At 45.8% G+C, this 142,103-nt stretch overlaps 5 protein-coding genes and 1 long non-coding RNA gene across 9 annotated transcripts; 3 read left to right on the top strand and 3 right to left on the bottom strand.

The window, feature by feature from the left end:
- The first annotated feature begins 4,950 nt into the window (after nt 1-4,950).
- On the top strand, nt 4,951-23,141 carry LOC144098589 (ras association domain-containing protein 1-like). Of its 3 annotated transcripts, none has more exons than XM_077631354.1 (9): nt 4,951-5,131; nt 5,635-5,809; nt 6,131-6,383; nt 7,747-7,868; nt 10,598-10,699; nt 11,662-11,846; nt 14,122-14,234; nt 16,079-16,188; nt 17,536-23,141. In XM_077631354.1, the coding sequence occupies exons 2-9, from the start codon at nt 5,636-5,638 to the stop codon at nt 17,770-17,772; spliced, it is 1,296 nt and encodes a 431-aa protein (XP_077487480.1). In that variant the 5' UTR covers nt 4,951-5,131; nt 5,635; the 3' UTR covers nt 17,773-23,141. The 3 variants fall into 3 exon arrangements, with proteins under 3 accessions (XP_077487480.1, XP_077487481.1, XP_077487479.1); XM_077631355.1 differs by having other exon boundaries at nt 4,963-5,545; XM_077631353.1 differs by having other exon boundaries at nt 4,966-5,265.
- Nucleotides 23,142-23,643: 502 nt separating this feature from the next.
- On the top strand, nt 23,644-34,799 carry Arf4 (ADP-ribosylation factor 2). The gene is made up of 4 exons (XM_077631352.1): nt 23,644-23,842; nt 24,189-24,379; nt 27,068-27,265; nt 33,672-34,799. Exons 1-4 carry the CDS (start codon nt 23,776-23,778, stop codon nt 33,759-33,761), a joined length of 546 nt encoding a protein of 181 aa, XP_077487478.1. The 5' UTR covers nt 23,644-23,775; the 3' UTR covers nt 33,762-34,799.
- Nucleotides 34,800-34,842: 43 nt separating this feature from the next.
- LOC144098587 (interleukin-1 receptor-associated kinase 4-like) lies at nt 34,843-41,157 on the bottom strand. Its single transcript, XM_077631351.1, has 9 exons — nt 40,656-41,157; nt 40,439-40,599; nt 40,269-40,361; nt 38,540-38,774; nt 38,362-38,476; nt 38,171-38,280; nt 37,415-37,652; nt 35,085-35,237; nt 34,843-35,003 (listed from the first exon to the last, which is right to left on the bottom strand). The coding sequence occupies exons 1-9, from the start codon at nt 40,856-40,858 to the stop codon at nt 34,950-34,952; spliced, it is 1,362 nt and encodes a 453-aa protein (XP_077487477.1). The 5' UTR covers nt 40,859-41,157; the 3' UTR covers nt 34,843-34,949.
- A 2,081-nt stretch (nt 41,158-43,238) lies between these two features.
- Nucleotides 43,239-133,669, top strand: LOC144096967 (uncharacterized). Its single transcript, XR_013306878.1, has 3 exons — nt 43,239-43,320; nt 131,740-131,872; nt 133,525-133,669. It is a non-coding gene; the product is annotated as an uncharacterized LOC144096967 (long non-coding RNA).
- LOC144098586 (zinc metalloproteinase nas-27-like) lies at nt 45,374-67,193 on the bottom strand. Of its 2 annotated transcripts, none has more exons than XM_077631349.1 (12): nt 66,936-67,193; nt 58,232-58,323; nt 56,933-57,040; nt 56,634-56,808; nt 55,780-55,897; nt 53,530-53,602; nt 52,125-52,343; nt 51,326-51,470; nt 50,327-50,455; nt 49,278-49,363; nt 47,333-47,457; nt 45,374-46,126 (listed from the first exon to the last, which is right to left on the bottom strand). In XM_077631349.1, the coding sequence occupies exons 2-12, from the start codon at nt 58,301-58,303 to the stop codon at nt 46,000-46,002; spliced, it is 1,377 nt and encodes a 458-aa protein (XP_077487475.1). In that variant the 5' UTR covers nt 58,304-58,323; nt 66,936-67,193; the 3' UTR covers nt 45,374-45,999. The 2 variants fall into 2 exon arrangements, with proteins under 2 accessions (XP_077487475.1, XP_077487476.1); XM_077631350.1 differs by having other exon boundaries at nt 45,969-46,126; nt 58,232-58,394; nt 66,936-67,054.
- LOC144098585 (lens fiber major intrinsic protein-like) lies at nt 78,786-121,556 on the bottom strand. Its single transcript, XM_077631347.1, has 9 exons — nt 121,292-121,556; nt 119,132-119,646; nt 104,727-104,940; nt 101,689-101,769; nt 90,890-91,010; nt 84,201-84,506; nt 81,390-81,476; nt 80,592-80,718; nt 78,786-79,804 (listed from the first exon to the last, which is right to left on the bottom strand). Exons 2-7 carry the CDS (start codon nt 119,587-119,589, stop codon nt 81,391-81,393), a joined length of 1,266 nt encoding a protein of 421 aa, XP_077487473.1. The 5' UTR covers nt 119,590-119,646; nt 121,292-121,556; the 3' UTR covers nt 78,786-79,804; nt 80,592-80,718; nt 81,390.
- Nucleotides 133,670-142,103: the final 8,434 nt, after the last annotated feature.

The following is a 142,103-nucleotide window of genomic DNA, read 5'->3' as shown; positions in this document are numbered from 1 at the left end:
AACACTGGAAAGATCGTGTCTTCCTGGCTTACACCTTTCCTTATGGGGATTTTATTACCTTCTTTATGGAGGACAATGGTAGTAGTGGCCGTCAACATCGAGAGTCCTGGATGACGTGACCACTCCGTGCACATACCTTGCGGCTTGCGCTAACAGAGATTTACCACAACGTAGACGTTTACCGGTTCACCGGACGCCGGCTGCGCACCCGCAGTAGTCCTGCCTGGCGCATCCGGCGTCCGGTAAACCGGTCTTGATACGCCGTTCGATACAACGTCACAGCCACCGTGGTCACAACCGTCCTGGTCACAACTTCCTGAAATGACTGCATGATGCGGCATCCAGCGCCTGCGCAGTAGCAGCTGCAGGAGTTACGGTAAAACCGCCAGCGTCGATGTGTCACATCAGTTTCGTTGTGGAAAAGCCATGGATGTAGTCAAGGCGGAGTGTCGTGCTCTGGAAGCTGCACGCAGGCAAGAGCCACAAACGTGCGGTGGGTCGAACACTGGGCGAACGCTGTCGGGACAATGAAGAGCTGCGCAAAAATAAGCTGAAGTCCAGGAAACTTATTTGACTCCATAAAGGATTGCTCTATACCATTACAAAGCCAGCCCGCTCACCCACTGATGCGTGGTAGCAGCATCCAAAGCAAATGCAACAAGTGGAAAAGCACAATGTGGACCAAGCTAGCGCTCATCATCCGCATTACCACGGCGCCCACAATTTTGTCTTTTTTCTGCGTCCAATGTATTTTTTACGTGCCACTTCATTTTAGATTGATAGCGCTATTCAGTGCATCGAGTTTCAGTCAGCAAGGAGATTTGACATTGAAGTGACCTTCGGACTTCAGATACTCAGGTACTTTGGCTCAGCAGCCGACCGCCCTAACCACTGAGCCACCGCGGCGGGTACCGGTGGTGGAGCGCCGGCATTTCAGCGTGGAAGGGACGAGAAGAGAGGGAAAGGCGCGAAGATGCACCGATAACTCAGCTTGCACATAATGCATTAAAAAAAAATCTTGCTGGAGGATATCGGTTAAGCGGCGTCCTTTAACATCCTACGCACATCGCAACTTTATTGACAACCCTTTTCAGAGCCCCTTTACACCCGCTGCACATATGTGGCTGGCCTCCCGCATTCGTGCAGCGTTCAGCGCACGATTCTCCGTCTCGCCCCCCCCCCCCCCCCCCCCATCATAACTGCTGCTGCTGCAACTGCGCAGGAGGGCAGGAAGCCGCACCATGCATTCCTCGCCGTACGCTAACTTCGTCGTAACCAATGTGCACAAGGTGGTCGCGTGACCGCAGGGTGGTCACACGGCCACGTAGTAGTGTCGTCAAAGTTGAAAAAGTCCATTGCTTCCAAATGGAATATTTACAGTTGGAACCAGTTAGGTTTTTGTACACCAAACTGGACGCTTCCCCCCGATTTCAAATGGAACCAACTAGATTTTTCTCCCAGGACTGCAGGGGAACATTCTGCCTTGTACCAGTTAATATTTTACAGGGGAATTGAAATTATGAGAACTGGACGCTTTCAGAGAAGTGACGCCAAACAAACCATCAAAAAAATTGGCGGTGGTTTAGCTCTGGTTAAACCTGGAGTGACGCGATGGCTACAGCTGGCCGAGTGGAACCTGGTCACTTGACCAACCACGTGATCAGCCAGGGCGCCGCGCCGCCGGCAGCTGCTCCGCACCACGTGACCAACCACGTGACAGCGTGGCGGCGCAGCCACGCTGAAGGCTCGAAATGCTACCGTAATGTAGCTATCGCTACAAAAAGCATCACACAGAAGGGACAAGTTCCACATATTATTATTATTATTATTATTATTATTATTATTATTATTATTATTATTATTATAAAATTGGTTTTGGGGGAAAGGAAATGGCGCAGTATCTGTCTCATATATCCTTGGACACATGAACCGCCCCGTAAGGGAAGGGACAAAGGAGGGATTGAAGAGAAGTTTATTTACCACGGGCCTGAAAGGGACCGGCATCCCTCGCAAAAACAAAGGCACAGAACGGCGACTAATGTCGCCCAACCTAAACTAATGACATGCTTTGGCGACAAGCGTCAACCTACTTATGCAAAAATGCAAGTTGGCATAAAATGCGCAAATACATACCATTGCTTCCACTCTAAAACCTTTTAGATTTTATTCATAGGACCCTCCTAATGGAGCCAGTGGCGTTTGTCCCTTGTGCGAAACTGCTTCGTTTACTCAAGCCCAAGGTGATGGAGGGAACGATGAAAGCAATTAAGCAGATAAAGCTGCTAATATCATTTAACTAAACCTATAGTTCACTGCTCTGTGTTAATAAAGAGCAATATGCAGCTGTGCATTTGGAAGCAATTGGAACATCAGGTTAGAGCTTCCAGTTGCTTGAAAGTACACAATTGTGAATTTTATAATTGGAAAGTCTGATTACCCATTTAGAATCAACCGTTTTTATGGAGGAAAACGCTAAGGCGCCTGTGAAATGTGCGATGTCAGTGCACGTTAAAGATCCCCAGGTGGTCGAAATTATTCCGGAGCTCTCCACTACGGGCACCTCTTTCTTCCTTTCTTCTTTCACTCCCTCCTTTATCCCTTCCCTTACGGCGCGGTTCAGGTGTCCAACGATATATGACACTGATACTGCGCCATTTCATTCCCCCCCCCCCCCCCCCCCCCCGGGAACTCCGGATCAGTAGTCGAGCGCCCTAACCACTGAGCCACCGCGGCGGGGCCCATTTCTTTTCCTCAAAAGCCAAACAAAACAAGTGAGCCAACGGCATTCATAGAGTTTGTTGGCGTTGACAACCAGGAAAGGACAGGCGCACAACCGGCTCTGTGGGCCACTGGAGACCTCAATATCGTTTTCGCTTGGTATATCCTGAATTAGCTGGGCTAATCCACATCAATTCTTTTAACGCGAGAGTGTTAAGGAGCTCGTGTCGCAGAAAAGCCGGTGTCGTCGGCGTCTTTGGCCGTGAGCGAAAAATGGCGCATCTCTGTGGACTGAACCGCGCCGTAAGGGAAGGGATTTTCCTTCCATTACGGCGCGGTACGGGAGTCCAGCGAAAATTGTGAGACAGATGTCATTTCATTTCCTTAAAACCAATTTTCATTCCGGTTTTCTTCTCAATTACGGCCCGGTTCGGGTGTCCATCATAATATGTTTCCTTTCCTTAAATTGTCCGGGCAAGGGGTCGCACCGAAGGACGATGGCGTTCCGTGGATTCCTTGGCAATGCTGCAACACGCTGTCGCGTCCTGCTCTTAAAGGCGAAGATTAAGCGTCCTCCAAATTTTTTCCGGAGCCCTCCATAACCGCACCTGCTACAATCTTTGTTCTTTCACTCCCACCTCCGGCCCCGCAGTACGTACTCACAGGTTCAAAAATAGTGTGCCGAAACTTTCCCCGCTTGCGTCTTTGATCCTCCAAACCGGACAAGCCTACGCTGACGTCAAACAGTTGATGTGGATACTTGGTCATCAGGGGATAGAATGGAACGAGTTAGCACCAAGTCAGTTCCCTGGGACCCCGGCAGAAGTAAGTGCCTCGGAATCGAACCAGTCCCATTCCCTCTAACATACAACGGGATACGATACCACCTCAGATCAGGCATATCCCCCACCAGCTGAAAACTTGAGCAAACATGCACAAGATTTGCCTCCGCAGATTACAGACTGACATTCCATAGTCCTTATGCACTATATGCCATAAACGCGGATTCCATCGGATAAAAATGCATTTTTTTTTGCGGGGAGAAGGCAGTCCTTTACCATATAGTGTGGGCCTGCCAAGGAAAAAAAAAGCAGTAATTGATATTACGACTCAGTCAACGCGGGAAGGGTATGAGGCTGCTTAGTCTAGCTGGGACGAAAGATGCCAGCATCAGCTTATCGACCGAGCAAGGGCAGCAGCTTACGTCAATAGAGTCCCGGACTCTATTGGCGGACTCTAATAGGAACCACGTGCAGCCTCCTCTTCCCCACCTTCTGCTTGTACTGCAATAAATATTTTCATCTCCCTTCCTTCACGGAGCGGTTGGGATGTCCGCCAAGAACTGAGGCAGTTACTGCGTAATTTCCTTTCCTCAAAAATCACATTTTTTCCCCTCCGCTAACTCCAGCAACTCGGCCCCTACCCGGGGGTGGGGGGGTGGTGGTGGGGGGGGGGGGGGGGGGGGGCTGAGTTCCCTGACACGTCTGAAAATGCATTTAGAACGTCTTTAGGGGATACCAAATGGACGGCGGTTTGTTTACTTTCACAGCTGGACAAATTTGTTATGCAGTGCTATTATGACATACCTAGCTTCTGATCCTGTGCAATCTTTGTGTACTTTATTTTTCATTATTTTTTTCTGCCCAAACTAATCTCTGTATACTCCTCTACTAGGGCCCCTACCGTCCCTACCTCTACGATGGATTTTAGAGATAGAAAAATTGCCTGCTTCTGCTAACATATGCGTCTACTTCAATCTGCATATTTTCTTAAGTATGAGAAATTTTTGTGAGCTACTAGTTTTTCGTCCACCATTCGGACAGACTTTGGGGCACTGTACTTTAGGGCATTGCCATAGTCAGTAGGTGAAAATATAGTGAAAGGACCGAAACCGAAAGCTTGACAAGTCAAGATGAATCCAAGTCAACTAAAATCCAAGTTGAAACTGGCTTTCGTGCTTGGAACATATGAAATCCGATACGAATCCGGTCAGCTGTTCTTGTGAAAATGTGAAAACTGCCGCACAGGTTGGAACAACCGTAATCTCCAGCTGCCGGAACTCCCTGAAAACCGCACATAATCTCTCAAGGTAAAAGTTGGCGTGAGTTACAATCTGTTTTTCATGTTCGTGCGACAAATTTTGCCGAAAAATGCAGAGCTGCTCTTGCTACGAGTCTCTCGGAAGAAGGTTTCTTTTCTACCTGTTGATATATAACAAGCAGGTGGCGCTACCTGCGAGGTAATGTAGTGCGTCTGTTTGGTGCGTGTAATGTGTAGCGTACGCGCGTAACGCTGGCTCTTCGTCTTCTCCTCGCACCGCTTTTAATGAGATTTACTTTTTTCCCCTCTCAAAATGTTGGGTGCTCGAAACGCTTCCTCGTTGGCCACGCACGGGCTTTCCCGGCTCTATCAGGTACTGTTGATAAGACTTCGAAACCCTCTTTAATCTGTGCCGTGTGTCGGTTTACGGTTGCATTTGTCCACGCTTCGTGCGGAAACACGCGAGCTGCGCAGAGACTCTGCCCCTGCGTTTGGCGAGTATTACAGGTAAGGATCGTCTTTCGCGATCCCGTGCCGCGTTGCATCCCGAGTTGGAAGTGCACTTGCGGTCGTCCGAAACCTGATCACGCTTCGTGGGTTGTTGCTTTCGACGCCCGTTCGCTGCGTCAGCATGTTTTGCTGGGGTCGCGACGTGTATGCATAGAGTGGTGGTGGTGGAAAAAAAAGAATACATATGCACGGCTGAGCACAACTTGTCACCCTTTTAAGGAGCTTGCATCGTGTCTTGTTGCGATGCTGTGAACTGCCTGCGGCACGTGAATGACTTGTAAGCAAAACCTCCATGCTCGTTTGGCTTGCTTATTTGGCGCTTTCGTTTTGCTGCAATTAATTCCAGTTGTTTTTATTTTTGCGCAGCATGTCGAGAGCCGAGAGCCAAAGGGAACAACACGTTCCTAAGTTTCTGACACCACCTGCGACACCTAAAAGGGTCGTTGCGTACCAAGAGAAGCTGAAGCAGACCTTCAACCCAAGCTTATTTTTGCAAAATTTCAACTTTCCAATACCGTTTCGGAGAAAACCAAAACCCAAGGTAAGCTCATCTGCTGTACAGTAATGGATTATGCAGTGTTATATTTGGTAATTCTAAGGTTAAAAAAAAATATTCGTCTCATGGAAGAAATATTGCTGTACTAAGAGCTACATGGTCTTTGGAATTTCAATACGCACATATGAAGGTTAAACGTTTGCAGTGCCACTAGTATTCAATAACTTTTACATGTTACTGAATGGACAGTTTGTCTTTTTATTGTCGAGCTTGACAGTGATGACGTTTAGCTGGTGTTTTAAATCTGAGCCTTGAAAACTTGGTGCTTGCATTGATTGCATATGTGTGTTCAATGCTAATTTTCAGGCAAGGGAGGACACCACAGTCTTTCCTACTCCATACAAGACATTGTACCATCCGAGGGCTGCCAGACACCAAGCGTTTCGAAGGTCCGAGTTCATCGAACTTGCCAACTTTGGAGTTGTTGAAATCGACCCAACAGAAAGTGGTGTGGGCCACGACTTTGAACCGGTGGTGTTTAAAAACCCAACCTGGTGTGATCTGTGTGGTGACTTTGTGTGGGGAGCCTGCAGCTTGCAACAGGGACTTCAGTGCCAGAGTGAGTGACCATTTAATTGTTTGACGCAGCAGCTTTTAGATTGTGAGCTTTGTGGGGGTAACCTTTTGTCTTTAGAGTCACTTATGCTAATCACCTGAGCATCATATCTTGAGCATTAAATGAATTTTAAATCTAAACTTGTTTTGTGTTGTTAGTAGAAATTGCAGGAGAGCTTCAGCAATGTTTATAGATGAGCTTCACGTCATCAGTTGTGACCAATGATAGTGGTAGATGAACAAGGTGGACCTGTCAAAACAGAAACCTCACTGGTGCAGTCACGAAAATTGGAAGGTCACAAACTGTTGTTTAGAGGCATTGCCACTGAGTGTATTGGCTAGCAAAAGGGTTAACTTGATCCATAGCTATTGGTACTAGTTTTAGTGCATTTTATTTCATACTTGATATTTATTGATAAGGTTTTTAACCCCTCAAGGGTTCATGACGACCTCAGCTCATCACAAGCGATCACCACTTTTTGCTTATGACAAATTCACCTCATCATGGGTATTTCACTGCTTTCTAAATTGTTTTTGACGAACTTTGCTCATCAAGTGGTGTTTTTACATTTAAAATATAGATGGTAGCACCTGTTCTTTCATCCGTGTTTTATTAAGTGGTAGTTTTCATAGTAGATGGCAGAAGGCATTCCTTTTGCATACCCTGTTAGCATGAGACTTTCTTGCACTTTCAAACAAACATGGCACCATCCGTGCAGCATTTTAGTGTGGAAGTGTGTCTGATGATGATAGCGCAAGCGAGAAAGATGTTGCTTTCGAGTTTTATTCTTGCAGTGAAGAAGATAGTGACAATACTTTAAACAACAGTAACTGCTAGAACATCTGCAAGGAGATCAGAATCCGGCGTAGGTGGTGCGAGAATGCCCTGTGAGGAGTGCCATGTTTTGAGCGCTACCACTCCATTGGTGGTCTGCAGTAGTTCGGACGAAATCAGTGGACGGCTAGTGCATTTTGTGTACTGCTACTCAAAACCAACCCTTCCTTTCAAAAGGGTGGAGAGTCAATAATGGCTACTAAAACATTATTCTCCGTTGTAAAATGTTTTGATATTTTTGTTTTAAACACATTATTGAAGCATTTCATGTCATTAAAAAAATGAGCCATTTTGGTACATTTTTTTAGTTATTAATGAGCCCTTAAGGGGTTAAAAAGGATATTTACCATTTTGTTTCTTTGGCTGAGATGGTTCATGTTGTACTGATTTTAGTCAGCCGATTGGTCAGTGGTGTGCTTGTGCCTTCCCTTCAAATCGGTGTTCTACATCTTGGCAGTGTTGCGATCCGTAAGTATGTTACTTAGAAAACTGCTTTTTGTGTACAAACACTTCTTTGTTCTTGCCTTTTCAGACTGCAATTTTACTTGCCACCTAAGGTGTCGAAGTCTTGTTGCATTGGACTGTAAAGGCCAAGGAGAAATGGAGACTGCCGACTTAAGTGGCCAAAAGAAGGACGAAAAGAATGAGGAAAATGTGAGGTTTATTACTTCGATATTCATGGCATCTTCTGGGTGAATATGAGAATGCAGTCGAGCCCACTTATAACAGACCTGATGGTTGCATGGTTTGCATTCGTTATATTTGAGGTTCATAGTCAGTGGACTTGGCTTGTTGCAGGCAAAAATTAAAATTTGGAGATTGTAAGTTTTTTATGCGCGTCTGCGTAATCAAACTATACTCTGTTACGGCACTGTCCTAGCTCTCCAATGCTGTCACATGCTCACATGCTTCTCGTCGATACCTTTGCCACCAACAAGCTTGTTTAGAGACTCGATATAACTAATCGCAGTTGAAGCACCCACGGTAGCAGATGGTAGGACAGCCGCCTTGCCATCATTCTCATATATTCCTGGCATTGCAGGAGTTCTTGTACTTTGCATACTATTATGTTCGTTGGTGCTGGCTTTCTGATGCTGGCGTCATCATCCGCACCAACAAAGTCATCCCAGGCGACATCAGGTGGGGCCAGCTCCGCATCCATGACGTGTTGCCACAAATCTACATGCGTCTGTTAACTTGAATGTGTGACAGCATCCGCCATTGTTCCTGGAATCATAAACTCTGCCTTACTGAAGCAATTCTTGATGCACTCCGCCATCAGTGCCATCCGCAGAACCTTATCATTTTGCAGCCTGGAAGCAGAGAAATTTGAACTGGGACATCATGGCACCTGGTTTGTCAATTGCTATCAGTCTTTGCTGGTGACGCACCACTGACAAGGGTACCTTGAGCACGTGAATTACGTCCATGTCAAGTTGCTGGGCTTACTCATTGTGTTCGGTGGCAGGAGAACGTGGTCACTGCCGAGGGAAAGGCACGGTTCCACATGCACGGTTGCCAAGCATGAGAAGGGCCTTTCTATTTTTTTAAGCTTGTCATGGTCGAACTAAACAAGTCGCTTGGCGAACAAGTCACTTGTAATCCCCATGTCCCCTCAAAGCTTGAGCCTAGTGGCGCAGTGGTCGAATAAAAAAAAAAAAGGTCATGCATCATTCAGGCCTTTCTGCCATGCATGTAGCTTGCGAGAACGTAGCTTCTAAAGCACTGCACCTTGCGAGTCTTCCAGATGACATACTGGTGACCACCGGTGGCTGCTGTTCATACTCGTGCACATATAGCCACTAATGCAAAGCTTACTGCACTTTCCACCAGCGCTAGACGTCGCATTTCAAGGCATGTGTTTTTGACAGCCGCACCCGATAAAAATTTTTGTCTCATTCCATATATCTTATTTACATTCATTGTTTTTGCTTTTTTGGGCTATCGTGTTATTCCCGTAGAAAAGGGGAGAAGATGACTCTGAGGCTACAAGATGCTTGCCACTCTCCGCTCCAGAAAGAAGCAGCAGTTTTTAAGTGCGGAGCCGAGTTTATAGCACCTTCTCGTTTGCTGTAGCCGAGCTGTGCAGCCACAGGTGTTCCTTCTGTCTGAAACGTAGGGTCATTGCCCTAATACATATTTTGATAATAGCACCATGCAGATTCGTAATAAGTGAGCGTTCGTTATAGCTGTGGTCGTTGTAAGTGGGCTCGACTGTACATAAATTTGTAGTTTTTAAGCGCTTCACTCAGCAGATAAAAATGAGGTGGGAGGGCACCTGTAACTAGAAGTGTTAATCTAGTAATAAAGCTGCAGAGCTTAGGGTGGCAGTTAAGTCATGTGAAGCTTGTCACAATCGTAACACCACTACTGTGGTCTCTTTCTTTCAGATTGTGGCTGTGTATTTGCAGGGCATGTTTTTTGAGGGCTAAGCATTATGGATTTGAATTTAGTTATAGATGCTTAGTTAATGAGTTTTTTTGGTGATTTTTGGTGATGAACTGTGAACAAATGGCATGGAAGCGAAGGACGAGTGAGCAGAAAAACAGTGCAGTGTCTGTTTTTTGCTTGCTCATTCTTGTATGCTTCTGCTGTGCTTGATCACAGTCGGGTCCCTGCATTTTTTGCAAATTTTTACTCACAGCTTTATGGGAGACTACTCTGTAGTAGTGGTGTGCTGCAGTGTAGGGTTGTAACTCAAAACTGAGTAATCCCGTTATAGACCTTTGTTGGCCTATAATTTATTACAAACGCTTCAAGATCACTGGGAATTTGAAATATCCATAGTGTTCCTCATATTATTGCGGCAGCATTGTTGACGCGTTTGAGAATCCATCTTTTATGCAACAGGTGCAGGGTTTGATCCCCCATTGCCACAACCTGAAGAGTTTGACTTTTACTTGTACCTACCAGTTTCTCAGTACATTCTTTTCCTTGGCCAATGATTCCCCTCATGCACACCCAACACATCAGCTATACTGCTATTTGGCTAAACTGTCCTTGTACCTTGAAAATCGGATCACTATCACTAGTGCTGACCATCTTCGTACTAGGAGACAGCACGCTGGAATGACAAGCAAATGGGAGACAGGTGGTGAAGCCAGAGGTGGTGCCATCCTGAAATGTCGGTCTGTTTCATGTTACTTGTGGATGGCAACTTCTGTTGTAGTTGTCATGTTTTGCTTGTATTTGACTCACCTGGTAAGCTTTTTGCATTATGTGAGTTTAAAGTTGAGCTGCATGTACTCTGCATTTTAGAGAATAGATTCTAAAGGATTGAGAGTTTTGTGCAAACTTGCAATTGTAACATTTGTAGTGCTTTGTAACAGTGTTCTACTAATTGCTCCTCTAATAGTGTGTTTTGTCATCCCTTCTGTGAACAGGGGCGTGTGTCACCTTTGTTTCTTGAGGACCTGCCCAAGGACGAACTTTTGTCACGAATTGAATCCTACAATCAGCAAGAACCAGGGCTTGACATGGTTTTGGTAAGGAAGCACATTGATGAAGCTGTATCAATAAATTTTTCATTGTCATTTGTCGGTGAGCAGAAGCCAGTGTTTTATTTTTTGCTAGTGAACTGCCATGGTTACCTTGATCCATGGAATGCAGTAGCAACCATGCAGAGCACCCAGCTCGGGTGAAGGTGGCAATCATTTTTTATTACAGTGCTGCTGGTAAAACACTGATTTTTTGATAAGTATGACTGAGTGCTGGCCTTCCTTGGGAATGCTAGGTGGTGGAGTCTGACTAGAACTTCTGGCATTGTACTGCCCAGCAGAGATTTCACTGTAAAGCTGAACCACTATACACATGTAAAAAGTGAACAACTGTGGCTGACTCAGTTCTGCACATAGAAATGGCGAATATTTTACTTCATAAACTAGGTCAAAGCCATCATCTCAAAAGTCTCTCTGAACCAGCTTTTCTACTTCAGGAGCTAGCGGAACAAGCTGGTCCCTATAAGGACTTGCCGCAGAGGTCTGTACTGCATGCAGTACTTGCTGGTACACATGCGGTGAGTTTTGCTCCTTTGAAGCCTGGGCTTACATATTTGTTGTGGAGACCAAGGACCATGTTTCATTAGCTCATTTGGCAGCCCATTAATTTAGCCGGCTGAATCAGTCGTTTGAACAGTCGCACTGACCTGCTTGCTCTGAGCAATCTGATTGTGATGAGCTCGCAGCGAAACATGGAAAGAGACGCTTGTAAAAACTCGGGGAAAAAAGCGTAGCAAAGACTGTGCTATCACAAAGTGTAGTGTGCAGTGATATGCAAAAAAATATGCTTAAGTTGCACCAATGAAACAAAGGTTGTCATTTCACACCATGTAGCCACTAACAAGATTCAGTTTTCTTTACCGTGAAAATGAGGGCATACAGGGAGCTGATACTGGTGAATGCCAAGTGCTGAGCTGCGGCTTTGTTCTTGTCATTTCTCATGACTGCAGCAAGAAGACGGGTCTGTACGGGGATTTGTGCGAGTTCGCATGAACCTGATGCGCCCCATCAATGTTGTGGCAGGAACGAGGCCTCCGTCCATTTACAATATCCTCAAAGACGATGACAGTGATCGCAAGACGCTTACCTCCTTTTACCTACCCAGGGACACCATAAAAGCTCTTCACATTACTAGGTGAGTGCAGGTTGTACTTGAAACAGTATAGGCACCGAAGTTGGGTTGGATTGTACGTTCTTTGTTTGACATGCAAAGATGTTAGTGTATGCAAATTGCACCTGAAATTTGCCTATGCCAAATAAATATTTTATAATTGAATTTCTGTTCCCATGTTGCTTTAGTTCCAACAGCTGACATCAGAATTAAGGTGGTATGTGGGGTTCTATGCCCCGGGTGCGGCATGTGATCTACACAAGGGATGTTATTGTGGAGGGCTCTGGATTAATTTCGACCACCTGATCATCTTTCATGGGCACTGACAGTGCACAGCACATGGGTGCCTTTTTCATTTCGCCTTTATCGAAATTGAGCCACCACGGCCAGGATTTCATGTTGCCACCTTTGGCTTAGCAGCCGAATGTCATAGCCATTAGGCCACCCTGGCAGGCTTCTCAAAAGTGGCTTCATGTCATGTGAGGCACACAAAAGCAGTGATGTTGCACCTGTTTCTTTACTAATCCTCATTCTTCCTTCTGGAGCAAGCTGCCATAAGCATTGTAGTGAATGAAATGACAAAGTAGAGATTATATTGCAGTTTTTTTGTGCCTCAGGTGACCTGAATTGGGCTTTGATATCAGTAGGCATTGTTTTGCTGCTGAAACCCAAACGGAAATAACTTGAGAGAAAATTCAGTCGCAAGCCATTTACTGGCTGTTCATGTGAAGATTCATGTGTACTCCATCATTCATGTGGTGATACTCCATCATTCATGTGTCCGTGTTGTAATGGCATGGCCAGGTGTTCAAGGTTTGTTCCTTGTTGTGTATGGGACAACATTTGAAGGGGAACTTACATTCGGCAGCTGTTTCATTTTGTTTTGTGGCTAATTTCATGTGCTGCATTTTCATGACATCAATGCAGTTAAGCTGCTTGTGAGATGTGCAGAAAGTATTACATGTCGGCGTAAATCAAACCAGTGCTTTTACTATGTTACTTGAGGTTTGTGAATCAAATCAAATCAAGTTTATTTTTAACATTTGTATAGTGTTCATGGCCTCCCTGCCAAAAAGCTGTCAACACAGCTTGTCTAGGCCAGGGAGCCTTATTGGCAGTGGCGACATCACATACACAGTACTATGCGTTATGAAGAAAATCGTAATAGTTCTAAAATAGATTTTACATTGAGATTCAAGTGAAAAATGCAAACAGTATAGTACATGCTCTTCACTCTTCAACTTAATCTATGCTACAGAAGCAAAAAATTAAAGTGAATAAGTGTAAAAATGCTCATAACCGAAACCCGTTATCATATATTCATTGCACTTTTTGTCGCACCGCTGCAATGAGTTCTTGCAAACAAAGGTGAATTTAGATGTAATAAATAGAATTGCTGTATTCTGTTGCTGGCCTAGGGGATTTGGTACTTACCGTGTACTTTGTGTTCTGTATTTATCAGTCCTGGTTGTAAAAAATTCTCCTGCTCGAACTACTAGCCTACTCGCACTCAAGCACTGACTGCAAGGTAGCTTATGGTGGTCGACGTTTTTTTATAAGCAATTTAAAATTGCAACTTCGCTGGATTTTTCAGAAGTGTTGAAAAACTGCGGTTGGCTGTGGAGGATTTTCGCCGAGGTGAGCAGAGGAGCCTATTTGTCAGGCTTCGCAGTCTGGTGAACTGCAAATGAACTTCTTGGATCAGCTGCTCTGCTCACGTTGACAAAAATTCTGCCGCAGCTGACTGCAATTTTTCGCCGATTCTAGAAAATCCAGACAAGTTCCTATGTTAAATTACTTATCAAAAAACGTACGCCATCATAAGCTACCTTGTGGTCGGTGTTTGAGGTGAAATTAAATAGGCCAGTAGTTTGAGCAGGAGAATTTTGTTACTACCCATACCGATATAGGCACAACACGCAGTATGTGAGAAGGGTTCGATCCACAGTGCTGCCAGGCACCTACCAGTTTTTGATGAGCGCAAGCTATTTCATACCTTGGTGCTCATCTTTGGGGCTAAATGCTTGGAAGGATGGGTCTTTTGCGTGACCTTGAGCAGAACAAAAACACGTTAGCAATAGCACTCTTTGGCCAAGCTTCCCATGTGCCATCAAAAATCAAATCATCATCATCAGCACCACAAATGCTGTAAGAGTTGCAGTTTGTATTAGTTGAGTTCCTGCAGTGCATACCTTATAGCGCAAAGAAATATGCGGATGAGAGCCTGCTCAGTAGATTCAGCTGAAAGGCATTTTCCTCCAAGTGCTCTAATGGTGTGAATTGCATGTCTTCTCTGCAGTGAGTATTCTGTACGAGAGTTGATAGTGGCCCTCCTGAAAAAGTTCAAAGTAGCAGACAATCCTCGTAAGTTCGCGCTTTACGAGAGCTGTGTCGACGAAAACACCGGTGAAGGTGAGTAATTTTTTTCTGGCTATGTCTCTTTCTGGTATGCAGTGCCTGCTTCATTCTTGCAGGAGTGCTGTAAACACAAATTAACAGCTATAAATCTTGCATTTTAAACCTTTGATTTCGAAACTGCTCTCCGCCCAAAAAGGCTGCTGAAGAAATCTTAGAATTCGATGAGCTTTAACGGGTCGAAGGTATCAAACTTGCAGATAAAGCTTGTGAAGTCTTTTTGTGCTGGCATTTGAAGTGGTGACGTTATCGGAAAATAAAACGGCGATGGTGTTCATGCTTCTCCGCAGCGCACATTGCCAGGTAGGACACAATGTGTTGATGTCAATAATGAGGATAGTAGATTTTCAGCACAGTAGTGCTTACCCCAAAGCAGAATACAAACCATAAAGGCGAATCCCTCGGGGGATGAGACATGGCCGGCCGTGCGCGGAAGCAGCATAACTCTGAAAGCCTACCATTGATGACATTGTCACTGAGCTTCTCCGCACTACTCCAACGCTGCGAGGAGAAGCCTTAAAGGGGCTCTGAAACTTCTCCTGAGAACAGTATATGAACTCGCTCAGTCACTACATTGTATTGTCATGAACGCCTGAGCCAAATCACTTCTATGCACACCATAGAACTGATAATCACATGCAAAGGTGGGCGAGCCCTTTTCATTTACTTTTTCACACACGTGCCCTCCTCTGTCTGATGCGTCTGTGTATGTTGGTTAAGAGATGGCTGTTGGTTAGATTCTTTCAGACATCATGCAGTTACCATGACCCTTGCCATGTCAGCAGCCAGCAGTGGGGTTGAGTGGGTGGGGCTCTAGCGGAGGAGCTGCGACCTTTGAGCGTGCAAGAAGTGTCTAGAGGAGCGGGAAAGATGCAAATGCATTGAAATTAAAATTTCTACTACAGATAACTCAGCTTTTACAAAACGCATTAAAAAAACTTCTTACTGGAGGATATTCATAAAACAGCATCCTTATACATCCCAGGCATATTGCACCTATATTTGGAGCCCCTTTCAGAGCCCCTTCAGTATCAGCATGGTTAAAATTGGCGGTTATGTTACCGTGAATGCAACAATGCATAAAGCAGCCACATGTTCACCTTTCTTGTCTGCAAATTTATCCATGTAGGTCCTCCTCTAGGACCTTAACTAGGTGTTGCTTAAATAAGGTTCAGAAATTCTTGTGTCTTGTTTCTTATAAGTGTTAGTTCACAATATCGTTGATTTGAGCTGTGCCAAAAACGCGTAGTTTTAAATTATCACCTACAATAACAACATTGTGAAGGCAGATATCACAAAGGGGACTGCTGAAACTCTAAGCAGTGGCAGTCCAGAGGAGTTTCTAGAGCCCACATGTGGCGTGTCGTACGCAACTGTCCATGCAAGAATTGCTGTGAGGATGCCAGATGGTGTCACGTGCCGGCAAGGAGGGCGCATGCCTGCCGCATGAAAACCAATCAGCGTTTGCGCACGGGCTTGTTTATGTTTGTTTATAGTACAGAACGCGGTTCAGCACGCATGCATTTGTGCAGGTGGGTAGTCTAGGCGCTGCATGGATTACACTACTACTTTTTTAAATTCTAGCACAAAAACACTTGGCACACTTTACCTTCTACTGCCATAAATTTGAATCCTTTAATCTCCTCAAAGAGCTAAAACAACACTTCAGCCTCCATTAATTACTGCAAATTTTGAGTTGCTAAAAGAGTCATGGGTGCCGTGGTCACTGACGTGTGCACCATTTAAAATATTGAGTGTCTGGAATAGTAATGTCTGTGCTGCTTTTGTTTGTAAACTTCACTTTGGTGCAAGAACTAATCTTTTCTTCCCTGATATTTTAGTGAAACTTAGGAAACTTCAGGATTCAGACAAGCCCCTTTGGCTAGCACTAGACTGGAATAGTCGAGCAAGACAGTTTGTTCTCCAAGAAAACGATAATAGTGATATAGAGGTAAGGATGTGTTTCTTGTTAATTATTTTCTGTTTGTGCTTTCTGTCAAAACTACCAAATGGCAGAATGCGTTTGATGCCAAAGTAACATAGGGGATCCTTAAAGCTGTAGCAGTCAGCAAAGCACCATTGATGGCCACATAGTGGTGTAGAATTTCATGTCAAGAATGGCCACAGAGCTTTGATGTAAAAGAAAATTCTGTTGCGTTAACTTCAACTACATACAACTGTTGTTGATTGAAACTTCGTGCAGTTGACATCAGGAAAGTTTGTATAGGGCCACACATGAAGATAACGTGGTCGTCCTTAGAACATACCTTGGCCTGCTTTCAAAGACCCACAGTTTTGAATCTATTCTTGAGCAAACTGCGACATCTGTTCCATGGCTCTCCTCTGCCTGTTGCTTCTAGTGTATGACTGTGCTTGAAAAAAAGAGAAAGCTGGGTGTTATTGCATCAGATATGACAGGTGAAGCAAACTTTTTAGAAAGGGAGCTTCATTATCTGGCATAGCATGGTAAAGTTACTGTTCTTCCAATTGCGTCAAGCTGCTCAGAGCCAGGGACATGCTGGTTGCATTTTGTGGCTAGAAATGCAGCCATCCCTCCAAGGATTGTGTGTGTCGTCTGGTGCAAATTTCTACCGCAGTGCATTTAAGAGCACCCTGATTAACGAATGGCCACTTTAAATAATGCCCAGTGGTTTTTATTCCTGTTGTTGCCATTGCTAACTACTGTGATCGAAGCCTGCATCTGACCATACCAAGTGCCACTAGCACTTATGCTTCCACGGGGACCGCTTTTCATTTGGGATGCTATCTGGTCAGCTGCTGGCATTTGCATGTTTGTACATTTTTGTACATAGATCAGAAGTAATGGCATCATGGTACATGTTCTGCATTGACCCATGCAAGAAAGTGTGTCATATATTGTTGTAGTGTGGGCTCTTGGAATTGGCTAACTCTACAGGATTTCTTGAGCCAATTTTGTGATGAAACAGTTCTTTGCAATATGTGTACTAGGCGCCTCATTAAAGTGATGAATTACTCAGGCAGAACATAATCAGATGAAGAATTCAGCACCCTGATAGGTCTAGAAATGTGAAAGGACAGTGGCTAGGCACAGATGCAGCATGGCTGTTCCTGCTATGTTGTGCCGACCCCCTTTTCATATTTTCTGATGGTGTACACTTTATGCACGCTCTGATATGCAGTGTGCCAGTGCTGTTGATGATGTGTCCTGTTCATCGTTGCCCTGTTTTGCACTGACAGTATTCTTCACACTTTTAGAGCAGTAATCTGGACAGCACTTATCTTTTCTTTCCTTTTTTTTTCTTTTTCCACCTCAAAGTGGGAAGACTTTGCAATACCAGAGCTGCAGAACTTTTTGAAGATCCTGGAGCTTGAAGAAGAAGAGTACCTGACCCAGCTGAAGTTGAAGTACGACCTCGTGCGAGCCAAAATACAAGAGGCAATGGATTCGTTTCCAAAGCACGAGGCTACTGGAGATCCCCAGGCTCAAGCTCGTGAAAGCCAAGAACCTGAGGCTGTTGCCCCAGAGCAACCGGAGAGCACCTCGAGCTCTTGATTTTGGCATCCAGGCTAGAGACATTGCAGGTGTAGTTTTTTGTTATGCGTAGCAGGCCAGTGGACCTTGTACCTGTGCTTTTCCCAGGGTTAGATGCCTGTTTCACTGTGCACATTCTAGACACTTGAGTTGAAACGGTCGAACTTAGGGTTTGAAGGCCATTTTATTGTTGTCCAAGAAATGCGGCAACGTTCATGTTTCTGCTGCCAGGCTTGCTGCTTTTGTTGTCACTGTGCCACCCTAAGGGATGTGTTTCAGGACACCTGGAAGTAGTGAAATTGTCTTGCAGTCCTACGTGGTCTGCACCAATATGTCAAGGCGGCGAGGCAAAGGACAGCAGTGAGAAGACGCTTGCATTAGCAGGCCGGTGTTTTCAACACGGCTGCACTGATAGTGGAACACTATCATGAAAACTTAGTCCATTTACCACCACCTTCTTCCTTTTCACCACTAATAGTGCAAATTGTTGAACTTTGGGTGCTCGGGCATATTTTCTGCTAAACCTTTGTTTTACACCAATACCAAATACCAGAAGTGGTGGCATGCTAGAATTCTTGCAACTTTTTAACCTTTTCACCTTTGTCTTCTTTATTTTTCTTCTCTTTCATTTTTAGTCTTTCTTAGCAAAGAAAGGCCTCCTGCATGTGCACCACAGTCACTTATTTTTTTCTCTGCACAGAAATGCAGTCACAAATGCTTTACAGCACTAGAACACTAGCAGTATTAATTTCAGCACACAGTCCACATGAATGAATGTTGTTAGTTGTACATTATTCATCTGACCCATAATGCAGCCCTGCTATACTGTGGAACGAAATTATTGCGCTGCATGTGCCATGATACTGTGCCGTGAGGCTCTCTTGTGTGCTGCTCTAATATAATTTCAGAGAGATTTCGATCGCTGCACCACATCCAGTCATCACCACATGCTAAAGGCATTGTTGACAAGCCAGACCTAATCCATTAATCGCAGTACTATAGTGGAGCCCACTGATGTATTAAGTTGCTGAAGCTGGCGTTTTTTTTTTTTTTTTTTTGTGGAGGATACTACTAGGCAAAATGTTACAGCTTTTGCAGATCTTTATAGTTCAAGAAAAATTCTTCAATCTTTCAAAAAAATTTTAAAAATTGTGGTGGTCTGGGATTAGAGCCCCAGACCGGAATAACTTTTATTTGGCTTCAAAGACTTTAGATATTTAAATTTTCCTTACAGACAGTAATGGTAATTATTTTCTTGTTTAAGAATGGTTAAACTTGTTTAGTTCTCAGGTGTTTTGTTTAAAAAGAGTACACATTATTGCTGAAGTATGACTTCAAAAGAAGAACTCCACATCTCCTGAGCATCATAAAGATACTTGATGTGAAAGAATTCAAGTGTCCTTACATCCACAACACATTCGTAACCATATGTGTGCTTGCATTTTTGCTGCAAGCTGTAAAATTGTATGAGCTGCCAGGCGGTGCTGATACAGAGCCGAGGTGACTGGAGCAAGTCCCTTGTTTCAGTTAATTGCATCTCTGAGCATTTGTGTTTGCAGCAAGCCTAACGCATCTTTTCATTGTAACTACAAGTTCTTCGCTGCTCAGTCGACATGAATGGTCTTTGTATGTTTGGGGCGCAACAAACGGGGCAGTTGCGCCTCATTTTTGCTCTGCACCAACACCCTAAATTGAGGATGTTTGAGAATAAACTTAACTTTGTCTCTTGCTCCACCAGAGAGAATGAAATTAAGTCTTGGGAGCAAATAATAAGCCACGAGGACATTTGGAGCCAACTATTGTTATATTGTTTTGTGCTTTTAGTAACTTGCAGCCAACTTTTTTTGAGACTTATGTATGTACTTGTAGTTGAACTATCCATGGTTTAATGTAGTGTCAGACTGCCTTGAAAGGATTTTTGATGACACTTTTATGGTGGAGGCCTTCGTGGGTTCTTCACTGCCTTTTGTGTTGCAGAATTTGGCTTATTCTGTTCTTCACTGGCACCGAGAGTACATATTCGTCACATTAAACTGATGATGGAGATGTTCAGTGGCAAAGTGCTTTATGTAAGGATTTAATATATTGACTAGGTCATATCTAGCATGTTTTAGTGGTTAGGATACCTAGCTTGATTCGTGGTGTGAGATTGTTGTTTGCATTGTGTTTTGTGCGGTTTTCACTTGTAAAAGGTCATCTACATGCCTCTTTGTTGATGCGATTGAGGTGAAGGAACATCAAGAATGGAAAGCATAACATTTTAAGTTTTTTCTTCCTGCACCGAATCTTACTAATGGATTAAAAATGCTATAGATACTTTAACCTACTACATATTTCATCCAGTCGAGCTAACTTTTGCTGGTGGAGCACTTGTAAATTCTTTCCATGTGGCCTTTCTAGCTTTCTCTGCCCAGGTTGGTTTGTTGATTAGGAAATCGGCTTTTTAAAACAATATTTGTGAAATTCCATATGCAAATGTGATTGGGGTACAGCAAAGTTGATGAGCTTGACACAGCTTTATTGCATTCTATCTTTTGATTTTGACGTTGATGTCATTAATCCTAGGATGCCAGGATTTTTATTGTTTGAAGCCTGTTAGTTAAACAGGCAAGCAATACTAGTGGTGGACAATATTCCTCCAATTACATTTGAGAAGCTAAATATGACAGGGGTGTAATTACTGGTATACACCTGAGTGCAGGTGTATAGCCACAAAGGAAAAAATTCACGGTCAAGCAAAACTTCGTCCCAGTTAGGGACTTGAACTTTGCGCCACCGCCTGTCCGGCGAGTTCGTTCTACTACTAACTAAGCTAACCAGGACAGCTATCATGTGACAAATTTCTGAGAAGCTGTGTAGCTGTTCATGTCCATGTGTGTAGCTGCATAACTGTCCTTTGTGGTCATTTGACTGTACTCTGTACTCCCCAAATAGAAATCTACTCCACCTTTGGGGATTTGCCTGAACACATTTGGCTAATCACAGCAGATATTAATCTTTGGCCAAAACTAAATGCGGAATCAATTTCCTCGAGTGACCATGTATGCAAGAACATTGTAGCTGTGTTGCAAGCTCAGAGATGCACTCCTGGCATTTTTAAAAAATGCTCGTGTTTTGGTTTGCTGGATTCTTGTTCCTTCTTGGTAATTTTATCAGACCGCTTGAGTCGCTTTATGTGAGCCTGCTGACCCAACTACTGTAGCATTTCATTGCCAAGTTCCAAATGATGCCTAGCTATGCACTGTAAATAGCCTCCCTCATAGACAAGATACGGGAGTAATTTTTTGCTGTTCTTGAGGAAACTGATGCATACGGTCATTGAATGGAGATTTTCAGATGTGTATTGCGACTTAAATTATTGCATCTTCAACAAACCGCAGTGCAACTAGGAAGTGGCTTTTTATCAGCATGGTCAAGGCAAAGGCATGCTCTGCAAAAAGCTTTTTTTCCTGCGAATGTGCTGTGCTGTGCTGTGCCAGATATACCCGGTAGAAGTGCATGTAGACTTTGGGAATGTACTAACAAGTAGATGGATTGCACTGTCTGACACCAAAGCCAAACCATGTCAGGAGTGCTTATAATGGGAATTGAAGATCACTTCTGTGTACGTATGACTGTCGCAACTAGACTTGTAGTTGAATAATTGGGCATAAAATATTTTTTTCGTCCTGCTTTGAATGTAGGCAAATTATGAATTACCGTGACTGTCAAGGATTTGAAGTATGTTGCTTGCCAACGGTAATAGCACCTTTGTAATTGCCCCTTGGTGCCTTAATTAATAAGCACTTTAGCTGGCAATATCAATGTGTAAGTGCTGCCATTGCAAATGACGACTGTTCTGCATTCATTTACACAATGCATTACACATGCAGCCAGCTAGGGGTAACGGAAAGAACATATTTTTGGCTCAGTATGTTTTGCAGTGTTCCCACCTTACAATCTTATTTACTCTGCCATCAGGTACCATGATGCACATATTCAAGGAAAGGGCCCGAGGCCCCCCCTCCCCCCCCCCCCCCCCCACCCCTCCCTTGAAATTGAGCGCAACCTCTCCCCCCCCCTCCAGTCCTCCTAGAAGTTTTTCTCGTTAACCATGCCCCCTCCATACCCCTTCTGGGGCACAATAAATTCCCTTGGGCCGGCTCCCGAAAAATATTTCTGTCTAGGTGCCTGTACCATGACCTGTCTTGAATCGGTTGGTATCACGTACTAAGTCTTTTTTGCAGTGCTGCTTGTTGTCACATTTAAGAATTTAAAGTGTTCATAGCTGGCATACTGGACAGGCCCCATTAGTGACCGATAATTTTAGTTAAGATGTGTTTCGCATTGATTTTAGTGTCACCACTGCATCTATAGGCCAAGTTCAGTGACGAATGTTCACTGCCTTCATGAAATGCTCCATGTAGCCTGGTGCACTGCAGTGAGACTAGGCTTGCCTATTTGATAACTGCGGGCAGGCTTTACCTAATGAGGAAATGGACTGTAGTGTGGTGATGCTATTGATGCAGTGTGAGTATCGTGAGCAAGAGACGTCCACATAATTTGCTTTTTTGGCTATCCACTTTGTTATGATTGCACACAATTTGCATTATTTTGCAGCACAGTGTTCATTATTTCTTTCTATGGAACTGCATGGTTTCAAATTTATTTCTTCTAATTCATTTCTTCATTGTGATATGTTGTGTGATTGTCCTGGATAGACTGTATACTGACGTCGGAACTAGGTCACCGTTGTTTACCGTCTCCATTGAAATCCATTAATGCACTTCCTTGAAATGCAGTTACCTTGAGTCTTCTGTAACACGCTGCTCAGTGTGTGTTGGATCTTTACGGTTTCACCTGCAGTTGGCTTGCTGGCGTCCTCAGTGGGCATCAAAGCCTCCATGTTTCTGTTCTAGTCAGGAGCCTGCATTTCGCATTTGCTGTTTTGTGACCACTGTTTGTTTTTGTGAAGGTGTTATGCTGTTCCTCCGAAAGTCATTTTACCCCTGTGATGTGTAACTCCGGTGATCATTTGTTTTATGTTGGAGGCAGTGTTTCGCGTGGGAACTGCTCAGGTTGTGTTGGTTGTGGACTGCTTTGTTTCTTGAAAGACAAATGTTCACCATATATAGACTGACTGCTGGCTTGTGATGGTTATTTGTTTGATATGCAAAACCTTACCTGTAACATATTAGTTGGCATGGAGCCATGACCATGTGCAAAAGAAACATTGCTTCCTACAAGTTGTAAAATGCCTCATGCAAGCTTGTGAAAAATTTAATAGTGGACAGAAGACAAAGTGTGAATTGTAATACTTGCTTTTATTTAATTAGCCAAGAAACTCGTCCTTTTCTTTTGAAATGGTTAGGAATTTGTCTATGAAAAAGCAATAAACAAAAATATTCATATGGTGTGCCTCTTGTGTCTCTCATGAGTAACATGGTTTGTATGCCGCTTGCACCCCGAACGGCAGATGCTGCATTTGGGTGCAGCATTTCGACAGTCTAGCCACCCTAATTTCGATAAACTGCGACCTCGATGAATCCGATAAATGCCGGGAAGCTAATAAATGCTCAAGTGACGAGACAATGGCTTTGTTTTTATCTGCATCTTGCGTGCAGTGTCATCACCGGATACGCGAGAATTAGTCATAGTGAGGTGGATCAAATATGTTTGGATGAAACGTTTTGTTTCGGTAATTCAAAAAGTTCTGGTCTCATAAACGAAACCGCGTGAGCTTATTTAGGAATGATGAAACTGTGACCCGACATCAGCAGTTTGCGTAGCAAATAATTATTTTTTAGTCTACGATTGCCAATATATTACCGGTTTACTGACATGCAGCGCCGCTGAAGCATTGAGGGTGGTTTTATTCTAGAGAAAGTAGAAGGCTTTCTCACATGACGTCACACTTGCGTCGTTCGCTTGCCCGACAGAGACGTGGCAACGAACGATTTGCATCAAAACCTCGAGCGATTGCCTTATTAATTGTGGTGTTTATTGTGTGAAGTGCACACGGTCAGCCAGGATTTGCGAACAGCCATGGGACTTACGATATCATCTCTGTTTACACGTCTTTTCGGCAAGAGGCAAGTTCGTATACTGATGGGTGAGTACCATTCGTGTGATAGGCCTAAGGGATTCAGTGTTTTTTCAAGCTCTTGGTTTTGTCTAGCGCTTTTACCATGTTGGTAGTACTGTTCCTCATCCTCAAAGCATTTATTTGTAGCTCGCGTTCGACAAAGGAGCTTGCTTTGGAACGCGTTTGCTAATCGGGGCCTCTCGATACTGCCTGTGCCGGTGAAAGCTCTAGCTCACTGAATGTAGTTTATGATAGTCTGGTGCCCTGTCAGCGTGCTTCAGCTTCACTGCAGTGCTTGTGAACTAAGTAAAATCTGTTCGTGTGCTTTTAGAATCAACGCTTGATGTCACTTACTTGAATCACTGTTTCGCAGTCGGTCTCGACGCCGCGGGGAAGACTACCATCTTGTACAAGCTCAAGCTTGGTGAAATAGTGACAACCATTCCAACCATCGGGTTCAACGTTGAGACTGTAGAGTACAAAAACATCTGCTTCACCGTCTGGGATGTCGGCGGACAAGACAAGATCAGGCCGCTGTGGAGACACTACTTCCAAAACACGCAGGTGAGTTGCAGTAGTGATTGCGGCACTTTAGTCAGTGCGCCTGCGATCGGAGTTTGGGCTGTGTTTCGAGGCGATAGGTTGGTTTCGAGTGGTTGATCCTGACACTCGAAACACACTAAGTGCCCCCAGTTGTCCACGTGAATGATTGTTCAACCACGTTGCGGAAAGGCGGGGCGGCGGTGTGGGAGTGGCCAAACGGGAAGCCGTGTTTCGGCACTCGCAAACGGCCACCGCGCGCGAACCACGTTTGATGACTACCCCGTAGACACCGTATTTTTGCCGATTCCTTTAGTTCCCTGTAGGGGTCGTGCGATGCAGGATTTTGTACATGGCTAGGTGGCTTGAGCCACCGCCCGATGTAAAGGGTTCAGCCGTATCCATCCATCCATCCATCCATCCATCCATCCATGTAAATGCTACATGTTAATCGTTGTGCCCATTTAAAATTGATTCTTTTTTGCATTGCTTCTAATTGGTGCTCATTCAAGGTGTGCTGGTTCTCAGCTTTGTGTATTTGCGTTTCGGTTTGATTCCGTGTTTTATTTGTAATCGTGCGACTGTGTGCTGCTAGTCTAAGCTGTCGCTGCTAGCTTGTGGCTTTCACCTCAGCCTCCTCAATTCTTGCATATGAGAACAAGAAAGTAAGCAAGCCTTCAACTACTACACTAGGTTAGAGTTTAGTTGTGGTGAGAGGGCTTGTTGCTGTTAGGCTATCTTGTAATGCATTCGATGCTCACGTCTGGCTATGGTGCAGCTGTGTCTTTTAATGTAGTACAGAGGTAAGCACGTTTTTCAAAAAGCACTCGTGCGCTGCAGAGGAAAGGAAAAGCAGTTATTGAGTTCGAGATGTGAGTGGCAGTGGCATTTCGATGTGGGTGAAATGTTAGTGGCCCGCGTACTGTGTGATGTCAGTGCACGTTAAAGAATCCCAGGTGGTTGGATATTTCTGGAGCCCTCCACCACGGCATCCCTCATAGCCTGTGTCGCTTTGGGACGTCAAACCCTACAAAACAAAACCAGAGAATACTTTCTCACGAGCACAGCCGGATGATTTATAACCATGCAGGCATGTGCACGTTGACCTTAGTAGAGCAGCTGCATTAAAATTTGACTTCAGCACCCCACTTTAAGTGCTCTAGACAAGCATGGTCAGATCTTTACTTGATGTCCAAGTCAGCATGACCAGTTTGTACACTTTACCTCTACACGTGTACAGTCTGCAATAAGCGAATAGTGATTGATTACAGTAGAAGTTTTTTGCATTGTGAAGTTTTCAGGTTATGAGGTTAATTGCTGTACTGTGGAAATTGTGCTTTTGTGTCACCTTGATAGATCAGAAAGAAGAGTACATAGCTAAGCATTGTTGCTGTTAATGGTGAATACTTTTGCCCTTTCGTCTGGTAAATGTAATAGGCAAATTTAAAGCTTCCACTGTCACTGTTTTGCTGGAGCCATAATCACGCAGACAGTTTCAGTTGTTCAGCTGAATGGTAGTCAGTTGCATTTACATTGAAATTTTCATGGAACTTTGTTCAACTTCTGAACCATGTGATCATGTCATATGCAGCTTAATATGTGAAAAAAAAAGTACTTGTTTGTTTTTCATTTAAAACATTCTTTTTATTTTGATGACCAAAATTTCTATGCAAGCTTCGTGCTTTCTGTATGCCTCAACTAAATGGTGCACCGAGCCAGGACAATCCAGTTCGGGCATGCTTGGCTTTAGAGCTTTAGTACAGTTTTTCTTGCATTGCTTTATGCTTATGAAATCAGTTGCACTTTTGACCTAGTCGAAACAGCATGTTTTCTGTGATATGAGAATGTGTAGCAATGGAACATGTCACAGACTCTGCCCCATACAGTGGGTCCTTCAACCACCATCTGTCATTTCACCTGCTTCACTGAGACCACCAATATCAGTTGGATTACACTGCCATGTAGCACCTTCCAGCAGCTGTTAAGCGAACTACTGTCGGAAATGTTGTTGTAGGGGTGGTATTACACACTGCAAGGGCAGAGGAGCTGAACTAAATGTAGTGTGCATATCTAGAATGGCATGAATTTTAGCAGCAAAGGATAAACTGAAATACGTACATTTCAGTGTAAAAAATTGCAACAGTCTAATTCAAAGCACGGTGTAAAGTGGCTGCTACTGTGGCAAGCCAAGTGGTCAACAGTACAGGAGCTCGCGGCGGGGCTAGGGGTTGGTAACTTCCATGTGCGTCACTGCTGAGCCAGTACAGATGTCGGTGCCAATTCCTCCAATAGCGGCAGGAAGGAAGCCAGTTGGAGCGTTGTATCGTCGACATGGAGGCGGCATCTAGCAGGAAAAAAAAAAAAGCTCGAAAAACTCGGCCACTGCCACTGTGTATTGCACCGCTTGCGTGTGCAGGAATCATTCTATTTTAATCATCAGTTCTCCTCCAGTTGCCAGATTCACTGAAGTGGTTGAAACCAAAACTAACTTGAGTTCCCTACCCCTGGTGGGGCTCCCGGTGGGTGCACTCTCTCCTTGCAACCACTGGCGGCGGCACCTTTGTTCTAGCTAGCATAGGCATGACCCAGATTTCATACTGAACAGGTACATTTTTGTGTGTTGATTGGGCCAGACGGGCAGTGCCAGCCATAGCGAAGGGCTACATATGTCCTTCCTTTATGGAAATTGATTTGTGCCTGTCCTTTCTGCAGGGCCTCATTTTTGTTGTGGACAGCAATGACCGGGAACGAATTCAGGAGGCACAGGATGAGCTTCAGAAAATGCTGGGCGAAGACGAGCTACGAGACGCTGTCCTCCTGGTGTTTGCCAACAAGCAAGACCTGCCGAATGCCATGGCTGCTGCTGAACTCACTGACAAACTGTGCCTGAACCAGCTGAGGAACCGAAAGGTGGGTGTCTCTGCGTTGCCCTTCTGCCTTGCCTCCTAAAATGTATTCCTTTTCTGTACAAACTTCTCGAAGGAAAGCATTTGTATGCAGCTTGCTTTGGTATTGTGTGCTGGGCTATGAGCCTCTGAGCTGCAGTAATGAGTGCCTCTTTACACACTGGTTTTTATTGTCAATTGCAATAAGTCAATTGCAAGTAATTTCAAGAGTATGCAAGAACAAATTGTTCAGGTAACTGAATGCATAGATGTGTTTATTTTATTTAAATTCAGTGATGCCTTAATGTGTGCAGACAGTGTGTTAAAGGTCGTAAGTCTAGGCTTCTGTACTGGTGGCGATATATCTGCTGTCCCAAAATATTCCATCCTGTGAGGGCACTGCTGGTCTGGAATTCTTGCAGACTTTATTTATTGATGCTGAAGGTGGTGTCCGAGACAAAATGTTACAGTTGAATCTTGTCATAAGTAAGGGATCCCATGATCTGTTCGTTGCTTGTGAATGACCTTGGCCGCAACTGTTGGATATGAACAGGCTCATGTGCCACTAATTAGAGAGAGCACAAATTTGCTAGCATTCAGTGTGCTGCCATTGTCCAATCAGGGATAGCCCCAGTCATGGCCAAATATAGGTACACCAACTTAATGTCAGCTTCAGCAACACATGCCAATTTTTTCTGCATCCACATTGGCTTCAGCACCTAGTAAACAAGTCGGAGGAATAGTATAGATGACGTGGGGGAGAAGTGTTCAGTTTATTTAGGCCAGTTTTCAAGACGGTGAAGCCAATATGGGCTGTTGTGAAAAGAGGGTGCATGGCAGCGATTTTGGTGTGAGTACCCATTTTTGGTTTCGCCACACAGTGCACAATCACACCGGCTACAACACTTCACTGCATGACAGGGGAGTGTATTGTGGAGAGTGGGCACGCCGGACGAAAGGTTAATGAAAAGCCATTTTAAAAGGACTCTCGGATGCTTTGAAGACAAAGGATCTCAGCTGAGTCATAGTTCCTTTTGCACCGCGAGCAAGACCTTTAGTTATTGCTTCTTTGTTGCTGAGAGTTGCAGACAGTGTGCAGAGTTCGATCAAAATCTTTTACTGAGATTTCTTTGCACGAGACACACCCGATGCAGTTGCTTTGATTATGGCCACCTTCTAGTCACCGGAAATTTTCTTGCGCTGAAGCAGACGATGGATGGATGTGTGTTAGAGTATTCTATTTGCTGCCAGGCATTCTATTAGTCGCTCTGAATATGTAAGGAAATGTAGAAGGCCATTGCAAATCGATGTACTCTGCTGCACGAAAAGGCCACTGGTGTTTGCTTGGGGTTCGTTATATGCCTTTATAGAAAGTGTTTTTTTTCGTAAGGATGAGAAATATCATGTACAGTTGAACCTTGTTATAGCAGACAGGTATAAATGAAATAGTTCAGCATACACAAAATTAGTAGTACAAAATTTTATCAAGAACACATGCATTAGCAGCACCATTCAGTCAGTGAAGGGACGGTAACCCAGGCAGTCCTTACTAGAAAAATGGGGAGATCTTCTCTGAAGTTTTAGCACTACTTTGAATGCGTTCTGCGCTCGCGGCGATTTCAAAGGCTACAAGAAACATAGCGCTACTCAGGCTGGTTTCCCTGCACAGTGCTGCCATGATGCAATGATGGCAGGCGCTAGTGAGGATGGTCCTCCCGCATTGCAGTTGTGTCGCGTGGACAGTGGTAAGTCGGAGCGAAAGCTATTTCCATTTACACCACTTCTGTGAGAGCCGACATTACTGCAGGGTGGTTCCTGAAAGGTCACAGCTGTCCACGCTCTTGCTTCCAGGGTGTTGTCGACCCTCCGGTCTGCTATATCTTCTGTGGAACTGATAAGAACAAGTGCGAGATAAAATCGTGAACTTTGGTGCTCACACTTGCTGCAGTACCATCAGTCACTTGTGTAGCGCGGCGAAGCCTGGTGCCCGTTGTCCGAGCTGGCATTGCTAGGTGCTGTGTAGTTTTATATATGTCCTTTTTATCGCCAACCGCATTCAGTATATGAAATAAAAATCGTTGCGTTTACGTAACACATTGTTACGGTTACGTAGCGCATCGATGCACAGCATGCACTTGCTGGAGTGATTCATCAGGCCTTATCCCTCTAGTTTCTTTCCAGATTTGCTTTTCAATTGTAGACATTGCTGTGTGCATAGTTGCCTCATGAAGAGAGCACCACACACACACACACACTCTTGTGCACTGCAAGCCTTGTTTATTGCAGCTGTATGCTAAACACTGGGAGGATATTTCTACGCACATTCTGGTAGTGACTATACTGTAAGGGTGGGCTTTTCACAGAATAAGTGTTCACTAACAAGACCCACACATGCAGCCACCGTAGCTTTGCAGCTCAGAGCCACAGACGTTGAGATCACCTTTATGTACAGGGAGCACTTTGAATTCGTGCTGAGCAGACCACCTGCAAACACGGGGCATGTCATGTGCATCAGCCGAAGATTGAGCAGCTGTTGCCATGGCTCAGTTGGTAGAGCACCGGACGCATAATTCGAAGATGGTGGGTTCAGATCCCACCTGTGGCGTGTGGTTGTTTCTTCTTTCACTTTCTAATCAGTTATAAAAATGATTACCCTATTAATCTTCCACAATCTTCCACTGACAAACACCACATTAAACAAACATCCCCAATGCTCTTTGGTTTCGGTGACTCTTGGCTTCCGTCATGTATGTCATAACGAGCCCCTCTTTTCCCTTCCTTCGTCTGCTTATGCGCATTAGGAGTAATTTGAGCGTTTCCTGCTTGTTGTCAAACCATCAGTGCAAATTCAAACATGAACATAACTGAAATGCAAACACAAGACGAGGGAACATATTATGGGATGTATGCAGATTGGTCAATCTACTGTATATTGGATTTTTGAATAGCTGCATCTTATGATAGGTGTAGTGGTTTACCTAGGTATTCTATGCAGTTTATTGTGTGAAAGGCTTTGCGTTGCACCGTAAATTTTTTTTGCAAGTACACTGGTAATCAATCCTAGGCCCATATTCAGAGTTTGGTCGTTTTGGGCGACACCCGAATGGTCAAAATGGCTGAAGCAGATGTCAGTTCGGTTGCGGTTGCGACTGTGAGCAGCAGCAAGATGTCACTGCATTCCACTTACCGCAGTTGAATGGCCAGTGGTACTGTTGCTCTTTTCCGATAAATGGAACATGTCAAAAGAAAAATTCAGCCACATTTTTACTTCCGTATCTGATGGCAGAGTAAAGAAGTAATCAAAAGCTGCTTCATCCACCTAGAGGACTTGAATACAAACAATATTTCAAATACTCTTTTCTGCACCATAAAGGTGGGAGGTGTACCTTGAGAAGATTAATGTACGCAGCTATGCACAGTTTTTCAGTGACAGATGATGGTCACTGATTGCCAGTGTTAAAGAACAGACAGCTAGCTTGTTCGCACAACACATTGTTTTACATTTAGCTCCAGGGGAAAAAGAAGCGGAGAGGAAAATTTGTTGCATGCACTCACTAGCCACACCATGTGCGTTCGCTGCTGTGCTGAACCATCAAGATGCCTTACCTTACTTGCGATCTGCAACATCACTAAACTTAAGTTGCTTTTATGATTGGACTTCTGAAGTGTGCAAGCATGAAATGTGCGAGTAAAAGTTTTTTTTTTTTTTTTTTTTTCAAAAACCCGGGGAACAAATTAGGTGTCGCAAATTATGTGAGTAAATATCGTATTTCAGCAAATTTCTGAAGCTCATCGTGCCGTCCGATTCCTCGGCTACATCTCCCTTCTCTTGGTACGCTCCGGCACTTCCACTATACCACCAGTTGTCACTTCTGCACATTACATGCCCTGATTATTTCTATTTACATGGCCAAGTAGTTGTGCAGCAGGAACTTTACAGCATAGTCTCATCACCCAATTTCTTTACTGTCCATAATAGGCTAGCTCTGTTATGATATTGTGTGTTTGGAAATGGTGGCCAGTAGTATCTCTTCCTTTGGAATTTTGGACATTTTTCAAACACTTACGGTGATAGTGAGTTTTATCCTTACTGAGGTTGCAAGCGAAATGGCACCGCAAAAACATCTGGGACTTGATGCTTATTGTGCAGTTGACCCTGCTATACATCAGGGAAACGTTGTGCTCTTGGAGGAGGGCCCCAGGCACTGCCTTTTACTGTGCTTTTTCCGACCGCCCTGCCTATGGCTGTTAAGCGCCCGTTCCTAGGTTTTGAGTTGTCGTCGTAGCTCGTTAAATCGACCCTTGCTAATTCGGAAATCCAGATCTGCCGGCTGGTCCCAGCCAATGTCCGTGTAAGTCTATGGCGTCCGACGCTCGCTACTTCGGACGCTATGGGTCTCACACTGGTTAGTTTGAACAGGCTGCCGAAAGGAGGCCACGTCCAGGTATGACTGACGTGCCAAGAAATTATCGAAATAGCCCCACTCAAAACCAGAATTCCATGCTGCAGAGTCGCTCACAGCCTGCACACCTCTGACTGCAGCGTGCAGTGGCAGACGTGATGACGAATGGACAGCTGCGTCTCCGGGAACGAGTCTGACTGCTCAGTTTCGGTTTTACTTTTCTGAGCATCGTGCCAGCCAGCGTCAGCCAACCTGCATTTTGGACGCTGATACAGTCGAACCCCGCTACAACGAAATTCACGGGGTGCGCGAAAAATTTCATTGAAGCGGAAATTTCGTTGTGGCGAAATCAGCCCAAAAAACTAAGATCTGACTGAACTGTTCGGAATTATTTATTCCCATAAAATTCGGTCATGTTGGCTTGCGTCCTTTTTTTTTTTTTGCGTGTAGAAAGCCTTCTCAAGGTCCTTATGAGCCGCTTGCGTCAGCTTTTTCCACTTCGAGAATGTCCCCGAACAAAGAGCTTGGGCTATCGCGTCTTTCGACTTCAGGATTGTTGACAGCCTGCTGTGTGAGATGCTAAAGTCCGCTACAACATCTTTTTCCTGCCGCTGCGCTGATAATTCGTGCCTTTTCTTCAAGAGAAAGGATCTTCCGCTTCCTAGACAAAGTCACCATGCTCGTGTCGATTGCAGCGCACAAGTGTGAGTGAAAAAAACTGGGGCAAACGCGGTGCTGCTGTTGCCAGACTGCTGCGTCCTTTGGCGATGGATTGGTTGCGGCTCTGGCTTTTGAAAGACAACGGGAGTTTGCACCCGCGCCTTGTCGTAAGGCAGCCAGCCCGATTGTCATCACCACCAAGCAATGGCGGTTTTCATGTGTGTCTGAATAAGTGGATCAATTGGTTGGTTCCAGCGAAACTTTAGTGAAACAAAGCAGTTGGGACCTACGGAAGTACTCAGATGGCGGCGATATGCTTGTTTTATTGTAAGATAGGTTTTTAAACCCAGCTTCGCATAGCAAAAATTTCGTTGAAGCGGAAACGTGCCCCAGAAATGGTTCGTTGTGATGAGAAATTTGTTCCATTTCTTTCTATGGCGAGCTGACGGGGAATTGGAAATATTTCGTTGAAGCGACGTTCGTTGTAGCGGGGTTCGACTGTAGGTGCATTGCTTGACGTTTGAGTCACAATGCCCAAAACCCAGTTGAACAGCATTGGATGCTGCAGGCTAAAGCCCCGTGGGCTGCAGTACATGCATGCTGGATTGTTCCGAAATCCTCCTGCAAATAGTTATCAAGTGCTGGACATATTGCTTTAAATATCGTGGTGCTGTCCTGTTATTTCATGGCTTATACAATTTCAGGCAGTTACACCAGGCTCCAGTAATGTTACAGTAATAGTTTCATCTCAGGATTCCCTTGTTGCACATCACATCCAAAGAGGCATCATCCCCGTTGTGTTCAGTTCATGAAGGTGCAGTTTGCTTGAGAGTATCCAAGAGAAGTTTGGCAGTGTTGAATGGTAAAAAGTATTTGGATAGTCTACTTTATTGCAAGCGTACTTGCGGCTTATGGCTTCCTGTAGTTTTCCAAAGTGCAAATATACCCCCCCCCCCCCCCCCCCCCTTCCTCACTGCACTTTTGCAGTATGCTCATGGCAAGGTAATAGCATTGGTCTGGCACGAGGGAAAAGTACATTACATTTGATGTTTGGGCCTGTGAGCGCTAGTCTTGAGTTCACCATGTGCACTGGCTGCACGCTTCGGGAGTTGTTCACTTCTGCATTGGAGGTATATATAAAGCCAACACGTGATATCTGATAGCTCGCATGGAAGGGAAGTGCTGAATGTGCAGTGTAGGCCAGGGCAGTGCTTCAGCTGCTGGTATTTTTTCTGCACTGTGAATGTTGCTTACAGTGGGAACAAAGCAGTTTTCTTTGGGAAAGCTGTTCTTCATTATGTTGGTAGCTGTGAAGTCATTCTTTGCACTGCCAATGACTGATGTCTGTATTATCCATCTGCTTTCCAGTGGTACATCCAGTCAACCTGTGCAACGCAAGGAAACGGCTTGTACGAAGGTCTTGACTGGCTCTCCTCCGAGCTCTCCAAAGCAAAGTAACTGCGCGTCACCTGTGGCAAGCGAAGAGCGTCTGCGGTGGCAACAGCCACTGTTTTTCTTGAAGAGGATGAGAAACAGTTTGCAAGGGGAGGGGAAACATCGCTGCCATCGGAGCAGAGCCTACCACACACTACGACCTGGAGAGGGCAAACACCTGGGAGGCCTTCAAGGCCACCAGTTTTAAAAGCAGTGCTGCCTGTGAACATTTTTTTTCTTTTCATTATTTATGCTTGAAACGGGCAGCACTGGTGTGGGCTGTGCTTGAGCACGTGCTATTTTTCCATGGCTGGCATCTCTTTCTCTCCCAACTTTCATTGTGCGTGGGCAGGAATAAATTATCGCTCTTCTCTAATTTTTCATAGGGGTACCAAGTTTATAAAAAAAATTGTTCTGAAAAGGGGGGGGGGGGGGGTGCAGGGGGGGGTTCGCGCTAACAGTGACACAGATGGGCGCAAACCTTGTGCGACTCTGCTTTCGAGCCGTTGCGTGCCCAAACCTATAGCAGCAGCTGCAATGATGTGCAATTTGCGTTTGTCTTTTGTACATGGTATGGGCGCGAGGGAAAGCAAACCAAAAAGTTAGTCATGTTAAGAAATTATAGTTACTCTTTCAGGTGCTGTTTTTTGATGGCATTGAACCTCTACCTAGATTGTGCGTGTGTGTCCTATTTGTGTGTGCGTGTTCCTACTACTTGTACATACTTCTTGGCGGGGGATGCATTTTGGTTTGTACTTGATCTGTCGGGCATTTGTGGGACCAACCTGACTTGACTGTTGTGGGCATTGGAATGTCTGTCACACTGTGGCATATCAAAACTTCACATGCCTGCATGAGGACAAAAAAAGATAAAATTTAGGGAGGGCATGGTCTTAGACAGGTTTCTGAATTTCTGCCATGTTGAACGTGGCGATACAGAAAAAAAAAGTCTTTGGCACCTGTGATAACTGCACTTTTCTTTGGTTGATTTGAGGTGTTTTAATTTGATGAAGTCATGTTGCCTAGGCCTGACAAGTCATGTAATAAAGTATAGGCTGAAAATGTGTTGCCTTTTTTGTGAGATGTTACACCTGCAGACCACACATGAATGTAAAAATTGCATTTATAACAATGCCACTTCACTGAAGTCTTCCTTCCACAGTCACCAGCACCAGAAGAAATTGTACTGTTACTCATAAACGTGCTTAGAGCTCAGCTTTCTGGGGTATTCAATGCATGATTCAGCTTCAGCAGTTCTGTGTAAACCTGAAAAGAAAAATATTTGAGTTCCCACTATGTAACACTGATCCAGAGATCTTGAATTTGATATGCAAGCTTATTTCTTACTGGTTGCATAGTTGGACGCTGTCTCCTGTCCAACACTACGCAATTTTCGCCTATTTCGTACACCTTTTGTGCCAGCTCCGAGTCCCACACACCAGCTGAGGTGTCCAGAACTGGGGTGATGTTACCGGGATATTCCTCCTTCAAGTAAGTTTGCTGTAAAGAGATGCACAGTTTAACAGTAAAGCAATGCTAGGCTATAACTACTACATATTTTTAACGAAGCAGCACAATTTGCTAAAATAAGTGTCCAGCCGATACGGCTTGCCATGCACTTTTATGAAGTAGGTGAATTGCACGTGAAACTGTTCTTGCATTTAGGCATACTTTGGTATGTACAGCAATGACTTTCTGGTAATGAACTCGTGAAAATCTTGTCATTTGCTACTTGTTGCTATTGGCACTGCGAGTTAAGAGAAGAAGTCGCACGAAAGAGACAAGGGACATTAAGCACTTGTGGAGCCCATCTGTTGTGCTTGTTGCCTCCATTTTCATGTTTTTTTTTCACCTGCAACATTGCAGATTTGAATAGCTGGTCGCAAATGCCAGCCACACACTTTGAGCCAAAGAAAGCAGCAGCCAGAAAATGGATTGCACACAAGCTTGTGTGGCAAAGACAGCGGTTTGTTCGTTTGTTGGGTTTAGCCTCCCAAAGTGACTCTGGCTATGAGGGATGCCAAAGTGGACGGTTCCAGATAATTTCAACTGCCTGGGGTTCTTAACGTGCACAGACATTGTACAGTACACGGGCCTCGTAACATTTGTGTTGCAATGATGAACTGAAGAGCACCCGAAATGACCATAAATTCAGCAAAAGGACAACAAACACTTGTGGTCCCTGTCTGTCATGTTTGTTCCCTTCATGTTATTGTGTTTTCAGCATGAAATAAATGAAAACTCGTTACAGAGAATGGAAAGGTGCAGTAGCTATCTCGACCTCGGTAGACACCTGAACTGCGCTTGAATGAATGAAGAGATGAAGGAGGGAGTGAAAAAGAGGTGTACCAGTGGCTCAAAGTTAATTTTGGCCTTGTGAGGTTCTTCATGAGCATTGTAATGTTTCTTTAATGGACCTCTTTGCAATGCCAGTGCACTTACAGAACCCTAGGTAGTCAAAGGTAATCTGGAGCCCTCCACTATAGCACTTCATTTTGTGGTCAAGTATGCCTACAACGTAGATCTCAACCACTGCTGGGGGGGAGATATACCTGGAATGGGGGGATGCTGCCTGCAAATGTAAGCACCCTTTAATATTTATGAACTCTGACTCCTATTACCTTTTTTCTGGTATTCTTGAATTGAGAAAAAAGGAGGTGCTAACATAGGCGTTAACTTGAAACAAGGCGTCTGACAAAAAAAAAAGCGAAGGTGGTTGGAGAACAGTTTTCTTGCAATGGCACTGCAAATAATGAAATGAAAGACGACGTTAAGCTTCAGGCAGTTGTCCGAGTCTTCAACATCCTGCTTGTTGTTCCTACTACAAACAGTGGGGTCTCGCTGCCATATGGCATCAGAGCAAATGATAGGCTGTGATGAGGCTGCTGGCTGTTAACCTGGCTTGTGCGCTGCCATTGAGGCTGTGTGGTTGTGGAGCTCCATGGTGAGGATCGTCAAGTCGAACCCTGCAGCTTCACCAAATGATGGGCGGTTTATTCACACACTGGAAGCACTGGAGGTGGGAACCTAGGCATAAGCAGGCTTCGAGTCGCACAACACAGGACTGGGCCCCAAGAAGCAGCTCGAGCTACAGTGCACCAGTCGGCAGTTTAGGCAGCCCAACCAATTTTGTCCTAGTCATCGGTGCATTATCATCTTATTCACTGCACGACACCTAGTAGTAATTTCTTTGCTTAAGGCAAATTTAGCATCCTTTATACTTATGGTGCCTTTTTATGCGAAGCAGCAAACACAGTAAGTAATATTTCTCAAAGCAGTGAACTTCATAGCACTTCCTCCACCATTCTTTTATGAGAGAAAGCCTAGCAGTCCACAAGAGGCAATTTTTATACTACTGATAGTCCTGCTCCTGAATAATTCTTGCTGAAAACAACTGCAGCTCCATTCTCAACCTATTTCAGAACTTCAACAGAAACTGCTTTAATGCCCATCACTGTTTAAACAAGCACAGCATACATTGTGACGCTCCAGTGGTGCCAGAGAACTGTAATGATTTTTATGGTGCAAGAACATCTGGCCAAAGAGCGCTATGGCACAAAGGTATTTTCGTCTACACCCCACACCTGCCGCGTGCACACCACTTGCTCAAACCGCTAGCCCACTGCTGCGGTCAACTGCAATGAACAGTGCATGTGCAAAATGCGATAAAGGCTTACTATGTCTCCTCTTGCAAGCGTATATGGTGGCAGGCCAGTCAACACCTCCATGATCACCACGCCAAAGCTGAAGGTGTCCATTTTGGTCGAGATGGTACCATTGAAGGCTTCTGGTGCCATGTAGACGGTTGTCCCAACTACAATCTCTGTTCTTGTTGTGTTATTCCCAGATAATGGCCGTATCAGTCCAAAGTCACCCAGCTTGGCTGTCCAGTTCCTGTCCAGAAGTATGTTTGCACTAAAAAAAAAAAAAAAAAAAAGCTAAAGTTCACACCGACATACTCATGATTCCCACATCTCACTAAGTGCATGCCACAACCACACCAAAGTGCTAATGGTTGTGCAAGGAGCCCTGAAACATACCAGTTTGCCCCCTTCTTAGATTTGAGCTCCTCATCACTGTTCATTATGTCTCTTCTTATGGGCAAGGAATGAGTACACTATCCTCAAAACAAAGCAAAGTTGGCATGCTGTTGGTGGTTTACATTTGTAGAAGACCTATAACCAGAACACTCTTGGTATACAAAAAATTGAAGACAAATGCCCATGCACAACACACACTTCAACAGATGAAGTGCCATGCCACTGAAGTAATGTTGTAGTTCGTATATCTTGAAAAAGCAAAAAAAAAAACGAAATTGATTTAATGCTGTATCTAACATCTGTGAGGTACCTTCATGTAGGTATAACATCTGTGGTTTCTGCTTTATAGCTTTGTGCATACATCCAGCACGCGATCAAAACAGCGCAGCTTACCTTTTTACATCTCTGTGAATCAGACACGGTGTGCGAGTGTGAAGAAAATGGATAGCTGCGGCAACCTCTGTCAGTATGCTTATACGCCTTTTCCAGTACATGGGACAGTTCTGTAAATGTTACATGAGACAGTCATGTAAATGATACGCAAAACAGTTGATGAAAAATGCTTCCAGAAGGAGGGAATATACCTCTCTCGCAAGGCATGACTGCAGGGAACCCAGCTCCATGAACTCGTACACTAAGCAGCTGTTGGCTGTGTCATAGCAGATTCCAATGAGAGGCAGCAAGTTTGGATGAGAATGCCTGGGAATGAAAACAACTGCTTTGTTATGACTACTAAGGAAGGAAAGAAGCCCAACCTCTCACCTTTGTAGCAATCTCACTTCTGCGAGAAACTGTTCTGGAAGCGATTCTTTCATGCGCTTCACAGCGACCACACTCCCGTTTGGTAATTTGCCTTTGTAGACCACTCCAAAGGCTCCTTCTCCCACCTTGGAGCCCCCTTCGGACACTGGCACATCGCAGAAGTTGCCAGTAGCACGTGCCAGATAGTCGTACCTGAACCGGGGTGCCTCGTTGATAATTTCGTCTGGCACGTCATCTGAAAAATGTGCAAACAAACGCAACATAAGAGTTTAAGCTGTGAAAACAATTGAAAGATAAGAAGTCGGACTAGTTATGGCCAATGCTATCTAATCACGTGTAGAGGCCACAGTGAACAAGTTGTAAGGATTGATGTATAGGAGCACTGGCCAGTGGGGTAGTCGGAAAGGTGACTAGAATGAAGTGCATTCAGCTCGTAGCGGAGGAAATGAATTGACAGAAAAGCTGCCCGGGTAACCCAAGATGCAGTCAATCCTGTCTGTATCTTGGATGTGAAAAATGCGTCAGAAATGCGCTTTGTGGACTGACTGCATCAGAATGCGGCCAATTCACTGAACGCATCCTGAATTCACCCAGTTAGCACCTTTTACCCCATTGTTGTGCCCCCGATACAATAGTGGACCACACAAAATAAACACATGTGAACATGAAAAGTGTGGTGCGGCCAGACAGTATAACAGCTTGAAAGCAAGCTGAACGGTCAGAAGTAAGGGACATCTGACCACTCCCACAGCTTTCGAGAGCATGTACCAAATGTTGTACTTAAGCAACACAAATGTGCAGCAGGCAGAGAAATCCAAGAATCGTTGTGAAGCAAAGTGCAGACTAATTATAACAGTAAGCTGTGAGTTAGTATAGAAAAAATATATATATGTACTGTCTTCAGCAAAGTAACTAGAAAACCGGGCTTGTTTCTCAGTGCATTATTTAAGTCCTTATAATACCCCTAAAGACCAAGAGGTCTGAAAGGTCAGGACAAGGGCCTCCTTACCTCACAAATTTAAAGCTAAAGGTAGTTTTTGTCAGAAATATACAGCCCAAGGGAATTGCTTCCAAGCCATGTAGCGGGGCTCTTAAGCACATCTGACAGCCGTAAGCTCGGAATGGCTGAGGACTTAAGTTCATCCCGCCTTCATGAGATTGGGGTTCCTGAGTACGCAACATGATCTGCACTGCAGACTTCAGACGCAGACCCCTTGAGCTGCATACTTTTGACACAGACTCTACATGCCATAAGTGCTCCATTACATGGCTATGAAACAAACCGTGTTGCTTGGTTACTTTTGGCAAAGACTGTGCAGAAACTTCTACTGCTGTCGACCAAATAGGTTTATGGCTCAAGAACCAGCACTGTGCTCAGTTTTGAAGTTAAAAAACAGCAATAAGGCCCATCCTACCGAAATGAAAATAAGCGCTTCATTTGGTACTTTACTACATTGCACAAATGTCTGAAGCATGGAAGAATGCATTTCTCGGATTCCATCAGGCAAATAAATGCACTGGTGAACTGGCTTCCATATGCAAGGTTTCTCTTTTAAATCCCGTCTTTTTGTCTTTCACTGTGCGAGTGGAAACCACCTGCCCGGCGAGATAATCTTGCACCACTTCTCTGCGACTGTCTTGTTCATTTTTTTTCACAGTCACCGATTTTCGTCAGCATTCCAGTTAGCTTACACAGCCGAGTCGGGAGCGGGGCGGCTCTCACACTTACCGTCGCAGTTTTCGGAAGGAACGGGAGGTGGAGGCCCTAGGTCGGGCTCATCCAGGAGGTCATCGTCGACGTCTTCATTGTCGCCCGGCGCCTCTGCAAATTTCGATAGATACCTCTGTGGGCCTTTGCTTCGGTTGACAGATAAGTTTCAAAACCTGGATGATGCTTACGTTGCAGTACTTCTACTTCGACGATCGAGGCTGCTCTGTGGAGCTCTGCCTGCTTCAACAAGTCTACCAGGTCCGATATTTTTGGCCGGTTGCGCCCCGTTGTGCTCCAAGTCTTCAATATTTCGTCACTGCGACTGCCCCTCGTATAGTTCTCGAGGACCCTATGGGCATGCCAGATCAGTAAGCACGGCGAAAAATTGCGCACAAGAATGCTTACCTTGCGTGATCGGCGTTGAACAGCATTCTGCCGGAGTCATCTGGATGAGTGATCAGGTGCAGAATTTTTCTCCACCCATCTCCAGCATCTAGCACAGTTGTCAAACGCAAACGTGCATGGTCTGGCAAAAACCGTAGCTCAGTACTTGAGTTGACAGCACGCGTTGTGTTGGTAAACTGATTAGCAACTTCTTGCAACAACATGCCTGTGATTTCCCACTGCCGACCGCAGTTCACTTTCGCCGGCGAAACATGACCTTTATGTTTTTTTTCTTATTATTGTCCAGGTGTCAACAGTACGCAAGAAGTTCTTGCTTTCCTCAGCAGTGTTTCTGCAGTTTCAAAGACTGCTGAGAGAACTAAGCGTGCATTCGCTAACGTCAGCGCGGTTACTGAGTGGCGCTACTCACTTTCGGAACTGCCGTACTTCATTCACTGCGAGTGCGAAGCGATCGGCCAGTGCGGCGGGCTCTGTCCTGTTGCGCGATCATTACGTCATAGGCAGGAAGTTTTGGCCACGTGACAGATGAGAAAAAAAAAAAAGCGGTGACGTACTGACTTCTAAGAGAAAGAGAGAGAGAGAGAAATAACATTTATTAGCACTCGTCAAAAGGTTGACGGGAATCCGAGGCGCACCTCAAAAATGCGCTTCTATGCTAAGTGCACCTTGTAGATTCGTAAGTGGCGACGTGATCAGAGAACTCACAAAACAACCCACTTCCCAAGTGCCATGTGTCACTAGTGGCCAGTCTCACGCCACTCGAATGGCTGTATCACAAAATTTTTCGCAAGAATTTGTATGTCGTATGAAACATGTTTACTGAGCCAGAACCAATTATATATAGCCGGCTGAGCTCACAACAGGAAAAAAGAAACAAATGTCGAAGACGTGACGAATTGTGGTGGCGCTGCCATCAAGAGCGACCTCCAACAAGTGCGCGCGAGTTTGAAACTGTAGCTGTGGTGGCGGTGGTGGTTGCAACTATATTGCCACAAAATGGAAGGGATTAGTTGGGGCTGGGGAGAGTCCAGGGTGGCCTCCAGTCGAGGGCGACCTCTTGAGCTCGCGTGATGAGGGCCAGTTGCGTTGTTTTTCTTGAACTGGCCAAGAGATTGTCCCATTCCTCCGCCGAGAGAGTTGGCAAGAGTGTCGTCGGAGGGGTTTTGCTAGCGCATTTCCATAATATATGGTCTTGGGTGGCTTGCGTCCCGTCACCGCAGTGCAGGCATGCAGTGCCATAGTACGCTGGCTCTGGTCGCTTAGCGCACAGGAATGTTGAAAAGTAAAACAGATAAATATGGAAGTCCCATAACCCCTTTTGTTTTCTGTGGGAGGCACTGTGCTCAGCACTGGCCCGGCCGCTCAAGCAGTAGCAGTGGCCTGACCAGCGCTCCCTTCCGGCCGTCTGATTCAACATCCTCCAGATCGGTACATCGAATAGACCGGCAATTTTTTTGCCCTAGTATGACTGGTGGATCTGACGAACGCGTTTTTCAAAGTCCGGCCATTTGAAGCTCGCACGGTGGCCTGCTCGATTTTGTTCTCTTTGCGCTCCTTTATCGCTGAGATTGTCTCGTGGTATACGTACACATGCGTCATGGAGATTTCGTTGACGGCGCTTTGCTCCCTCCCGGAGGCGCGCGGTTTTCGAATGTGAAATGGCCCAAATTAGTTGAGCAACAGCGGCGAGGTAATCCCGTTTTCGAAATTCTAAATACTGATACGGCTATTACTAGCGGCCGGCTACAAATCTCTAATCGCAGTCAGGCGCCTATCGGTAATAGATAAAAAGTTATGTATTAGAATTTATTTAATCACTTTACTAGTTACATGGTTCGTATGTTTTTTTTTTTGACGTCCACCAACACTGGTAACACTATGCCACAAAATCTTCTCTTTACATCAAAAACGTAGATGCTTTCCTTGTGACGAACTGAGTCCTCCAGTCGAAGTTGAGTGTGCTCGCCGCATCTCTGCTCGCGTGTGACGCGGCTGAGATACTTCGGAGGTTACTTCGGCGGAAGGAAAAAGACGCTAGAGTCGCCCGTGATGCATTCTAGGGCGACTCTGTTTTTTTACCACCCAGGTAAAAGCGCGATCAAAAGAAATTCGAGCAGCAGAGCGCGTAGGCGCCAGGTGTGTACGCCTGGCAGGAATGTCCTGTGAATGGACACGGTGCAAAGGGTTGTAATAGAGTTGTGTTAATTCGCACAGAGGGGTTTGGGACTCCATCACCCAAAAAACAGTGTAAAAGGCCTTCACTCAGGGCCAGGGTACAGGCCTATAGGTAAAATGCCTTCCGGGTAAAGGCATTTGGGTCAAATGCCTTTACCATGTAATGACCTTAAGTGCCTACCGTATCGTAACATTTCTTTCCTTGTGGGTCTCTACGGCCTCTATTTATCCATTTAAGATGCGCGCGCTGTCTTCTAGTCATCAGGGTGCGCATGGCTGCGGCGTAACTGCGCATGACAGAACTGCTGTGCGATGATTTGATAAGGGCGGCGAAAGCGGCGCGTCGGGAGGGGTTGCCGAGAGGGCACTGCTGGGGAGCAGTCATGCTTTCGGCGACCCGCACGAGCTCTTGCGATGTGCACGGACAACGGGGCGGTGCCTTACCAGGAAGATGGAAGCATCGTCTCCGAAGATGGAATAGCTGTTTGGCGTGAGTGGCTGTTACGCGAGCAGCCTGGTTTCTTACGCCGCTTCGAGCCCCCCTTTAACTGTGCCACTTCGTCCCATTCGCGCCCTTAGTGTGTTTGTTTTGTCGCCCTCAGGCCTTAGCGCCCGTTTTGTTGTAGTCCGAGCGCTGCGCTCTCGAGAGCTTAGACCGAATGCTCTTCGCCGCTACGTTCGCGGTTGTGCCCCGTCGAAAGCGCTGGTTCGGTCCGGAATAAATCTGTGCCTTTTATGCTGACTGTGGTTGGGTCACCCGTCGGCCGAGACCATGGCTCGCGAACCCCGTTTCATAGAAGGCAATGCCTTCAGACTTGAGGGCATCAATAGTAATTATGAAAAAAAAAAGATTTAACAAAGCGCCGCTAAACTGCAGAGCATGCGCCTCATTTGTGAATGGAAACTGTTGCCTGGATACTACCCCTGGAATACAGAAGCAAGAACCAGCCCGAAGAAATTTTTCGAGCGAGAGCTCTATGACTACATGTCGCCCAAGGTCAATCTTGATGCGCGTTTGACCTTGAGGCCCCGAAGCGCAGGCAAAACATGTCTCTCTAAAGGCCGTTTCACATGATGCGATTGTTGCCGCAGCGCAGTGCGATTTCTGCCGCTGTGCGACATAAATGCGCGTCGTTCTCGTCGCAGGGCCACTGCGACAGACTTTCAACAAGTTGGTCGCATTGTCGCAGCGTCGGTGCGGTCGCAGCGATGGCCACAGTAGTCAGCCAATAGGAGTTGAGCGACATGACAGGAAAATCTCGAAAACGTTTTATTGAGCTTAAGAATACATCACAGCTCAATATTATTACCCATGATTAAGAAATCAACGCCTGCCACGATGTTTGACATTTATTGCAGCCGAAGAATTTTCGGCCACTGAAAGGCCACACCGACGCTAGGGCGCTGGTGCCGACGGCACCGACTGAATTCATCGTTGTCATGTGAAACGGCGGCTGCGATTACCGTCGCAACGACAGTGCGACCGGGCCGTAATTTTTCGTTCCCGTCGCACCATGTGAAACAGGCTTAACAGAGGCGCACCTGTGCGCACTCGCCGGCTCTACCTCTGTGATACCACGTGATTAGGAGAGGGCAGGCTGAGAGAGGCGCAGCTGCGCGCGCTAACTGGCTTCGCCGTTGTGATACCACGTGACTAGGAGACACTGTAATAGTTGCTACGTCGGCGGTTTCTCCTTCAGTTTCGCTACTGATGAGGCGCGCGCCGGACACAGTGTGTCAACTATATGCGGCGTCGCCGTCAAGCTGCGTTCGATCATCCATGCAGGTGTACTGCAGAGGACGCTAGCTAAACTAGCTGCTGGAGCCGAGGAGCAACGAGAAGCTAGACTTGCGAAGCAAGGGAAAAGAGCTTTCGCTCTGTATAACAAGGTTTACAAGAGTTAAACCCCACTAAGTTTTTGGCAAGAAAGGCCGCTGCTGGTTGGCTGGTTCTTCTATTTCTCCTATATTATTTCTCCCCTTTCTCTAGCAACAGGTGCTATAGCCCCTTCTGGTGGCGATGGGCCAGCCGCTTCCTTTCCAATTTTTCAATTCCTTGCGCCTGCATTCATGCTCTCAAAGCGAATAGCAACAATACCAGAAAAATTGCTCAAATACGCACTTTATAAATGTATACATGCGCCCTCACGGAATGCTGCAGTAAGGCAAATGTAACTGCACAGCACTCGATATGCTCGGAAAGTTGTATAACGGCCGCAAATAACGTTACCGAACACTCTCGGGTGCATTATTCCGAGCGCGTTAGAATGTTCTTGAGGCGTGACGGCCACAAGACCTATACTGTCCTGTGAATGAACATTCTCCAATGGGGTGTAATACGTACAGCTGTAATGTCAATTCTTCGTACAAAGGAGATTTAAGAGTTCATCAACTTTTGCGTTCAACCCTGCTTTTAGTTGCATCTTGCACGAATTGTTCAAGCTAACGCACTATACTGAAGATATTTAGTCATTGGCCTAAATAACTGTATAGGATCTCCTATATATGTGCGCGATGTAGCTTCCATGAGTTATCTGCTCAAGTAATCTGTACACTTTGGTTTTATTTGGCGCAATCGTTCTCGCACAGGAAAACAAACAAACAAAAACGACTTTTTCTAAAATAACAACATAACAATGCGACACGGGCTTCATCGCTTTCACCTGGTGTGAGTAGTCTGTACAGCTCATCTTTACTTGGCGAAATAGCTTTTTCCGTCGACAAACACGCAGACAAACGGACACACAGTGACAAACAAACAAGCAAACGAACATTTGGCGAAATTACTTTTCCGTCGGTAAGTACAGAAACAAATGAACGTAGAAACAAACAGCTTTTCTGAGAGCAAAACATAACACAAACGGGTCCTCATGGCGTACATCCGCTAGTCTCAGCAGGCTAAATAAAAGTTCTCTCATGAAGTTTCTCTCGCCATTTGACGTGCCACTAGCAGTTATACAGCCGCATGTGGTCGGATACCTTATCACCTCTCTGCGTTCTGGATGGCTGAGAGAGGAGAGGACATTGCTTCCCACAGTATTTTTGACAAGAGGCGCGTCACAGGCATATACCCAACGGCTACACCACCCCTCTGACTTGACGACATTTCAGAAGGAACAGCTCTTTGAAGTCCCGAAGTCCTTTGAACACTCAGTGGCGCATGTCTTGTTCACGTGAACATCGTCGCTGTGAGAGTGAAATTGAAGTTTGCGTCCTTGGAACCGAAGTAGTCTACAAGGAAGTCTTTTCCCTCTGCATAGAGCGGCATGTCCAACGGTAGCTCGTACCAGCAGTATCTGCCAAAAAGGATGAAAACAATAATGAAACATGAGGAAATGGATAGTTTGTCTACGCTATAAAACATCTTCTATATACAATAGCCAATAACTGTCTATAGAAGCGATCTCCTTTTGAAGAAGGCCCTTTAGGAAACTGCTGATTAACTAAGCACGAAAGCCAATGCTGAATAAAACCTGAGAGGCTTCAAACTGCACTTTTCAATTCTCTGAGGGAAAGGAACGTCACTAACTTGAAAGCTTTCTAAAAAGCGACAAGAATGTGAAGTTGGCAATATCTTTTAGTCATAATCTAAAACGACATACAATTAGAAGGCCCCGACGGTCACATATATGTGAATACATATTACTTATTAGGCAGTTTTAATCAGTGGGGCACGTGGCCTCCATGTCTACCTATGTACTATTCATCTATTATGTTTCTATTCTTTACGCTGCTGCCTTGTAATGGTCTCTTGGGCCTCGTCAAGCTTTTGTGTAGCTTTTAGCCCAAGAGACCATCCAGTTGTCTTCTGGAAATAAAGATGTAAAGATGTATGCAGTATGGACTGCATTTGTGCCCACTACTTTCTATGTAGAAGAGCAGACATTAACGGCTCTCACAATTTGTCTTCACAAGCTTGTTAAGCCCCCTCTCAGCTCTGTCGGAATGATGTGAATATACATGCAAGACACACTCTGAACACTAATACCCTTTTGTGAAGGGTGCGTTCTACGAGACAGCTTACTCTCTTCTGTTAGAACTGTACATCGCTCCACGCAGCTCTCATCCCGCCGCGTCGCACCGCAAAGCATAACATATCCAGGACCACTAAACGTATGGTTTGGTGGTGTGCTGGGCTCGGGCTCAGAGGCCGAGCGTCCACTGAGCCGCCTCGGCGGGGCACACCACAGTACCAACAGTACTCTACACGCTGCACCATACTACACGCCGCACCACATTACACGTACACAGCGTGGCCTCCGCGATCAAGCGCGCTGCCGGAGCTGATCGCGGAGGCCACGCGTACAGAACCGCCACTCTCTCGATTCCCTCTACGTTGCGGCAGAGGCTGCGTCGCAGGCGGCGACCAAAAACGACTACACATCGTGGTGCGCGATGCAACACTGGCCGAGTGTGGCCTAGCGACGTTACAGTTTTCGTTCCAATATCTGCGCAAGCGTATAGTCTTGCGAACTTCGACCAGTGTTCTTCGCTACGCTCACCTGTCGCCCTTGTACAGGTCGTGGCTTCTCAGTTCGAAGTAGAGGTCACAGCTGCCCACGCTGTGAGTGGAGTTGTCGGCGGAGAAGTCGCCGAAGGTGACGCTCACTCGGTGTCCCTGCGGCGCCTGTGGTCGGATGCGTGCAAAACAGTGCAGAGTTAGTTCCCTGAGGATGCCTGCATGCGAACGAAACTCAGCTTCGTATCTGTATGAGAGCAGCCGGCTCGTATAATAGGAACGAACTGCATCGGTTGTTCGGCTACGAAAGCTCATCTTGCATGCGGAAAGACAACAGAGCAGTCTGCGGACTTTGTTTCAGCAAGCGAAACGCCAAACATTCTCGGACAAAACTGTTAAATTTTCGAAAATTGTAAGGGGCTGTTATGGAAATATTGAAGGTAACATTTGAGCCGCCGCGGTGGCTCAATGGTTATGGCGTTCGGCTGCTGACCGAGAAGTCGCGGGTTCAATCCCGGCCACGCCGGTCGAATTTCGATGGCGGCGAAATTCAAAAGGCCCGTGTACTGTGCGATGTCAGTTCACGTTAAAGAACCCCAGGTGGTCCAAATTTCAGGAGCCCTCCACTACAGCGTCTCTCATAGCCTGAGTCGCTTTGGTACGTTACCCCCCTCCCAAAAAAAAAGGTAACAGTCTATTCTTCCGATGCTTAGCAAAATATTTATTTTAAAGCTTTCCCATCGCTATCGTCGAGTAGTTAAGACTGCCATAAAAAAATCAATGGGGAATGTTTATCACGGTAGCAAGAACGTTAATAGCAAAATAAAAAATAAAATGCACGCCTGCCGATGAGATCAGCGGATATATTGATTGTCACTGTGACATGTTACAATACACGAAAAAAAAAATTGCGTTCGTAAACTATTTCCCGTTGAAAAGTGCTTTTGTCAAGAATCGTTGGGGCCCGCCGCGGTGGCTCAGTGGTTAGGGCGCTCGACTACTGATCCGGAGTTCCCGGGTTCGAACCCGACTGCGGCGGCTGCGTTTTTATGGAGGAAAAACGCTGAGGCGCCCGTGTGCAGCGTGATGTCAGTGCACGTTAAAGATCCCCAGGTGGTCGAAATTATTCCGGAGCCCTCCACTACGGCACCTCCCTCTTTCTTCTTTCACTCTCTCCTTTATCCCTTCCCTTACGGCGCGGTTCAGGTGTCCAACGATAAATGAGACAGATACTGCGCCATTTCCTTTCCCCCCAAAACCAATTATTATTATTATTATTAATCGTTGGGTACGTACAGCGCCGAAACTGGACTACGCCGATACAACAAGCGGGTGGAATGCTGACTCTTGTTGTCTCGCTGTGTCCCGTTTCTACTCGCTGTCTGTCTCCTCTATTTCCAAGTGCCAGAAGACCCATTTCAACACCCACCTGTTGAAATGCGAATGGGATATCGTTCTGAGCTACCCGTATAACCTGCTGTCAATTTACAAGCACACTGAATGGAGAAAGGTACAGACTTTGTCAAAAATACATGGAACATGGGGCTTTCTTCTATGCCATGCTTCGACAGTACCGCTGCAAGCCCCGAGTCTCCTCCCAGAGAGTACAGGACAAGAGATCTCCTCTCCCTCGAGAGATCTGAAACGCTGGCCACGTATAACGAGCCACACTGTGTAGCTACGAAGAAAACCTTATCGGCTGGACGTTTTTGACAAAGGCTGAACCTCTTTTGATTGCGACAGCTTGCGTCTAGAAGAGTTTAGCTGGGATCCTTCCGTGACCAAAAGTCTGCCCGGAACATCATCTTTACAGCAGTGCATGTCAATACAGGGCCTCAGAACGGGCGACGAAGAAGCAGAAATTCTCAGTTAAAATAAACTGGCCCAAGAAAATGGACAAAAGCCGTCAGCGGCAACATCGATGTCGGGCTAAGGGAGTGCATTTGAAATGCAGAGGGCAAGAACGACTGGAATGTTTTTTTTTTTACCCTGATCCACCAGGTGCAATGGTAGGCCGATGGTACCGACACGAAGTTGATGGTCTTGTTTTTTAGAACCACTCCGCCGCAGATACCTGAAAAGATACCGGAACCCACTTAATTTAGACTGTCACTATACCACGCCGCGTGTGTCGATCGGCTGTCGTAAATGCCGTTGCTCAACGCGCACTAGAAAAAAAAAATGACTTTGGTAACATAGCTAAATCGGCTTAGCAAAGCATATTATTCCCACAGCCGAAGATGTGTGACATCCTGTTATTCGCCGTATCGACTTTACATCATTATAACTGTTCACAACACACGAGCATCGCTTTATGCATTTGCTTCGGACCCGTAAACCGGACAGCGCGAAGTGACCGTATGTGCCGCCTGCTCCGACAGCCGTGCGAAACCCATTTAATTTATTTGCCTTATTTACCTTAGTTTATTTACCTCTTAGTTTATTTACCTTTAGATCTGTACAGTGAGTCATAGCTTTCCTCACTCGTCCCCCCCCCCCTTTTTTTTTTCTTCTTGCGCGTGAGGCACATTCGCGCTAATCATTTCATTAATAATTCTTGAGGCCCGTGTACTGTGCGATGTCAGTGCACGTTAAAGAACCCCAGGTGGTCGAAATTTCCGGAGCCCTTCAGTACGGCGTCCCTCATAGCCTGGGTCGTTTTGGGACATTAAACCCTCATAAACCAAACCATTTCATTAATAATTAAACTCTTCGCCACAACCCTCACCTTAACCACAATCATCCTCATTCTCAACATAACCTGGCTTTAAGACGTTCATGTCGTGTTTCTTATACTCTGAACAAAAAGGTGCAAAGAGGGAATAAGCTTATTCCTTTTTCACTCCAATATAGGCGTATTCGTGTTAGATAGTAGTTTGCAGCTCTCCGATCCTCAACGACGTCACTCCATATTTTAATCGCAAGGATGGCAATGGGGAAGTGCCCATATCGTTCCTGCTGGCAGCTTCATATTAACATCCACCCCACTATATTCCACTGCCACCGACGTTCGGAAGCAGATAGGACGTGGACTCACTGTTTTTGGTAGCAATCACCCTGTGCTCGCAGTGGTCTCCCACTGTCCCCGGTGGGCACACGCAGTCGCATTGGGGTCCCAGGTAGCCGCCATGCATGCACCGGCTGACGCTCACGTTGGGGCACCGTTCTGCGAGTACGCATGCGCGTGAGACAAAGGGACAAACGGCCATTTCTGCCGCGGCATAGTGGAACTGGCGCGTTTAAAACAGCATAGCTAACAGGCACATTACTAAAAACAAGCAAACTTTGTGCTGGTATAATTGGTGCTGAGTACTGGGGGACGTAGCGCAAAACAACAGAAACACAAGCAAAAAAGACTTGACGGAACCGTCGCCTACAAACGATACTTGACTTGAAACTGAGAAAACAGAACACTCAAAACAAAGGACATTGCTGAAAAAAAAAACGGTTAAACAAAACTTGCTACAGTGTTAGTGCTGATTGCTGAGTGACTCTAGAGTACCATTTTCTCTTAGCGGCGCCATAATAAATCATATAGGAAGAGTGGACTAATAGGGGGCAATTATTTTTGTCAACCAGGAATTGTTTTCATTCAGTATGGATTTATGAGAGGCATTAGAAGTGAATTAATCATGCAGTACTCAAAAGATGATGCTCTTGTAAGCTTCACTAGATGCCTTACACTACTGCGTAAATACTTTCTTCAATGCTGTTTGTATCAAACACGTAGCTGACGGATGTGCAGTAAAATAGCGAGTGTGACATAGTCGGCGCCCAAAGGGTACGCGTACATGTGAAGTAGACGAAGTAAACTCAATACTTCCCTAGCCAGGCGTTCGTATACCGGTGGCACCTCTCAAGAGCAGAGTCGCGATCACTTCAAACAAGCTGACGTAAAGCCGTATCTGAGTTCTTGTTTTGTTTTAGGGAACAAATTCATGTTACAGAAACAGCTTTATAAGACCGATTATGAGCTGCAATAATAATAATAACGACCGCGAAGACGAAGAAGCGGGAAACAGCCAGAGGCTCGTACCATTGCACCTGTAGAGCTGGTTGACTTTCTTGTATTCAAAGAAAGAGGGATGTTCCGTGGTCGCTGTTCTGTACAGGTAGAAAGGGTCCGTCGGATACACCACCCGTCGGTCTTGCAGCATAAAGTCCACGTCACCATCTACGCTCTGCACGGAGCACAATAAAATCTAAATAAAATCTAGGGATTTGTTGCGCCGCTGGGCGTTTATACATAGGCCACCTATTTGCGTACAATACGCTGCCGGTACAGCATGCGAATGCCGCGCCACCAGCGGCAGCGACAAGGACTGCCCCACATGGGCAGACCGACCTCCTGGAGTGCCCTCGGGCTTCACCACTTGCCCACTGTCGTGGGGGAAAGCCATAAACTCTTGCCGTGATGAACGCGGACGCTGACACAGGCCGTTGAAACAAATCCAATCTCTATTTCTTTGTCGCCACGACGAAGACTGTGTCATGTACAGTGTAGGAACCCAGTGCTAAGCGAGTCCTGCCTTACAACCTAGCGTTCGTACCACACTGTTAACCTCGGTAATCATAGAAAATGAATAAACATAGTGTGCCTAAAGCGGTTCTGAAACTATTAACATTTACGGCAGAGCACAGTGCTCAGTTAAGCAGAAGTCTGAGTATGCACAACAGGTATGAAAGTGCCAGACACAGTGCGCGTGGACAGGGCAAAAAATAAAATGGCAGGATCAAACAGGGTTGTCCACAGGCTAACTATACAAACGAAGTCATGTGGTTGAAATCATTGCCTTTTCTTGTTGAACTGTTAACTCTCTCTTTCTCTTACGAACCTCGCTCTCGTCAGCCATGACGGAGCTCCAGTCGAACCCGTACTCGAACTCCGGGGCCGCGATCCACGAACGCGGTCCGTAGGCGGGGCTTTCTTGGTCGAAGTTGTACCGGTACCGCTCCGGTACGGAGTCCCAGGCCACGTGGTAGAGCGTGTCCCGGTTGCTCTCGGCGTGCGTGTGACGTAAGCCGAGGGTGTGACCAATGAGGTGAGCGTAATGCTGCGCAGGAATGATTCGTATTAGGTCATTATTAAAAGTAACCAGTCTTTGATTGTGGCGCAGCTGAATATAACTGATATGCTGTGTCATACCTGGAGATATAAATTTCACCTCTTCGTTTAACCGAAAATCTGGATATTGCTAAGACCACCTACTTGTAAAACAACATATACTGCCCTCGTAACGTGCGCTAATGCATTTAAAAAGTGATTCTTTACGTTCAAACATGAGTACTTGAAGAAACAGAATTGTAATTTATTGTACACTCTAATGTCATTAGTAAAATGGAACGAGGCTACCAGTGCAAAAACGGAACAAAAAGAATTTTGAAGGCCCGCGCGCGGTATATTTAATTGGAAGTAAGCCTTCAGGGAAGTACGACTGTTTGATGGTATACGGTAGCGTCGCACAGACCACCTTCTACAAGATAACGCATAGTAAATGACGAAATACATGACAAACGTTTTTCGCACATAAAAGATGCGCCAACAGAAAACACGACACTTGCTCTAGGACGGCATTAGATGCACGTGTAAAACCTTCGTCGTGAGTAGAGTCGCACCGGACACCACTGGACAACAAAGCTGTCGACAGGCCTGTGATTTATCGCAGGATGCACTTCCAACGTTATCAGGCTGTACCGACTCAAATGAGCTGTTCCGCTCGCTTTCTCGACGTTAGCAACGTTAGGGGAGGCTTGGGAGGCGAAACAACACCGGCCAGGGACGTATTAAGTTCTATTCCTTCAAAGTCTGGATTTGAGCTCAATGCGACCTTCAACCAGAGAACATCTATATAGGATTCAAACCTGCAGCACTAAAGAGGCTGGAACACTGATGACTATACCCTCTCCTATTACTTATGAGCTCGATATCTTGCTCTCTGGAAATGCCAGGAACACTGTACCGCCTGGTCGCTGCTTGTGCGTTGCAGGCTAGACTGAATGCGCCTGTACAGTCGTGGACAGTAATCGTTTTTGAAAAAAAATTAATGTTTTGCGTCGGATCGCTAGCTGGTCAGGTGTTATGATTTTAAGCAGACGGAGCACGCATGTATCCTCGTGATTATAACCTGTTCATCAATTTGTATTGCCTGGTCACGCAGAAATAACTTTTTATCTTGAGTCCGTATCTTGCGAACTTTCGTCCATAACTGTGCATGCACTGCTTAGAACTTTTAAACTCACCGTGTCAGGAAAAAAGACGCTGGGTATTCCGATCTTCTGCAGCCCTCCTTGTCTTCCGAGGTATGAATAAGCCCTGAAGAAATGGTGAAATGACGGGACAGCGTTATTCATCATTTTTTGTCGAAATATAGAGAATATGAAAAAGTAGGGCGACCTGCTGGGAAGGTGCTACGACTAAGAAAGCAACCACGCCTGCGCATTCGTTCCTTAGGTTGCTTTCCTTTCTCCGACCGAGGAAATCTCACGTAAATTTTTTTCAAAGTCGAATTTATTTCAGCATCAACGTCCACTGGACACGTGTGATGTACAGGAGCGGCAAGCAAAAAGCCTAAAAAGGCTTGACAAAGGCCCCGTTTGCAGGTGGCAGAGCGACGCATAAGCTGATATGATAAAAATGCACGCAAGTTGCACAAAAGAAGCAAAAAATTAAAAAAAGCACATGGCAGCAAAAACAAAACTAAGTACATCAACATTAAGGCAAGAACTACAACGCAAGTGAAATAAGGCAAAAAAGAAATGGCCCATGCCATAATGCCTCAATAGCCAGCGAACGAGTGCTGTTAGTTGTGCAGTTCTACGTACAAACCTTAGCGCAAAATACGAGACATTCTTGTGAATGTCTCGTATTTTGCGCTAACGTTTGTAGATAGAACTATGCACCGACTAGACGAGCAACAAGTGTTACTTGAGTAGTGCAGTGCTCATGACAGTTTCCTGGAGGCGTTAGACGTCAGAGCGAACAAGGCGTGGAGCATGAAGACTATAGTGCTCGGCACTCAAAGTCGTTAGTATAAAGTTTATCCCTGTCTCTCACAAATTGCTCCTTCAAACTATGCGCTTTCTAAAATGTACAGTCAAAGAGAGGACAAGCGAAGGGCGAGGCTAACTGTCCCACCCAGCCGCCTCCCCGTCCCTTTCCAAACACGTTTTTTGAAACTTCCGGCTACTCCACTGCCGCCACCTTCCATTGGTTATGTCACAGCGCCTTGTCGAAATCAAGAACAGATGAACATGGGCAGGGCATGTAATGCGAAAGCAATATAACCGATGACAGTTAAGCGTAATGGACTGGATTCTTAGAGAAAGCAAGCTTAACAGGGGGTGGCAGAAAGATAGGTGTGCGGGTGAGATCGGGATATTTGCAGGGATAAGGTGGCCGCAGCTGGCACAGGACCGTATTAATTGGGGAGATACGGGAGGGGCCTTTTCTCTGCAGTGGGCGTAGTCAGGTTGATGAGGGTGATGATATCGCAATGATAATAGAAGAGGCAAGACTTTGTCAGCTTTTTGAAGCAGCTCATCGTCAAGGGGATGTTTTTTTTCCCTCTTTCTGGTTCCGGACTCTTTACTTTGACTGAAGTCGTGCTTACGGAGCTGAATGTAAAACTTATGATCATAAGCTTCTGCCACTGCGAGATTCCCTGGGATTTCCATAGGCTCAGCCCATTTTCCCTTTATTTTATCGGACGTCCGTTTACTTTGCTCGCTTAGTTAACGTTTCTCTTAACTGATGCCAAATAACAGGTGACTCGAGATTACGGAATTCTGAATAAGGGCACACAAGCCGTCTTATCCAGTCATGCTTGAAGAAGGCTAGTTCATGAGCTGTACCGAAATATTTCCATAATTTCGTACAATTCTGTAACAAAATTGTATAATTTTCCCTGAAACAAACATGTGGTGCGTTTTGTGCTTAGCGAACGCTTACTCCAAATGCAAATATGCGCCAATGTGAACTCGCTTTTGTTTAGTTAAGCTTTGTAATTAGTACAGAAGGATGTATTCCACCTAAGCTAAAGATAAAAAAAAAGCTTTGAGAGGACTTTTCGCGCCTACTGGAAGATGAGTTGTATATTTAATTGTACTTTGTTTCCGTTAACAAGTAACGGTGGAGTTTGAGGTTAAAGGAAGAAGCAAGCAGCTTGAGGGCCCTCAACCCGAAAGTCTAGCAGTCGGAGCTTTTAGTTCTGCATTCTCCAGTTTTCTATAACGGACATTACTTACAAATATCCATCTCTTAATGCAATCAGAAATGCGATACATCATGCAGCGATGTCTTGTTTCGTCGGTCAGGAGCTCAACTATTCGATTTGCCGAAAACCGCGCGCATTGTGATTTGTCTTCGCAAAATTTGACAGCCCCCGTTATTAAAAACCATTCAGGCACGAAGTCGGTCATTCCTGCGCCTTTCATTTATTGATCCCTCGCCGCCGCCACTGTCGCTTGCGTTGTTATTTCCCAAACACTCACCACCGAGACTGCACGAAGCGAACGTGATCCGAGTTCTTGTCATCCTCGACGAAACGGACGCATGTTTGATCTTCCCACTGCCGCATGGCGTCGCGGATTTCTTGCGCAAAGGCGAGCACTGAAACAAAACAAAATTAATAAGCGTTTAGTATTGGTTATTTAATTAACACTGCTATTATTTCAGGTATTTACAAAACTATCTTAAGATGTTTCTTTCGCAGACCAGGCCTAGCGTTGACTCTGGTAACCTTGGACCAGGGCGAATTCACCGGAAAGCCGAGTTTACTGGACTCGCTTCCTCGACTCCCGTACTCGACTCTGCGGCGTTTACATGGACCCAGTAACCGGTTTTCAACTCAACTCCTCAACTCAACCCCGTCATGTAAACGCCGCTATAGTGACGACCGGAAAGCTTGCCTGGTCTTTTGACGCGCCAGCGGCGTTCTGACCCACGGCCAGCGTCTACACAGTGCCTTATCATATTATCTTATCTACAGAGTGTCTTATCACGCTTTCACTCAGCTTAAGTTTATCGGGTATCGAAGGCGCGGAGGTCCACGTGTTTCAAGGCTCTCTGCTTGAGAGCTGTCAGTGAAGGATATGACAGCACAGGGCCCAGCGTTTCCTGAAATGGTGCGCAGGAGCTGGGCGAACTCTGCGCGTCGAACATCCCCCCCCCCCCACACACACACACACACGCACAGCGCCAGGGCAACGAAATAGCTGGCGCCATGAAGCAGGTGACAACCGGCCTGATACTCTTATTCGAGGTGTGCCTACTCTTGGGAAAAATCCACTTCATCCAGCACCTTGCCTTCTCAGGCTCAGCGGCGTTAAAGAAGATTAAATGTTACCTTTCCTCCCAATGGAGAACGGCACCTTCGCATCGGGCCAAACGTAGGACGTTTCATCCTTCGTCTTGTCCACTCCGTAGATGTGAGCCAGTTGTGCCTTGGTGATTCGAATGTCCCGCTGGTACCTGTAGTCACGGTTCCACAGCTTCCTCGCGTTTCTGGATGCCTCTAAAAACTGTGGCCAGGCGAGACAAGAAGAGTCACGCACGACAAGAGAGCGTTCAGCGGAGCTAAATTGTGTCTTCAGATAGAGGCAATGCAACATCAAATCATTCAGATCGACATGCTGGTTTTCTTACCCTTTCCTTGTCAGTTCTGTTGTCGATACGGAAGATTGTGATCTCGGGCTGTTCTCGCACCGCGGTGTTGTTCGTAGCGTCGTCAGTAGCGTTCCAGACATCTGTGAACTGCAAGTCTTAAGGTTATGCCTGCCCCCGACTCCATATAATATATAGCAAGTTCGGATGCATGCTTCTTCAATAGAAAATTTTTGTTTTTTGTTTAACAATAGAAAAGTATTTAGTACTGTGCACTTCGTTTCAAAAAAGTGAAGTTTTTGGTCATTATAATGTATTAAGGCCTGCTTGCAACTAATTTTTTTCAAGGAAATCAGAGCTTCATTTGCGTAGAAAAATAGTTTACGTCAGTTTCGCGACGCTGTTTTGCCGTTTTCACAAGACAAAAGCTCGACGCCTGCCTTTGCATGGTTAAAGGACTACCGACACTTAATTTTAGTTGCATGTTTTCTTCTTTGTAATGATTCATATGACATTCGAATGCATGTATTATTCGCCTATGACCGCTAAATAATTTTTAATTTATTTTTTCTTTCATGGAATTTCGGTTTCATCACCCTAATGATGACTGCGACGTGTAAGGCGTGCTTAGGTCACGTAAGGAATGAAAAAAAAAAACGGCACTATTGACCTTAAGCCAGCGTAGGCCAACATGTTAGCAGCGCAATCGGGATAAAGATGCATAAAGAGCGGCGATTGATAAATTATGCCGCCACAGGCAAGATATAAACTTGTGGCCTGGTCACGAAATATCTGAAAGCCGCTTTCTCTTGGTCTACTCGTGCTCCATTCTGCGAGCAGTCGGTATGTTATCACGGGGCAGATTGTAAAAGTTGTGTAGGCAGTATATTTCATGAAAAAATTAGACAAACATTTTTAGTATGTGTAACGACAAAGTGTACTGTGCGAGAAACAACTGCGAGATACGTAGCTATTTCTGACATTGAAGGTATGAATATTAGGCTGTTTATTGAAGGAGATGAAGTTTTCTCCAAACAATCAGAATTATATTTATCGGGCGTTCTAAACATTGCATACAAAATTGTAACTATAAAATGTTGGCAAAACAATGTACTAATTAAGCTGGCCATTGACACAACAAAGTTCACGAAGAGTTCAACAAAGTTCACATTTTTGGCCAACCTATACGTCTCGCATTAATGTGCATCCAAGACCGTCAAGGAGACTGTGATAAGCGATGAGGTCCTTATTTTTATCTAACAATGCATCAATCTCTACATTCAAGAAGAAGAAAAAAAGGCTAACGCGACGACGACGTGCATTGCCAGAGCTCTGACTCACGTTTTCTTGAGTAAATCCGCTTGAAACAAAGCTGAAGACCAAGGTAGCAGCAAACGTGACAGCAAGCGCCATCTTCTGACTGCGTCGAGGTTCTTGAAAGGAACGGCGGCACTTAGTTGGCGCTTTAGGTGGTTAACAAAACGCAGGCACTGCACAGAGAAGTCTAAAAGCGAGTTCAGCATGAAGTGGGCGAGTGCCCCTGTCTCTCAACGTAACATCAAACAAGCTCCATCTATATATATACAGGGCCCCCACTGAATCACGCTGTGTCAAACTCCTTTTAAGGAGCAGGGGTCGATAAGGTCTCCGTCTGCCGTAATCTAAATGGAATGTACTGCCGGACTTGTACAGGCGAACCGCAACTGTCAAGGCGATAGCTTTATCCATCTCGTGAACTGATGGATCGAGATAGATTCACACCTTTCTTGTTCCGTTTTTCGCGAAACGCATCCATTGTTGTCTAACCATTTACGCTCTTTCCTCACTGCGCCAATTTTTTTGTTGTATAAACTCTGATTTCCGGCACGGATCGCCCATGAGGATTAAGGTGCGGACATGTCGTTCCTCAAGTACAGTATTGAGTACGACTGAGTTTTGTATCAGCTCGAGTTATGTTGAAATCCCAACACACATCGTGCCAGGTTATGAATGAGCCATTGCAGTTGTTCTGTCATCTGTTATACACGATGCTCGGGAAAGTATCGCTCGACAACGCCCCGCCTCATTCACTTGAATGTTTATCCTCCCAAAAGACAACGTGTTGTTCATAATGGTAAATTGGATTTGGAAACAAAGTACAGTTCGATCCTCATTTCTCTTTCTTACCAGGAAAAAAAAAATAAAAAAAGAAGAAACGTCGATTGCGGTCACTGATGACTCCAGTGGAGGTCTAAATGCCAGGGTTGTTTCAAAATTTTGCTGCAGTTTTCTTGTAGCCAGTGTTATTGCTCGCTCTTTCGTTCTCTACTGAAGATAGCTCTTCTGAAGGAACTGCTTTGTGGAGGCGTAGTTATAAGCTTGCAAGATCCTTGTTTGAAAGCTTTCAGCCTGCTAGAACCCATTGTGATAAGAACTAGCTACCGAAGGAACACCCTAGTAACGCGCGATGCTCGCCTAGCTGATTCCAACCGCTGACAAATGCAAAAACAGGGCAACGGCGCGGTTCAGGTGTCCAACGATATATGAGACAGATACTGCGCCATTTCCTTTCCCCCAAAACCAATTATTAATATTATTATTATTATTATTAACTTGAGTAGGCTTCCCAGTGAAAGAGGAACCTCATGCTATATGTTCGCTTCTCTGATGCTTGCCGACTCCGGGCAATCGCCCGGAAGTCTCCACCGGAACTTGCACAATTTCTCGCTCGTGGATTGTCAGATGTCGAATGAACAGGCGCAGATAGTGTGTTTACCCAGACATGCGCCCTTATTGCGTCCTCTCGTGGCGTATATAATTTTTCCCAGCAGCCTACCCTGAAACGTTGCCTACCCGCCCGGGGGCGGTCGCATTTCGATGTAGGAGAAATGCAGAAGGCGGCCGTGTGCTGTGCGATGTCGGCGCGAGCTAAACAACTCCATGGGGTCTAAACTAGGAAATTAGTGAATAGCCATTTACCAGGAGCGTCTCATAGACTGTGCGCAGCTTGTGGTCGTCAAGCTCTATTACTGCTTACCAGAACACCCTCGTACTGAGATAATCGGTGCACACTAAAGAACCCCGTCAGGTCAAAACTACATCGAAATCATTTGTAACGGCGTGCTGCACAACCTCTCCCTCGTCTCTGGCGTGCAAAAATTCGTTAACTATTAAATAATGCATGACAGCCGACAGAGGTTCGCGTAAGGACCGCAGGCGTCACTTTTGTCAAGGCGTGCGATGTGTGATGTGCATTCGCTTTTTAGAGCGAGCTCTACTACTCGGGGCACAACTTCCGATTTCTATGTGACAATGACCTTCAATGCCTCGCAAGGTGAAGCCGAACTCAACTGAGTGGTGGAATGGCCCAAGCTATGGTAGTTTCGTCACGTGATCACACGACTACGACCATTTGGTACCTGACCTCGGTCTTTGACATTTGATTTGAGACAGTGGGCACCACATCGGCGATGACCTTAAATGCTTCACAAGGTCACGGCGTGATCATATGACTATGACCATTAGGTACGTGACCATGATCCTTGACCTTGACATTTGATTTGAGACAGTGGGCACCATGCTTAACAGAGATTTCGATCGTATAACTCTTTTTAAGCCACGCTGAACCCCAGCCATTTTTTTCTCTGGGGGCGTGGCAGGACATCAAATGCAAAGATTGTATAGAAAAGAAAATGCGCACTTTTTTTTCTATCAGAGTGGACACTCTAATCACGCCGTGAAGGAATGAAGGAAGGTGTGGTAGGAGACGGAGGGAAAGAGGTGCCTTAGTGGAGAGCTCCGAATTAATTTCGACCCCTTTGGGTTCTTTAACGTGCACTGACACCGCACAGCACGCCGACGTCTTCGCATTCCACCTCCATCGAAACACGGCCGCCGCGGCTGAAATTCCACCCAGGACTTGTGTTAAGAAACCGAACGCTACGGTCGTTCAGCTACCAATGCGGGTAGGGACGCATGCAAAAATAGTTTCTCAATATTACCTCGAGAGAAAGCAGATGGCGCTGCACTTCATCCACCATGGAGAAGCGCGCAGGATGACAGAGATGAGTTTTCGTATTTAGCTTTGCTATTTCTGGACATGAGACGCGGATTCAGCGGTAACAACACGACTCTTTCCGCGGCAAACCTAAAAGAAATGCTGTGAAGGTTTCCATACAAGCCTAACCCTTGCGTTAAATTTAATAAAGTGAAAAATGCATTATTAAAATACTTTCATCTGTGCGCAGACATATCTAGCAATGCAATTCGGGACAAAGGCGTTTTTGAGCGAGAAACAATTTATGAATGCATTTTTTGTTCATATAATGTAGGACTTCAGTTTAACAGTCAATATATCCACATACCAACCAACGGCATTCTAGCATTTTTTTTTGCTATTTAAACGTTTTTGCTGTCGTCAAAAGTGATCCCCATTGAATTTCTATGGCAGTCTTAACTGCTCGACAGGATAGATGGAAACACGTTAAAAGAAAGATTTTGTTACGCATTACAAGAATGGACCTTCAATATTTCCGTAACAGTATCTTACAAATTTTCAATATTCAAAATTTTTGTCCCAGAATGTTGAACATGAGAGGCTAGCGGCGCAGCTGCCGATTCCGAAGCAAAATAAAAAACCCAGTATTCCCGTCATTCCCTTGGTGCATGTCTGGCTCGCGTTGACAGTGACACTAACTCCCCCTCTTGGCAATATTGAGAAACTAGGGGTGTGCGAATAGTATTTTCTCCAAAACGATTTGAATACGAATAGTGTAGCTTTCCTACCGAATCAAAATACAGATAGTTTAGCTAAAAGCCTAATCGAATAGTGAGAGAATCTAATATCTTTACGAATATTCGCTACTTGTACGAATATTGAATGAGCAATCGTGAGAAGCAGCGGAGCGCTCGTTTCGCAGTTATAGTTGTATCTTAAAAGACGCAGCGCTGATCTCCATTTGGTTGGTCGCAACCAGAGGTGGACAACCTCATGAGGTTTCGACCTCAACCTCAAAATGACCTCAACCTCACGCTGTGAGGTGAGGTTGAGGTGAGGTCGGCGACGGCTCGAAATTTTGTGAGTGAGGTCAGCAAATCAGACCTTAAATTCACGCGTAAGTTTGAGGTTGAGTGAGGTCGTCATTGTAGAAGTTTTGAGGCCGGGACTTTTTGCAGTTGCCACGTCTTACCCCGACGAGTGCCGCTTCCGAAGCGGAGTTGCAGTGCATCACCGCAGTGTTCATGAAATGATGACGCTTGGTGTTCGGTTTCCCCTGTTTGGACAACCGGATGCCACAGTTTCCTCTTAGCTTCCGGTGCCGCGCCGTAATGTCCGTTCAGTCCAAGCCTACAGGAAGGCGCACCCCTCTGGTCTTCCCGGAAGTAGTGTTACTGTCACAGCACGCCACTCTCCCTCCCCCTTGCCCCGCTGGCGTAGCTCCCGTAGCTGCCTGCCGGTCGGCTCGAACTCCCGGTAGCGCGCAAAGCACGTAACTAACGTTGACCCGCGGTAGCTTTGCTTGATTCCGCAAATAAATAAGTTCAGTCCAACAAGCACGCAATAAATTCGTCGCAGCGGGGATAGCCCCAAGCAAGACTGCTTCGTGTTCATGCTCGTTGCCGGAGCTGACGTCATGGCTCTTCCCCTGCAGTCGAATGAACGGGATCCTGCTGTACATTACAAGCTGACTTAACAGAAACTGGAGTAGTCGGCACAGGCGAGAGAATTTGATTCAGGCGGTTCCTAACAAGGACACCTGCTGATTTGATTAAAACAGCACGAAGCCAGAAAAACCTGTACAACACCGTCGAAGCGCTTGATGGGTGACTCCCCCTTTCGAATCTCACACCAATTCTGTATATTCCCGTTCCGTAATACAAGCAGATGCAAATATAATTAAACTTTTTTATCCTTCCGACTAACCTCTCTTATGGTCTCCGGTTCCTTGTTCCTTCTCGGAAATTCACTTATTAGGCCGAAACACCGCAGCACGAAGTGAACCTACCGGCATAGCGGCGTTGCAGTGGCGAAAAAATGCAAAACTATAATGAATGTATGGGGATGTGGTAGCTGATTCCTTTTCCTTTTTTTTAATGAAGATGTGTGAATGGAACTGAATACATGCTCGCGCGGTGCTGCTGAGTCGTAGTTTCGAACCTTCTATTATGACGTTTAATGGGGCACACTGTTGTTCGCTTCTGTTTTTAGTGTGCGATTTTTGTTTGTATGTTTCTAATCATTCTCTTTTTTTTTTGTAGTGATAGCTACATTACGGTAGCATTTCGAGCCTTCAGCGTGATGCGCGCCACCCTGTGGCTGCGCCGCCACGTGATTGGTCGCGTGGTACGGAGCATCTGCCGGCGGCGCGGCCCCGTGGCTGATCACGTGGTTCGTCACGTGGTTGGTCAAGTGACCAAGTTCCATTCAGCCAGCTGTAGCTATCGCGTCACTCCAGGTTTAACCAGAGCTAAACCACCGCCAATTTTTTTTCTTTTCTATGTATGGGATCAGTTAGGTTGGCGGCCTGCCTTGCAGACGACCAGGCACTACACGTTATCTTTCCTTTAACTAATTTGCAGAGGCCCATCGTTCATCATGAACGGCTTTGCAGAATGCTCGCGCGGTGCTCGTGGGTGAAAAACGTCGAAGATGCTGGCATACCATTGGTTAGATCAATTTTGAAGGAAAACAAGTGATTGACTTAAAGCAGCTTGTCGCAGACTGGTTGGCGAAATGGTACCCAGAATTCTTGTGAGGCGTATGGGTACTTAGGCGGTATTTTTTTGGTAGCGGTATATCATACTTCCCCGGGCTCATAGGATACACTGTTAGGATCATCTCGAGAGTCAGACATGCGTCGTTGCATGATGTTTGCAGTATGTCATATATGAGAACTGGCGCGTTTGCCTGCTGGACAATTCGAATGTCATTAATGTGACCTGGTTGTGGACACTGTAATGCTTCATGCGCGCATGTGTAGTAATGTGGGATCCAAATGGATCTTGAAATGGGGGTGGAAGGGGGTGGATGGGGACCTGGTATGAAGAGAAATTACATCGTTGTCACGTGAGTAGGTGTGATGTCATATTACATCGCTGTCACGTGACTTGGTATGACGTCACATTCACAAGATGCCGTCACTAATTTTACTAATTAGTATTAGCGTTGCCGAATTATAATAATTAGCATTAATTAATTAACCGACTTCATCTTCGTCGCGTGACTCGTCGGCTCGTGACGTCACATGATGCCGTTTCTTGTGGGCACTTTTTTGCAGATATGACCTTGAAAGTGAGCCATCTAATGCTTTCGCATTAATAAAAGGAGCCGCACGCTTCTACACAGATAAATACAACGTGCCTCTGTTGGTGTACTACAGTCGCAGCTTGTTAAGTGTTTTCGAAGGCAACATACAGAGGACTGAAAAGAGCATTCTCGCTATGCCGGATAGAGCTGTAAAATCGAAATATACTGATATGCGTCTGCATAACCGTCGCATTGGAAAGTACATCGACGACCAGTTTCTTTATATTCGGTAACTATTCTCAGGACTGAAAAAAGTGTCGTGAATACTTCCCCCCTCCTCCCAATTTCTGGTAGATGGTGTAGAAGGGCTGTGTTTGTCAATTGCCGGTTCGTGCGTGAATGAGCGAGATGCTTCCAATACGAACAAGTATACACGAAGCAGGTTGCCAAATATTGACACATATAAAGTACTCACCGATGTACTGGTGGTAACCGTGTATGGGACGCCCATGCCCGCAGGCCATATACTCTCAGGGGGTTCATCCCAGATTATAAGCTTCTCCTATTGCGTGCACATCAATAGTGTCTGTACACACCTTATTAAATAATATCATCTTCATTTTGGCTTTCCTGTCTCACAAGGTTCTCAGAATTGTTTTTAACTGAAAAACTTCTTAATCGCTTTTTGTTTTGTTTTTCGTTTGTTTTCTGAGGTCGAGCAGCCGACCTCAACCTCACAATTTGAGGTTGAGGTGAGGTTGAGTGAGGTCAGCAGTGGCCTCAGGAAAAGTGAGGTGAGGGCGTATAAGGAGACCTCAGCCTCAACTGATGAGGTTGAGGTTGAGTGAGGTCAGCAAGTTCTTTTTGAGGTTGAGGCGAGGTCCAGATTTTTGAGGTCAAATGCCCACCTCTGGTCGCAACTCGAAGTCGGTGTTAAGTTTATCATTGTCATGTTAGGCGCAGAGGAAAGGTACCTTTTTCTGCTGATAATGGAGGTAATATACTAACACCACATCTCGGTGCATGAGATGGGTGAGATATATATGAAGCTTATTTAACACAAGAGGTATAAAGACATAAATAGCGGGTATGTATGTAGAGCGGGTATGTATGAGGATAATGAAGACCACCACGCGAATGGACCGCACCGCTGCGCTGAACCCTCCGTACAGTTCATCCAGCGACGCTACATCCCGCACATACCGATCGCGGCAGAACGGTACGCGGCGTGTATGTCGTCCCTCTTTTGGGTGTTGCCGTGGAAGAAAAATACGGCTGGCCTTATTCGAACTTCGTGAAAATTGTTCGAAAAGTATTCGAAAGTTTGACGACATATTCGGTTCGTTTGGTGTAATTTTGAACGTAGACTATTCGATTCGTTCGAATAATGAAATATTTAATTCTGTAATCGAAATTGTTTGAAATATTGCGCACCCCTATGAGAAACTTTATAACCACGGCAGATAGGGCAGCGTGCAAACAACTTCGTTTCATATACGACTTCCTCTCAGCCCTGTTTACAACAGTGCAACGTAAGGTTGATGACAAGCGGGCAGAAGCGAGCTCTTTACAAAGCGGACTTGTGCCCTCGAACGGGGAACTCTTCTTTGGTGGCGATAGCGGCACTCGCGGGCCGCTCTCGTGTGAGTCAAGACCTGATAGGGTTCTCGGCCGCGCGCTTTTTAGTGACGGCGAAGCTTGTGGCAGATTAGGCGTGCATGTCACCGTGAGTGTTCGCAAGCATCTCTATAATAGAGACCAACGATCTTAACCTTTCGCGAACAGATCCGCACCACCCGGAGGCAATAAGAAAAGACGGAAATCAGTTGAACAAAAGAAAACCTCGCGGACAATATATTTTTGAAGCAGTACTGGGAAAAGACTAGTATTTGCCGAATGTTAATTCAATTGTTAGATTGAGTGAAAACAGGCTTCTTCCACTTTGAATAGTGAGGTGCTGGAACACACGAGTGGAACACACTCTATAGGCTGCATTTGCAGGTATGCGTCACGAGGAAGAAGATTATTTTTGTTCGCGACATCCAGTTGAGTAACTTTTTTTTTGTGCGCGTTGTATGTTTCCTTTGCTCTCTTTCTCATTTTATTCTTTTAGTTGAGCATAAGGTTCTGGCCCCAATTCTGGCGTTCGCGTTAAGAATGCAGCAAATGCAACAATACCCAGGTAGTGAAAATTTGGGAGCGCGGAAAAAAACCCATAGACGGTTGAACTCAATCCGGAGCCACTCTACCATATATCGGCGTGCCGCGTTGTTCGATGGGTTGCTTTGCCACGTAAAATTAATCAATGAAGACAGCCAGCCATACGCCGATTGGCTTAAGTTCATGCACCGTGAAGCCTTTGCCTGAGACAAGCCGGTAACATCAGGGCCAATAAAAGAAAGTCGAACCGGCATATACTTTTTTTGGCGCTCGCTAAACCGTGATATCTTAATGTAATGCAAGTGCATAAATAAGCCGCTCAGTGTGATGGGACAATTCAGCGAATGGCAAAGCGCTTCAGGTTTTGTTGTCGTGAGCATCCATTCTTTACGCGAACAGGCGTTTCTGAGTGCGGCACAGCAAACTGAACGAGAAAAAGATTGGATGCGATCGAAAGAGCGACCAATACCAGCGCACCCTAGCTTCCAATCATGGCTCAAGCCTTGCTACAAATCTAAGCATGCGCTGTGGCATTCGTCGAGCGGTGTTTTTAAACTCTGAGAAGAGCTCATAGCGCTTGAAAATTGCAAATGTCCTTCCACGAAGATGAAAAGTAACGAGACAGGAGGTTGTATTAAACTTTGAAAACATTCGGCTTACCTTCCGGCGTTCTCAGATATGTCTTCTCTCTAGGTCAGACGTCTGTCAAACCGCCGCTGTTCGTTATGTCAAAAGCGTACGGCTTGCAAGGCAGTCGGCGGCTGTTGAGCGGAAGCGCGCAATGCTCGGCATATCCTCCGCGCACGAGGAACTGATCCCACGACGTCACGTTCACCGGATGCCAAGAACGCTCCCAAAGGGTGTCGACGCTTCGCTTCAACGTCGCTTTGCCAATGATGACGTCACCTAGTTCGCCTCGCTGCTGGCTCGACATGCTTGCGTGTATATCGACGGCCGCCCGCTGCCGCCGTATCAGCATGATATCGCCACTCGCGAGCTGGTTGTGAACCGCGGCCGGTTGTGCCGAAAATAGGCTCGCCGGCGCTGGCCTAGACTTACGTACAGCATTCCCCTACGTCATTCGTCTGGCGAATGTGCTCGCAGATCGGTCAGGATTAAAGAGCAGAGGCTGGCCCGTTTTTCGATGCTTGGAGGGAGTTCCTTTCGGTCGGTGTCGCCGCCATTCTTAGAGGGTATGTTCCGAGTACAGTCTGCCCCAGTTGCGCTTCGTTGTGACGATTTTTGCGCACAATGTCTGAATCAAGTTGCGAGGAAGACAGACGCAGTAATTGTCCCACGCTCTGTGGACACCTGCACTGTGCGGTGAGGAAAAGTGCGTAAAAGGGAGGGAGTGAAAGGAGTGCGATGATGAAACGAAGGGTTGAAATGCGGGCCAGTTGGTTCATAGTAACCTGAAAAAAAAAAAACAGTCTCAAAAGACAAGGAACAAGAGAAGGAGTGCTCACGCCACAATGACTGGACTGTCAACTGAGATTTATTAGGCAAACCCCCCCCCCCCCCCCCCCCCCCCCCCCCCCCCCCCCCCCCCCCCCCGGGGGCTGATGACGGTGCCAACTTGCCTCGCCATTGCAATGAATGTGGGTGTTATCCACTGTTCAGCAATGTAGTGATTCTTGGTAGAGGAAAGGGAAAGCAAGAGCGAGAAACCTTGGAGGCATACGATATCAGTTTGTCAGGCCAAGATTGCATTAGCACAACCTCGGTGCGCTTACTCGAGAAGGAATTCGCTTCTTTAGGCCGGTCACGGTAGATGTGTATCTTGTGTGCCCTATGCGCTGTGAGTTACGATGTGGCTGTTGCGCATGCTCTGCTGGCCTTGCTCTGACTATGTTTTGCCTAATAAATCTCAGTTGACAGTCCAGTCGTTGTGGCGTGAGCACTCCTTCTCTTGTCCTTTGTCTTTTGTGACTGTTTTTTTTTCCAAGTTACCATGAAACGAAGCCCAGTAAAGGGAACAATGCTAACACGGAGGCCAGTTTTTTGGTCATCTTCCCAAACGTATGCGCTACGTACGCAAAGCAGGAGAACAAAATGACATACGAGACATACGTTTTATTCTTTTCTAAGTAGCGCATACGTTTGGGAAGATGGTAAACTAACTGGCTTCTGTGTTAGCATTGTTAGCTGCTATTACAAGGCTGCCGCGGTGGCTCAGTGGTTATGGCGCTCGGCTGCTGACCCGAAAGACGCGAATTCGATCCCGACCGCGGTAGTCAAATTTCGATGGAGGCGAAATTCTAGGGGCCCGCGTACTGTGCGATGTCAGTGCACGTTAAAGAACCCCAGGTGGTCGAAATTTACGGAGCCCTTCACTACGGCGTCCCTCGTAGCCTGAGTCGCTTTGGGACGTTATACCCCCTAAATCATATTATAACTACAGCAGGCTGATGTGTTTTAACGCGATAGCGTTAAAGGCCCCTTTGTCCAGTTAATCCGGTGTCGGTGTTGCGAGCGAAAAATCACGAGCATGACTCTGGCAGGTGGTGCCCTGGAGCGCCACCGGGAGCACCTGCCATCGCAGGGCAGTGGCACATCGCTTAACCGCTGCATAACTGCGCCAAGAGGGCTATGAGGACTCTCAGGAATCTATGAATGTAAATAATGACCGTGTGTATACGTGGTAATTAACCAATTACGCTATCGCGTTATAGCCTTAAGTCGGAGTTTGTTTCCTTCAATTTTTCGCCTGTGGCGTATGTCATTTTATCCTCTTGGGTTATATAAGTAGCACATACGTTTGCTCTGTAAAGGGCTCCGGATGAGGACCTTTAACGTGCACTGACGCCGTACAGTGCCACGGACGTTGTAATATCCCATCATTCATTCACTGAGTTTCTGGCGCGCCCGTTTGGGAGAAATAAACATCTTTCTCGTACGTACACCAGAGGTAGTCGCAGCCGCGTGCACACTTCGGCCCAGGGCCCTGCGCCCCCCTCCCCCCAGAGACCTTGACGGCGCGCCCAGCCGATGTCATGGCAAGACGAGAATACGAGGGAGCGGCCCGGCCCCTAGGGGCGTCGAAAGTTTTACACGGTTCTCGTGAACACTTCGCCTTTGCGTGTGCCTTGGGACGGCCCCCTTTGTTTCCTGCCTCTGGACTGGCGCCGCGAAGAAGTAGGGCGCAGCGTACGGAAGGCTGAATGCATGGGTGAACGAGAGCAACAGACACGCTTGTCTATAGAAGCGAGTGCATTGTATTAAGGCGAAAGCCTTTAATGGCTCATCGTTGTCCGTCCGTCCGCGAAATCTGTCACAGTATGACGTCATCAATGGCATAGCCGCTAAACCCATGTGCTCTTAGCAATCACTAAGTACTTGGTGATTAGTAATTAGTCATTAATTTGTAAGTAGACATAAATTAGCAATCACTCAAAAATAAAAAGTGAAGGAATGAAAAATAAAAAATACAAATAAAATAAAAATAAGTAACTGAATACAAACATTAAAGGGGAAATTTTGAAAATGATAATAATTAAAAATAAATAAAAATAACCAACTAAATAAAAATAAACATTGCAAATCATGGAAATAAAAATAAGAACAACAGAAATGAAAATTAAAAATAAATAAAAATCAAAAGAAGCGGCCAAAGTGGGCGCACAAAGGCTTTCGCCTCGGGCACTTTAGATCGCCAAAGTGCCCCCTGAATTTTTTTTTTTTTTGGTTAGGCTTTGTGCGGAAGAGTCGACGAATCACAGCTTTTCCTTGCTGTGTGCATCAAGTGGTGATAAAGGAGGTCGGCCACACTCTAAACACGAATACGCCTATATGGGAGTAAAAAAGGGAGTAAGCTGTCCTCTACGCACTCCCTTTTATAAGAGGGAGGGCAGCTTACGCCTTTTTTTTACTCCTTTCGTGTTTAGAGTGCAGCTGTGGCAGCTGGGTGTCAGCTGTTAGTTTTGTACGCACGCCTTGTTATTACCAGTTTTGACAAGTTTATGCTCGAAGTGCAGTTGAACAATATCTGGGCAAACGACCCGAATATAGAGTTTAAACTGTCAGGAAGTCTGTACAAAGGCGTCATCTTAACTTTGTTCGCCGTATTTTAGCGCGTGGACCGACCGCATTCGGACGGTGCTAGGCTCGTACTTCATGCAAAATTCCTCAAATCTGCTTTCCCGCATATCACACGTGATGAGGGCAAGATGGCCGACCATCAGCTTCGAACAATCACGACGCGAAAAAAGCGCAGTTTTTGAAGCGAAAAGCTTCACTACGCTAGGTAAAGCAGTCGTCGCGCAGGCCGGAGAATGACCTTGAACGACCTTCAGCGCAACCATGTTAGCCGTGTATGACCATATGTGGTACAGTTATGGTGTCGAACCCTTGACCTTTGACCTTTACCTATAAGCTTTATTTGACCTTTGACCTTAAGAACATCCGATGGGGTGATGTGAAGCCACGTGACGGCATCCGATGAGGGTGTCGTAAGACCATGTGATACCACTTCATAGCCACGTGGTCGTGTGGGTATATATAGAACGGTTGTCGCGAGTGTGTAGCGGAGCTGCCATGGACGAGCTTCAGACGCTTAGCAAGCGTGCTTGCTTCTCGCTGAATTCCAGGGTGAGCCAAATTAAGCCACTGCCCATTATTTTGTTTGATCATCTCGTAATGTGTTACATAACTGGCCTCCACACAAATGGCTATACCGTATACTGTCTCTGCCACATCGTTTTGGGCCAATGTGATAGGCGGGAAAGCCCACTTGCGGAATATCGTATGGGGCTCCCGAAAGGAAGCGAGCCGAGGTGTGGTGTCTTGTCTCGCTTCGTCCCCGTCTTTATTCGCGCTGTATCGCATTATGGAGCCGAGGTGTCCCTGGAAAGGATGCGATCAAGTAAAAATTCGGCCTATTGCAGGGTGCATTGCAAACCTCGCACCTCTTACGTGTGTGTAACGGCAGGTGTGACGACGAAGGCCCCTGTCGTTAGGCCCAAATATAGACTGACCATATAGTTTCGGTTTCTGTACTTGGCTGAAATCTCCAGTCGTCAGAACCCAGCTGCGTTCCGCGTTCGCAGTCTCGCCATTCCGACGTCAATGCGCTTCCTTCTCGCTTACGTTCGCGTTGGTTTTTCTAGCATGCCAAAAACTGCTCGCTCGTCGCGGGCTTTCAGCTGCTTGTGCGATGGAGTCTTCTCAAAGTGCTTCACCGCATTTTTGGCAGTTTGTTTTTCTTCGGTGCGTGATCCTAAGGTGGCGGGGATCGAATCCCGGCTAGAGCCAAACTGCAAAACCGTCCTTGAGATGTGTGAAGTAAACGCGTATTTTTCGTTAACCCTTTCCTGAGAAGCCCCGAGTTCACACAACCTTTTCGTCACATCTGCTCCCACCAAATATGGAGGGTGAAAGTATTCACTAAACACAGTTCTTTGGAAATAAAGGATTGTCGTACTTTGACGACTTCACGCGTGTCAAACTACTGTGTCATTTTTTTTTGTTTTGTTGCGTCATTTTCGTGCTGATTGGTACTCGCGCTGCTCAAGATGCGTCAGTTATCACAACTGAATAAATTTTCCATTGAGATCGTCTCTACAGGGTCTTTAAGGGATTTCCAAAAAAGATATTCAGCGGTATATAGCGAAATTTAATACAATGCTGTTTCAGCGTAAATCTGCTCCAGGAAAGAAAACCTTCGCATGGGTCTCCGGACATATACGGGGAACAAAACTGCACCTTTCGATTGAAGAAAAGAGCGTTTATGAGCCTGGCAGCCGTTCGCTATGTTCTTTTCCCACAGAAAAGTGTTTCTTTTACCTTTGGATTTGTGTCTTGCATAATGCATTGAGCGAATTCAGGAAGATAAGCCAGAGGCTTAAGTTTCCATTCCCATGCTTCCGGAGCACTGAACGGAATCAGGATTGAAAGCGCTAAGCGCCGAGTCGGAAGGGAGCCATAAATTGTGCGAGCCGTTTCGGCCGTGGATACCGCTTAAGTCTTAGCTTTCAACTTCAATGTGCGGCTGGTCAGAAGGTGGAGAGAAGGGTACTCGAAGCCAATAAATAACAGGCGCAAGAATCAAAGTGACTCTTTCTAAAGGAACTCCGAGGTCATGGCATACAAATAAATGTTTTTCTTTGTTATGCCTTCCGGTTCCTTTTAGTTGTCCGAACTGAGCAAGTCCCGTCACTTTTGGTTATTAAATAAAAAATAACATAGCAAGATAACAGCTGATTCTTAAGTGCAACGGAGTGGATTTCAAGAGAAGGCAAGCGTAGCAGGGGGCAGCAGAAAGTTGGGTGGGCGGATGAGATTAAGAAGTTTGCCGGGATACGGCGGCCGCAGCTGCCAAAGGACAGGATTGATTGGAGAGACATGGGAGAGTCCTTTGCCCGGCAGTGGGCGTAGTCAGGCTGATGATGATGATGAATATGGGCTTGATTCAACAGAGGAAAAAGGGCAACTCTCTGCACCCAGTTTCTTTGTTCTTTTTTTTTTCGCTGAGGTGGCTATGGTGCACAAATGAACCGGCGAACAGCAACGAACTCAACACCACAAGAACAAAAACGCATGTTTCTTGGATCGCAAGAGCAGGAAGATTACTTTAAATTGAGGATAATAACTGCCTTTGCCCTGCAGTGGGTGTAGTTAGGCTGATGATAAATAATGGCAGGGTTTGTTTTCATTTACAGTGTGCGATTAATGCTCGTTATTAAGAGCCGTGCCTTAATTTGACTTCTATTGACTCGCATGTTTACCTTACTTCCTTTTCATCGGCATTGTATCGTATTTACGGCGCGACTAATGGTGAATTCCAATCGCAGGCCCGCAGTGGTCTGCACGCTCTGTGACAGAGCGCCTGAATCCGGCGCAGAGCGCGCGACCTGAAATTGCGATTGGAGTACACTTGCTCTGGCCAGAGCATGCAGGCCAGAGCATGTAGGGCGCCGCTATCGCCGCTGAAAAAGAACGTCACGCAAACTTCCGGTCGGATCCGCCGATTTCGGCGGAGCAGTCCCGACTGCTCCACGGAGCGAACTCGGCGCGGCAACCGCTCCCTGTCTACGATTGGAAGACGCGATCCGTGCCTCAGATCTGCGTTTGGAATACAGTTGCTCCGAAAAGAGCAGGAAACGTTGCTCCAGAAGTGCTCCAACTCTGCGATTGGAAGTCACCGTAAGTGTCGTACCACCGCGCGCATGCAGCCATTCGATTCGCATTAGTATTGTTTCATACTGAATCGTAACGTGGAAGAGCAAGACAGAGAGAAGAAAAGTAAGAAGGGAAAGAATAAAAGAAAACAGGTGGAGAAACGAAAGGAGGAAAAGAATGAAGAAAAAAAGAGAATAATACACGACACTGGATATTAGAAGTGTGTGCGAAGAAGTCGGGTAATTGTAGAGCGATGACACATAACTTGAACACTGTCTTTTAGAAATTTAAAGAACATGTCTCGGTGAGTAATCACTGCGTCCCATTCGATTCGATGTTACACAGAAAAAAGCCTAGTTTTTATAATATACCTAATGATTCACTCGCTGTCCTGGTATAACAGGGGCGACTGTGCAGTCAGCCTGGTTAACACTGCTTGCTCGAACTTTCTGCTTCGCCTCTGGAGCACGCCTGTGCGAGTTAAAATGCGACAGGCGGAACTAAAAGAGCTGTGCGAAACGACAGCGTTTTTCCGTAAAACCGAGTTCGAGGCTGAAAAAAAAAAGTGCACGCCTTCCACGAAACGTCGCATTCATTTCGTCTTTAACCCCTCTGGTGCCAGTGAGAAAGCTATAGCGCCCCAGTCGTATCTCCCGAGTCATTTCAAATGTGGGACCGGTATGCAAATTAGAAGCGCCGCGCACTTTCTCGCGCGAGAAATCCGGCCGCCTCTTCCCATTGTGTCCCAGTCTTAAGCGGCTACGCAGGCAGCCACCGAACCCGTCCTTCTGAATCCCTTTCCCGTTATTTTGCTGCCTCCCTTTCTTCCCCATATTCCTCGCCCTACACAGATCCCTTCCTCGTGCTTTACTTTTGTTTGGCGTAATTCGTACTTTCTTTGGTTTTTTTTTTTCAGCCATCGCATTCTGGTGTCTCGTCCTTCTGTCATTGTGCGAGCGAGCCCTTCCTCTCTTTGTCACTGGTCCGCGTTGTGAGGGAAAGGGAAAAGACCGAGATCCCGATTAGGATTCTTTTGGACGCGACCAGCTTATCGGCAAGCCGTACAAATGGTAGTGCTGGCCGAGGCGAGGAATGTCAAAAACGATAAGCCTCAGCTCAGCGAGGATGGAAGCCGGGAGCGAGGGAGAGAGGGGAGGGAGAGGGGAGGAAGGAGGTGTGGGAGGAACAACTATCTATTATTCGCGCGGCCAGAAGACAGCGAGAGTCCCATGTTCGTCCCCACTGTACGAATGGACGATGCGATCCGTTCGTTTTTTCTTTGGAAAGCTTTTCCCTTTCTTATCGTTTGAGCTGCGCCGCCTTCATTAAAGCGAGGCTGGGAGCGAAATGTATGGGTTTCCTTTTTATCTCTCGATGGGGCCGGCCGCAACACTATTCTCGCTGCCGCGTTTCTTGTCGGATTTTATTAACTTTTATGCTGCTTTTGGCGGTGATGAACGATGAAGAGATTGCCGGGCTAGCCGGAGCGGGGGGCCCAGAATTCGGGTCCGGAATATTGGAATTTTTATCGCCTTCTCTCGTCTATCGGTGGCGGCAGCAGTTGCGCGCGAGAAGGGTGGGAAGAAGGGGTGGGGGGCTTCGGCCTTTTTCGCATCAGCACAGTTCGTTCCTGTAAGTTGTTTAATACCTCTAGCTCTTTTATCTCCTCTGTTTTCTGTTGTCTGAATGCCCGCTTCTAGGAAGTTCGGGAGTTACATTACAAAGAGACATTGAAAGTGGGCGTCCCACAGAGAGTGATAAGAGCGCCGATCTGCATAGGCCTCGCGTAGCGAATCAGTATATTGCGCATTTTTTTTCTCCCCGAGAGCGTTTTATTGCCAGAGCTCGGAACTAGAAATTTGTTCCGTGGGGCTTGCATTATAAGTTTGAGTGAGGCTATGCTGCGAAATCTTCAAGAGACCGGGGTGGTGTATTACTGCTGGGTGCGATTTTCCATTGCACCGGCCTTTCATTACAGACAATAGTGCAGTTGTGTGTAATACATTTCTAGCTTCTTTAAGCAGACAAGTGTAGTCAGATAAAATAATAGATTCACCGAGACTAGCCCCAAAGGGACAATTGAGGAACCCAAGTTGATGAGCTCGTAATTGTGCGATACATAAAACGCTGCTTATACTTCTGATCAAAAGAAGAGATATATCTGGGTGAGTTGATATGGTGCTCCAATCAAAGCACAGAGGAAAAAAACCTGGCACCGTAATCATGATTTTCATGCACAGAATACCATTTAACTGGGGTCAACTGACATGAAGGAAGGAGGATGGCACTCCTAATGGGGAATCGTCATCCCTGCAGCCACGTTTTGAACTCAACAGGCGAACGTCAGCGCTGGTGAAGACCGCAGTATTTGTAATATGAGTATCCGCCTCGCTTACGGGAGGTGCTAGACTCGATCCCCAGAGCCGCCCGGAGCTCACCGGTTTCCTAATGGTTATACAACCTATCCCTCGTCCCGGTGCTCGACATTTATGCAGCTAAATGTTTGGGAAAAGGGTTTTGGACCAAGCCTTTGCTTTTACGGGTCGGTGATTCATACTGCCGTCAAACTATAGTGTTCCAAAATGCCCTCCTGGAACTCCGCGTCGTGAGGTGAAGCCCACTTGTGGATCTTTCATGTTGTGAGCGCTTTGAGCACGATCGCCACCCGCCTCCTTTCTCATAAGTGCGCTCTCAAGCGATGCCTTTGAAAGCTGAAGCGCGGCTATTTAGTTAAATTTATTTTAGCTAGACTAAATGGATTTAGACCCACTGAGTACTCGATGAAAGGCGCCGCGAGAAATCGTGTACGTGCGCTATGGACATCAGAGCATTTATAAACCCGAAACACTTTAAGGTGCAAGAAGTCCAAGCAGCCGCTACAAACTCACGGATTTCCTTATCTTTCTGCAACAGGTGAGCAACGCGCACTAAAAGACAAGACAGTCGCCAGATTTGATGTTTCCACGACTGCTTGGTATTGCCGTACGCGTTTCACACTTTTCATCTGTGCTTTCAGTTTTGCTCGTTTTCATTCCATGACCCTGTGTTATGCACTTTATAGTGAACACTACTGCTACGCGCTATGTGTAGCTGCTTGACTTTAGCCACAAACAGCGCAAGAGCAAAACACCCACTCGAGTCATCGCCTCTCTTATCTCCTTGTACCGAAAGCCTCGACGCACGAAGTGGGAGCAACCGCACAGTGTCGCGAAACCGCTGCTCTCCGGATTGCCTCCATTTCGTTTTATTCTTGTTTTTTTTCAGCGTTGAGTCAATGGGAAAGAAAATAATAAACAGGGGCCAGTCGCAGTGGGGGCTTTCTTCTTCGAAAATTGATATTGATTTGTACCGCTAGTCTCCTTGTTTGCTTTGTGCCGTTGAATGTTATTCTTTTGTAGTTGCCGTCACACTTTTGGTTTGTTTTCTGGTACAAGTGCTGTCTTTGTGTGGACCAGCTTGTCGTGATATACCAAGTGGTGTTAATGTTCTTGAGAAGCTCTGCGACGACTTGCCCTTAGTTCTGCTGTCGAGCGAGAAGAAAGTCATCATTTTATACGCCTTTAAATGCCCATGCGGAATTACATAAGAGGAATGAGAATACTACAGAAGAATAAGCCAGATAATACTGGCGCTCATGAAAAAATAAGATTGAAAGCTCAAAGTTGTGAGAAAATACAGGTGGGTAAAAAAAAATTGGCAAGAAAAATCTGCATATGAAGCAACAAAACAATCGAAATGGGAAAAAGGAGAAACAACACAGAGCCTGATGATGAGTAACTTGAACAAAGCATGAGCAGCAATAATTAAGATAAATAGTGCTGAACAGCTGAAAGTAATCAAAAAGTATGGCGCAGTGTTTGTTGGTTAATAACAACTGCCTGTTATTAAAATGCTAAACTTCAATTATTAGTGTAAACCGACCTCTGTTGAATTTTCTAAGTACATGCCATGTTTTGTTACTCTGTAGCACTTTCTGTGGTTGAAGCTTTAGTCCGTGTTCTTCTTTTGTCCTTTGAGATATTTAATCATGGCATGCAAAAATCGTTTTCAGTTTATATCTTTCGTATTCTCTATTATCTAATATTAATTTTTGTATGCTGTGAAAAACGCTGCAATATTGTTTGTCACTGCAGGAAGCCCCAGCACAGTCTGTGGACTGTATACCTTTCGAGATATTCGTATGTATTACCTCAATAAGCCTCAGCAACAGTGCAGTGTGCGATGCCTGCGAGCTTCAAGACAGCTGCCCCGGAGAACTAATTCCAGAATGTTTAATCTTACAATAACGCGCTACTTTGTCTTATCTTAGTACAGTTTTCGAAAAATCACGCACGTTATGTGTTTCAAGCAGGAAATAGCAAACGACAAAATTGCTGCTTGGACGGATCCCGGACAGCAAAGCTTTATTCTCACTCAACCATCCAGCCATGAGGTTGCGGATGCGCTAGACAAAGGGCAAACTGACCACCGTGGCAGGTGGCAGTTAAATTAATGGTTGGTCGCTCGGCAAGAGCGACCTGGATCGCACAAGACCTACCACTGGGAGCACCTGCCATCGCAGGGCAGTGGCAGAACGCTTAACCGCCACACCACTGAGCCAGAAGGTGTAGAGGACTCCCAGGAGGGATCTATGAATGTACAGTAGATAATTACTTTCTGTACATATGGTAATTAACCCATTTCGTTATTGCGTCATACCCTTAAGGCAGAACTTGCGTCCTCTCCCATTTTTATGTTCATAATTATAGAGACCAGTTCACTAACGGCTACTACTCCGCTATTATGAGCCTGGATTTAACGCTAGGATAAGTCCGTCATTCATAGTTTCTGTCAGTGGCGACAGCACGCCATCGTAATTAGAACCTTGTCGAGCATGCTTTGCTTCCGCCGGCTGAACTGCTCAGAGCAGAATGGTAAGTATTTATCGGGAATCGCTAAGCAGGGACAGGAGTTCCAAGGGCGCTTATGATTTGAGATCAGATTTGAGATGCCTGTCGTGCATGTTCCCGCCAAATGTCACATGCAAAGTCTTCTGAGAAGTGTAACGATAAGGAACCAGAGCCGATTTATTCACAGAAACTCGGCGATTTTTGTTTTTTGCGCTTTGTTTTTCTGATCTTACCTCTTTCCGTTGATTCGTTCCTGGATCAGTTAGCGGGGCCAGACGCTGGGACTGCGTTCAGTGCGTTGGTAGGAGCTGTCAGAAAGGGCATGCATTCCTTACAAATTACCTTTAAGCAATAACCTAACGCTGCTCGTGTTGTTTAAACTCTTTTCATCGCCTGCGGGAGTTTCCGCTAGCGACGAAGAAAAGCGGGGGGTTGGGGTGTGGGAAGGGGGAGGAGGAGAGGGGTGTGCAGTGCTTCGTTCGCATTGTATAAACAAAGCCATTCTACATGATGAAACCGTTTATCATTCGAGCCAAATGTGCACCTATATGAACGCCTAATACACAGAGTTGAGTCCACATGTAAGTCATTCTATTGCACAAAGTCAGTGCTCACTGTCAGTCCAGTGCACAGAACGGCTTCAATGCGGTTATGATGCAGTCCCACAGGGCTTGCAAAAGTAGTCTGCTGAGTACAGTCGGATGTGAGGGATGCATGTCATGTTGATGCTCGTCGGTGATATTGGAGTGCGTGATTATTTACTCACAGCCTCCAACTTAACGCTGAGCGCCCCACAAAATCTAAAGTTTGGCAAACTAGAATGATGAGCGCAGATTTCTTCGCAAAATGAAGATGCCAATTGGGTGATGTCGGCACTTTTACGCCGTTATCGTCCACCAAGAGTGAATAGTTCTCTGACGTTCCTTCTTGTATATCTTGAGGGCCAACGAACAGCACGCCGACGGGAGTTGTTCGGCGGGCGACCAGCTAACGTAAGATGGAGATTTTCAGTGGCGCCTGGTTTTGACGTCCTTTCCAGTGTGTTGTCGACGCGGCGTACCGTTGTGATCCAGCGTATTTACGTTGTCGCACGTTGAACCTTATATTCTTCGCCGTTAAAACGTTAAACTTGTTGCACTCGGTATCTCTGCGCACAGCGATAATTGGTTCGGTGTTGCATATCATATATAGAGCGATTGAAGCAACGAAAACGAAGCATGAAAGCCGAACTAGCCGGGCAGGGAGATGACAGTGTCAAGTTGCTTTTTAGCATGAAGGGTGTAATAAGAACCACCATCTTCTTGAAGCAGACCTTAACGGAGAGCTTGGGCTTTGCATTTATCTTGAGTCTGTGCGTGAGACTTGCTGGACAATTTTCTCGGCTGGGAACATTCAGTCGAAACCACCTCATTGCGTCCGGATGAAAAAAATTTTGCTTTGTTCGAAGAACAGTTGGGCCCAGGCATTCCAAACAACTTCTTCTCTGGCGAATCCCTGGGTCTCAGCGTTCTAGTCCGCATCCACCTGTAATGAAAAAAAAAACAACAAAAAGTTCCAGAATTGATCAGGAAGTCCATGTTTGATAATGCATGCGAATGGAAGGTCGCGTTAGAAAAATCGCGAGAAGTGTTAACGTTTTAATGATTGCAATACTGTTTTAAATGCGAAACTATATTAGCGGAACACGCGGTCTTTTCTTGTGTTAAATGAGTTAACTTTTACATGGTTCGAGGGAAACAGAGCAGAAAATAATAAAAAGACGAAGTTGGTATAAAACATCACAAATATGCTATGCGCCTTTTTTTTTATTTGGTTATCGTTCAATAATTTCGGGCGACTAAAGTTTTCAGACTAAACTCGAGACAGTTCAGGAATCTCGAGTCGCAGTTGTGTAGAATGATTATGGCACTACATGCTTAAACCTTGCCCTATTTTTAGCGCCCATGTGATGGAGGCGTATTGAGCTAGTTTCGCAGGGCGACTGTACTGGAGGTTAAACTAATGGTACCACGTGTCATCAAGATGCGTAGGCCAAGGTGCAAACATCGGAGCGCATGACTTTCTGCACAGTTATCACAAACTTGCGGCAAATGATTGGTACCGTGATTCGGGCTTAAATTTTACGAAACCTTGACCACCGCAGCAAATCGAGTGTTTTGACACGCTGAGGCCACGTAGGCGCCACCCCTATCTCGTCACTGTTCAAAGAGAAGGGAGACATTCGCGCCAACGTAGTAGGTACCCGTAACTGACTTGCTCTCGTGCTACAAACGAATGCAGTCAAAAGTGCCTTGATAGTGTGAAGCCTTACCCAGATAAGTTCTTTCGTTGTTCGTTAGAAGAAATCCGCGGGTTGTTCTCTCTCTACTGCTTCGGCGTAGTTTTCTTTGCATAAACGATATTTTAGCCGCTTATATCCGCTGTGCCTGGTTATCCACCTGTAATAAGATGCACCTTGTAATTTGCGGCTCTTATTTTACCACTTAATGCAAGAAAAAGTTTCTAAATGTGGTATCTGTGATTTCTCATGTGAACAGTTCAATTCTTTCACGCACGCACTCACACACGGGCACACTCACGCATGCACGCACACACGCGCGCATAGAGAGAGAGAGAGAGAGAGAGAGAGAGAGAGAGAGAGAGAGAGAGAGATAGAGAGAGAGAGAGATAGTCATCCGCCGGCGATGTGAATGTGAAGTGACATTAATACTCATTACAAGGAGGTGAAACTCAGCTCAGTTTACGACTTTTCTTAGCTACCAAATGTGGTCTAAACATGGATATTTGGTTAAGTATTTGCCGTAAAGCAGTGACACTTTGCAAAGAACAGCGATACACTGAAAGAACTCTTCCAGTTTCATTAAAGTGTGTTTATTAAGGAGAACCGCTTTTTTTACAGCGCTGCTTGATCACTGACATTGTTTTGCAAAAACTCGGCCCAAGAATCGGCTTCAAAAAACCACGGGATGGGCGGCTAGCCAAAATTCTTGGTAGAATACGTAGCTCGCCCCACAAATACTATAATGCCGTGCATTAGATTTAATACAGTCAACTTTAATAGATTCCTTGAATACATAGTAACAATAGAAAAATAATTTTTTCTGCTCACTTTATATGTACAACTTAGAGTCCTGCAGATCCAAGTCCTTGTCCGTGCTCCACGCGCGCCGAAAGTGACCGGAGGGCATCTCCAAGTCTGCAGAAGAGGAAGGAGATGAAATCACCACGAATTCATGAGGAATCCTAGCTTGCCGCTCCCCATGATTCCATAATCATGCGTAGTCAACCGAAGCACTTCGCTGCCATAGCGTCCGCAGACGACTTGGGCCCAACCGACGAGCTGTAGAGGTGAACTGCTCGAGAAGTACTTTGGTTTGCGCTAGTTGGTTCATAGCTGTAGTTGATGTCAGGACAGCGCGAAAGGAACAAGGACAATGGAGGCACAAGGACACAACAGGACAGGCGCTTCAGGTGAACTGAATCGAAGCGTACACTTGCACCACAAAACGTACACTTGCAGGATGCCCAAATATGCAGAAGCGTCCGTTATAAAGCATTGCTATGCATCTATGGTGCCCCGATGCATATGTATCGATTATTAACCCTCTAACGTACACATTAAAAAACAAGGGTTCCAAAATAATCATTTTTGTGCTCGTGTTGCCATCGGTCGGCAAACCGAAAAAAAAAACGCTTTCGACGAGCCGCGCTCGCCCCCCTCAAACCGGACAAAGAGTGCTAGAAACCACACAAGCTGAAGTCGTCATGAGCCGGAAATGACAATCGCCTTATGACGAGCTTGGCTCGTTCAAGGTACACTTTGGGGTCAAAGAACGTGACCAAGCCGTAAGGTTAATTTATATGATCTGCTTTATTTTCTCGAAGGCACAGTTGATGACTCGTGCCTTGCACATCGTGCCTCCTTGGCTGTCTTCCTGATTTGCGGGGTCGCAGCAAGGCGGCGCCACGCTCGCAGCACTCCGATTTTTTAGTAACACATCGATCTGACAGTCGTTCAGAGTCCAATGCAGAAACACCGTAGTGGCGAAACGTACGAGAGTATGCGCATGCGCACAGAGCGCTTGCGCTTAATTTCGTCCGTTTCACCACTGCAGTGGTCCTGCAAGGGACGCTGAACAACAGGCTGGTAGATGTTTACGTGGTATTGCTAAAAAAATTTGGAGAGCTATGCTTATACACACGAAATATGTTTACACTACCGGCGAATTGAGCTGGCAGCGGGAACGAGGGGAAAATCCTGGCCGTTCGCTTTTCCCTACGTGCACGCTCAGTTACACCCGGTTTATTAGGGTCACGCTGAGACGTGTGATAAATCTCTTGAGCTTTCATTGGTAGAAAGTAAGCGTGATGTATTGAACAGACACCCCTTTTTGCGGTCTGTGCCTGGCAGTGCTCTCATTTACTGCTTTGGAAAGAGTCTCGTTTATTAAGGGCGATCCTCCAAAGTAGAGTGAGTTTCTAACGAGAACAACAACTGCAGCTTTGGGTGCACTGAAGTTGTTGCCGACCAACATAAAGTCATGATCAGGTTGAATTTTGTCCCCGCTCCTTTACATGTTTACCTGCTTTACGAGTGGTGTTGTATTCTTACTTTTTGGCGGAAATGCTGCGAATTTTGACTAATTTTCTATTTCATACATTAACGTTTTTTTTCAACCCCCAAGAAAAAAAAAATTACAGCTTATTTTAGTCATTAGATAGCCAGCACATGACGTCACAGGCATCGTGATGAACTCTAGATGAGGGATGATGGAGGGTGGTTGGTACATATTCACGGAGAGGGCTTTAAAGCAATTTGGAGGTTCTCTTTGTCCCGCTTTAAGCGCTGTTACATCATCTCCATCATGATGGAGCGCCACGCATAGCTTCCACCAGTCTTCCACGCAGCATGCAGGTGGTTATAAGTGGGTTAGACACTCGTCAAGATTTTCGCCATGATCGCGGTCCTGCAACATGGCGGCTATTGTGTTTTCATGGCACGCTGTTCGTATCTTGTTTCAGATAATATATGAATGCAGGCTAACCATTGTAAATATCAACGCTTGAAGATTTTTCTGTCAAGTATAACAGGCATAACAAATCTTAACAAGATACATCTGTTTCAGAAAAAAGCAGTGAGATGTATTGCCAATGTACCACTCTTTTCTCCCACCAGGAATATTTTTGTAAAGTATGAAATCCTTCCAATATTTGTGTTATATACTTATAGACTACTATCATGTTACAAATCTCACCTAAAACACCCCGACAACCTCATCATTTTGCTTGCACAACTCAGAGAAAACGCCAGCTGCCGTGACACAAGACACAGAGAAATTTGGTTTACCCCAACACCAAGAGCCTATTATGTGAATCAATCCTTATGTTATAACCTTCCAATTCTGCTGAACAGATTAAACGAAGAAAATTTTGACATAACCCGAAAATCAAAACACGAAATTCGGGAATACTGCCGGGAGAACTCTTTTCCTTGAGAATTTCAGATGCAATCTTTCTGATTATTATGCACCATTCTTTGTATGGTTATCTATGACCTGTTAATCGCATCGCATTTTATTTTGTCATTTTTTGCATGATGTGCATAGGTGGCCTGCGAAGTGTTGATTTATTTACTTTTGCTTTGTATGTATGTATGTTTGTTGTATGTATAGCCGTCGTTTTTCCTCTTTTACTGCTGGGTATGTAAAGGAGCCGGGACCATTGTCAAGCTGTCGCCACAGCTTTTAGTCCCGGCTCCTCCTTTGTAAGAAAGGAATGAACTTCAACTTCAAGTGTTAGTGCCTTGCGCTTCCCGAGTCCACGTCTTCGGCGTCGAGAGTGAACCCCCAGCGCCACGTTTCGGATTATCGAGGCAGCTTCGATGAATGCGCGCGAGGGACGATGTAAGGGGTGCGCTTACCGTATATCTGCGCCGTGCAGTTGCCGGCCGCCAGTGTGGAGGCGTACGCCGCCTCAGTGGAAGACGGGAACGCCAGCGATGGCGTGGGCGAGTAAGTGTTCGCCGCCGGTCGGCCGAAGCAGCCAGCGTCGTACTGTTGCTGCTGCTGCTGCTGTTGTTGCTGTTGCTGGCGCGCGGCCTTTGCTGCGCGGGCGTGTCGCGCCGTGCTTCCGGAGGCGACGCCACCGTTGAGGCTCGGCGCCACGTTCGCGTACTTCGCGATCTTCGCGCCGGACGAATCCTCGTAGTCGTCGTCCAGCCGGTACTCTGCGTGAGGCATCATCATCATTATCATCATCGTAATCATCACCATCATGTTAACAAAAAATTACGAGATCACTGCGGTACTCGTATTGGAGGAATGCGTAAGCATTTTCTGAAACTCCTGTGCACTGTTTCGCTTCTTTTCCATTTAATTAGCTTTAAATGTTACACCATATGACGTCACGCATATGACGTCGCACCACATTTTTCTTCTTTCCAGACGTCGATGTAACCCATCCACACTCTTGACGTCCACTGTGGCACGTGACACCGGACGCAATTTGTCGCATTTTCCCCCACTTAATTAGCTCTAATTAATTGTCGCACCATATGACGTCACACCTATGACGCCACACATTTTTTGTAGCGATAACTACATTACGGTAGCATTTCCAGTCTTCAGCGTGGCGACGTCGCCACCCTGTGGCTGCACCGCCACCCCGTGGCTGCGCCGCCACGCTGTCACGTGGTTGGTCACGTGGAGCGGAGCAGCTGCCGGCGGCGCGGCGCGCCGGCGAAACCGAGCTGCCGCAGCTGTGCGCATGCGCCGTGTCTAGTGGGACGAAGATGAAGAAGGGACGCCCAGCGAAACGGAGCGGCGGAAGACTGCAGTTCAACTGAGCAAGTTCCACTCGGCCAGCTGTAGCTATCGCGTCACTATAGGTCTAACCAGAGCTAAACCACAACCATTTTTTTTCTTTCCAGATGTCGGCGTAATCCACTCACACTTTTGACGTCTACGGTTACACGTGACCCCGGACGCCATATTGTCGCATTTCCCCCGCGTAATTGGCTCTAACTATTTGCTGCGCATGCACCTCATGATTTCCCACGGAATATTTTTTGATTTTTGATGCTCTGTATAATGCAATCGTTCTTTTTCTTACAACTCAATTCGTTCGTACGTTATCGTGACGACACGAAACCGCTAACATAGCCATACGAAGCTTACGCATTAATAATCTAAATCATTAGGATTGCTGACACTCAAAACAAAGGGCTCCCCCGTTCACACTCAACATGCCCTGTCTTGGACTAGCCGCAGTCATTCCTCTGCAAACCCCCCCCCCCCCCCCTCCCTCCCCTCCCCTATCCGGTTCCTGCCTCTTGGAAACCACTTCGTTGCCCGAGGAGAGGACCAGTTATATGCATCCTACACTGCTCGTTTCAACAGTATTTTCCCTTGTCTTTATTAGCACAGTGATCTCATTAACGCGAATTTGTTCTCAAGTACGCGCTGCTTTCTATATATATGTTACCTCACCATTTTTCACTTTCCACAGACATCCACGCACACAAACGATATGCAGAACAATACACGCCTGACACAGCTTGCTCGCTTCGTCTCGTAGTCTGCATTCTTAATGAGGAAAGCAGAAGACATGGACCGATGAAGCTTCGTTTCATGCGACTGTGATCGGATCTGCATAGTGAGCATCCGAGATTCAAAATCTTAACTGTTCGCCTACACTGAATTTAAATATAGTAAGATTTAGGATGTAAATTATATTTATTTTGAATAACTTCATTACTGTAATAGATTTTCGCGGCCGCATTTTATATGAAATGTGGGGCAATCACAAGGAAATCCCTTCGACTCTCAGAGCACTTCAAAGTTTTAGCGTCAGCTCGAAATGGGATACTAAATATGGCAAAATGGGGTCAGTACTGCTGACACACACAATACACGTTGTAGAGAGAGAGAGAGAGAGAGAGAGAGAGAGAGAGAGAGAGAGAGAGAGAGAGAGAGAGAGAGAGGTTTATGTAGAGAGAAAGGCGAAGAGGTCAGCCTGAGGCATTATCTGGCCTGCTCCTCTCATCTGGGGATGGGAAAAGGGGAGGAAGAGAGGGTTATGATAGGTGACAATGCGGACAGGTGTGAGATGAGAATAAGGAGCCCGCCTAATCAAATTCGCGAGTCGAGATCACAAGGCTCCAAAATGCTCGCAGTTGTCTACCCTTTTTGTCGCAAAACCACGACATGAAATCAGTGGTTGTGTTTATTTTTTGACTGATGCCCGGTGGCCTAATCCGGTGATAAGGTGACGTAGTAGAATGCTACTTCCGTAGTCAGAAAACACGTCTCTCGTAAGGGCGATTTATTGGCTGCTGGGGGTGTTCTCGTTGAGCAACCGTTCGATTGCCCAACATAAGTCTGGCGAATAACCATATAGCGGCGAATAGTCTGGCAATAAATGCTGTTTGAGCAGTTACGCCTTCTTTAACTGGCTGAGGCCTTGCTGCAGCAGTCACATACGTTATGCCACTGATTGTTTAAAGTGAATTAGGATCTACAAAAAACGGATTGTCTTTTTTGCATGCCTAAGAAATGCTGGGCTATAATATTATGCACGATCGGGGCTGAAATCTAGCAGCCATGTAAATCAAAGTGCCTCTCTCGAATTGAAATTTTGAGCCCTCTTGGGAAATGTTGCGCAGCAAATTATTTCCCTTCCCTCAAACAAATCCCCTTACCCGAAACGAAGGCAGAGGCCAAGTCATAGCTGTTTGGCAAGATTCTTTTCGCAGTATATTAACGATGAAGTTAGTTGCTTCAAATAAGCAGCCTATATCACAGTTCCGTGGAAGTCGCTAGCACACTCTGCCTTTGCACCGGTTTTTTCCCAGAACGCGGTTTGCGGCTCAAGCCAGCCAAATTCGTGCACACGAATGAGTCATTTTCAGAGCAGGGCGAGTAAAGATCCGATTTCCAAGAAACGAAATTCGAGAAATTTCACTGTACTCTGCGTGATCTTTAATCCAAAAAGGGCAAAATTATTGCCTGATGGCATGATCCTGTGCTGATGCCACGTGGCATGCGTGACGAATAGTAACAGCAACGGAGATAACGTTGCAGCCTATAACCAGATAGTTGCTTTTGTAGGGTAGCCGACACTGTAACATGGCATATGGTTGAATAAGTGCATGGCTGTGTATGTTGTTAGAACAGGAAAAAGTTTGTTGTTGGAACGTGTCCTAAGCTGAAACTACCTCTAAACGTGCGGGCGGATATAAATAAAACGCTTAACACAAAAAACATCGATGATTCACATATAGCTAAGCGTTAACAAATAACCGAAGACGAAGCAAAAGTTTTTACCCAAGTGCACGTGCTGTTCGCCACGGGCACAGCGCACACACCACTATATCGTCTTTTGCAGCGCCCACTGCGTTGGCGGGCTGAATGAACAGTTCGCACTTGCCTCCCTAGAGAAAGACGCGCTGCACGCAAACCATTTCACGAAGTTCGAAAATGTAGCCATGAATAAATTCGTCTCCGACGCGAACACCGAATAGGCTTTCGTCACTCTGCACCGATGGTACTGGGCGAAGGCCGTGAAGAAGACCTGACCTCGAGTCAGGGCCCAAGAGCTGTCCACTGGCTCACCCCAGCCGGGACTTTCAGCGAGCAGGGCGCAGGTGTCAATGGCCAGCCAGAGGCTGGTGCCGTACATGGGCACAAGCCTGTTGCTACTTTGCTTGACGCATGAACGGTAGGCTCGGATGGAGGCTTCGCTGGCACTGCTGCTCCAGTTCATGCCCAACACTATGTCCCAGACGGCAGTCGCCAAACCAATGCCGACCGTTGGCATGGACACTAGCATATCCGTGACGTTCGTCAGCAGGGTCATGGTGTACACTTCCACAGGGACCATCAAGGTGTTGTCGTCGAACGTGATGTTGGGCTTTTGGACGTGGCCGATGATGTCTCGAGTGATGTTCAGCACGTCGGCGTGGTGTCGGCGAACACGGAACCTGTACTCTCGTGCCGCGAGATAATCGTGTGCGAAGCTCTTCTCGTTGAGTGAGGGAACCTCTATATTCGTTGGGACGACGTCTGAAGGGAACAAGAGACGGAGGTTCCGTAGCTTTTGGTTCACCTCCTTCAGGTCTGAGCTTGTCACGCCGTTCTGTAGCCTCTGGACGACGCCTCCCACGACACTTTCGTAGGTGGCCCGGATGGCGGCGTCTTGCGGCTGCGTTGGATAATGCTCGATTTTATCCATGATCCACAAGGCTCGCAGGTCTCTGGCCTTTTCATCGCAAAACGACGAAATAAAGTCAGCGGTATCGTTTCCTTCTGGGCTGATCTTACTGGCCAGGTGTACCGATGCAGCAACGAGGATTAATGCGAGACTGCGTTGCTGCTTTCCGGGTTCCAGCAAGTCTGCGAAATATTTCCCCACAAAGGTTAACGGCGGAGTCGCAACTTTCGCTATTAATTCGTATTTTGTAAAGCCGCTTATAAGTTTTATCCACTGAGATGTGCTGATTCGGGCGCCTGTAGTCTTGGTGAGAGATTCTATCGTGGTGTTCTCAGTGGCCAGGCCTGCACTAGATTTTTGCAAGACGCTAAAGTAATTGCTGATTTCTTTAACGGAGAAACTGGCTCCAAGTGCCTTGTTGACGACATCAAGGGCGTCCCTTGTTAGGCTCAAGAACTGGTCTTTCATGTCTGAACCATTGTCTTCGTTGAAAGAGGGCACTGAAATGTTCAAGATGGTGTACGGGTCCGTGCCGTTTCCGTGCAGGCGAATGTCGAAAATCGAAGGCAGCTCGTACTGAAGGGAAAGATCAAGCATCAGATCAATGATGTTTACCGGGGTCGCGGCAAAGTCCAATTTCAGCGCCAGATCAACGATGGCCTGCGCCGAAGTCGCTCCGTGCATTGAAGGGTTTGAAGCCCAGGTGAGGCATTGCGTGTGGTAGCCGGACAGTGCCCTTCCGGCCTTCGTGACGGGGTAGCCTTCTAAGGGGTCCGTTCCTAGGTTGGCGATCCAGGAGTAGCCGTCTCCGCGGCCATCCATGTAGCTGTAGCAGGCGTACTCAAAGAAGTGTCCGCACGGGTCCAGCGTCAAGTTGGCCAGGCTGTTGAGGCGGCCCAAGAAGTGCGGGCAGCAGAAGGTGCGTGTGCGTGGCGAGGTGCGAGGCGTTCTCGTTAAGTAGAATAGCAGAGCGGCGACCACCAGCGAGGCGACCACGAACGCCACTAAGCAGCCCGCCAACGACGATGGCCGCGAATGAAAGGACCGCAGGACAGAGTGGGCCCTCCCCTCCTGCTCTTCTGTCATAGTGCGTCGCTGCCTGTGCTTCTATCGTTGGTCTTCGAGTAGTGGTCTCGCACAACGCCAGCTCCTCTCGTTCGATCTTCTTTGTCGTCCACAGAAAGTGCGGCAGGTCACGTGACAAAGGACTAGGTAAGTGACGTGCTGGCAGTTCTGGTGGAACATATTAATTAAAATTACCACCGAGGCACAGTTGCTTGTAACATTATTAAATCACACGCCTCTTGCAAGTCAATGCCGAGATAACGCCTACCAAAATGATAGTCTACTCCTGCATCTAGAGGACAGCAAATTTGGCTAGTTAGTGCTGGCTCATGACTGAAGATACCGTGAGTGAGCAGTGGGCGGCAGAAAGTTAGGTGGGCTGATGAGATTAAGAAGTTGGCGGGCATACGATGGGCCTAGCTGGCAAAGGACAGGGGTAATTGGAGACACATGGGAGAGGCCTTTGCCCTGTAGTGGGCGTAGTTAGGCTGATGATGATATGTTGATGCGTGCCTGTTCCTTTCGTTTTTAGTCCCTGTCTTTGTAGTGCAGCAACGGATTATTCAGTCATGATCTAGAGGGCGCTAGCTTTTACTCTCTGCCACCACCATCACCAGTACATTATCACTGTCGTCGTAATCATCATCATCACCGTCGTCGTCATCATCGTAACATGTACTCATTTCCTTTTTAAATTTTGGCACTGTTTAGGTGGAGAGCTGGTCTCTTTTAACGAGTTTTGACATCATTCACCGCGTTTTCGCGCAGTCGGGAATGCAGATGTATGAGGGAATAGATGACTGAGGGACGAATAAGGGAATATTGAATCCAGAGGTAAAACAGGTAGCTAAAGAAACTGATTTAGAATACTGCAGGCATCAGAGACAGAATTAGTCAAAACTAGGTTTCGGCAATACAGTGATGTAGATAGAAAAAAAAGCACACATCGAGCAGAGGTACTGTTAGTATGCCCTGAACGGTTTTGTCGCCGATTTTTTTTTTATTTAAACGTGTATATTTGGATACTCCGAGTCAGTGGCCGAGCGCCCTACCATTGAGCCACCGCGGCGGGTACAATCTGGTGCCACAGTTAAGCTTTTCTCTACCACTTTTTCTGCAAGCTTCTTCGCATCTTGTTGCTGCCATCGCTTAAATTGAATAGCCTGCTGTCACTGTAAACGGTCTGTGGCGCATCGATGGTGCACCGATCCGACAATATACCGGAGATGCAGAGAACGCTTGATTCTGGAATCCCGCCACAGTACCATCAAAAACTGTCGTTGTTAAAAACACACACACACAAACTTTAGCATAGTTACCAGTTCACAATTCTACCTTTTTCGGCGTCCTCAAAGCTTCGTCTTCGCACATCTCGGCTTGATCTCCTCGTGTCGAAGATGTACTCGTAGATGAGACCGGCCAGCAGGCCTCCAGCCACAGGCCCGAACCAGTACACCTGCGCAGTTGTGTGAGTCGCATCAGCCGCGCGCACCGAAGGCTATAATAACTGTCTGTGCTTGAGCGGCGAATCATCAACCGACACAGGTGCGAAAATTAGCATCACTGTCAGACCCAAATTCAGAGCATTACCACAGAGCTGTCCAAAGCTAACGAAGCCAACGAGTCCTCAGCGATGCCATTACCGCTTTTGCCGTTTTCAGCGCATCTACGATCTTTGCCATTCAAGGGCTCATAGGGAATGATTACAATCACTGATTGGTAGTACGTGTGTGGTACGCCTATCCCTTTCACTTCCTCCACGTCATTTTTCGCGGCAGCGTGGTTCAAGTGTCCATCGAAATTGAGACAGCTGCCAGACCCTCCCGTTCTTTGCATCCAGTTTCCCCATTTATTCCTGATGTGTGCTTCACAGAGACTTCACTATAACTTGGACTTCGCCAAAATATAGGGAACGATATAACCATTGTTCCCCTTTTGGTAACTCGACCGAGACTACCCCCACGGTCATAAACGAAACGAAGCGACGTTTACAGGACGACGAAGACCATTTCGCGTGTCCCTTATGATTCACTAGGACGACTGGAATGCGTCAGAGTGGAGCGGATTTCAATTACTTCCGCAATGTAGACTTGCGATGCAATATTTCCCAGTAAGTAGTGGAGGGATCAGCAATAGCGAAGGAAAAAAAAAGATGAAAAGGGAGGCGTCTGACCTCATTCATCTTTCAGTCACTGGACGCGTGTCTGCGTGTTCGGCTCAGCAAGACACCGTCCCGACAACCTCGCTCGTAGAGGCAGTGTACGCGAGGGTTAGTGAGAACTATGAGGCCAGCGTCCCGCCACCAGAAATACATGACATGGGGCCACTGGACGAGGTAGCAAGAGAGCCTTCTCGTGTTACCCGGGCTTTGTCGCCAGCAGAAAGAAGAAACTACTGACGAAGCGGGGAGGGGGGCAACAGGCGAGGGGGAAAAAGTAAATGAGCGTCGGTCCGCAAGTTGGAAGACGGTGTAGGGGGACGAGATTAGGCTCGTTCGGAGAACGAGGAGTGTTGTCGTCCCGGGTTCCCCGGTATCCACGAGCGAGTCGCGGTACAACTTTTCTCTCTCTTCTTGGCGCGCTCTCTCGTTTTGTTCATCTATAGCGCTGGGCTCGGGCATCGTTGGCGCACTGGCAGCAGCCACGGCGCGGTGCTTCCTGTCTCGAAGCGACACAAGGCAGCAGCTAGGCGGACGATGAAATATCGCACCCCGGAGGCCTTCCCCCCGTGCCTGCTTGCTGCAGCGGTGCCGAGAAGAAACAGCGCGTGACAGCCGCCGCAGAGGAATCGATCTTGGTTCTTGGGCACACACACGCACACACACCCCGGGTCGGCCTCTCTTGCCCGGCAGTTAATGCGTAGCAGAAACGAGCCCGCCGCCATCCCTGCTGTTACTGTTTGTGCTGCCAAGGACGCAGTTCTGGTGTTCTTGTGTATGCCCGTATGTGTGTACTGTACTTGCTTGTTTATACATTTTTCCGCGTCTTTGTGTTTGCGCCTTTCCGTTTGTGCAAGAGAGCGAGGGAAAGAGAGACACAATGTGCGGGTGTTTGTTTAGGAGAAAAAAAAAAAGACGAGCTTTGTTTGTGCTTGTGCCAGAGCCAATGAGTGCCCGCGTACGTGCGTTAGAGTGGGCGTGCGTGCACGTGTCACGTGTGTCAGAAGGAGTACGGCGTCGCCGAGATACAGAATCGGGCCGGAGAGGAGAGAATTGGCTGCCGCTAAGAGCCCCTCTGTCTGCTTCGCACATTTGCCGCCGGGAAGCGTACGTGACGCCTTCGTGGGCCCGGTTTTTGCCGTTCGCTATTATAGGTGCCTTCGGCGACGCACTTTCGCTAATGCAAGTCAGTGCAGCCGGCCGGTTACGCTCGTGAAAGCGTTGTGACGAGTCAAAAAAAGAACGCGCTGTCATTCGCCGGCTGCGACAGAAAAGTGTAACAAGGTAGCTTGAGCCGTTTCAGCTTTTTTTTTTCTTTGCGCGCAGCTTTTTTTATTATCTGGAGTGACAGTATTTTCGTCGCTTTGACTTTATCGAGGGCGCATTTCCAACGGGTTTATTCGGCGTGAGCTCTCTCCGGAATGAGGATTTGGCGCAAGTTGCGACAAGTGCGCAAACTTCTTGGTTTTGCGCTCTCGTTTTCAGAAAGTCTTGGGACGTATGATAAGAGAGTAGACGGGGAAAGCACACGCACGTACTACTTCGAGGCTGAGATGGAAACAGTGGTCTTCCTTCAACCGGTGAAGAAGTGTTCCTTTCCTGTCATCTATCTCTGACAAAGTATCCTTATGGCGCACAGTTTCCCAAAATTACAAGAAAAAGGCGAATTACATTCTATACGAATTACCTTCTTTTTAAGAGCAGTTCGCTCTCCGTGGGAACGCCTGGATAGGGGTACTTAGTAATTGGCTTGACCAGTGTTAGGCAGGAAAACACAGGGACACCTTATTTTATTCTGCATTAATTGGCAGTGAGCTGTCATTAGCAGTTGCTTATATCGGGTGTTTTAGACCCAGATTGCTCTTCCCTAGATCTTCACGTACGCCACTTGCCATGATTGGCGAATGGAGTCTTCATACAGACGAACCTGGTATGGTGACGTCACCTATGACGTCACTTCTCACCAGCCAATCAGAATTTTTGTAGACAACGCCGGACGGTCAACGTAATTATGGCTGCGCCACGATACCCTCCGCTCTGCGCGGATTAAAAGTTTTGTTTGATAAACTTAACGCAAGTCAACGTTTGTAATTAGGCTCGCATGGAAATTATTAAAACGTTTTTTGGAGGTTTGCCTCGTGACAAGTCGTTTTGTTAAGACAGAAACCACGTTTTCTTCCAAACTCGACTTGTCCACTTTCCCGAATTTCTGGGTGAACTGCCGCGACGCCTTTTTCCTCCTAGATAATTTTTGGAAACTCATTGCGCTTGTGACGACTGCCATATCCGCAATGCCGAGCAGTGCCACAGAAATTCGAAATTAATTGGTGCTTACAGTGGCTTATAACCACTATAGGTTTTTACTACTGCAATACCCTTCCTTGTTAACTTTTCTTTTGATTTCCAGCGGGTGCAAGCTGAGCTGAAATTTGACTATAGGAGTTTTTTTTTTGTTGAGCCAAAATACATTAAGCACAGGAAAAACCACCTATTAACGGCATCTGTGGAGTGCATCTTCTCCGCACGTGTTCTTGAGTAAAGGAAAAGTCAGCTTTACAAGAGAAAAGGTCTGGGTACAGCGCGGATCTACATGGGTAGTCGCTGGTTAGTTTCAAAATGATGGGTGTAGTATTTCCAAATAACAAATGCGCTACGATAGTTGAACCATAATACACCTGCTAAATAGGTTTGCTCGTTGTCTAAAGGTTACGAAGTCATTGATGCATGGGGTGTGTGTCTGCACGGTGTGCATGAAAGGGATTTAAATGACTGCGTTAGGAACCCCCCCCCCCCCCTACCCCCCCTTACCCCCCCTACCCCCCCTTACCCCCCCCCCCCCCCCGGGGCATTTATAAGCCTTCGGATGAAAAAGCTCGCCGTGCTTGTGCCGTGCTAACGGCGTTTATTATTTTTTTTGTCTTGCGTTGTGATGACTTGCCAATACACTTTGCCGCTTGTGTGGCTCCTTTGTCGGGGAAAGAAATGCAGGACGAACATTGCAAAAGTGAACGTACCGTCAAGATAATAGAAAACAAGAGATAGAGAGCGAGAGAGAAAGAGAGATAAAAGCGAGCGCTTTATCTGCCGGTGGTGTCTAGACAAAATGAAGAGCTGCATGGAGAAGGGCAGCATTTTCGCAACACAATAACTTATTTTTTTTGCTATCAACCCAAAAGAGAACCAGGGCCGGGCAGTTATAAAAGCTTTTCTTCACTGCATAATAGAATAGGGTGGTCAGCTCAAGAGCCCTGCAATTATGCACAAGTGTTCTTTGTGCCCATTGTCAGGGCCCACTCATCTGTAATTGAATTGCTTCACACTATTGTTACCAAAGCATCGCCGGCGGCCGAGCTTCACTTATTTATCTCTGTTCCCGAGTTCGAAATCCACTCTGTGCGCAGATTTTCATTTTTGTTTGCCGCGTCAAAGTGCATCAATAAAAAAACTCTTGCCATTCGATCGCTATTATCTTTCTAGAAACTTTTGCTGGATGATTCAAGCATTGATGTGGAGAGAGAAAGGATATATTTGTTTGCATTGGCTTGTGATGCTTCTTCCTTTGATCTCTGGCAAGCACTGAGGTAGCAGCTCTCCATGTAGAAAAAAAAAATACTGCATGGAGGGTGCTTGCTCGCGGAAACGTATAAGGAACTTACGCTGTCATGCAAAGTCAGTAAGAACGGCAGATGCATAATAGTTGCGGAACTAGCGCAGAATTTATTCCAGGTTCCCCCACCCCTCTTTTCCTTCCGCTTATGTCAAGCCATATCGAAGCGCCGATCTCAACGCTTGTTTAGAATATGTACCTTCAACCCCTCTTAATGGCACTTACATTGGTCAGGAGCGTCAACCCTAATGTGGTATTAAATAAAGGGGATATAAAAACTAAAGCATCACAGCAGCAATACGTTTTGAATGAGGCAGGTCTGAGACAAAAAGAGTACATCACATACCCTTGATATAGCTTTAGCAGAGATTAATACACGAATAAAACGAAGCGAAAAGCAAAAGTAACCCCTATATATGTTTCCAAGTTATCAATTATGTTCGGCAGAACTTGAATGGACTAAGTTCGATGGCAGTGGAGCTAGACGACGTGATAGGTTTTGGCGATTCCACCACCCACACCATTTTTGTGTGGCTGCGCGTAAAACGTTCATGGGGTTTGCGGCAATCACTGCGAAAAGTACCAGAGCTTCACTAGTGACGAGAATTTCTTTCCGGTGTAAAGCAAGGGTTGGCATCTATCTTATCCTAACTTTTTTTTTTTTCGTCGAGAAGGGCGGCTTTGGGATACGCATACGATAAAGTTATTTTCGAACGTATTACTGAACTTCTTACTGGTAATGGCCCTCTTTTACATGCGCTTATTGTCCCGTAGCTGCTGCAACAGCAACCCTGTTACGTAGAACACGGAAGGTCAGACGTACTGCTCCCTGCAGGTAACTCTGCCGTACATGCGTCTCGTCACTGCGGTGTACGGAAGTGCAATCGCGAGCTGGTTGTACAAATATCGTCGCACAGAACAAAAGGCACAATATCGAACGTCACTAACGCAGGTCCCGTATCAATCGCTGCCTACTTGCCCTTTTTATGTAGTTTTTATTCTCGCACTAAGTTTAGATACATGCTCGAGTCCCCTGAAAAGGGAACATTAACACATCAGTAACGTTTCCCCTTATTTAGGGTCTTTAGAGAAAGCAACGTTATTGCTGGATCTTGCATGGATTCCTTGCTTTCTGGCGCATAGTTTTTGTTTTGTGTCTTTTTATTTGCACTTATGTAAGTTGAAATTTCACTGACCAAGCGAAGAGCTGCCACACACAAGGAATACATAAGTTCGTGTGCAAACTATATCACGAAGTTATGTGTTGCAATGTCTGACTGCCTATATGTTATAACGTCAAGCGTAGTGACCCCGCGGACGCATTGGCAATCGCGGGAGCATTTGAATTCAGTGGCCGGGGCGAAAGGTTTTTACTTATTTGTCTGCGCGTTCACTCGTCGAGCGAACAGCAATTGTCTTTGCCGACAAGGGTTAACGACTTGTAGCGGCTGCGGGGATCACAGAGGTGAAGGGAACAAAGGCGCTTCTGCGTCCCTCTGTACACATGTTCCCTTATTTTTTCTTTGTTGGCATCGGAGCCGCCTCTTTGATTGCGCCATAGGTTTGCTCCATTTCGTGAGAACGACAAAAACCACAGCGACAGCTTTCATTTCTTGGAAGGCAACTGTTTTTTTTTAGCTCTAGCGCCCAAAGGAATGTTGTAGATGGCCTCAAAAAAGCAGAAAAAAAAGGTGGAAGAAAAGTAAGAAGAAACGAGGAAAGAAACAGAAATAATGAAGAATGAAATATAAGAATATAAGATATTAAAGGAAGAAGGGAAGATAAACTATTGTATTCAGTTTATCATGAGTAAGAATTTGATTCAAATCAATAACCTAAAAGCTAAAGGTGGCAATCAAAAAGAGTGAAGAGAGACATTCTTTCAAACAAGCAATGTAATCTTTTATTAGCCTCGCTGCGGACGGCGGTGCAAAAGTCAGTCGATGAATTCCAACTTCGCCGTTTCTTAGCCGCAATAAATTTGCAATAAAAAGAGTGATTCTCCGCTCTTTGGAAGGGATGTGGAAAAACGTTATTAATTTTTTTGAGTTCATTACATAGCAGACACAAGGAGCAAAGAACCGGACCACTGAAGATTGAAATTTTGAGGACGAGGGCGTTCCTAAATTACTTTTTGGTCCCCTTTTGTTTAGCCGCAAGTGAAGAAGGCACGTGTAAAGTTTTCTTTGTAAGCGGGTCAGTAAGTGCTTCTAAGCTACTTCTACAGAGCAGCGGAGTTGTATTAAAACATGATTGGTCATGCTTTCCGTTCGCGGACTGTAGAGGGACAGAATATATTGCTGCTCGTAAAGATCTTCTTTCTGAATCATTATAAATTTGTCGATGAAGCTCGGAAGATGCATAGAAACAACCACCGAAGATAAAAAGGAAACTGTTTTAATGCGATCATTACAAGCCCCATGGAGCCACTATGCATTATCGCTCATATTTATAGACCAAGCCTATACGGGAGCTCTCTCCTTGGGGGTCCTGGACTAGAAGAAAGTAGTCCTGAGCCACCCAGACTGCTCCCATCCAGAAGGCTTCCGGAACAAAGTTTTATTCTCGTTCTTCGTCGCTCATAAGTTGCGCCCACTGGCTGAAAAGAACTGACGTCAGCAGACCAGAAGTGACATCACCAGACCGAAAGTGGCGTCACTTTTGGTAAAGGCATCAACAGCTGTTAATGCTATCGCATTGCTAACACATACTGGAATAAGGCGTTCCTGTGAATCTTTTTGGCTTTGAAATCTCTGCTTCACAGACGCGTTGAAAGTTTTGCTAAGTGTGAGGGCAATATATGCATGCATACTTTCCAAGATTATTTCAGATAAGTGCTGCTCAGTGTTATGGCCTTGTCTGGTATGGAAGACATCACATTGCGATTTTTAGCAGAGGCCTAGCTGTGGTGAAAAAAAGGGCGCCGCTGGCAATGAAATGAACTTCAAAACGCCTTGCCGAATTCATCTTCGCTACCCTGCATAAAATTCAGTTTGCATGTGAGCTCAGTTACTCGGAAAACCGTTGAGAGCGAGGAAAAAATCAAGAAAAAGAAGCACTCGCCACGGACATTGATAGTAACCTGTGCTTTTCCTTCGCTCCACAAAAGAAAAAATTAAGTGATGTACAAAAAGAAATGTCGTAATGTAAAATGGGGAACAGTGTAGAAGTGCAGAGAGAGATAGATGAGAGAAGGAGCAGTTGCTGCGCACAAACTGCAGTGGACGTCACTAAGATTACAAAAGACAATATCAGCGCACACGCCACTTTTCGTTCGAGTGCGGCTTCCTATACTGAACGTGGTATTTCGGCCGACAGCTGATCCATCTTTATACTCGGCTACAAAGCACCGTCAAGCACAGAGACAAGTAGAACGTTGTATTCGACGTATAAGCCGAAGCTGGATACTTGGTTTCTTTTTTTCTATAGCTCCTAAACTCTGCGCCCTGTGGAAAATGCGAACTTTTCTATAATCTTTTGAAACAGCCCCTGAGAAAATACAAAAAAGACAGAAAAATGAACAGAAAATGTCCTGCGGTGTCGGGAAAGGGTGGGGCTAAATGATAGCACTTTTCAGTGAAAGCTTAGGGCGTGAACGATCCTGGAGTATGCGTGATCGCATGAATTTTTTTGTACAGCGAAGAAAGGACAAAAGAAAAAAAAATAAGCTCCAGCAGGCTTTTCCCCTAGGGGCTTTTTCAACAACGCAGTCTATCTTCTGAAGGGCGTTTGCATCAGGAAGAATCATGGAGCTGTCGGCAGGGAAACCGGTATCCATAACGATGTCAGTTTTAGGCGCGTGAACTCCATCGGTGGAGTGATAAAACTGTAGAAAGTGCCTTCTAGTATTTTTATTTCTTATTCGCAACGAGCCTTCGTAAGGTGGGCAGGGTGGTGATATGGTTCTATTTTTTATGTTCCGGATTATGTGACTAAAAGAAAAGAGGCTGTAGAGTCAGCGCGGTGGCTTTTGAAGAACTGATAGTTCTGAACGTGTTTTTTTTCTGCAAACAAAAATTTTGTATTTTTGTGAACGAGTTCGTATGCGAGCAACTAGTTTGAATTACAATCTATGTGCCTTTTGCGCAACGTTATTGTGAGGTTCTGTCTTGGCGGCTGCCCTAAAAAAGACTGCAAGCACTGCACCGACTCAAGCGTGCTCACCTCTACTTGCTAGACAGAGAACATGCAAACGCTGGCATGCGTAACTTAGCGTGTTGGACAGGGGTAACGAAGTTGTGTTTTTTACCCATCATGCACTAGTTCAGTAACGCGAGTCAACGTATAAAGAAAAGCCGCAGTACTCAAAATCTTCTTAGAATCTCTGCCTTCCACAGGATGTGAAGGGACGTCAACGTCACCTCTTTACGCGTGCGTCCGTCTACCCCATCACCGCTGCCCCACCGCGTCCTAGACATAAGAGAAAGGGAAAACGTGATCTGAATTACGGAATGCCGTCAACCTGAAGGCAGTCTCAAAGCCGCTCTCCTATTGGTCGGCCCTGTCCACTTCCTGCCAATGGTCAGGGCCGACCAATATTAGCGGGGCTTTCAGACTGTCTTAGGACAGTCTTCAGATTGACAGCGTTCCATAATTTGGCCCCTGGAGACAGCGTCAGACCAACTGGTACACGATACCCGTAGTGGCACACCGAATAGACTGCAGCTCACACCTATCTTAATGCACTACTTGCTAAGCCCGCCCGTCCAACCTATATCATTTCCTGTGAGCCTGTTAGCAACCACGCGAAGTGACCCCCCATTCTTTCTCCATCCTGCTCTTCCTGACAAAATGCTCTGCTAGCTGCTAACTTGACCGACCAGCTGTGGCTGATCAAACGGGTCAAGTGAGAAGCGGCCGCCAGAGGTCTCCTGTGCTGCTAGGGGCCCTCTCGGTGTGAATATAAGAGCTTCAACCAACTTCCTTTCAATTACGTTTGTTCTTTCTTCTCCTCTTTGAACGATACTTGGCCAGACCACGCGACTACGAATGCTTTATTCTTATTGGCTGGCATATGAACGCAGGGATGCTCCGTTCTCATTGGCCGACGATCATTGGTCGTGAAACGGACGCCTCTTCTATTTTCTTTGGTCGAGTAGTTTAATTTAACTAATTCGGAATCAAATGCAAAATAAAATTTACAAATACGCCATTGATATATCTTCTAGCGAGAAAACGAAGCCTCCCTGCTTATTTGAGGTATGAAAAAAGATAGTGAATTGCGGAACTATGATACTGCCTTTTTGATCTTTTTTCTTGGTGGCCGTTCGCTTCCACGTCTGGTCCCGGAATCAACAAAAATTGAGAAAAGAGCACGGGAGGTTCTAATTTAGCTGCCACTCGTTACCGTCCCTCTCGTCCTCCTTGGGAGTGCCTCTCGATGTTGTCTCTAAAAACAGATCCGGCGCTTGTCTTCGTTATTGGCATCGATCGGCTGCTTTCTCCGGCAACCTGGTCCTGGCTTCTCAAGCGGAAGTCCAAGAGGAAGCACTCATTGCGTACACGTTCGTTTCCACGTTTCGGCAGCGCCAGTGGTGATGCTGCATTGTTCAGTACACTGACACTTTGTACACGTTTCTTTCCATGTTTCAGCAGTGCTAGTAAGGCTGCTACACTTTTCAGGGCGCTGACACTGCGTACACGTTTGTTTCCATGATTCGGGAGGGCTAGTGAGGCTGCTGCATTATTCAGTGCACTGACACTGCGTACACGTTTGCTTCCATGATTTGGCAGGGCTAGTGAGGCTGCTGCATTATTCAGTGCACTGACACTGCGTACACGTTTGTTTCCATGATTCGGCAGGGCTAGTGAGGCTGCAGCATTGTTCAGTGCACTGACACTGCGTACACGTTTGTTTCCATGTTTCAGCAGTGCTAGTAAGGCTGCTGCACTTCTCAGTGTGCTGACAATGCGTACACGTTCGTTTTCATGTTTCGGCAGGGCTAGTGAGGCTACTGCATTATTCAGTGCACTGACACTGCGTACACGTTTGTTTCTACGATCCCGCAGGGCTAGTAAGGCTGCTGCATTGTTCAGTGTGCTGACAATGCGTACACGTCTTTTTTCATGATTTGGCAGGGCTAGTAAGGCGGCTGCATTGTTCAGTGCACTGACACTGACGACCCGTATGGCGGCGAAATTTCTGCAAATGTTCGCCGTTAGAAAGCCATACTGCTCTCCTTTTTCAGATTTTCTACTGCAGACACAAAGCTTGTTAAAATTACAATAAGGTATTGCACTTAAGCAGCGCTACCTTGAATAAGTTAGCAATAATATTGGCTTCACATGCGTAGTACCGTACACGCAAAAAGAGGAAATATAAAATTCGGGAAATAAAACAAGCAAGAGAAAAATGAGAAATCAACTTACCCAGTGGTTTTTCCATTTGTTCATGACGAAGGCAGGACCAAGAGACCGAGCTGGATTCAGTGACGCCCCGGAAGCCGGTAGCTAACGGGAGGAAGAGCCAAGAGAATTCACAGTGAAGCGCGTAATAGAACATATTTTTATTTCTGCAAATGCTCGCCGTTAGAAAGCCTAAAACCCTGACTGCTCTCCGTTTTAAGATTTTCTACCGCAGATACAAAGCTTGTTAAAACGACAATAAGGTGTTACACTTGAAGGAATATATATATATATATATATGTATGTATGTATGTATGTATGTATGTATGTGTGTGTGTGTGTGTGTGTGTGTGTGTGTGTGTGTGTGTGTATGTGTGTGTGTATGTGTGTGTGTGTGTGTGTGTGTGTGTGTGTGTGTGTGTGTGTGTGTGTGTGTGTGTGTGTGTGTGTGTGTGTGTGTGTGTGTGTGTGTGTGTGTGTGTGTGTGTGTGTGTGTGTGTGTGTGTGTGTGTGTGTGTGTGTGTGTGTGTGTGTGTGTGTGTGTGTGTGTGTGTGTGTGTGTGTGTGTGTGTGTGTGTGTGTGTGTGTGTGTGTGTGTGTGTGTGTGTGTGTGTGTGTGTGTGTGTGTGTGTGTGTGTGTGTGTGTGTGTGTGTGTGTGTGTGTGTGTGTGTGTGTGTGTGTGTGTGTGTGTGTGTGTGTGTGTGTGTGTGTGTGTGTGTGTGTGTGTGTGTGTGTGTGTGTGTGTGTGTGTGTGTGTGTGTGTGTGTGTGTGTGTGTGTGTGTGTGTGTGTGTGTGTGTGTGTGTGTGTGTGTGTGTGTGTGTGTGTGTGTGTGTGTGTGTGTGTGTGTGTGTGTGTGTGTGTGTGTGTGTGTGTGTGTGTGTGTGTGTGTGTGTGTGTGTGTGTGTGTGTGTGTGTGTGTGTGTGTGTGTGTGTGTGTGTGTGTGTGTGTGTGTGTGTGTGTGTGTGTGTGTGTGTGTGTGTGTGTGTGTGTGTGTGTGTGTGTGTGTGTGTGTGTGTGTGTGTGTGTGTGTGTGTGTGTGTGTGTGTGTGTGTGTGTGTGTGTGTGTGTGTGTCATTAGAGTGGGAATATAGTGTGCCGAACAGTATGATATGCTTTTGGATTGTCGACGCATATTTTACTCAACAGGGGCGGGTTGCGCTTCCTTAAACAGAGGCAAAGTGCGTTGTGTAGCTGGGGCTCGAGCGAATTTATGTTCCTTACGCTCGTTCACATTAACTTATGGGCCTCTTTTGAAGCATGAGCATGGGGGGCTTTCAAACTGAGACTGGCTGGTGGCGAACACTCTAAAGCAACAGGGTGTCTCATACGTAGTTGCTTATTCATTAATAAAATGTTATTTCCAACTATGCAAAAACATGCAGTTGAATTTTTTCACTGGGCGTCTCATCGAGTCAGCGCTTTGTGTACGACAAAATAGTTTATGCGTTGCTGTTTACTGAGGCTTGGAACAAACTTTCTGGCTCATCAGATGCGACCAAATGTGTCACAAGAACATATAGATAGCTCTATTAATCGAAGTAAAAACTCAAAGTGACTAGCGGGCACACGATTTCAATACACCTGACACGATTTTACACCTAACGGCTCATCACAGGAAGTGTTACTTTGGGACCTGTATCATTTTTCCTTCATTAGAAAATTCTGCCGAGCAAGTAACTGCGTGCCTGTAAGTAGGCATGGATGAGGACGCGACGGACATCTCTGATGTACAGCGAAACTGCATAACGAAAACCCGACAGCCTACCCCAACTACCGTAAAAAATTGGAGCGGACACTTAAGCTCCGCCTCAAGGGTATGATGCGATATCGTAATGGTTTGGTGTATCGGGTTTGACGTCCCCAAGCGACTCAGGCTATGAGGGACGCCGTAGTGGAGGGCTCTGGGAAATTTCGGTCACCTGGGGGCTCTTTAAAGTACGCTGACATCGTACAGTACACGAGCCTCTAGAATTTCGCCTCCATCGAAATTAGACCGTAGCTGTTGGGGTTAAACCCGCGTCTTTCGGGTCAGCAGCCGAACGCCGTAACCACTGAGCCACCGCAGAAGCTGCGATTGCGCGTTGGGTAACTTTTCATATATGCGGAAGCGGCCGTTTTCTAAACAATAGATGTCTGGGAGCTTTCATACCCCTCCTGGCGCAGTGGTGCAGCGGTTAAGTGGTGCGCCATTGCCCTGCGATGGCAGGTGCTGCCACCGGTGGAATTTGTGCGGCCCAGGATGCTCTTCCCGAGCGACCGTTCATTAATATAACTGCCACCTGCCACGGTGGCCAGTTCTCTCACTATCCGGTGGGCAGGTTGTGATGACGCCGCAAGGCCACGTGACCTAGGTGGCCCACCTGCCTCCTAGGCTGCTCTCTTGGCGCCACCTGCCAGAATCATGCTCGTGATTTTTCGCTCACAACGCCGATGCCGTCAACACCGACTCCGGGTGTTTTGAAGAAGGGGCTTCAACGCTATGGCGTTGAAACATGCTGACGCGAGAGCATTAAGGCTCCTGTTGAGCAAACCACTGGGGCTTCGGCAGCGTGTGAGGAAATGCGGATTGGTCGAAAAGGTAGTGACGTCACACGTGGACAGGTGGACTTGAAAAGCGATTAAAACAACTTGTGGATACAACGTCGCAACACTACTAAAACGTCATTTCGGCATGTAAGGATGTAAAGAAAATCAGTTGCACCGAAAAGAAAATTGATTGAGGTGATAATCGAGCCCGTGCCCATCGCATCTTGAGTCAGACGCGCTACCCTAAGGCCACAGAAACACTTTATTTTTCTTTATTGCATGGAAGTGCAACACTAACAGGCCTGCACATTCGTTCGACTTGGTCTTGTGTGTCTTCTGCGACAGTGTCCGTGTGTGCGAAGCGATATGCAAGGAAGACCCCAGGCCGCTGAAGGGCGCCATTAATAACCTAAAGCTAAGTGCATCCTCCGAATTTTTTTTTCATCTTATTGATTTTCCTTTAGTTTGGTTCTCACTTTTCTATTTCTTTTGTTAATTTCTTTACCATCACTCGTAGACGTAGGCCACTTACCCCGGCGAGCGTGCAGGTGAGGTAGGCGAAGCCCACGACCAGGGCGTCTCCGCCTCCGGTGCCCAGGTGGCTTCGGTGGGGGTCCCTGGTGGCGAACACGGTGGAGGCCAGCAGGAAGCTGAGCACGAACTCGACGCCAAACGCCTGCCAGGCGCCTAGGGCCTCGTGGGGTCGGCTGCTGCCCAGAGAGCTCTGGTGGCCTGGCAGTGTGACGCTGTGAAGGGGGAAAACTGTGCTCTTAGCGACAGGCGGTTTAAGCACTGCGAATCAACGCCAAAAGCGTTGAAGCCCAGCGCCACCTGTTTAAACGAAGAGAGGGTGCATAAAGAAAAAAGGAAAACACGTGTTCTTGCGTAATTTAACGCATCTGGGGGAGAGTGAGCGGGCAAAGGCTGCCATAGGTGAGACGGGTCGGAATGAACGTGGGAGGCTATGATAACTGTACATGTGCGGTCCGCCCTCCCGTGCCGTCCCATGGTCGAAGAGTGGCGGTGCTCCATGAATGTTTTTGCGATACATTTTTTTTTTTAGAACGGTCACTGACGCTGAACGTGACTGGACTCTTTGCGCAAGGAGCTGTGTTGTGGTGTAACCGGCGAGCGCAGGGCAAAAGTTGAGTGATTGGAAGCACACAATAAATCTATAAACGTCAGTTTTTGTTTGTTCCTTCCATTTAATGAAAAGATTGCTACTGTCAGTATGCACCTGTGTACAATTTTCTTCATTTTTAAATGTTACTATTGCATTTGCGACAGCTTTGAAATATTCCTGTCTCACTCATTTCTGCTGCATGTGGGGTTTCCTAGCCACAGTCAAGCTGTACAGTCAAGCTGCGCAGTCAGCTTTTGTCCAGAAAACCCGCCTGTTGAACCCGGAAAATAAACTTCTTTGCTGTTGAGTATTATATGCTGCAGTCTTTCATTGCACTGATTAGTGATTATAGACTAATGTTGGCCTACGGAGTGTCACGCTGTAGGCTGTGAAGTGTTTACGGAGCAATGCACCTCAACAATTCCTACGGAGATCACCCGTAGACAAAGTGAACGCTCAGCGAGCAAGATTTAGCGCTCATGCTTTGCGACATGTGTAATACCTGGGCATAGTACGCTCCGGAAAGGCCTAGTTATTACACAGGTATATCTTCTACTGTTGCAGAATCTGTCACTATTACAAGGGCGACTGCACTACCTTTTGAAAATTCCGCGATATTCAAGGATTAAAATCTATATACCGTGTAGATAAAACATAGTTTTTTTTTGCGCTATATTTTAAAATGATGACGTATTAGCGACTAAAGCTCCTGCATGTCCTCACAGAGTAAAAAAAAGTGCGGAGGAACTCGGTGATGACGTCGCGGACGGGGAGATTTAAGATTTTCTCTGCCTTTACCAAAACTCTGCTGTCCTTTGTTTAAGACCGCCAAACAACCCCTCGGAACATTTTACTTCGGTTGCGTTGCTCTTTTAGCCTTCAAAGCAAGTGCTTCTGCGTTGGAAATGTATTGGCATTGTAGATGACGCCATCATCAGAATCAGAATCACGTTGATTTACCATCATGTCGATGTTCTGTGCGTCGACAAAAAGCCAGTGAAAGGCTTGACGAGGCCAACGCACCACACAGAGGCATTACAGTGGTACACAACATCAGAGCACTTTCAAAGAACAAAAAAGAAAAATACCAGATTTGTCATTAGCTGCAGATCAATTCGGACTCCTTATTTAATTGATGGGGGAGGGTGTAGCTCAGTATTTGATAGCCGTAATTTGTTCGCATGCGAGGTACATACCATTTAGGTGTCACTCATGTAGAGTACTTTGGCTGTTTGCATTGAAAATCTGACAGCTTTACCATAAGGCAATTATTTTTATTAACACTGGACTTGTAATGCCGTAGAAGTAGAGTTTCATACAGCTGTTGTAAGCGGGCGATTCGAAGTTCATTGAAAATCGGTTCAGTGCGTCCTAGCCGAAGAGTATTCATAACATTTCGTACAGCTTTCTTTTTAAAGAGATACAAGCGGCTAATATTTGTAAAAGACGTGGTACCCCACACCAAAAACCAATAATTTACAACAGAAGAAAACAGCGCACTATACATCTCCTTAATACTTTTCGGCATGAAGTATCTCAATCGACACAAAATACCGACAACCTTTGACAGCTTGTTCATCACCACGTCGACGTGATAATTCCAGCTCAAATGCTCATTAAAAATAACACCTAGTCTCTTAACCGCTGGGACCGTTTCGATAAGTGATTTACCGATCCTTAAACTGAGTGGTGGCCAATTTGTCAACTTGTTTCGAGGCATGAAAAGCACAGCGTTCATTTTTTGCAGTGTTTATGTTTAATAAATTATTTTGAGACCATTCTAGGACTGACTGTAAACAACTCGGCGCTGTGTGCTGCGGAGAAGTATGAAAGCAGCCGCGGTTTCAATCGGCGATTACTCCATCATTCAAATGCTTGCCCAAAAAGACTTCGCATGCTTTACTTCCAGGTTTGACGCATTCGACCCTTTTAAGCTCGTCCAATTGCAAAAAAAAAAATCCCCAGTTGCTCATTGAATGGCGTCCGCTGTGCAGTGATCATCGCATCTTGAAACTGACTCTAAGAGATCGATATGCATTCGCTGCTGTACTCGTTTCCTCATTATCATTCATGACACTCCCCTCCATTTACTTTTTCTGTTGTCTCCCTTCAATGCAGAACAACACAAGGCAGAGATACGAGCTTTCTTTGTAAATACATCCTCTCGTAGTGTCTATAATACCCAGAAATACTCAGAAAAAGCGAGAGAGAAAAAAGGGGGAGAGGGAGATAAAGAAGGAGGGAGGGGGCGGTAAGGCCTGTTGCATATAACGTATAATGCATAATTCACATAGAATTGTGTCCTTAAGACTTAGTTTTAGGTTGTCAATGATTCAGTACTAATTACAGCGAGCGGATGCATTTGCCGCTCTCATCGAGGCTATCTCAGGGATGAAGCTTAGTCCGCGAAAGGAAAAAGAGAAAGGAAGGAGTAAAGAAAAAAGATAGACGCAGCGAGAATGAACCCGTGGGCAAGGATAGTGCATAATTTAAATTTCTGGGAGCGATCACGACCGTGCTTACGCGGGCAAGTTTAATTTAAAACGCCCGCCTTTATGCGTACTAGCCTTAGCCTTAACGTAATGCTAACAGTCTCTCGTTTTCAACTCATAATAAGACAAACAGCTATTTCCATCACAATCCCTATATAGGAGAGGAAGAAAAAAGGAAAACATATAATTGATTAGGCTCCCTTACTGCGGTCTCTTGTTCTGGCCCAGTTTTGTTTACATTTGCGTATTTGCTTCCTTTAGCTAAAGATGCAACTAAGGTTTAAATCATGCACAGTCTTAATCAAAGGGATGGGAGAGTCCTTTAATGCAACGGGGAACACGGTGGCCTTTCGTTGGCCGTTTATTTCCGCAATGCGGCCGTCTCATTTTGAGGCTAGCAATTGCCATGAACTAAGAGATGCTCCTAGAAGTTGCAAATCGTTAACTTATATTAATCGACGCAAACCAAATCAAACCGCTACATGAAAGACGCAAAACAGCCCTCCAGTAACTGATACATAGTAACCTAGGAATGTGTGCGTAATACCCTACGTACAGGTTTTACAAACTCGTCATCAACACTCTTCACCACAGTGTGAGCATAGTTCTCTAGTTTGAACACCTGGCACATTGAAATTTTCATTTTCCACAAACAATTTTCGAAAATTATGTACATTCAAAAAGTTATATTCGAGACTACCATGACAGAGCTTCATGTCACCTTCGATATAGTGTTTGATATCTTTATGTGCAGTTTTTTTTTACGTTACCTACCTTGCGTCACTATTGTGTTAGTCATGTATATATGTAGGAGTCGTTTACTTTAATTTATTGCTAGTTCTTGCCGTAATTATTGGCTTCAATTTCATGCCCTACACTGATTGGACCAGACTGCTGTGTTGCGCACGTAAAGAAATGAAATTGACCGCCACAGGTCTGTACTCGGCTGCATTGCAGGTGTGTTCAGAGGAAAATATTGCTCTTAAACACTGCTTGATTGCGTTGTCTTAAAATTAAGACTTCTTACTTCATAATTTGACAAAGGGTGCTCTAACAGCAAACAGCGGCATTGGCTCAGGAGCTATGCCTTGCTGCTGCTGAGCACGAGGACGTAGGTTCGATGCCTAACCTCGGCGGTAATAACCTCCTGATGCGAAAGAAATGGAAAAGGATGAGGGCACTGGGACTTCGCTGAATGCCCACGTAGGTCAAGTAACTTAAATTAATTCGGAGCTCCTCACCACAGGGTCTCTCGTCGCTTCTAGTACAGCTTTACGACATGAAGGGACATTAATTCTTACTCTCTTTTCTGTGAGATCATTAAGAGGCCCGGATAGAGATAAGTTAATTAAGGGCGACGTCGGCTCCTGCACGTTCCCTTGCTTGAGTTCTCACATGCCGACGCGTGTATTACAAAATGTACGGGATGATGGCATGCAACAAAATCAGCGCTAGAGGTACACGTCGACACTGCGAAACTATTCGGGTGTGGTTAGGTGAGGTCAAGAAGCGCAAACATTTTGCAGTTCACGTCACTGCCGAAGCAAACTTGGGTTGTTTCTTGTGCTTATCTCGTGTGGCGTATTTTTATCGCTTTCTTAATTATCTGAACCTCTGTATGTTTTTTAAAGCGACTGCCTTAACCGTTACAACATAAGGTGTAAATTTTTGCCCTATGCTTAACACAGAAAACACTGAAGTAAAGCTACCAGCCTGTATAGCGCGTTATACCGTACTTTAGCGCTATAGAGTCAAGGGCTGACTAATTAGGTTAGCGTGAGGAGAGAGTGCCGGTAGTGAAAGCGAAGCGCACACAAGCAGCTAGCGGGAAACGAATAGCTGAAAGAACAAATCGCGCAAATGGGAAACGATCAGTTTCCGCTTAATTCATGCGGTCACCGCCGGCGGATCTGGTAATTTAAACCCGCCTGAACGACGCGACGCGCATCGAACAATACTGAAAAACAGCACTAACACTCATTAGCTCGTGTGAATCTCTGGGCCCGCTTTCAACATCGATCGCGACTGGGGCGAAAAATTGACTGCCGTCGTGCGTGAGCGTTGAAGATAAAAAAAAAAAACACAACTCCTGGTAGAAGAGGAACAATTTCTACGTTAACTCGCCTCCCCCAGTCGATACTGAGCACTGCACATGCCCGCGTTCCTCCCCCCCCCCCCCCCCCCTTTCCGAAAACGCATGAGCCTGCGGAGAAATTTGTGGAGAAAAAAAAATAAGAACGAGCATGCCTGGGTTTTCTTAAAGCAGCGTTGTTTTGGAGTCACTTAAAACTCTCGAGGAAGCGGTAAGTGCTCGCTGGCGGGTGTCTGGCACGCCGTGATTAAATTAAACGAAGCGCTGTCGATGCTCGGCTGTGTGCTCGGTACCAGCTTTACCAAACTCGATTCTTACCCTCCCTCCCCCGGTTCTTCTCTCCGAGCTTACCCCGGAAATTAACAAAGAATGTCCAACGCGGCAGGAAAGGAATGGGGCAGGAATTCCCGTAATTAGAGACCGCTTTCACCACCGCGAGCGCTCGCAGCGCTCCTGCCTCGCGGTTGCCAGCGGGAAGAGATGAACATTCTTGGTGAGATCGAACCCAGTCTGGCTTCGATTAAATGCGTGCCTATATCGGGCTCGCAAAACACGCTCGCGTTACTGGGCGCTCCATCCAGTGGCGTTGTGTAAAGCTCCTGCCAGCTGGTCAGTGTGTGTTTGCTTGAACGAGTTTAATGAGTTATCGCTGGGGGAAGTAGCGACGTTGAAATTCGTTCAACCGTAACACGTGCCAAAAGTTTGGCGAGTAACGAGGAAAGAACGAATCGCTTGAAATCCAGAGTATTTGCTGAAACGGGTGCCTTGTTTTTTCGTTAAAAATTGTTAGTGTCCAGATGCGTCTAGTGGAGTTATTGATGAGGCTTCTCCGCCAAATTAGTTAGCAGCGCTTTCTCATGCATATAATCATTCAGTTCAGAGTAGCTAACAAGAAATACTTGAAACCATGTAAAGGTCAAAGGACAGCCTCTTGCTCTTTTTGAGACCAGCAGCGATCTAAAATTCTAAATCCTTGTTCGCACTGGGCTCAGAAAGTTTTTGATTTACTCATTTTTAAACCGTTTATTTAGGAGCAGTTGATTCTCGGATGGATGTAAGCAAATTTTGGCATGGTTGTTTATTTCCACGCGTTGTTCATGTGTTCATATTTCTGAGCGCGTTAGCTTATGTGAAAAAGAACCCAGACTGCCTTATCTTGTACTGCTGTTTTGTTTCCACAGCACGGGCATAAGTATTCATCTTGTAGGTGCAGAAGTGCACAAAAATGTGGCCCTTTTTCCATTATACGTTCCACGTAAACCTTGTCATGTTCAAAACTATCTTACCAGTGTTAAGATCATTGTTACTACCGAATGAATCTGAGGAATCTTTGGATTCAAGAGCCTTTATACGGAGCTCTACTGCTGTGTAGTCTAAGGAATTGACCTACTGGATTGGAGTGCTCACAGCTTTGCAAAAACGCTGAAGGAAACAAATGCCCACCGCTGGCCCTAAGTTTCTTAAAATGCTGTACTGAGCAGACAAGGGAAGGCAAAAGAGGGGTTGGTTATACAAGAAGGAAAACACCAGTAATCGAATTCAAGGAGCATAGAGGAAAATGTTTTTTTTTCTAATTTGTGTTGATCATTCGGAGATTAATAGTGTAATTACATAGTCCCTTAAGGATAATTAATTAGAAAACGGAAGAAGATACAACCTTTTGCCGTCGGTGGTATCCGAAACCCCGACCTGCGAATTTCCCGTCCGGTGCTTTGCCAACTGAGCTACGGAGACGGTTGTAAAATCTTGTTCTTTGGGGGGTACTTGCGTCTGCACGTAAACTAACCTTGATATTGTTGACCACCACAAACTAAAGAAAAAATTGTATGCTCCTTGGTCTGGATGATTGTGCGTTTCCTCCATTACTGTAGCTCTCACTTTTATATGACAGAAAACGATCGTCACGGTACAAAAATCCTGCCAATATAAGATCCAACACTGGAACGAAAAAAGCGCACAGCACTGAATGCGGAACGTGCAGTGCAGTTCACAGTCGTCCAGAGTCCGTTGCTTCTAGAGTGTGCTCACTGGTGCGTCCTTAGATTCTCTGTTATATTCTATATTCGCAATATGCGCCAGCTTGCGGAACACCGTGTTCTATGAAAAACGCAGCAGAACATTTTTCGTAGTCACAACAGCCTTTATGTAGTATTCCTGGCCATGAACTTCTACTGCAGGACTCGCTTGGAGTAAAAGCAAAACTTTTTTGCAGTAATTGCATTTTCTGTAGAATTGTGCTGTCCGTCGTCGTAGCGACAGAGCTGCAGGAACACACTGCAGGCATAGCGGGCACACCAACATACCAGGACGGATGTGACGCCACTTCCGCTAAAAGCATCAACAACTGCTAATGCTGTCCATGTGATTTTTTTTTGTCTTAAAATCCGCATTGTAGCTCACAAGCTATCCCTTCATCGTTGCCAAAGGGGTGGTATATGATGGTCACGAACTCTGCTGAAACAACGACAAAGTTCGTCGGCACATTTTTTTGTTAGAGCAACGACACGAAAGTGAATGAATGGTACTGAAGTGAACTAGATGGAGAGTAAAAGACAAACAGTAAGGCGCGACAACCCCGAATCGGGAGAGATTTACGGATGGCGAAGGTTATCAGGAATGTCTAGACCAGCGACGGTTCGAGATGAGAAATGGCTCCGCAGTGCAATATCGAAGCTCTCTGGGCACAAGAAAAGAAGAATCCAATTTCGACGTGGAAGGCAGGCGTCTGCTGCTGCTTCCGGGCACAGCAAGTTTCTTTTTTTTTTCGGTTCACATCACTTCCGTTTATTTCGCGAGCGCACAAAAGGTAATCTTCTCCGAATTGATGTTCTTTAATCTTCTTGCGAGAGGGATTACTGGAGCGGCCAGAGATGAGCTACCTTGAAACTACTGGACGGTTGCGAGAAATGCCAGGTATGGATGGAAGAGACAAGTGAAAAATGAGACCCGTCAACCGTATGTTGCAACGTGGCTCTGAACAGTGTTTGTGATTCTTTTTTTTTCTTTCTTGGAGCTCGATATTGCTAATTCCAGGACCGTTATTACGTTGCAGATATTGGAAGGAAGGCGTTCTATTAACGTTCAACGATTTACTGATGTTCTCCTTAGCATGAAGAGTTTGCGGGAAGGAGATGCTTTTAGTGACTTTATTTCGTGCGAGATTTTTCGAAGTCCACAAGAAAGAAGAGAGCTTGGACGAAAAAAAAAAACTGTATTAACGCTTCCCGCTTGGTGAATGCCAAACTCCGATTTTCGTTTCAAATTCTGGTGAGAAGAAAAGTTTCCTTATTTATGAAGTTTTTCTATCGATTTGAGCAAGATTTCTTTTATTCAAAAGAAAAAAGTTGAGCTCTAGGGACAGCTGGAAGCAACATTCTTTTTTTTGTCTGTGCAAAACTACTTAGAAAACGGCTGATTTTCAGAATTAGAAATTTTCATTTCCGCAATACTAGCCGCGTGATAAACAAGAATCAATGTTAGGTGAAGAAAAGTTATTTCTGAGTTGCAAACGATCAAGGCTAACACGAGGAATTGCACAGTACATGAAACCTTTGCGTTAGTTACACACGTTCGAAAGTTTCAGGTTTGATGCGATGACACTGCAGATAATAAAATTCTAGGTGATTTCGCCGGCTCTATTTGATCTAGCTAAAACTTCGTGCATTTTAGTCCACCACAAAGTTAGAAAAAAGTACAAAAGCTCCGAAGTGTGTCGTGATTCTTGGAAATTGTTTTCAAAATCACTGTTTATCGCAATCTAAATTGTTTGCAGCAGTTGCTAAGTTTCAACATTTCGTGTTATGTGGAGGAAGTTTCATATAAAGCAGTTAAGCGGTCGCTGAGCGATACCATTCATTAATTCCTGAGTGCATATGCATATAAGCTTTCGCAAAGAAATTTTTAAAAATCAAAATTGTAGGTATAATGGGCATCACGAATGCGTATCTAATTAGGAACACAAGCAAAGGGCACATCTACAACATGAAATGACTTTACACAGAAGGCTTCGGAGAGGCGAACGCAGTCATGGCGGTGCTACCGGGAGAGAAAAAGTGATTCGTTCAGCCAAGGTCACTGGGTTTGCTCGGCGCAAACACAGACCGCGCCGAGAAGCGGCTCTGTTTCATTGTCCAGTGCGTTGCCGACAGTGATGGTGCTGCTACAAAATTTTTAAATATTTTATAACGTGTATTTTTGTACTGCTTCTCCTCATGCACATGACTCAACTGCTGTGCACCTAATTTAGAGCGGAAGCTACGTATCATATCTTACAATGCAGCCATGCAGAAGTGCGAAATATATTTCGCGCGGAAACCACACGTTGTAAGCTGGCCTCAATATAAGAGCGGAATCAATTACACAAAAGCGACTGAGTCGCCTACCTGTAGAATTGTGCTGTCGATTACTACCACCCAGAAATCCGGCGTAAACTGCACCAAATGCTGCATAACATGTTGCTTGTGTCCTAGATTTTTTTATTGTACTTGCGCGCCAATTTTCCGCTAAAAAAAATCTGCTCCGCATGGTTAACTACGTTGTTCACATTATGCTTCTCTGCACGAAGTCGCCATAATCTTCGGCGTGCAGACTGATTTATTCATTCACTTGTAGTCGTCCACACAATCCGCCACCTTTCCACTCATTCGTTCGCTCATTGACTTCCTCACTCTTTCACCCAGTCATTAGCTCGCTTGCTCGCTCACTCATTCCAATCCAAGCTCTCTGCATCACTTGCTCGCTCACTCCACTCTCAGTCTCTCACCCCCGAAGTCACTCTCCCCTCGCTTACCGCAAAGTCACCAACACGTTCACATGCCGATGCGCGGCGTTGGTAGGGAGCGAACAAAAATAATTCGCTTGTTAAGAACGGTTCATCTTCACAGAACTTCGCACAAAAGCGAGACGCACGCATTACATGATAGCTCATTTGCGAACTCTTGCATGTGCAGACACAAAGGCAGCAGACGTAGAAAGCTAGCGCGATAAATTCGCACATCCCGTATGCTCCCATTACTTCTCCCTCGACGATTCCCAAGATGCTCACGGCAGTCTAACTTGTTTCGCAACGCGTTAAGCGCAGCGTCAAGCCAGCAAGCGCGAGAAGACTGCAAGACAAACCAGAAAGATGCCCCCCCCCCCCCCCCCCCCCCCCCCCTCCTCCTTCCCCGTGACTCGTTTTTGCACCACGGCGCAACACGATGCTCGACGCGAAAGCCAGGGGTTGCAACAGAGCGCCGACAAAACAGAAATGCTGCGCTCGGTTATCTTTCTATTTTCATTTTTATGTTCGTTCCTTCCCGGCGTCCGTTTCTCTTTGCGTCGTCATTCATGCACCGCCGTACAAAACCGTGCAGCATTGGTAGAGCTGTAGCTGGCGTCAGCCAGTGAGGAACCCCATCCACTATGCTTGCGAAACTTAATGCTAGTTCATGATTGGCTGGATGACCAGCCATAGCCAATCACGAAGCTAGCGATACGATGACAGTTAGGACTCCAACCAATCCCGGTCTACCATTACGTGTATGCAGAGTACCGCGAAAGCGATTCACTGTCGCCAACTGTGGTTTCTACAACACTGCCTGACCGTGGCGAGGGTGCAGGGTGCTCGCATACGCCAGTGAGCAAGCGTCGTCGCTAGGCACGGAAACCGCCGAGGCGCCTCTGATGAACGAGCCTCTCTTTTCGACGCTGTATGCCGCCGGGCGAGACCCTTTTGAGCATCGTCGAAGCGGAAATTTTCCGCAGAAACGCGCTTGATAAACAGCTCACTTAAGGGCGCGCGGATCGCCACAGGCCTTTTTATTGTCTTGTTTTGCGTCTTTGTACTATTATCTTGCTTTTCTGCGCGTTTGATGACCCGTACATTTATAGCGAACGCGCTTTGTGATCCGTTGCGGTGAAGGAATAATAGGAAAGCAAAAAGTAGAAATTGTATCGAGGAAAATGATATATGCTCCATCAAAATCTAGGTCGTGCTCAAGTGCCAAGATTCTTTTGCAGTGCGTTGAACAATTTCTTTTTTTTTCTTGTTAAAATCATTGCTACTTTCGCGAGGAGTCCTGTTTGTCACGATTGACGCTGTAGTTTGACTTTCGCGATACTGAACGCCTATTGCCGTAACAATCAGATAAAAAATTAGCGCTTTCTTCAGCAATTGAAACTATCATACAAATACTTTCGAAAATTTTGTGGAGAACAGAAAGAGGTCAATTCCTGTGAAGCTGAGCTATATGGCGCCAGTGATATAACCCATAGAGGGATTCTAAAACATGTGTAATCATTCGGCCGATGGTTTGGAGGTTCCCTCAAGGTTGATGTGATTTGATTTATGAGGTTTTTAAACTCCCAAAGCGACTCGGGTTATGAGGGACGCCGTAGTGAAGGGCTCCGGAAATTTCAACCACCTGGGGTTCTTTGAAGTGAACTGACATCGCACAGTACACGGGTCACTAGAATTTCGCCTCCATCGAAATCCGACCGCCGCGGCCGGGATCGAACCCGCGTCTTTCGGGTCAGCAGCCGAGCGCCATAGCCACTGAGCCACCGCGGTGACCCCTCAAAGTGGAGTGGAGTATAAACGGATAAGTGACTATTATTGATATGCACCTGGCATAGTTATACGAAGTTAAGCTGTTCGAAGATAAGCGGAGGAGCTTTCTCAGAGCCATCGTATTAAAAAAAAAGGATTTGTTCTAGCGCAGGCCTCGAGCTCGAAATCAGCTGTGCACCGGATGAAGTCAGCTTAAATAGTATTGTTAAGGTTACTAGGTAGAGTAACTGCTTTGAAGTGACAAAAGCGTTGCGGTGCTGCCCCTCAACACCCGCACAGAGAGATCGCGGCCGCATTCTGTGCGGCGTCGGAGTGAGTCCAGTCTTTGAAACAGTGTTCAAATAAACTATGGCGGACTTATTCTAAATTTATGCCAGTTATTCAAAAACTATCGAAAACTTGGGAACGCTTTAGATTGATATCAAATAATTCTGAAAATAAATTATTTGATTTGTTAAGTGAATCTAACCGCAGTATCTTCAATTCCCCCCCCCCCCCTTTTTTTTTAAATTTGGAATATTCGAGCACCTTGTACTAAGGTATGCCCCCGACAACTGTGACGCAATTGCCTGGTATACAAATGCAGATTAAAGCCACATGGCACCGAGTTTCAATTGAGGGCGACTTTGTTATGTCATAATAGCAATATTTCACCGAGAAATGGTTCATGTACGCAGGGAAAGTTTACTTAGACGCGCAAGACGCTGCTGGGACGCGTAAGGCAGCAGGTAGCTCGAGAGATGAAGACGACAAAACCATCTAGCCCCTAGAAGGCTCAAGGCTTGCCAACGGCTAGGAAATACAGTTTAGCCGCGGTAGGGCGCCACCAGAGGTGTTAGTAGTGTGGCAATATCTTACCGCCATGAAAAATCGCCAGTAACGCTACAAGCAATTAAAACGCTTTAGACCTTTCTGCCTGCTTGAAGCTTATGCTCTGCGGAGACGTCCAGCAGACCAGTGACTGCAGAGATTGGTTAACATTAACACGAGATAACGTAATCTAAGAGAAATTTAACCTAAGATGCCTGCGCATGAATTCTCAATACTTGACGAAAAGGGGCTGTTTTCATCACCGTGCTTCTCATGAGGATAGCAAGCGAGCCTCAAAGAGTTCGCAAGCTTCACCACGACCAACACAAAGGCGTGGCACAAGAGAGATTAATTGATTCAGCTGGATGAAAAAAAAGTGAGAGGAATTTGTGTGCATTCATAGCGAAGAAATACACATTTGGTCGCATCGTTATCGCTTACTTCCTTCAGTATGGCACCAGGTAAAAACGGAGGATGAGAATTCTTTTCTGCTCGCACCTTGTGGAAGAGGTCGATGAACAGTATCAACGCGGTGAAACCACGTTAATATTGCGCCAACCCATGTCACATTCATTTTTGTTTTCAGCAGGTAGACCTACTGGTCTTCTCAGGGCAGCGAGCCTGAGAAGGCGCTGCAGCAGGTTAAGACGCTAAAATTTTTTATGCATTTATATTCTTTCAAATTTAGATTCCTAACAGTAGTTACATTTTTGCCATGTTAAGCGGCACAGATATTGCCAATCCATGAACTCCATGCAACGTTTCGTACTCGTTAACGAGACCTCTAAAACAGTGCGCTTCGCCATTACTTTAGTTCCAGCGTGTAAGTTGGAGTGGGGTACCGTTCGTAATCTACTCGGGACAACGAGCTACTCACATATTGACCTCACAGCGCCCGTCTTAATTTCTTCGCAGAACTACGACTATACTTAAACTTGCAGGGCGAGGTTCATTCTACATTGACTGAAGATACAATATAGCGAAGACGGACGGCTTTATGTGCAATAACGATAACAACAAAAAATGTCAACCGCATCATTTGCGTCGATTTCAGCTGCCATTTACGTTACGTTCAAACTTTAAATACGAAAGAACATCGGACAGTTCCTCACTAATCATTACGAGCTGAGAAGAATGGCTGGGCAATTCTGGCGTCAACAGCGCTGCACTGCAAGGGTTAGCATATTCGTTCACTCAATAACATTCGCGCGGGCTAACAGTAATGCCTCTTACCCGTGAAGGAAGGCAAGAAATGTCTCCCTCTGAGGCAATCAGTAATCATAATTCTTATCATCCGACGCAACTTGTCATCAAGAATAGTCACCACATGCGTTTAAAGACCGTTGAAGACCGCAATCGTGTCTGAATGTCGTAGGAATGGCATATACCTTGTCGTAGCGCTCGTTACTGACTACAATGTAAAATTTTCTGGCGCCAGCACTGTAATTACTAATCGCGCGCACAACCTGGACACATTTCTTATTGTGTAAATAGTTTGTATATACTACCTCTCCCCCTATCCTCTCTTCCTGTCCCCTCACCTCTTTCATTTCATTTCTCCATTCTGCCTGCTATCCTTTATTTCCGCTGCCCCAGCTCAGGCGCTTCAGTATGGATGGCAGGTGCTGGGGCTAGCAAAAATCTTTTCCTTACTTTACATTATTATTTATTAAACACCTTACTGCTACTAAGGCACTGTAAAACACACGCAAGCAGGCTACATATCCTTATTCTGACCGCCTTTCTTTATTCACCCTCGGCGCGATTCAGGCGTCCATACAGACTAGGACAGTTCCGCGCCTTTCCTTTCCTACTATAACCTCCTTCTCCTCCTTTTATAGTACGCACATCCTGCATGCTTCTCACTTACCCGTAAAGGAGAGCTGCTCCCGCGATGCCTCCGCCGCACTGCGCCGTCACGTAGAGCACAGCGCGCAGCGGACTCACTTTACGCGTGGCGAGCGCCGCCAGCGTCACGGCGGGGTTCATGTGGGCGCCCGAGACACGCGCGTAGCACTGCGCCACGGCGGCCGCCGCGGCGCCCGTGGCCAAAGCGATGGCCAGCACCGAGGGCTCGGCGTATCCCGGCCACGACACGTGCGCGCCGCACACGAGGAACACGTAGAAGAAGGTGGCCAGGCACTCGCCCACCACGGCGCGCCACAGGTCCAGCGTTCGAATCTCGGCACGCAGCGGACAGCGTCCCGCGCCGCCGCGTTGGCGCCTCTGGGAGCGCGCCGTCGACGGTGAAGGCGAGTCGAGCCGGTCGAGCATCTGCAGCAGCAGGGACTCGAGGCTGGCCGCGGTCAGCATGGCTGGAGGGGCCATCCTCTGCTGCGTCGCCTTCCCCTTCCTGCGGCTTCTGTGCTGGCTGGCTGGCTCCCGCTGTCGACAGAAAAGAGGAAGGAACCGGGTTGGACATAGTTTCTGAAAGCGTTTGTTTGTCAAACCCACCACTTGTAACGAGATGCTTTACGGAGGTTGTGATTTATAGGGTTTAACGTTCCAAAGCGACTCGGGCTATGAGGGCGGACGTAGTGAAGGGCTCCGGAAATTTCGACCACCTGGGGTTCTTTAACGTGCACTGACATCGCACAGTACACGGGCCTCTAGAATTTCGCCTCCATCGAGATTCGACATCCGCGGCCGGGATCGAACCCGCGCCTGTCGGGTCAGCAGCGGAGCGCCATAACTCCTGAGCCACCGCGGCGTACTGCTTTAAGGAGGTTAGATGTCCGGACATCTAACCGCCGGCTTTACGGATGTTAGATGTCCGGAGATTCGTTTTTAGAGATGCAACGGTAAACGACGGGCGGGAGAAAAAAAGAAAAAATGAATTCGCCTGCAAATGATGGACGGTACTGAAGTGAAGTGGTCTTTGTGCGTTATGGTAAAAAGAAAGAGAAAAGTACCTATTAGGAAGTTGATAACGAAACAACGCTCTAAACGAATTTTGGCGAGAGTGCTCGCAGAGGCAGAATGGAACAGAAATGCGAAATATACGATGGCATGCGTGGCTACAAACACGTCGGGAGGAAGATAGGAATACAAGAAAGCTGCGCAGAAATGTGCACAGCAGTTCAAACATGTGTGATAAGCGGGTTAAAGAGTATTCGAAACAACGCTGGAAGCTTCGACGCCACAAATATCAAAGATCAAAGTTCAAACCCAAGGCAGATAATTTTGTAAAGCGGGTACGATACGGCGAGATAGTGGTTCCTTGAAAGGGCCCAGAGGTCCGAAAGACCGAAATTTCAACTGAACATCCTCCTAGCACACAAAGATAGCACTTCGCCCGTTCGACAACGTTCTTCGCCTTCGACCAATAAGCACGAGAAGAGGACAGTTGTTCACAGCTGTGGAAGTCAGGTGGTACAAGCTGCTTCGCAGGAAACACGAGACTTCTAACGCACATCTTTTGCGTTTGGGAATGGTTTTGGGAATGGTTTTTGGGGAAAAAATTTAATGTGCACCGGACGCGCGTATGATTTCAGTAGACGCAGAAGATACCACAGACGACGTGTTCTTTAGCGTACAGAAGAAGAAACACTGAGCTTTTATTTTGCAGTAATTACATTCCTCGCCCCAAATCGAAAACACCATGGCACCGTCGTTATAGCCGAAACTTAGAGTGAAAGCTGCCGCGGAAGGCAAAATTGCGATAGTGTCGAATGAAAAAGAATTCGTTGCACAGTACTTACTCTCTGAACAACTGCAGGCGCACCATTTAGAAACTGGCTATTCTTTTTAAACGGAACCGAAACGTGGCATTCTCTGCCCGCACGATTTTCATACTTCAATTCTCTCATGCTGATAACGGTCCGAGAAAGCTTCTTTTTCCCAAATACAATACCTCGTGCCTTGACAAGCGCTGCACACCAAGCCTCTTCAACTAATGCGCGGCTGACACTGCATGCAACAGCCACTTCGTTCCTATTTTTTTTTTCAGAAACAGTGTTTACTGTAACTACAACAACGACAAGCCACTGCCGCCTAAAAAAGGATTAGCGGCGCACGTGCGTATACGTACCTGCGGCGCGCTACATCCTCGGCGCGAAGAGCCTCCTGTTGCGAACCTTCACGTCGATCGCATCGGAGAAGTCCGCCTACGCGGCGGCCGTGAAGTCAGCTCCTCCGGGCGTTGGCGGTGGTGTTGCGGGGCTCGCGCCTTCGACCGGGCGCCGGAGCGCGCGTGGTTGGCTTCGGGGTGGTCGACATTCGGCGCCGGGCGGAGGGGGCCGGGCACCGTCGGTGCCGGAGTCGTCGAGTGTACGCCGGGCGCCGGTAGCGTTTCTGCGCTCTCGCCGATAGCGCGGAGGGAAAGAGGAGGATTGGGAGCGGCGGGAGAGGGGGAAGAAGAGGATCACGTGTTCTGACGTCACACGGAGGAAATTGGGAAGGGGCGGTTGGGAGTTCCCCCTCCGGCCCATTCCCTCTTGAACGCCGTCTCTTTTTTCCTTTTTCTGCCATCTGCTGTCCTTTTCGAGGAGAGAGATGCTTCTCCTACGGTATCTATGGGTGTTTAGGCTTTTCCTGCGTCTGAGAGAGGTTATTTAACGGCGTCAAAGCGACGATGGCCATTTGGATGTCGGAGTGTGTTGCTGGGTACGCAGTGTAATTTGACTGCTTTTGAACGGTCTCAAACTCGTGATATCCGCTAATCAAGCCTCATTTTATCTGCTAATTTGAGGACCTGTTTTGTTGTCTTGTAACGTTAGGCATGACACCGAGCTTATCTTGCGTACTGTGTAGTCTAAAAGTCACCTATCTAGTTCTTTAGCTGTAAGTAGCTCGCAGTAACGACTTTAAGTTTGCGATGACAGTGCGCACAAAACAGAGAAGCGGTGAGACACAGAATGAATCGACGCGAGCTTTAAGTCTACAGACGTCACTAAAAGCGTAGTGCTCAGAATATGCCAACCAGTCAAATAGAAAAGAAAACTTGAAGTGCATGGTAGATATGAAAAAAAGGCGCAATCTCCGCGCCTGTATTTTATTCATGTGTCTCATTTGACTTGCATTTGTGTTTTTACTTGTTTAGTTTTTTCTGGCGCCATACCTAGTTCTGTTCCAGTGGAAGCCAGCCGATGCAGCACTTATATTCGAAGTGAATATGCATTGTGCATGTAGTAATACACAGTTACTAGAGTTACCACGTTTATCTGTTTCGCTTGATTTAGTTAGCCCAGATGCTACGACCACGTGTAGAAAATTTCAACATAGCCATACAACGCGCCTCTTCGTACACGTTCGCCGCAGACAGTAAATGGATTGAGAGGTTTACTGTATGAAGCGGAATTTAAAAATAGTGGATAGTTTCTTGGTTAGGTGAAGAAAGGCGTAAATGCACGATTTCAATATCAACTACGAACCGCAGGACGACCACGAGTCTTGTTATGTTGGTGTTTCGAAGAGGGGCCTAGTGTTGATAATAGAAAATGAGAGTGGAAAATGAGCAAAGCGTGACCGTTACGCCACCGTCAGTTCAATGCACTTAGCGCAGTGGTTCAGGACGTGTGGGTGGACTTTTTACTTCGATGCAACGTGTGTTGTCACCTCTTCAATAATGTGAACAGCACGTGAAACACTTGAGGCCTTTCCATTGACGTTGAAAACAATAGAAGGGCGGAATGTTCATCACTTTTGTTTATTACTTTGCTATTAGCTTTGTCGCAATCATTTCTCTTTATTCACGAAGAAAGTGGGACTCTTGAAGCGCAGGAGGCAAGTGTGAATGCGTTTTTAAAGCAACGTTATGCGTTTGGTCATGAGTCATGCTGACTTATGTCTGCCTTAATGCTTTTCTGGCACTGAAACCAGTCGGCGTCTCCAGGATGTGCCCGTTTGCGTCGTTCTTTTGTCCGCTGTTTTTTTTATGTTCATAATTTAGTCGCATTGGACTTTGCCCTGTTCAGTTATTTGACTTGTTTTGGTGATGGCTTGTCGAGAGCTCCAAATTTTCTCTGGTATACAGTCAGTTAGTCATTACTTCAGACCTCTGTACGCATTACGCATTATTCGAAGGATAGTTTGAGGCCTGTCTCGGGTATAGATGCGCGCAGAAAGTATAGTTCCGCCTTCTCTCAATGGATGGCAGCACTAATACCGCTGGGTCACTGAGTTTACTCAATCCTTTGCCGGGAAGCATTTATGGCGTTACAAACTTATGACTGAAATTTGTCATTCTGTGTAAGAAGAAATATCATTCGCATGTTTATTCCTCTGTGTAAGACAAGATTCCTTGAATTTTTTTTTCATCGTGATAACGTCAAGGTTTTCAAAAATTTCTCAGCAGGTGATGGGTCAATTTTTCGTTATTTTTCTTGAAAGGTGTTGCGTCTTTTCAGCAGTAATTTGCAGAATTTGCGATTTTCTAGTGTAATGACTGGGCAAAGCTGGCCACTGTTACGGTTAGGCAGCAGCAAAACGTCACCTTAATTATATAATTTTCTATCCCTATCCTTATCCTTGCGGCTGAGAGAACTTTGGGAATCTTTGCAATCGTTCCGTTATTTTAACGGGAGGACTGATTTCTAGGTTTACTTTTTGAAAAATAAATTAGTCATGCAGTCACATGCAGAAGTTCAAGGCTGGTTCTGTTTCTTGAACTAGTTCTTGGTATATCCACCATTACTTGCTCCATTTGTGGCTGCTAGAAGGATTATGAACTGATTTTTGTCAATTTTGCTTTCTTATTGCCGTCAAATAACAGGGCGCTTACCAATTGTATTCCCGCTTGTTTGGCATGAAAAGTTTTATTTAGACGCAGAAACTCGCTATTCAACGAATTAATTCGTATTCACGCCTCAGCGATCGAGCTCGTGATAGCAATCGTGACGTCATGTTAACGCTCATTGATTGAGCGCGCAGCATGTTACGACACTCCGTTTTTGCTTGCAGCGAATAAGAGCACGCTCTTGATTTTTAGGCGAAAATCTCTAAAGAGAACAATCCAAAGCACAATTTGTACCTTTTCCTCACGCTTTCAATGTTGTTGTTTCTAAGAAACAGTCAACGAGGCGCACCCTCAATACTTGTTGGTTTTATTTATTTGCTTCACAGGGACGAAATTGTCATCACTTGGGGTGTACAAAACCACTCGCGACTCGCCTCGAGTACTTGACATCTGCGGTGTGTCTTATTTTAGAAAAAAACCCCGTTTTTATTATAATTTTATACCTGAACTTACGTACTTGATAGGCAATATGTCAATATAGATTTGACGTTGAGACGAGTACGAGCGCTTGTCCGTATTTCTCACTGTTTCCTTCATCTCCTGCGTCGTCTGTCTTCGCTATGTCCCTCAAACTAGCCCAAAGTGCCGTTTTAGTACATCATCATTATGACGTGTTAAGGTTCCATAAGTTTGGTTTCTCCACAAGTAGAGTATATAAAAGGTGAAGACGACTTTACAAAGTAGTGAGGGAAACATTTTCTATCACAGAGAGAAATATGGCATAGAAAGAAGGTAAAAAAAGACGAAAGTACAGCTGCGCATGAGAGATGAAGTGGGCGTCAGACGAATTTCAAGTATTTTTGTACGTGGGCGATAAATATCGCTCGACAAACTTGTCGCCGACAGAGAAGTTCGTTGCACCTTTCTGCTAATGAGAAGAGAATTGGCCCGCATATCTCCACTTGGGACATCGAAAAAAAAACAGTATAAAGCTGCGCAAGCGGACAGCAGTCGCAGAATGCGGATGCTCTCAACGGCAGCACTGTGATTTCTTATGGCATACACGTGTCGACGCCCCAGCTCTCAAGTACAATAACTTCAAATACATGGATGAGGCTGGTCTATCTACAAGCGTGCTTCCGACGAAATTTTCAGCAAGATTTCTAAGTTACGAAGAAAATATCAGCAGTATTGCTTAGCAGGATAAACAGCCTGCGTCGATGTAATCTAGAGTGCTCATAAGAGTTCACTCACTGAAAAACTCTAAAGGGAAGCGAACGAGAAAAAAAAAAAAGCCTCGGCAATACGAAAAGCACGTTCCGAACATCCAGGGATGTAGGCGGTGCACTCTAATTTTTCGAGGAAAAAAAAAGAAAAATAAGAGAGCAATTTTTCAGCATGTAAGAAGAAACCAGGCGGAAAATTACTAGTGGAGCAAAGGAAGCACACGAGGAATTGATCATGGGACAAAAGGGAACAAAGCATCCCTTTCGCAGTCATCTCACATCCCAGAGGCCACGCCACCCCGCTTAGTTGCTCACTTATTTCGGCGTTTTTATTTTATTTTTTGTTCAATAGGTGGCGCGATGGTTTTTGTTCACTTCCCAGCCTGAGCACGTAGAGCGTGTATTTTCTCACAGACGGGCGGTATAATACGTGACCGGAAGTTTCAATGGCGCCATCGGGGAATGAGGAAAGGAGGCCAGCTCGGCCCTAGGCGGGTGCTTTATTTTTGTGCTTTTTTTTCATCGAGCTGCTTTATCAGTGAAAGTAGTGCAGGCCCCCTGAGAAATCCGCTTTTTATATTTCTGACCTTTGGTTGGTTTTGACTGTGAAATCTGTTGGGGATTTTCATGTCTAGACAGAATTCAGAACTAGGAGGATGGAGCGGATGGAAAATTAAAAACAAAGAACTCGCCAGACGGAGCATTCAACTGAGCCCGGAAATAGCACTAGGCGCCATGATCGAAGAACGATTTTTATTTTTTTAACCGTGACTATTTAAGTGTTGGAATGCAAGTGGTGACGACGTTAGGTTTAGAAAGATAACTATTGTTTCGAGTGCCTCACAAAGGTTATGTTATTCAAAAAGAGAGAAAAGTGGATGTAAATTTAATGAGGTTGTCGGTTTAATACAATTCAAATTGTATTTGAAAAATACTGAGGGACGTTCATTACTACTACTAATTCTTGTTCACTGGGAGACGCTGTTGATGACGAAACAGAACAGAGGGAATCGGGTAGCTCGAGAGGAAGAAGGATAAATATTCAATCGTTCCCACCCTAGATCACTACTGTAGTGCCCTTCCTGGCTGCGTATTTTACAGACGCTATCATAAAGTTTTCTTATTTCAATCAACTCCTCAGATTCCATGATTTCACTGTTTCCTTCTATACACTCTGCTCACCGAAGTGGTAATACAGTCCGACTCCGAAAACAAGCTTCTGTAATCTTAAAGTGGTCTTCGCAATGAACGGCACCGAAAGTTTCAAATCTCACTTCGCCTCCAAAAATGAACAAAAGCACACAATTACTCGTCGTAATATTTCAATGTGGAGAAAGAAATTTTATGGCATGAGTACTTTCGTGCCGTAAGAATATGAACCATGAGAATGGCGTCGAAAATACGCAAAGAAGAGATTAAAAAGATAAGCTTGAAGGATGCCTCCTCATCCAACTCCTGAAGATCTCGTCCGGCGCCTATACGATACATGCAGGCCCGTTCATCTGCATACATTGGGCATTCAAAAAGATATGTTGCACTCTTTCTACTGGACCGCAGTTGTTGCAAAGTGGACTTTTCACTCACCCAAAACGTTGCCGTGGACTGTTTGTAAATGTAGCGCTCAAACGGAGACGACAATAAAGAGTTTCCAGATGGCTAGGAAGACTGGGTCGCAGTCTAGGTTTGAGATGTGGGTTGATTGAAGGGAGAAAGGGGTAATAATGTGACGGCGAGCTCAGGAGCCGATTCTTTTCTTCGTAGGCTATGAGAAAAAGCTCGCGAAATTTTTTTTTGTAAGGCCCGAGCAGTGCGCTTTGTAAGTGGCAGTCGGTGCTGACCAAATGATCACCTGCTTAGGCCCCCGTAACAACAATGGTGCCGCCACGTGACAGCTCTAATGCCACCGGACATAATGCACACAAGAAATATACAATAAATAAATCTTTTCAATCAAATTGAGTTCCTCCTGCTTGTTTACTACGGCGTATTCTGTCAAGTTTTAATGTTTCGCAACTTTTACTCGACAGTTGTGAAGATATTCACATTGAAAAAATTGCGAACTTCACGGAAGACGCAGAAAGGGAAGACGAGACACTTCTTGTGTCGAGACGAGACTTTCTGCGTCCTTCGCGAAGTTTGCGCTGTTTTTATTGTGATGAAAACCAACTAGCTCACGATGTGTTCTTCGTAAATATGTTGATGCAAAATTGTGGCGCATATTAATAACACTTGCTTGCATCCACTATTCGAGGCCCCCGGAGAACCGACTGTCAAAGCGTAGGGAAGAGGATAAAACACTTTCGACAAGACCTCCGACCGACAAGACACGCGCATAAGTTTTAATAAGCCGATTTGTCAAGAATGCACGTGCATATTACGCAGTCTGAAATCTTCAGGGACCGGGCTGAACGACGTTATTCGTCATGCCGTCGCCCGTTCAAAGTTCGAACGCTCGAAGATCCAATTTTCAGAAGGGGATGAGAGTGTCATAGTAGCCTGTGATGAAGGCAGGAAAGCGCTTTGGGACGCGTGCCATAGTATTTATTCATTGCTTGCTTATTTACCTACACATAAGTGCATACAAAATAGATGCAAATAAAGTAAAGTAATAATATTATAATAATTGAACCATTAATAATCCTTCGGCTCCAAAATTGATTTAGGGCACTTATAGGTTCTTGACATTCACCATAATCTCAATACATGACCGTTGGTTCCACAGTCGTTTTAAAAACCGACCATGTCAGCTTAAAGTCAAACGCGTGACCTTTAGATCAACACCACAGCTTCATAGCTGCTGATACTCAATAATTCGTGGCAACGTAAGCGATACAGAGATGTGATGCCATTTTAGGCTAAAAATAATACGCGTACATCAACCAGCCAAACAGCCGAGGTAAGTAGTTAAGGTCTAAGATGAATGCAATTGGGGATGTTACATGTACAAAAAGAAAAGCAGCAGTAACTTGAACAAAGGGCAGCAGTTAATAACTGACGCGTTACGCAGCTGAGACCATAGCTGCTTTTGTCTGTTTTCATGTAATTAGAAGCTGCTAACGAATTAATGAGACAAGCATAGCTAAATATATGGCTTGAAATGTTACTCCTATAAAATTTACTTTCTAGGGGTAGCATTGTCGTGAGGTGAGGAAGCTCGAATCTTGGTACTTGAATCATCTCCTTTTCCGCAAAAATGCCCGAGCTTATTTTTACGTGAGGTTATTATTAACACTTGTTGCTGGGCTAGTTGGTGCATAGTTCTATGTACAAACGTTAGCGCAAAATAAGAGACGTTGTCTCTTATTTTGAGCGCGTTGTCTTGTCCACCTTTCTTGTGATTGTCTCTTATTTTGCGCTAACGTTTGTACATAGGTTATTATTACTTTTTTTAATATTTACCAGAGTAATCGCAATGGTTCGCTTATGCACATCTAAGTTGTACAAGGTATTAAGAAGGTATTAAGAAGTAAGGCGTCTATACGAGATTTTTGTTTGTTTAGGTTGTTACTAGAGTTTTACTTCAGGCCATGTCATCGTTCTATTGTGAGGCAGCGCGTTCCTCTTTTTCGTGATTTTGTGCAATCTTTTATTTTCGCTTATAACAAATAAGGTTAGAAAGGCATACATTAGCCCACTGTTGGCGGTTTCTGAACACAACGGAGGATTAGATTACACCTGAAAGAAAAGAGGAACGGCGAACAGGTGCGAAGACGACTGCGCCTGTCTCGTTTCCACGAAGGGAGAACGTGGAGCAGCGAGTGAGACAGATCGCACGCTGGAGCGGGAATAATTTAATTCCGCTCGTTCGCGATGTCACAGACCACCGTTCGCGCGCTGGCCAGAACGGGAGACCCTGCGACACCGCTGGGGGACCGAAAAACGTATTTGCTGAATTTCGATCTCCTCCCTCTAGCCTCCCTTCTCCTTTCTCTTTCCCTCTTTCCCGTTGTGCTCTCTTTCCTTCGTCCACTTCAAGTACACCGCGAAGTATTGGAGATTCGCGAGGCGGACGAATACAAGAAGCCGGCCGCCGTCCGAGCATGAATAATTCATAAGGACTTCAGTGTGTGCGTACGTACGTCCGTTTATCCGTTCCGAGAATTATAATATCCGGGACCTCGCTGACTTTATTTGAACTGAAAAGCAAACATCGAGCCCCAGTCTTTGTTACGTCAAGTGGTGACGGCGGTTTCTTTCGGAGAATTTAATAACGGCGAATGAATTTGCTCAGAATGAATAACATGTTTTTAAGAACACCTTCAGTCATATATGACAACTCGAACGCTGTCGACGCTCAGGAGCAGGCGAGGAAGAAATGCTGAAATTGATGTGCATTACAAAAAAACTGCAGCAGCAACGGGAGATCAAGTTATATGCGATAATGGTGTTGTTGCTATAACAAGTCAAACCCCGAGTGTAAATGAAGTACCATAAGCGAGCACATCGACCAATACAAATCGCTACAAGAAACCATAATAAACCATAATTAGAATTTTGAGAGTGACTGGTGGTTGAAAGGGCTGAAGGGAGCAAAGCTGTTATAAAAGAACCGCTTTATCGAGGCGAATTAATTGAATTTTTTTGGCTGTTTTCGATTGGTAATTCGATTTGCACAGTCTTGAAGTGTGCGAGATGTTGAGCCTGAAGGTACATTTCTTAAGGTGAAGGTATTCTTTTTATCGAAGCACAAATTCATAGTTGATTTAACTTTGACAAGAAAAAAATCTTAATTGTTAGCGATTATTAGCATTTGCTGAAGTCGGGATGGCTCTTAATATACTGAATAAAAGTCATGCGTTTCTCTGCAGAAAAGCTAGCCCCAAGCTTATCGCAGTAAAAGAAAAAGAAAGCGTTGTATGGTCTCAGGCCCAAAAATATAAATAAAGCAATCAGAATAAACGCTAAGCTGCGGAGCAGCCAGGCCCGGTAAAAGGGAGCAGGTGCGTGTTACTTATTCGCTGCGGGGATTTGCTTCCAGCTAAAATAGCCTGCCACAGCCAAGAAAAGGGCCCTCGATGAGCGCGTTGTGGGCCTTAATGCAATTAGCGATCGCACTCGAGCCCGAGTATCGCGGCTATTAGCATGAGAATGCTCTGAATCACCACAAATCCAAACTATGCTGAGGAGCGTGAAGAGATGCAGAAGTGTTTGAAGGAGCCGTAGAAGTCACATTCGCAGGAGCAGATTTTGTGTCCATGCAAGAAAAACAAAAAGAAAAAATTTAGAGGTAGATCGGTGTGGTTTTATATGCAGTATTGTGAATGAGACGCTTCGGGAATGCATATGAGTAACATCAGGTTGAGATTGAGTGTTTGGATGGTATTGAATTATCAATAAATTCGTTAAAATAGATTGTCAGCTATGACTCCGTCACTCTACGCACTTCAACAACTAAAGCTACCATGAATTTATAAAGGTTTAGTCATAAAATACAGCCTGTGTTTTGCGATATTCTGTGAGCTTTTTCGGCTTATTGGACACTGGCTTGATATCACTTTTCGCTTTCTGCTTCGGGAAGAGTGCATTAAGGAAAATAACGCCAATCAAAAGAATACGCACGCAGAAATCTGGAAATAAGCAGCACAGAGGCTGGACTGTCCAGCCTCTGTCTTGTCTTTTTCCCAGTTTCCTGTATGTGTCTTCTTTTGGCTGTTATTATTTTCCTTAATGCAATGGACCAACTAGCCCAACAAAGTGTATTGCCAGAGAAGTATGCTATAAGCATGGCGAGAAAGGGGAAAGGAATGTAGGCTGAAGTTTTAAGAATGATTAAAGACCATTCTTGCTCAGATATCCAGGAAGGTTGCCTGTGTAGCGACTGTTCATGGCCACATTAAGGATATGGCACGAGAGCGTTAATGGTTTAATAAAAGATTCGGGGGGCACTTTGACGATCTAAACTGCGAGAGGCAAAAGCCTTACCTCGCGACTTTGGCTGCTACTGGTCTTACATCTGTGAATTGTCAACAATTCATTAAAAATGATCATCAATTGATTATTAATTACTATCAATTATTATATTCTGATTAATAAATCCGGCGTTTTTTGTCCTGTCTGGGTTTTGTTTAACTGTGATGCGACGATTTTCGTTCGATGTGACGTCACACTGTTTTTTAGACGAAATTCGTTGATATTTTTGACTATAATTATTTAACTAATTACTGTACAGTCATAAAACTTGGCATCTAGATTTATTTGTTCCTCCTCTGTTTGATGAAACCATTTTTTCTTCTATCTTTATTAGTTCCTGAGGTATTTTATTATGCTGTGACGACTTCCGGTGGATGTGACGTCCCACCGTTCCCGTAGATATGACGTCGCTCTATTTCGACGCAATTCCACATTTTTGGCTATAATTAAGTGATTACTCTACAGTCATCAAACATTGTTTCTAGGGTCATTGTTTCCTCTTCTATCTGAAGCAAGCATTCTTTTACTCCTATATTTATTATTTCTCACTAAACAAAGCGTCACGGACGGACGGACACGATCGTGGCCGCAAACATGGACCATTAAAGGCTTTCGCCTTAACACCGGTATATGTGAATTTCGTCATTCTTTTCCATATGTTCGCAGATTGCTGGAGGTCCTCACACAACTATAGGTGTCGTCGTCGTCGGTGGCGGCGTTGTGAGAGAAAGAGCAGGTGCGCTACCTACCACCCAGGGCACGTGACCTCGTGTCGTCATCACAACCTGTCCACCAGATTGTAAGTAAACTTTCATCCGTGGCTGGTCGCAGTTAAATTAATGATTGGTCACAAGAGGTTGCTCGGGAAGAGCAATGTGGGTTCCACAAGCACCAACGGTGGCTGTATTTGTAACAGCCACCTGCTGGGGCTGTGGCTCATAGCTTAAACGCTGCACCACTGCGCAAGGAGTTGCATGAGGACTTTCAGCGATCTACGCATATACGGCAGAAAGTGACCAATTTCGCACATACTAGTATTAAGCCATTAACGCTATCGCGTCATATCCTTAAGGTGGAGCTTAAGTGTCTCTTACAATTTTTCATGTCAAAACGTGCACCAGTGATCCAGAAAGATAAATTTGAACTCGGCGTCTGTCACATTTTACAGAGGGTGCAGTTAGGGGCACGTTTCGGAGTTGTGGAGCGGCTGCGTAACACCGCGCTCTGTGAATGGTCTGCATGCGATAACGACGCGCATGACGTCACTAAACCGTGCCACGCTGAGTGGTCCGAAACACAGTGACGACACAGGGGCAGAGTAATAACGTAACGGGTGCTTTACGAAAGAAGCCACAAATAATAGCACACAAAACTATAGAATTTTCACCATCACTAAACAGTTGTCGTTGAATTCCACTTTACACAGTGGCAACCATTCTGAGTTCTTCTTGGCTGGAAAACATTGTTTTAAAGTAATAGCATAAAATCTTAGTTTGTGCTTGCTGCGGTTATTCATGATGAACCTCTGAAGACGCCCGATAATACAACACACAAGTTCAATTAACGCAAAAAGCTGTCTCCATGGTTATTATGGTTCGTGTTATGAGTCTTAAGACATGTCACATGTCATAATCTTGTGGCTTGCGTCATTGTTTTATGTTTTCACTTTATTTTGTGATGCGTCTGATTTTCCATCCGCTTAGCTCTCTTCGACGGAGATAGCGCGTCGGCAGAATGAACTTCATCGCGCTTAGGCTAACCACTTCACTTAGGGGATGCAAGAGCACACTGTAGTAGAGCGGCAAGCAGGGCTAGTTGGTGGATGTTCAACACCAATTAGCTCAACCACCAACCAGCGTCCTGTCCACTTCTGCTTCCGTTGTTTCGTGTTTTCTAGCGCAGTAGCCTCACTTTCAAGTTGCAAGAGCACGTTGCGACACCTCTTGCCCAATGTTGGTATAATCGCGAATAGCTGTAGGATCCCGACTGTCTCGACCGGTTTAGCCGCAGGGGCATTGTTCGGCGCGCTCAAACACTTTGCGACTCGCTTCTGCTTACTGTAATTTTTTTTCCACGAAGTGTACGATAGCGCAATCGCAACTAGCATACTCTGCGTCCCCGAAGCTGCACGCGTTGCAAGATTCACGACTAATTAATTAAGTTCTTTTGAATCTGAAGCTTTTTTACCGTCTACGCGTGTAGCGACAGGCCTTTGAGAGCTGCGAACTCCAGTGGCACTTCTCGGAGTTTTTCGCCAGGGGCGCGGGTGTTGAAATGACCGTTCGCGTTGAATCCATAGGCCAAGCAGATATTGGGCTGTGCTGTCGTAAGTGCACTCCATGAAGGGCGCTGGTGTGGCCCCGGCGCACGGAGACAGCGTTGACACACATTCCCGGAGGGGGCGAGCTTGGTCAAGCTGCGCTTATTTTTTCGTCTTTTCTTGCAATGCAGTTACGATGCACTCCTGAGGCCGGCTCCGAAGGTGGTTCCAGCAGCAGAGTGAGGCTGTGCGAGAACGTGCCGACCCTCTCTACATTAGCCTCGGGCTACGAGCCACTCGTGGCGTAACGCAATTACTGCGCGACGGTCATCATGGGCGCGCGCCGTTTACCGAAGGTGGGGGGGGGGGGGGGGGGGGGTTGCAAGTAATTCGCTTTCGGTCGCATGTTGCGCAATGAGGCTGCTTCCAGTGCCTCTGCTCGTCTCCTAATCTGGAACTGTACTAGCGAATGAGTTTTAGCCTTTTCTGCTCTTTCTTTACGGAATGTAAAGAGAAGAGTGATATTATGTTTCTGATATTGCTACTATAATTACCGTGCATTTCTTCGTGTCTACCGTGGATTTGAATAAAAAAATATCAACGGAGATGTTTTTTCAGCTAGAGGGACGAGTTTCATCGTGAAACAACGAAGTTCAGGTTTAACGCATTGAATGTGGCTTGGGTCAAGCGGTGTCATGTGCGAGTTGCATGTTAACGATGGTGTAATAGAAGGCCAGAGAATAAACTGGGATGCTTTGCGTCTTTTCTCCAGGGCCGAAATTCATCTAGATTTGCCATCAATACCCTTTCACTCTCTTGACATTTCATGCCGCTGCGCATGTTATTGAGAGCAGTGATTTGCTGTAGAAGTTGTCTTCAGAAAAGTGTCTAACACCTCACATTATGAATTCGCGAACTCAGCGAAGGTTATGATCACGATTTTGAATGGGAAGCTCAGTAAATGAAAGGAAGAGTGCCGTATAAACTTGATTTTATCTGGCCACAGCGCCACTCGTATTGTGGCGCAATTTTCTTCACTCATTCTCATTTCCATTTGCAGAAACACAAGTTAGCGAAAGGCGGCTCTGAACAAAATGTCTGTGTTTCTTCAGCAGTTTAACAGCTCCCATTCCGCTCTCACCTCTCTCTCTTTCGGATTCACTTCGCTTCCTTTGTTGTTCTAGCTCGCGGAGATATTCTACCTCGCAGGGATGCAAGAAAATGTTGAGTCAAAGTTTGTAATACACAATGAAATATCCTATAAGCATACTTGAAAAAAAAAAGTTAGCGTCTGAGTGCCATCATCGCCCGCTGAAAAGCCTGGAAAGCCTTTCGGAAAATAACGACGCCCTGGAAATCCAAAATTAGTTATGGCTTAGGCGGCCTTCATTTCGGGCTACTTTTTTTATTTTGTACGTAAGCTATTTCTCGCAGCACTCTTTCGCACTAGCGACGAAGCGCAGCCTTAGAATGCGCGGTTCTCTCACATTTTCAGTTCCTCGCAACAGAGTGCGCTGCTTTTATGTGATGGCCGGTCAGCCTGTTGAGTTGAAAAAGGGCCGTGAGGGACAAAGAAAATGAAAAAAAAAGGGATGGCGAAGTTTTGGCTGCTGGCGCCCCAATTACGGGTATGATTAATGACGCTAGCTCAGGAAGGCGCAAACAACAGCGACTCATCATAGGGGCACGAGTGACGTCCACCGATCGCGTGGGGCGATCTGTCAAGAGAAGCTGGCATGGCCCTCCCATAATTCTTTCTGCACTGACGCGGGTATCTAAACAAGCGCGTACTTAAAATGCAGGATGGCTGGATGCTATAGGAACAGCTTATACATGGCTTTCAATAAACAAAATGTTTATTGTACAAGACGGTTTGTATAAGACGCTAGATTAAAGTAAATTTCCCTGATGTCTTAGATTTTGGCGAACATAGCCCATGACGCAATTTGTTTGGATCTTCCTCCAAGAAAGATCACAAAGAGAAAGTGTAGGCTGTTTTTGGTCTGAAAGGGACCAGTTTCATCACTTTTATCTTCGCGTTTCAAGGACAAACAATTGACTGAGTACAGCATGCAAGCTGTTACTTGACGTGAATTGCATTTCATTTCCTGAAATTCTCGCCCTTATTTATCCATACGGTGTATGAGGGAAATGTTTTTGCCGTGATTCTAAATAGAAACACCTATTCAAAGCAAGTTGCTTAATGTGTCGATCATTTGTGTGATCTAACGACAGTAACAAGAATTAAGATGATCGTCGGATATTTTTCTTCCATAAAGGAATGCCGAAGTGACTTAGATACTCATATGAGGCTTAGATTATGAGCTTGTCTTGACGATGCGTTCCAAAGCACTTTTTATGAAGTCATTGTGAAATCGTGGCTTATGCAGCTATAGTCTAACACTTGCTATTCCCACTACACGGTCTGAAGTGGCCACGCGGGCTTCTTTTGGACATAAGTTATGAATTAAGATGTACACAACATTGCAGGGGCCAACAACTGACCAGAACGCGTATGAGAGTATGGTAGAATTGAAAAGATCTTGTCCAAAATTGAAAGGATCGTGCACTGTAATACAGAATGAACAAAGGTTTCCAACATTTTACTTGGCATTGAAAATACCATAAAGCAAACGGATGCGATTTGTTGCGTCGAAACCTTGCCAATATCGTTGTATCCCACCACGTGACGACATGTGTGTTAAGTATTCCTTATGAGTAGTTTAGCGCCTTGTGCTTTTTTTCTTTAAGAATCCTTCTGCTTATTTTATTATAGTTTGCACTCACCCGAGCGACCTCGTGAGTGCGAAGCGGCGCTTTCCTTCTTTCATGGCTGACGAATTGCTTTTAGCCTTCATCACTAGATTGATGCCACAGTGTTATGGATTTCTTGGTTGAGGTGCTAACCGTGGCCAACTAAAACTGTCGTAGACGAGGTGTGCTTCACTTTGCCTTAACAAATTTGAATGTAGAAGCTGAAACGGCCAATACGCTGTACTAAATACATATAGTTACTGTTTGGCGGTTGTAACTATATTGTTTTTAGTTCATCACTTCTGGCGGCGTGCAGTCGCTGTCGCGCTCACTGATAATGATTTCCTGCATCGAGATACATAAAATGGATGCATCTACTGATGACGAAAATTGTAAGTAAAAATTTTTCACAGCGCTTATGGCAAAACCGTTGCGGTATCGGGCATCATGAACGCTAAACATTCCTCTACATCGAAAAAAGTTTGGTCCTTAAAGTTCAGTTGTCGTTTCGTTTCCGTACACATGGCAAAAAGGCATGGCTCCTTCTGCGTTATAATTTTTAATTAACGCGCTTGCCGTTGGTTAAAAACACTGGTGACGCTCACTTCCAGAGAGAGGGTCTAAATGTTTCGACTCCTGTCTGGACTCTTGTCTGCAGAGGACTTGTCTTCTCCCAAGACAACTCTTCTTGTCGAAACGTTGGCAAGCACCGTGAGACTTTCCTCTCCCTTTTTCACTTTGTGGTTATCAAGAACCATTTCCCCATCTTTTCTCTACCATGAACTAGAGTATCTCCAGTTATCTGTAAGACTTTTATTACATTCAACAGGAATGTCATACAGGAGGCACAGTCTCACCATTCAGCTTAATCTTCCCTCAAATATATTTCTGGAAGCCTTACCGTCTCATAAGATAGGCAAAATTGAATCTAAACAAACTTACAGACGTAAAAACATTGAACAGGCCCAGATATAAGGTTTAGGTGCTGCCTCTTGTATGAGACCGTAGCGCGAGTAGTTTGCGTAGGCAACGACCGGCCAGGCCGATAGGTGCGGTGCGCATGCCTCGGTCGCAAACGTTCCAGAGGAGTTCGATCGAATGACGAAGCGTTGGTGTGTGGCCACAAGAGGACCGCCCCCCCCCTTCCCCCCTCAGTTGACAAACGCAGGCACCCCTACCTCTTCCTTTGCGGTCGTCGGGGTCTGCATCCTGCAATCGTACGCCAGGTCACGTCGGGGAGTTCTTTGTGGACGCCGAGAGACTCGAGCCACTTCCGTTGACGACCGCTGGGGTCATCCCTGAGACGCGAGGCTGCCTTAATTAGAACTGCGGAGACTTCTTTAGATATTTTTTTGTGCCCCACTGCAGTGGTCGAGTTTGTCTACAAACTGCCCTCTTGTGCTTCAGACAGCGTGCTGCAGTCTGTGAAGGACTTGCGGCACTACTGCATACTTCAGTCACTTCACTTCCCCAAGCTGTATTGCACAATGAACGAATGATAACCAGACTAGATCTTCATTGTAATATGCTCTCTCACGAAGAATCCTTATCGTCTAGCTACAGTTTGTTCTTGTGCGAGGTTTTATGGTTTTTGCTTTATAGGGGTTTTAACGCCCCAGAGCGACTCAGGCTGTGAGGGACGCCGTAGTGAAGGGCTTCGGAAATTTCAACCCCCTGGGATTCTTTAACGTGCACTGATATCGCACAGTACACGAGCTTCTAGCATTTCACTTCCATCGAAATTCTACCGCCGCGGCCGGGATCGAACCCGCGTATTTCGGGTGAACAGCCGAGCGCCATAACCACTTGTGACAGGAAAACGGTACTAAGAAATTGTATTATATACATCTGCACTTATGCCCTGATATTAAAATAATATTAGGCTCGTAATTTTTGTTGCCACAGTTTGTACGAACACAATATGCAAGGAGTAAGCGCGTTAAAGAAAAATGAAGACGAAACTTTAAATAACTAAGAAATTGTTGAAATCACATTGAGATAGTATGGCTATGACATTCCAGGTTTAAATGCGTGCATTTTTATGGAGGTTTTATGTTATTCCAGAACGCATTTTTTTGCCTTACGTGCCATTTCTGCTGCCGCGAGACTAAGTTAGAGATGAATGGTGAACATACTGCCTGTAAATATATGGATTACTTGGAGATCTCTATTATCCTATGCGTGACACCAAAAGCAACCGTTGTGAATTCGATACTATTACTGTTAGACCCATCTTTTTAGGCAGTGAAATGCTTGTGAATGGCGTTGAAGTCGTACAGTGGCTCCGTCGCCTTAGTTAATAATAATAATTGGTTTTTGAGGAAAGGAAATGGCGCAGTATCTGTCTCATATATCGTTGGACACCTGAACCGCGCCGTAAGGGAAGGGATAAAGGAGGGAGTGAAAGAAAAAAGAAAGAAAGAGGTGCCGTAGTGGAGGGCTCCGGAATAATTTCGACCACCTGGGGATCTTTAACGTGCACTTACATCGCACAGCACACGGACGCCTTAGCGTTTTGCCTCCATAAAAACGCAGCCGCCGCGGTCGGGTTCGAACCCGGGAACTCTGGATCAGTAGTCGAGCGCCCTAACCACTGAGCCACCGCGGCGGGTAATTGCTCAATTTCTTTAGGATACAGTCCAGGTGTCGCACTTCCACTTGCGCACGCAAAAACACAGTGCCAACAATGCATTCAGCGCTCACAATTTGCCACCCTGGAAGGTGGCAGTTAAATTAATGGTTCATCGCGAGAGGTTGGTCACCCAATGAACGCTACGGCCTTTTCTACCTCCCTCTACGGGTGAATCGAAAGGCCAAATGTCAAAGGTCAAGTGGTGCGACCTCATGGTGGACCACATATGCTAAGGCCTATAGCAACACTTGGCCTCTGGCTCACTTGAAGGTCACCCGGCAACGCGCGGCAAAATGTGCTTTACCTAGCGTTGTGAAGCTTTCGTTTCAAACGCACTTTTCTTTGTAAGAGTGATGGCCCCGAAGCTTGTATGACCGATATTTGTCTATATATGCAGATGATACCAGTGTATTTTTTTCTGGCATGCGTCTTAGTAATATTCAGGCTGAGGCAAATTCATGGTTACAAGAATTGTCTTTATGGTTGAATGTAAATAAACTAGAGTTAAATGCTAATAAAACAGAGCTTATTGTATTTAAGGCACGTAACAAGCCTGATAACAGTGAAATTAAGCTTACACTCAAAAATAGCGTAATTGAGCGTGTTTCTTCCTACAAATTTTTAGGCATAATCTTTGAAGAACACTTGAGTTGGACCCTGCATATTGATAAGATTCATGCCAGCATATCAAGGTCATTATGTGTATTGCATAAACTTCGAGATCTTGTTGCGAAATGGCTGAAGTGGCAATTATATTATACCCTAATTCAATCACATCTTCATTATTGTTTACTTGTTTGGGGATCTACAACGAAAACTAACCTCACGAGGCTGATAACATTACAGAAGAAAGCAATACGATACGTAGAAAACCTTGCATACAATGATCATACAGGTTTGTACTTCTCTAAGCATTCTATTCTAAAGGTCAATGAATTATTTGAGTTGAAACTGCTTTCTTATGTGTTTAACGATTTCAAACATCATCCCACTAAATATGTTCAATTAAACTCTAGTAGTGACGTGCCTTATAAACTAAGACACGTCAGTTACAGAGTACCATTCGTAAAGACTAACTATGGAACCGAAATGCTTTCATATTTAATTCCCAGTCTTCGAAATAAACATACACAGGCCATAAAAATTATTCAGAAATCTGTTTCCCAAAAGTCTTTCAATAGAAATGCTAAAGCTTACCTCCTTTCTCGTCCGAATAATTAAAGGGTTGTTCACGCAGAAATTCTTGATGTCCCTGTTTTCCGTCAACTCTGTGAATTTTTCATGTTTTTCTTATTGTGATGTGCCTTGTAAATATTTACTTTATAATTATGTCATTGCAAGAGTATGCACCTTCCTCCTAGTTTTACCTTGTATAATTATGTTTTTTTTTCTTTTGCCGCTTGTCCTGAGCATTGTATCGGGTGCTTGGGCCCCGTCAGGCAGAGTGCATCTGCCTTTTGCCCCTGTATCCGATACCTTGTTGTCTGAAATAAAGATCTATCTATCAAATGTGGAGTACAAGAAGAGTAAATAAATAAGATAAATATAGAAAAAGCAAACTGACAGGCTGGTTATGAGAGCTCGAGCTCGCGGATTAATTTGAGGTCTAAAGAAAGAGCTAAAGAATAGCTAACGCTGTAAGAAGTCTTCGTGACCACACGTGTAGCGCAGCCTTATTTACGCGTTGTAAACGCACGCTGCCCAGACTTCGTTTTCCAGAGCATTTAAAGCGCTGTTTTCGCAGCAGAGAAGAAACGCATAGGCGCAGTGACGAGTTTCGCAATGTACTTTCGACGCAAGGCGTTACTTCTACGACTACATTCTACTTCCTTCAAATTTTTTTTTGTTTTACCACGTTTCCGTAGTCAGATCGAATGGTTTGTACTTGAGTATGCCTTTCCTTTTGGCTGCCTTTTCTTTTGTGAGTAGGCAGTCGTTCCTTTTTTGTGGCTCCGGCGTCGTTTCCCAGATACACAAAGCCTTTCGCACCGCAGTGGCGCGCCAGCTGCGTTGTGTGTGACAACCCTCCGCACTTGAGAACTTCGGCGACTCTGCGTAAACTGCGGCTCCCCGTGCGCCGCCAGCTGGACGCTTCTCCCCCCTTTTTCTGCGTGGTGCGTTTGTCACCGGCTTGCAGCAAAGTGCGCCCCGTTTCGGAGGTGGCCCGAGCGTTGTTGCTGTTGCTGATACTTCGGAGGCCGGTTCTCGTATCTCCAAAAGCGGCTGGCTTTACTGCCCATCGATCGCCGTTCGATGCGCCGAGGACACGTAATTCGGCCAGCCCGGTTCACGCGTGTGCCAACCCGCAGGCTGTTCTTGGTCGTATAAGCACTGGGTAGGAAGCCGGGAACGGGACGGCGCTATGGTAATGAAAAGAGAACAGCACGTTAGATTTTTTTTTCATTTATCTGTTAATTTGCACACGCACACTACGGAACTTTGTGGCTAATGTAGAAGTGGTTACAAGACTGACTTAATATAAATATTAAAAATTATTGACATGATGCCCAGGATGCTCAAATAACGATAGCTGTGCGGATTGTTTTGAGGACCTGCTCGACAGATGGGGTTTGTCGGTCTCGGTCAGATGTTAAGGGCGGCGTTCGTAAATTTTTTCTTTTCAGCCTTGGAGACGCTTTCGGCTCCCTTGTCGCGCAAAATGTTGCAGCCACCGAGCAGTCAAGCTTGTCATGATCGTAAGACACATTCTTCACGCAAAGATGAGAAGAACGAGGGCTGCATGACCGAGGAGTGTAGAAAATAGTTTGTACAGTAATGAGAGTGTAATGACAGTAATGAAAAACATGCTGATATGCAGACTGCAAGACTCTGCTCGAGCTTCTTTGTTTTTTGAGTGCTAATCAAGTTAACGTGACCGGGAACTTCTGTCACAGGTGAGTACGCATACAAGATCGGAAAATCAGTTGTGAGCGTATCTTCTCAGTACGTGTTAAACGCTATTATAACTGTAGTACACTGCTAGGGAAAGCTGTACACTTCGCCGTAGTGGCCGGTAATAATGCGAGATAATATTTCTGAAGTGAGATTTCAAGGACAGCAGCTGTGTGGCGATATCCGGGAGCTTCTTAACTGTGCACTGCTTGCATCAAGAAGTTGCAGCGCTGAAAACCGCAAAGCCGCGGCGAAGGCTTCAAATTCCTGCCGAGCTGCTGCGCATATCTGCAAAGTGCCCGTATATGAGATAAACCAGTAACTGTAACAATAGCAATATTGCGACAGTGACTACAGAAACACTAGTCAGCAACGCGATTGCAAGAGAAGCACAACCAGAATATCATATAACTTTGCAACAGAATCGGCGGTGGGAATTTCCAGCTATAATATCGAAAAAAAGGAAAAAAAATATTTACAGCCCGAAAAGTG

The sequence above is a fragment of the Amblyomma americanum genome, chromosome 7, assembly GCF_052857255.1.
Source record: "Amblyomma americanum isolate KBUSLIRL-KWMA chromosome 7, ASM5285725v1, whole genome shotgun sequence".
NCBI lineage: Eukaryota > Metazoa > Arthropoda > Arachnida > Ixodida > Ixodidae > Amblyomma > Amblyomma americanum.
Note: the sequence above shows the minus strand (reverse complement) of the source record. Positions and strands in the feature narration are given on the sequence as shown.

Coding starts and splice junctions, on each gene's coding strand:
- LOC144098587 (XM_077631351.1), bottom strand. CDS start 40,858: ATGTTGTTGCAAGAAGTTGCTAATCAGTTTACCAACACAACGCGTGCT. Junction 40,362..40,438: donor CGAAGTAGAAGTACTGCAAC/GTAAGCATCATC, acceptor CGAAATTTGCAG/AGGCGCCGGGCGACAATGAA. Junction 38,775..40,268: donor TCCTTCCGAAAACTGCGACG/GTAAGTGTGAGA, acceptor CACATTTTTCAG/ATGACGTGCCAGACGAAATT.
- LOC144098589 (XM_077631354.1), top strand. CDS start 5,636: ATGTCGAGAGCCGAGAGCCAAAGGGAACAACACGTTCCTAAGTTTCTG. Junction 10,700..11,661: donor CAGGGCTTGACATGGTTTTG/GTAAGGAAGCAC, acceptor TCATGACTGCAG/CAAGAAGACGGGTCTGTACG. Junction 14,235..16,078: donor CGACGAAAACACCGGTGAAG/GTGAGTAATTTT, acceptor CTGATATTTTAG/TGAAACTTAGGAAACTTCAG.
- Arf4 (XM_077631352.1), top strand. CDS start 23,776: ATGGGACTTACGATATCATCTCTGTTTACACGTCTTTTCGGCAAGAGG. Junction 23,843..24,188: donor GCAAGTTCGTATACTGATGG/GTGAGTACCATT, acceptor ACTGTTTCGCAG/TCGGTCTCGACGCCGCGGGG. Junction 27,266..33,671: donor ACCAGCTGAGGAACCGAAAG/GTGGGTGTCTCT, acceptor TCTGCTTTCCAG/TGGTACATCCAGTCAACCTG.
- LOC144098585 (XM_077631347.1), bottom strand. CDS start 119,589: ATGGCCCCTCCAGCCATGCTGACCGCGGCCAGCCTCGAGTCCCTGCTG. Junction 101,770..104,726: donor TCACCTGCACGCTCGCCGGG/GTAAGTGGCCTA, acceptor TCCTCCCGTTAG/CTACCGGCTTCCGGGGCGTC. Junction 84,507..90,889: donor CTTTGAGGACGCCGAAAAAG/GTAGAATTGTGA, acceptor TGCCTCACGCAG/AGTACCGGCTGGACGACGAC.
- LOC144098586 (XM_077631349.1), bottom strand. CDS start 58,303: ATGGCGCTTGCTGTCACGTTTGCTGCTACCTTGGTCTTCAGCTTTGTT. Junction 51,471..52,124: donor TCATGGCTGACGAGAGCGAG/GTTCGTAAGAGA, acceptor TGCTCCGTGCAG/AGCGTAGATGGTGACGTGGA. Junction 49,364..50,326: donor GGTGATTGCTACCAAAAACA/GTGAGTCCACGT, acceptor GTATCTTTTCAG/GTATCTGCGGCGGAGTGGTT.